General features: G+C 42.6%; 2 protein-coding genes across 5 annotated transcripts; both read right to left on the bottom strand.

Moving 5' to 3' along the window:
* Positions 1-37,763: 37,763 nt before the first annotated feature.
* LOC307108262 (TRPM8 channel-associated factor 2-like) lies at positions 37,764-64,968 on the bottom strand. The gene is made up of 8 exons (XM_079786090.1): positions 64,544-64,968; positions 61,336-61,971; positions 52,171-53,162; positions 51,807-51,904; positions 47,477-47,690; positions 46,900-47,139; positions 45,773-46,110; positions 37,764-42,981 (listed from the first exon to the last, which is right to left on the bottom strand). The coding sequence occupies exons 2-8, from the start codon at positions 61,956-61,958 to the stop codon at positions 42,727-42,729; spliced, it is 2,760 nt and encodes a 919-aa protein (XP_079642216.1). The 5' UTR covers positions 61,959-61,971; positions 64,544-64,968; the 3' UTR covers positions 37,764-42,726.
* A 10,169-nt stretch (positions 64,969-75,137) lies between these two features.
* LOC307108019 (TRPM8 channel-associated factor 1) lies at positions 75,138-121,718 on the bottom strand (the record flags this gene model as incomplete). 4 transcript variants are annotated; one of them, XM_079785701.1, is made up of 9 exons in its annotated part: positions 121,580-121,718; positions 101,375-102,006; positions 85,351-86,345; positions 84,982-85,079; positions 83,756-83,969; positions 83,209-83,448; positions 82,067-82,404; positions 79,298-79,548; positions 75,138-75,520 (listed from the first exon to the last, which is right to left on the bottom strand). In XM_079785701.1, exons 2-9 carry the CDS (start codon positions 101,992-101,994, stop codon positions 75,511-75,513), a joined length of 2,766 nt encoding a protein of 921 aa, XP_079641827.1. In that variant the 5' UTR covers positions 101,995-102,006; positions 121,580-121,718. The 4 variants fall into 4 exon arrangements, with proteins under 4 accessions (XP_079641827.1, XP_079641828.1, XP_079641826.1 ...); XM_079785702.1 differs by lacking the exon at positions 121,580-121,718 and adding an exon at positions 111,154-111,288; XM_079785700.1 differs by lacking the exon at positions 121,580-121,718 and adding an exon at positions 109,099-109,264.
* Positions 121,719-126,177: the final 4,459 nt, after the last annotated feature.

The raw sequence follows: 126,177 nt of genomic DNA, 5'->3' as shown, positions 1-126,177 counted from the left end.
ACAATATTAGCTGTGCTTAAGAGAGTAGCTGGCAAATGCTCACAAGGACTTTACACATTTAATTCATTTAATCCTAGCGACAACTCAATAAAGTAGGCCAACTCTTACACTCATCGTACAGATGAGGAAATTGAGGCGTAAAGAAATTAGATGTCATGAGCTAGTGGTAAAGCCAGATTTTACACCCAAGCCTTTCATAGTCCATGGTCCTATCCACAACATAGTCTTCCTTACCTAGACCTCTCCTAAAAATTCTTCCCACCTAAGACACACCCTACCCTTCTTCCCACATCTCCTACTCTTCCTCTCTAGAAATTAGCTGCACTCTCCTAGGCTTTGCTGTCCTCAGATTTCCCTTTGCTGACATTCTCTTGAGGCCCTGTGGATGTGAGCAGCAATACAGATAGTCTAAGATAGCAAATCTAAAAATAATTTCTCCTTAGCTTTGACTTTCATCGCTGCTGCTGTTATTGTTCTGGCAGATCTGCTTTTCTAATTGAGTGATGCTCAATGGAGCACCCACAGAGTAATGCCTGGCTGGTGGCCCAGGTCATTGGGATGTGGCTGAAAGCCTCACTGGGCTGCAGCTGCAGAGCTGGGCTTTGATTTTCACAGTGCAGAATAATTAAAATTACCTGTAATAATGATGTTTTTTAAAATTGGTCATTTCAATAGTCAATGGAAGCACATTTAAAGAGGGGATGAAATGGAAGATTGGAGAGGCAAACAGGTCAGGCTCCTCCAGACCAGTAGACATGACCAGATCTCTGGCACCCCTCTCTAGACCACCAGGCATCCATCATTTTGAACACCTGACATCTAACTGATTGCCATCCTGGACCAATCCTTGGGCTAAGAATGCAGGGCTGATTATTACCAAGAATGCACTTTAACTATAAGAACACAATTTTTCTTCCTTCTGAACACTTTTGAGGTTTTGCCTAGCTGTATTCCCAGTTTGAAAACTCTAAGACCTTGAAATAAATCTTTATAATTAGTTTCTAGCCAAGCCTCCAGACTCTTTTTTAGTTCCTTTGACATATGTTAGAACCCAACTTCTATAGTATTGTGGCAGCCTTTGGGCTACATTTACATAGCAGCTGACAAGTATAATTACGATAATGACTCCTTTTCCTATGTCATTAGTCTTTTCCTTGATTTATGACAGATAACTCAAAACCGATTAATATACATATATTTACATTATTATGTATTTCAAATTTAGATGTTTTCTAAAATACAAACCTTGAATTAAAACTTGTTACCATTCTCTTGCTCAGATGCAAACTTTTATCTTTTGGTGGTGTTTTTCTCATCAGTTTGATATTTCCTTTACTCAGAGGAGCTACATATCATCTCTGGATTCACAGATTTTACTGTGTGCTCCCTCTTCCAACCATTTATAATTTCAGCTTCGACCCCAGTAGGTGCCTCTTTTTTGTACCTGTGTTTCCGTCTTGTGAGCCACTTCCTTTCATGTGATAAAGCAGTCTACTGAATCCTTGATAACTAAATTTGGTAAGATAGCTTGTCAAAAGTTTTTGGAAGTCTAAATAAAAGAAATCCTTTGTTATTTCTTGTTGGAATCTGTGTCCCCAAAAGCATTTAAATAGATTTAATAAGGAATATTTTCCTTACACGGACATTCTTTCTTTCCTCCCTTTATGGTGTTTTCTGAAGTATTTAGTGATCCTACATGTTATAAAAGTGAGATGCCCTTCATACTTTCTGTGTCTTCTCAGGAGTTCTTAAAGTGATGGTTACACAAGCACTCTTGATTCTCCAGTTTTGGGTCAATACGTTACTTTGGGTTTTGCATTTTGGCCAACATTTATCCTTCAAGTTTCCTGACAATTTAGAATTACAACAATGTGTGCACTTGTGTTTAGAGCCCCCTAAATAGTTGCCACTGTTAATTCTCTTTTCTTAAATCCATTGTGGGATTAGGACTTTGAGTGAAGTATCATTTCAGGCTTCATGCTCTCTTTTAATTTCATCTGAAGAGGAGCTTTGAACCACACAAATCTAGGAGTCCTGCTGATTTTAGAGCTTGGTCTCTGCCTTTGATGCTTTAAAAAAAATTCTCAGCTTGAACAAAGCAGTATCCATTTAAATGGATATCTCTGACCCAGGCTTCCGCCAGAAGAACAGGGATATACTTCAAAAACCAGCACTTTAATGTTCAACATCAAAATTGTCTGGCAAAGAGACTGTCCCCATTCTGGGACTGTGAAGGACATCCTTATCACACATAAATGCATGGTCATTGTACTGTTACATTTTGAAAAGTATTCTAGGCCTGAGGGTCAGTCACTTTATTGACTTGAAAAAATATTAACATCTTTTCTATTTAGGGAAACTAGTTTGTTGTCTAAATTTGTTTTTAAGATCAACTGTCATTTTTCATAAAGTCAGTTTTAGTAGGTTTGAAAATACTTTTCATTTCTAAACTGCATCTTATGCCACAGAGCAGCAAGAGGGTTCCTTCAAAAACCCAGATGAGCCTCCTACTAAAAGATGCTTTTTTGCTTCTTGTTGGTCACAGACTGAGAGCTGGAACTAAGGAATAGGGCAAGGCAGCTGCTTGGATGAAGAAATCAAGGTTATCTCAGTTCTGCCAGGGTATTTTCATGATTTATTAAACTGGAAAAACAACAACCCACTGGTGAAAAAAATATATTGATATCCTAGTCCAGCCACCATATAGGAGAGAGCACACTGATATTTTTGGAACATTGTCTCAGAAAGCCATGGGCCCTCAGCAGATCCTTCACCTGGGAGAGTTGTGTGTATAATTTTGACTTCAGGAGTTCTTTCCAGTGGGATACTCTTCTCTCCATCCTGCTGCCTACCCACAAGTCTCCAGAAAAGACTTCTGTGTTTGCTGAGAAAAAGCAACAAAAGTCCAGATGAAATGAGAACACACAGAGTTCAGCCAGCCCAGAGGTGGGCTCTAATGGTGGGCCAGGTGGTCTTCAAGGGGGTAGGGGGGTCACTATAGTTGATGTGGTTTGGGGCCTAGGGATTTAGTTTTTGGCCAGGAAGCAAGGAATAAATGGAGCCCCTGACAATACCGTGACAGGAAGTTTTTTTAAATACATTTTTATTGATTTTTTACAGAGAGGAAGAGGGATAGAGAGTTAGAAACATCGATGAGAGAGAAACATCAATTAGCTGCCTCCTGCACACACCCTACTGGGGATGTGCCCGCAACCAAGGTACATGCCCTTGACTAGAATCGAACCTGGGACCCTTGAGTCCGCAGGCTGATGCTCTATCCACTGAGCCAAACTGGTCAGGGCGACAGGAAGTATTTTGTGTGGTCAAATTTTTGTGTCCCATGGAGCTAAATAATAATCATAGATTTTATCTTCATGAATACTCTATTTTGCCTCTAAAAGTTGAAGAGGTAATATTTTCCTCAATTCTATTCTTACCCATTATTTTATAGAAACAACAGATCATTGAATGCCTCTTTCCATGAGAACCTCTAAAGGATCCCTGAGGAGAAGATAGGGATCTCCCAGTTTTTGGTTGGAAAGTTGAGGCAGAAGAGATGCATTTGGGCAAAGATATTAAATAAAAAAATATATGGAACCTAAAAGTTCTGGAATCTGTAGCTGTCTGTCTCATGTTCCTCACACCACATGCCTCCTCAGTGCACCTCAGATTAAAGGGATCCACAAGTTAGAGTACCTTGAACACCACATGCCCCATGATTTACTGATGTGGGATACCGGGTCTGACTTGAGGTGGTTCATGGGAAGAAATGCTTCTCTCACAAGTAGTTATTTTTTGGGGGCAAACCTAATTGGGAAGTGTTTTGATTTCCGTATTTCCATGCTCCATTATTTGTATTTCCTTTTCTTCCCTGCCCACATACCCTACAAATGCCAAACTTCTCCTTACCTGGGTCCAGAGAGGAGGATGACTTGGAGATGGGTGGAAAGGAGACTCAGATCATGGTGACTGGAGGTTAGAAACATCACAGGCAAAATGAGAAACAGCAGACTGTAGAGTTGCAGTGGGCAGTTGTAGAGGAGACAGAGGGCTGAAATGAGAAGAGTGAGAGATGGAGAAGCTGTAAGAGGGGAGATCGCCCAGAGGGTTTTCCACAGCAGCTTCTGGATAGCTGTGTCTAGTTGGCACATGTTAGCTTGCTATATACCCGTGGAGAGTGGGGAGAGAGGAATATATTAGTTCCTTCCAGAGGGAGGACAGGCAAGAACAAAGGCATCTGTAATGAATGCACTCACCACAAAAACCCTCCTCAGGGCTGGAGACCTAGGTGGGGCTTGGCACACACACAGCGACTCTCCAACTATCCAAAGAGAAATGACACTTCCTATCTCATGTGGCCCACTGTCCAAAATGCTGTCCGTCCCATTGGTACTGCACTCTTTCCCTAGAGTGCTTCTTGCTCCTCTGTCATCATAACAATTCCCCTCTCTGCAAGCCGGGCCAGGTGGCAGCTCTAGAACATGTAGTAAAGTGTCAGGTGTCTGATAGGTCTTAGATGTCTTTAGTTTTCCAGTGGTTAGGTTCGGGAGACTGTTGAGATGCATGAATGAATCTCCTTTCTAACTCTCACATTTGTGTGCAAGGACCCAGGAAACTGCATTAGGAAGCATCCACCACCAATGGATACTCCTAACCCTAGAGGAAGAACTAGAAGACTGGCAGTTCCCTCTAAGTTTGGGAGCTGAGGACTCGCTCTTGATTTTTTGGTTATTATCCTGCATGTTCATATGTATATGTGTACCAGCATTGTAGGAGGCGATGAGGTCATCTATTCTAAATTCATTTACTCGTTCATTGATTCAGCAATTCAACGCATGTTTACTGAGTACCCACTATGTGCCAAGCATGGATCTAGGTTCTGAGGTGTAGATCAGGTAGCAAAACAGGGAAAAAAATCCTGTCCTCATGGAGCTTACATTCTAGGGCAAGCATGTCAAACTCTCGGCCCGTGGGCCGCATCCACAATGAATATTTTTGTGGCCCAGCCAATAAAACGGTATGTAAGAAACATTTTATATATATATATATATATATATATTATTGATTTTTTACAGAGAGGAAGAGAGAGGGATAGAGAGTTAGAAACATCGATGAGAGAGAAACATCGATCAGCTGCCTATTGCACACCCCCGACTGGGGATGTACCCGCAACCAAGGTACATGCCCTTGACCGGAATCGAACCTGGGACCTTTCAGTCCGCAGGCTGACGCTCTATCCACTGAGCCAAACCGGTTTCGGCAATTTTAATAAAAATTTCATAATTTAATTTTTACAATATCCTGTCATACATAATTATTAATAACGAACTACAATGTTTGCTAATGACTGATTACTATAATTGTGTTGCATTCATGTCCCTTACATGCCTTATGCACAGGCGCACCATTTCTCTCCACTAATATTAGCAGCAAATATTTTAGCAGCCGATTGCCATGTCATTAGTCTTGGACTGATTTGTTTGGTGTGCACAATAGGAAATATTTTGCTTTTGGAGAACAAGAAAAATAGGTTTATTTGCATTACGCTTATTAATTTGTGCAGTTATTCAGTGTCTGGTAAGTTAATGTTCAAGAAAAAATATTACTTTTTATTAAAATGTTCTATTATTTTATGTTTATTTCAGCCCTTTGTATTCAGCATGTCTCTATTGAAAATAACCTACATTTCCATGAAAATTGAATCTTTTGTTTTTTTTTGCAGGCCACATAAACTTAAACCTGTTTATTTGACCCATGTTAGCCTTTGATTTTGACATGCTTATACTAGGGAGAAGACACAATGGCCAAGTTAAGTAAATTATAGACCATATTTGGAAGTGATAAGTACAGTGGAGAAAAATAAAGAAGGATAGGAAATGTGAGGAGGTGACATGCAATTTTCAATAGGATGTTTGAGAAAGGCTTTAGAGCAGTGGTTCTCAACCTTTCTAATGCCACGACCCTTTAATACAGTTCCTCATGTTGTGGTGACCCCCAACCATAAAATTATTTTCGTTGCTACTTCATAACTGTAATTTTGCTACTGTTATGAATCATAATGTAAATATCTGTGTTTTCCGATGGTTTTAGGCTCTACAGCAGTTGTTCTCAACCTGTGGGTCGCGACCCACAGGTTGAGAACTGCTAGCAGGGTGGATGCGGCCCACGGGCTGAGAGTTTGACCACTCTGGCTGCTGCATCAAGAATAGACTGTAGGGGACCAGGGTGCTTTACGCTAATCCAAATGAGGGAGAATTTGATGGATCAGAGTGGCAATAGAAGTAATGCTTGGTTATATTCTGCAAATATTTTAAAATGTAGTACCAGTAGAATTTCCTTATGGATTGAATATGGGGTGTGAAAGAGAGGGGCCAGAATGACTATTTTTTGTCTGAGCAACTGGAAGGGTAGAGGTGTCATTACCTGAGATGAGGCCTCAGGTGGAGCAAGTTTGGGCAGGAGAAGTTGTCAGAAGTTTAGTGTGGGATATATTAAGTTTGAGACGTCTGTTAGCTGTCCAAGTGGATCTACCTAATTGGCAGTTGGGCATGTGATCTGCAGTTCATGGGAGACATCCACATTAGAGGTAAAAATTTCTGCCCATCAACCAATTTGTACATCTCCACCATCATAGAATATTTATATGGAAAATGATATAGTAGGATAAATTCTCCTTTTGATATTAAATAATTATTTCAACCCCTACACAGTTCTGTTAAAGATAGAATATTGAATGATGGTCATAGCTACACTAGAGGATGGAAGTGAGGGCAGAACCAAAACCCCATGGAGAAGGAAAGATTGGCAACAAAACCAGGGGTTCTAAAATTCTAGGTTCTTATCCTAAATTTGCCTCGTTTTTTTGCTATGTATTCTTTAGAAATTAATTTACCTTGTCTGAGCCTTAGTTTAGGACTGAAATATAAAAATAATAATACCACCTGTGTCTAATTAGCAAATTTTGTTTTCACATTTTATTTCTGACAGCTTTATTGAGGTATAATTGAAATACAACGAACTGCATACATTTAATGTGACAATCTGATTAAGTTGGACATGGGTCTCTCTTTTATTTGTACAGCAGATATCTGTACAAAATATTATTGTTGTACAGCAGATATCTAGAATTTATTCATCATTCATAACTGAAATTTTATACCCTTTGGGTAACAACTCCCTGATCCCCTACACTCAGACCCTGGTCACCACTATTGTATTCTCTTCTTCTATGAGTTAGGCTATTTTAGAGTCCTCATCTCTGTGGAATTTAACTGGTGTTTCTCCCATCTTAAAGAAAAGCTTTCTTGATCCCATTTTTTTCACCTAGCTTCCATTTTTATGCAGTTGAAAAAACTCAAATGAATTGTCTGTTTTTGTTGTCTATACTTCCTCTCCTCTTACTTTCTATTTTTAAAAAACTGCTTAATTGAGATCTGGCTTACATGTAAAATACAGTTTTGAGATTTTAAACAAGATTTTTACTTATGAAAACATTTTTTTTTAAATTCTAAAGTGTACAAAAATGTCATTATATTGAAGAGCCATGATCAACATATTTTCCAAAATAGGACTCTATCCCACCTTTCCCGAGCTCTCAGAGTTCAGAATGAGGACTGCCCTCTCATCCTCATTCTTTTCATGCACTTAGTTTCCCCAAAAGATAAGAAGCAATCGGGAAGGGACCCAGTCTGGACAGGCTTCCCTAGTGATCAGGACTCCCGAATATGATATCATACACAAACAGCAGTGTAGTCATGGTTCAGAATTATGGAAATGGTGCCAAGAGAATCTTGGACATGATCTTCAGGCTGTATTAGCCTTGACCTAAAGCAGAATTTACCAGTGATGCGAATTTGGAGTTTTATGCCTAATGTTTTTCTAGGCTGGAGTCTGGCTTTCTGTGAAGAGTTATGTCAACACAGGGGAAGTCTCTGTTTGGGCTTAGGGAGTCCTCAGATTGGTGGTGCCTCTGTCCCCTCTTGGAGAGTTGCTGTGAGTTTTCTCAGACTTGGAGTCATGTGGGATCATTGTTTGGAGAGACTGGAAATACTTACATCATCTCCACATTCCTCAGCCATTTGTCACCAGATTGCACATCGCCTAGTGGGATGCCTGCTTCCAGGGGAAAAGATCCTTCTCCTTTCTGACTTCTGCAGAGAAGAGGTTGGTTAAGTTATTGAGTTAGATGAACATTTATGGCTCTGGCTGTAAGGAAAAAAAGTTCATTTCTTTGGGGTCTTTGCATATGTTTTTGGGTAGATTTATGGAAATATTGATGATAGAAAAAGGGCAAGAGAGTATCAACAATAAATGAAATTACAATGATGCCTAAAGAAATTATGAGCATATAAGAGAAATAAAACAGAGTATAACCAAAATCTTAAGTTGATTCTCTACAAATTCCAGGAAGATGAAAACATTTCTGGAATTCTCACCAAAGAAAAATGAGAAAAGATAGAATTAAAAAAATGAAAAGGTAGAAATTAAAATTGATATAGTAGAGATTAGAAATAATAGAAAAATATTATTTTAAAAAGTACTTATGGATATAATAGACACATATCTGAAAATACAAGTCTAATTGGCCTAAGAAGAAACAGAAAACTTGAATAGAATTATAATCATTGGTAACATTGAAATTGCTACTGAAAAGATAACTTTTCTGTCCTTTTCATTACACCCATGAAAAATAATTTTACAAGTAGACTTTACCAAAGTTTCAAGGAACACCTAATCCCCATATATTAATAAGTTTTTTTCCAGAAAATGGAAAAAAAGAAAGAAAAATTTCCCAACTCATTTTATGAGGCTTACATAGCCTAGATTAAAATAATTCTTATAAGTATATTATGCAAAAAGTATACATTAATTTTATGGATGACAACATCTTTTGATATTATCCAAAAAAATTCAACCTTTATTAAAAAACAGCTTATTTCTACCAGGTGACAATGTTCCCAGGAATAGAGAGATGATTCAATTTCACAAAATTCATAAACACACTATTACATAGGATGACTAGAGGAAAACAATCATTTATTTTTTAAAATCTTTATAAAAATATGTTTTTATTGACTTCAGAGAAGAAGAGAGAGGAAGAGAGAGATAGAAACATCAATGATGAGAGAGAGAATAATTGATCAGCTGCCTCCTGCACAAACCCTACTGGGGATTGAGCTCATAACCCAGGTATATGTCCTGAGCAGGAATTGAACTGTGACCTCTTGTTCACAGGTCAACACTCAACCACTGAGTCACACTGACTGGGCAAAATAGTCATTTCAATATACATAGAAAAATTATGAAGATTCCTAGAAAACTAGGAACAGAGAACTTTATAACTCAATACAACCTATATTCAAAAATTCTACAACAAATGAAGTACTTAATGGATAAATCTGAGGTACTTCAAAAGTGAGAAACAAGATGCATCCGCTTTGTGTAAATGATATTATGGGCACACACAGTACTTATGATTCTAGCCAATATAAAGAAAATAATATTTGATATGGAGGAGAATGCACTATAATTATTTGCTGATGATATTACAATGTACATTTAAAATCTAAGAGAATTAATGAGCAAATTAGTCACACTAATAAGAAAGTTCAGCAAGGTTTTCCAATATAAGATCAACATGTAAAAGTAAATAATATTCCTGTATACTAGTGATAATCAATTAAAATATAATAAAAATAAGATACCATTGCTATAGCAACACATGCCATTAAGTATGGAGTTAATGTAATAAAATGCTTTATAAATAAAATTATTAAACTCTAGTAAAAGACAAGAAAGAAAATTCAAATAAATGTAAAAATTATATCATGTTCATGAATGACTTTTCCTTGTAAAAATGTCAATTTTTAAAATTTTAGGATATATTATGTGCATTTTTCATAATTACAATAGGAGCCCTGGCTGGTGTTTCTCTGTGGTTAGAGCATCAGCCTGCACACTGGAGGGTCGTGGGTTTGATTCCTGCCCACACACTGGAGGGTTATGAGTTCGATTCCTGGTCAAGGGCATGTACCTGGGTTGCAGGTCCAATACCTGACCCCAGTCATGGCACATGTGGGAAGCATCCAGTTGATGTGTCCCTGTCACATCGATGTTTCTCTCTCTCTCTCTCTCTCTCTCTGTTTCTCCCTTTCCCCCTCCCACTCTTCCACACTCTCTAGAATCAATGGAAAAAATACCCTCGGTCCTCAGATGAGGATTTTAAAAAATAATAATTACAACAGGAATCATGAGGCCAATTAGTATATGTTTTAAAATATATATGAAAAAATAAAAGCCCTAAAATAGCTAATAGAAGTAAAAAATTTTGAACTAATGTGGAGAGGGAAGAGGATGACTGACTAGCCCTCCTAGATATTGCAAAGCAATAATTAGTAAAGTAATTGATATTTGTATAAGAAATCTGGTATAAGGTCCAGGATTGAGAGTTCAGAAAGAGATCTGTATATTTTTGTGAGCTTGGTAAATGATGGTGATTGCATCATAAATCAGTAAAAAATAATTTAAAAATAAATGTTTTAAGGAAAGTAGGCTCATTAGACGGAGGAAAATCAATTAGTTGCTCCAGATACACCCAAAGATGTAAAATACACAACCTTTAAGAGAAAAATTGATAGATCTGACTACATGAAAAATAAATATTTTGGTTAATGAAGAATGACATAAGTAGAAATAATAATCCAGGAAGTAATACTTGCATTATTAATAACAAAAAAATCTAGAGTTATATAAGGAAATAATACTAATTAATTAAAAAAACAAGAATAAATATGAACAGATTTATTAAGCTATTCAATAAGAGGAATTTGAATGGATAATAAGTCATTGAAGAGATTCTCAGCATCATTTTTAGTCACAGATAAATAACATTTAAACAACCATGCAGTCTCTTTTTTCTTTCTCCGTCAGTGCTATGACGTGGATACTTGACCTTTATTTTAACCATGTCTCACATTAGCTAAAGGATCCAGTTATCTTTCATCAGAAACAAAAGCAAAAGTGTCCTATTTCTCAAGGGATTACAACAACAACAATATGACCATTTTTCAGATCAGGTGTGATTCTAAGAAAAGACTTGGTGAATTAACCAAGCTGGGCATGCATGAAGGTAGCACATATTGGCTCACATGTTTATCTTGCAGTGATTCCATGTTCCTTACTATGTTGTGCTGAGCCAAGTACTTTTCATGGTAACCACTTGCAGTTTGTTGGAAGACATACCCATTGACATTTTCATTACTTGGTTTCTGAAGTTCAATATTAAATATGTGATATCTTTTGAACTATTGTTATATTTTAGTTTGTGAAGCAACATACTTACCAAATGTGAGCTTAAGGCTACACCTCCCACCTCAGCCAGGTGGTGTAACACATTGAGCATCACACCTGACACTTCCAACATGCTGAACAACTGTTAAATGAAACAAGCAAGTAAGAAAAGCAAGAATAAATGAGAAATCCATTTATAACCATCAGGTTGGCAAAAATGGAAATGTCAAATAATACAAAGTGCTGGTGAGTTTGTAGAGAAAGAGAAATGAACCCTCCTATACTCAAGTGGAGGTATAAATTAGTGCAATCAATGTGACAACAACTTAGTAATATTATCGAAATTGTATCAGTTTCATATTCTATGTCTTTTCAGTTTCAATCCTAAGCATATGCCCCACAGATACTCTTCTGGAGCTAACAGGAACAAGTTCTCAGAAGCGTAATTTGAGCCAGCAAAGAGTTGGAAATAACTTGAATGCCCAATAGTAGAGAAATGAATAGGAAAATACGATACATATATGTGAATGATAAAATGCCATGCAGGGGGATGAACTAGATTTAAGCATGTCTACATTAATCTCAAAATGTAATGATGAGTAAAAAAAAAATGTAAGAAAAAAATGTAGCATAGTGCCAGGTGAGTACTTGAATATAATATTAACATATTATTAAATATAACAATATGAGAAGAGGAATAATTCATGACTGATGATGTTATTGTGCTACAAATTTATTTTGGTCAAATTAGTTTTTTGCCCCACTTCCTGAGACTTAGTTTTTCACTTTCTCCCCTGAAACCTGTGGGAATGAGAAAGACTGTAATAGGTCATAGCTAACTAGAATCAAATAATGATTGATCCTTCCCTTTATTCAGTCTTCTCTTTGAGTTTTATGGTATCACCAGTTTGTGTCAGAAATTCTTGTCACCACTGTTAACAAATTTCTATGATTACTTTTTACCATCTTTAATGATTTCTCATAATAAAGACTGAGCAGTGTGGGGATGAGGCTAACATTTTCAACCTCCTTGAAGTCATATAATTAGTTTCTTTAATGAAGTAATACTGCAGAATCTCGTTTCTGATTTTTCTGTCCATCTTCTGCATTTTCAGTGACTTCACCACTTATAACTAGAGGCCTAGTGCATGGATTTGTGCACTAGTGGGGTCCCTCAGCCTGGCGTGTGCCCTCTTGCAATCTAGGACTCCTCAGGGAATGTTGGACTGCTGGTTTCAGCCTGATCCCCCCAGGCCAGGTTGAGGGACCCCACTGGTGCACAGGGCCTCTAAATGCATGTAAGATCTTTGGTTAATCTCTTCCCCTCCTCCCCCCTTCCCTCTGAGATTCATTAGTCTGTTCCATATTTTCATGCCTGAGCGATGAGCATCTGCCCTCTGGTGGTCAGTGTGCATCATAACTACCAGTCAAATGATCAAATGGTTGAATGGTCGGCTGGTCACTTAGGCTTTTATATATATAGATATACTAACCATACTTCCTATCCTTAACTATTTACACCCTGTTTCTTCCCCCCATTACCATTTATCCCCTCTATGCCCTCTTCTACCGCCCCACTCCACCCCTTTTCTTGACTAGTAGCCAAGAGATGCTTAAGCTTCATGACTGAGTGTCAACCCTCCTGTAAAATATCACCTGCTAAATCTTTTAAATAGTTGCCCTTGTTTGTGTGGGATGACTGCCTACTTATTCTAATTTCACTCATTCTACTGGCTTCCTTTCTGACCAGACACATACCAACCTTTCCCAATGTCTGGCCAAACTCCAAGTGAGTTCCTACAGATGCTTAATAATAATAATTGTTCTTTTTTTGGTGAAATTGCCATCGCATCTCTTCCAACCAACCTTCTTCTGTTTTTCTCAAGCTTACTTCTGCTCACTTTATTCTTAAATAGATACTTCATATTGATTTTTGCTATCCCTGCTCCTTTTAATTCCACCACTACCTCTACAATAGCTTAGAAAAGTTCCTAGAATATAGTAAATACTCAATAAATTTTTGCTGCTGTTTTTACTACCAGTATTAAGTCTCCTAGGATCACCACATGTCAAATAGTTATCGTGTTAAGCTTTGTGCCAAGTATTTTATGTGTCTTATCTCATTTGCTTTAATACACTTTTACTGAGTATGTTGAAACCATTTGAGACAATTCTTAGGTTTTTCAAAATTGATTTCCTTAAAATTTGAGCTCTTCCCTTATCTTTCTAATCTCAGAAAGAGATGTGCTCTTCCTCTCCAGGGTTCAATTCATATTTCCATCCTCAGTCCTTTCCAAAACCATGTTTTCTTGGTTTCTGACTCCCTTGATTCTTCAGACTCTTTTTTTCCAATGGCTCCTTTTTCAGCCTTCATATATTCCCAGGTCTGCCTAACTTGTCTCAAAAACCCCCAGGTTTGAACATTTTTCTGTATAACATTCTATTGGCATTTTCTCCTTCCCATCATTGTACACATTAGGTAAGTGTTCTATCCTATGCCTTTTTCTTATCTGAATTCTGTTTCTGAAACCTACCTCTATCATTTCTGAACTAATCATGATTGGTCATAGTTTCATAGTTATCAAAACCCTCTTCTAACTACTTACCTTCCATAGATTTTTCTGGTGCATTTTTCTCCTTTGATCACTGTGTCCTTGAAACTCTATCTTCTTTGGTTTTTATGATTGGATACATTCTCAATTCTGTTATATCTTTCTGAACACACTCCCCTCCCTCTCCCTGCCTCTTTGAGGCCAGATGGTAAGCATCATGCGAGGACACCATCTGAGGTATCTTGGAAGCAGAGCATACACAGAAGGTCAAGGTTGGACAGCAGCAAGGTCAGTATTCACATTGCCAGAGAGAAATCAGGAGGGCATCAAAGGCAGAAGGTTCATATTCCTGACATCAATTGGTAGCTGAAATAGCTGCAGTTATAGATGAAATATTATGTATTTCTGTAAACAAATTGGTCAAAGAGTTTACAAAAACTGGTGAAGCCAGAGCAAGGAAGGGCAGAGCGTGTAGGTGGCAGTTGGGTGGGATGACAGCGAAGTAGGTGGGTTGTGGGGCAGAACAGAGGGACAGCAGGAAAAAAAAAAGGATAAAGAGTCTTGGCTCCATTTACTTATCTCCTAATGATGGAAGTTCATCCTGGGTTGGCCTTGCTCAGAACCGAGGTTGATGATGGTATGAAGTAGCAGGCTAGGTGATTGTGAGAGCGAGGTGAGGAACTGATTGCTGATTATTAGCATTGGAATGAATAGAGCTTGTTAGAGGTACAGATCTGATGAGCAAGGTGCTTGGACCATCATTCTCCTTCCTCTTTAATAAACATCAGTCATCCACACATTTTACAGCTTTTTATGATAAAAATTTTCATATATATATGTATGTGTGTGTATATATATATGTACATATATATACACATACACATATGTATATGTATATGTATATGTATATGTATATGTATATGTACATATCCTATATAATAAAAGGCTAATATGCAAATCGACCAAACGGTGGAACGTCTGGTCGCTATGATGCGCACTGACCACTAGGGGCAGACACTCAATGCAGGAGCTGCCCCCTGGTGGTCAGTGTGCTCCCACAGAGGGAGAGCTGCTCAGCCAGAAGTTGGGCTCATGGCTGGTGAGCACAGTGGTGATGGTGGGAGCCTCTCCTGCCTCCGCAGCAGTTGGACATTCCCCGAGGGCTCCTGGACTGCAAGAGGGTGTGGGCTGGGCTGAAGGATGCCCCCTCCCCCCTAGTGCACGAATCTCGTGCACTGGGCATCTAGTATATATATAAAATAATGAACCCTCTATTATCCAATTTAGCAATTATCTATTATACAGTTCAGCAATTGTCAACATTTGCCCATCTTGTTGAATCTATCTTTGCCCTACATCCTTTGGATATTTGTTTTTGTTGCAACATTTTAAAGGAAACCCAAAACATCCTGTTATTTTACCCACAAATAATTTAGTGCAATCACTTGTTTTGTGTCTAAGCATCTGCATATATACAGGTGAATTTTATGTTTTTGTACAATTATACCTGTGGCTCTTCATTTATGATGTTTGGATACCAGGTGAGTCTTAAAAAAGAGCAGTAGCCTAAGAGCCCAGCTGGTTCTGCAAATGCATGTGATAATGACTCTGATACTAGTGTCCTTTTTAAAGTTTTTTTTGTTGTTGTTTTAATTTAAATTTAATTTTATTGTAGATAGTATTACAGATGTCCCCCAATTACCCCCCTCCCTTCACTGCCCTCCTCCCAGCCCCTGCTCCACCATAGGTCTTCACCACACTATTAGTGTCTTGGGTTTCCTTTAAAATTTGTGCCTTCAAGAGCCCTCACTGAGGACTAGACTTTATTCCTTAAATTAAAGCAGAGTATTTCTTTCTTAGGCAGTCAGCTTGGTCTTTAAAACTGAAGCTTGTATTTTCGGTACAAAGAATTTTGCCATTTGAAAGTCTCTGAGCTAGCCTGATAGGCAACCTTAGAGTCATTATTATAATCCACCCGAGTTATTAAGCTGCTAACTCTGAGAAATACATAAGTACTGGAGATACATGGACTAACCCAGGAGGCAAGATAGAAACATAATTAACCATACAGTACTGCATATAGTGACTCCACTAAACAGGGGAGGGCAGTTGGGAGGGACAAGGCCTGCAAGGGAGGGCAGTTGGGGGGAACCAGACCTGCAGGGGATGGCAGTTGGGGTGACCATGCCTGCAGGGGAGGGCAGTTAGGGGTGACCAGGCCTTCAGGGGAGGGCAGTTAGGGGTGACCAGGCTGGCAGGGGAGCAGTTAGGCATCAATCAGGCTGGCAGGGGAGTGGTTAGGGGTTGATCAGGCTGGCAGGCAGAAGCGGTTAGGGGCAATCAGGAAGGCAGGCAGGCGAGCAGTTGGGAGCCAGCAGACCTGGATTGTGAGAGGGATGTCCGACTACCCTTTTAGGCCTGATCCTAAACGGGAAGTCGGACATCCCTGAAGGAGTCCCAGATTGGAGAGGGTACAGGCTGGGCTGAGGGAACCCCCCCCCCCATGCACGAATTTTGTGCACTGGGCCTCTAGTTTACTTATAATAAGAATCCCTCAAAAGTAACATTTCATGCTATATTTTAGTTATTTTCATTAAGAATGATAACTCATATAATACCAGGGCCATGTAGAACATCTGGTGCGTGTGGTTCTCAATGCAGTGATGTAAGTCTGGAGCACTCAATAGGCGGTCAGAGAAGAATGACATCACACTCAAAGGTTCAACTTGGTCAGAAGCCAATTTAAAGGCCCAGAGGGACTTGTATAGGGTAGCATTGGAAAGTAATTTCTGGAAGGGATGTGGAGGTGATGTGGTGAATGTCCTAAACTGTTTCTTGGAACATTAGTGCCTATCAGATGTTCCTACATTTTCACTGAAAAAAGTGTTCTGTGGTCAAATGCATTTCGAAAATGCTGGTTTTCAAAAAAGTTTCACGTCTCTGGTCACATATTCAGGCTCTTAGCTAATGTGCCTGTAAATGGAGAAGAGGTGATAGTGGGTAGCATTGTTTTCTTTCCTTTTTTTCTTATGTAAAAGCATCTTTTAATATCCAAAGACTATGGCATTTATCAGCACACAGGTTAGGAAACACCATGTAAAGGAATTGATCTTATCTTAAAGGACACTGAGAGTCACAGAAAGCTTTATTGCAGGCAATAATGACATGTTACCAAGGTTAATCTGCTGTGATTTTAGGATGGAATGAAAAGGGAGAAAATGGAAGCAAGGAGACTATAGTATAGTTGCAGGATGAAGTGATGAGGGCCTGGATTCCATCAGTGGGTGTATGAGTGAAGAAGAAAGTTCACACATGAGAGATAACACACAGAAAACATCTTCATTTTCAATGATGACTGAATGGGGCTGGGGAGGGAGAGGGTTAAGTCTAGTGTTATGCTGAGGTTTTTTTTTGTGTGTAGGAAGAATGTGAAACCATTGACAGAAATGGAGGCATTTACACAGAGCTAGAGCTGGAGAGGATGCCGAGGTCAGACTGAGCACACCGAGCTGCATGTGGCCAATCAGGTGACTGTGAGCAGCAGCTGCTGATGTGAGTGCAGAAGTTTAGGAGAGTGAGGGCAGGGCTGGCCTGGGGCCTTGGAAATATTCATAACTGGGTTTCCAAGTGGTGGAGGTCTATTCAGGTTTTATAGGTAGTGTGATATGCTGCAAAGAATACAGTATCTGAAATTAGAAAACCCAGTTTCTAGTTCTATCTCTGCCAAGTTTGAATAAATTATCTAGCCTGAAGATAGATAGATAGATAGATAGATAGATAGATAGATAGATAGATAGATATTGAGATGCAATAAAGATGCCTATCTCAAAGATTGTTGTGAAGGTTGAATTAGATAATGTTTGTGCAATATAAACTGTACCAATTTTTAGTTAACTATTATGAGTGTTAAACCTAGTGAGATAGGAACCTGACATGTAAACCCCCAGATGCAGAGATCAGCCCCAGAGTAAGTGATTAAAGACTACTATGTTAATATCTACACAAATGCCAGGATCTGTGGGATGGAATTCTGTGGGGAGGTAAGGTAGGCTAAAAGTGGGCAAATCATTTGTAACAAGGAGTTCTGCTAGCAATGATTAGAGATTTACTCATTAGGCACCTGGGGCATGAAGAGCAGGCCACAGGGTGCTCTATATGAGGTAAGCAATCCAGGCGGTAGGCCTGGGGTGGAGGAGGGGGACACCATGTCCTTGGACTACCAAGAGCAGAGCAGAAACAAAGCAAGCCTAGAGATACCAAGGAGGTAACTAATAGCAAGAATTAGTCCCAGGGTTAAGAGCAGAGGATACTTAAGGAGGACCTTAAGTAATAAAAGTGCAATTATAATCATCAATATTATAATTGCACTCTGGCTCTTACTGTGTGCCAGGTGCTATTATAAATTCATTTAAAAATATTTTTTTTAGTATATTTTTATTGATTTCAGAGAGGAAGGAAGAGGGAGAGATAGAAACATCAATGATGAGAGAGAATCATTGATTGGCTGCCTCCTGCACGCCCCCCACTGGGGATCAAGTCCACAACCCAGGCATGTGCCCTTGACCAGAATCGAACCTGGGACCTTCAGTCCACAGGCCAACATTCGATCCACCGAGCCAAACTGGCTAGGGTTATAAGTTCATATTTACCGACTGAATCACTTCATCCCCAAACATTATTATTATTAGCATTTTGCAGATGAGGAAACTGAAGCCAGAGAGTATAAGAACTTCCCAAGATCACATGGTTAGGAAGTAGCAGAGTTAGGACTTGCATGCAGTAGTCTCCAAGCCTCACCTCTACCTCTGTGCCACAGCTAGTAATGTTAGAAGGGAAAGGGAGTTCCTTAGAAGACAGATAAACCACTCAACCATCCATATTCCCAGGATTTAGGGATTCTTACTATTAATCTCTACAAGTACTTTTTTATATCTCTACTAGAGGCCTGGTGCACGAAATTCATGCACGGGGGGGGGGGAGGGGGCCTGTTCCTCGGCCCAGCCTGCACCCTCTCCAATCTGGGACCTCTTGGGAGATGTCCAACTGCGTTTAGGCTTGATCCCACAGCAGGATCAGATCTAAATCGGCAGTTGGACATCCCTCTCACAATCTGGGACTGCTGGCTCTTAACTGCTTGCCTGCCTGCCTGCCAGATAGCCCCTAACCGCTTCTGCCTACCAGCCTGATTGCCCCCTAACTGCTCCCCTGCCAGCCCGATCGACGCCTAACTACTCCCCTACTGGCCCAATCGCCCCCAACTGCCCTCCCCTGCCGGCCTGGTTGCCTCCAATTGCCCTCCCCTGCAGACCTGGTCACCCTCAGCTGCCCTCCCCTGCAGGCCCGGTCGCCCCCAACTGCCCTCCCTTGCCGGCCATCTTGTGGCCATTTTGTGACGCCATCTTGTGGTGGCCATCTTGTGATGATGTGAAGGCATTGATTGAGGGCGTGAGGACCACCTAGGCCAGTGATGGGCAACCTTTTGAGCTTGGTGTGTCAAACTTCGCCAAAAAACTGAGCATAATTCGGGTAGTGTGTCACTTTGAGGAAAAAACATTATTTCGCAAATGTTTCATCCTCAGGAGCAGCAAATGTTTCATCCTCGGCATGCAGCCGCCTCAGCGGCCTCGTGTCATCAGAAATGGCTACGCGTGTCAGTGCTGACACGTGTGTCATAGGTTCGCCATCACTGACCTAGGCTTTTATTAGTATAGATGCTCTTCATACTCCTTTATTCATGATCACTCAGAGTGTTAATCCTACAACAAAGGGTAACTTGCTTTTCCTATACTATTGGATCCTTGATTATGGGGGCAGCATAACAAAGCAGGGTGGGCCATGGGTTCAAAGAACTCTGGGTTTGAGCACTGGCTCCACTCTTCGGTGATTGTGAGCACTTGGCTTGTTACTTTTCTCTAAGCCTCAGCTTTATCATGTGTGGCTATAAGTGAGCATTGTGTGTGATGATTGCATGAATAGGCTTTGGAATCACAGTTTGAGTCCAGGGGTCTGGCTCTTGAATTTAGAAGAAGGCCTTCAGGTGGGCTTGAATTTAAAATTCAGTCTTGTCACTGACTCCAAGGTAGTGAGAAAAATTTCTGTCTCAGATCAATTGGCTCCCGGGCAGCATCTTCCTACCTCCCTTCTGTGGTCTCATTTGGAGAATTCTCCTGCTCTTCAGAGTGTGATGAAGGCTTCCCAGCTAGGGCCTGTTCCACAGGAGGAGCTGGACAGGGCCTGGCTTGCAAGTCAGATACCCCTCCCTGCTGTTGACCGTGGGATTCCTTATAAGTCTGTTTTCATGAACCTCACTGCATACCCCATATCATCCCAACCTCCTGGCAGGAAAATACACTTCAACTTTTTTAGTTGAAACTTTATTTTTATCAAAGTTAAAAAGTAATCAGGTAAAGCTGAAAAAAGTATCTGTCCTCTACTTTGCCCCTTCCTACCTCTGACTTCTGCTCAGCATCAACTCTTTTAATTACTTCTTTCTGGCAATGTACTTAAAAACCATCTGAACCTATTTGTTTTACATATTATTTCTCAACTTCTTTCTGTGGAAGACAGAAATTTGGCTTTCTGGTATTCCTCTTTCCCAATACAAACATATACAAGACAGACACATACCTCTTTTCCCCATCTATACTAATAAAAGGGTGATAAGCTAATTAGACCGGGAGACTGAACATCTTCCAGACATCCAACTTTCTTCTGGACAGTTAGGAGGCAATCAGGCCAGCAGGGGAGCAGTTGGGGGGCGACCAGGCCAGCAGGAGGGCAGTTGGGGGGTGGCCAGTCCAGCAGGGGGACAGTTGGAGGGCAACCTGGCAGGCTGGCAGGGGGGAAGTTGGGAAGTGACCTGGCAGGGGTGCAGTTGGGGGCAACCAGGACGGCAGTGGGGCAGTTGAGGGGGCAGCCAGGCTGGCAGGGGGGCAGTTGGGGGGCAGCCAGGCCAGCAGGGGGGGGTGAAGTTGGGGGGAGACCAGGCATGCAGGGGCAGTTGGGGGGTGACCAGGCAGGCCAGCAAAGGAGCAGTTGGGGGCAACCAGGCCAGCAGGGGTGCAGTTGGGCAGCCAGACCGGCAGGGGGGCAGTTGGGGGTGACCAGGCAGGTCAGCAGGGGGGCAGTTGGGGGGCAGCCAGGCCATCAGGCAGGGAAGTTGGGGGGAGATCAGGCCAGCAGGGAGCAGTTGGGGGGCGATCAGGCAGGCAGACAGGTGAGCAGTTAGGAACCAGCAGTCCTGGATTGCAAGAGGGATGTCTGACTGCTGGTTTAGGCCCGATCCCTGTGGGATCGGGCCTAAACCAGCAGTCGAAAATTCCCCAAGGGGTCCCTGATTGGAGAGGGTGCAGGCCGGGCTGAGGGCCCCTCCCCCCCATCCCCCACCCCTGTGCACGAGTTTCATGCACCCGGCCTCTAGTCTATACTAATAAGAGGGTAATATGCTAATTAGACCAGATATCTTTCTGAACGTCCTGTCTGGACCAGCAGTTGGACATCCCCCTAGGGGTCCCAGATTGGAGAAGGTGCAGGCTGGGCTGAGATACTGCCTCCCCTACCCCCTGCACGAATTGCATGCACCAGGCCTCTAGTATAATAATTAAGTCATAACTTTGGTATAGAACAATATTCACTATGTAGCTGATTACAGTTATGTTAATATTATTCACAGATGAGCCATAGATTATACTGTTACCACCAATTATTATATTTGCCTTCTTGTAAAACTTTTATTTCCCTAGAGTACATAATTACCTCATTTTTGCTGTTTGCTTAATTTTCTGTGTAGCTATCACTACTTTACTCCAGAACACAGTCAGTGATGTGAGTCTCAGTACATTTGAACATGTCAGCAATGTACCCCTTTACCATTGTCATAGAGATGTCCCTCCTGGAGCCTCAACCTCCTGTTCCAAGATGGTCCTGTGGGTCTTTGTTCTCTGCACAGCTGTCCTGGCATCTGCCTGTAGCACTGTCCTGAAGATCTCCTCGCTTTCTCTGGATCCCTGTCTCCTGGATGCTGGATTTTCTTTTTTCTCCTTTACTCTCTTATTGGTTGGAAAAGATCTCTTTCGAAACTTCCTTGAAAAATGGAGTGGGGGGAATAAAGGTCTTGAGACCTTTAATGTCTGATAATGTCTTTATCTGTCCATACAATGGATTAATACTTTGCAAGAGTGTATCATGTTGTGCTGAGTGATTATTCCTCAGAACTGTGAAGATCATTTCATCGTTCCAGGCTTTCAGTGTTGCTTTTGTGAAGTAGGATCCCATTGTGATTTCCACCCCTTTTCATATAACCTATTTTTATCTCTGAAAATAATTGGTGTCTTTGTACAGAGGAATTTGAGATGTCATGATAATCTGCCTCGGGGTGGGCCATTTTTAAAATGAATCATGAGTGCATTGGTATGTTCATTCATTCTTGAAACTCATTGCCTTTGTTTCTGAAAAATATTCATTTATTTTGTTTTAGCTAATATTATTCCTCCATTTTCTTCGTTTTTTCTTTTTGGGACCCCTATTTAGGTATTGAACCTTTTGGTTACTCCTCCATTTTCTTTTTTTAAATATGTATTTTCTCTAATTTTCCTTCTCTGTCTTTTTTGCTCTACTTATGGGAGATTTTTCTTTTTAAAAAAATATGTTTTTATTGATTTAAGAGAGAGGAAGGGAGAGGGAGAGGGAGAGAGAGACAGAAACATCAGTGATGAGAGAGAATCATAGATTGGCTGCCTCCTGCATGCCTAACACTGGAGATCAAGCCCGCAACCCAGGTATGTGCCCTGACTGGGAATCAAACTATGACCTCCTGTTTTATAGGTCGATGCCCAACCACTGAGCCACGCTGGCCCGGCATGGGAGATTTTCTTGACTACCTTTCAACACTTTAATTTTTCATATCTATTGTCAAATTTATTGTTTTAGAGAACATTTTATTCTCTGGTATTCCTTTTGCCTGTGTAATGAGATGTTCAAATTGTTTTCATTTGATATATGCAATGTCTTTTCTAATTTCTCTGAGCAAATTTACCATATATATATATATATATATATATATATATATATATATATATATTATGTAACACCTTTCTTTTCCCTGAGAGTTCTTTGTGTGTGTATATATTCTCTAATATTAGAGGTTTTTAAAATGCCTGGTGCTCCCTAGCTCTCTGTTCATATGAGTCAATAAAAACCATTTAGAAGAACAGTTTGTACAGACAAAGCTTATTGATTGGTGGGCTTCCACATTGAGTGGTTCCTCAGCTACTTTGATGGGGGTCCTCTAACTAGGATCTATCAGTCTCTTCTACTGACTTGTCAGTATACTCAGAAAGAAATGTATGAATCTCTGGCCTATAGGGTATAAGTCGGGCTGCCACCTTCCTGAGACTCTGATAGGGAAAGGGATCTGAGGGTGAGATGGGGAAGAAGTCTCACTCAATGCCCCTGTTTCCAGCACTTTCTTGTCCTTGGACAGTATACTGTCCTTAAGTACAAAGTACTCTAGTTCAACCTCTGCCATCTTCACCTAGGGTAGAGTATGGGCAGCTCATTGACTGTAGGGATCTAACTACTACTGTGCAGACTTTTAAACTAGCCCTCATGTTCTTCACCCCTCAAACCCAATTGGGAAGCCAATTCCAGAGACTTCCTAGGAATCTACACTGTAAATCTGGGCTTCAGGGCTACTGTATTTCCAGCCTAGGTTTGTTTTCCTTGGTTGGCTAAATTGGTTGCTCATCTGTCTGTTTTGCAAAGTTTAAAATTTTGTTGTTGTTATCTCCACTCCCATTTTCTTGATCCTTGAGGATGTATGCCTTTTGTAATCCCTTACTTGTCATTTTAGTGAGGTTTGACAGGAAGCAGAGGTAAATCTCAGGCATAAATGGAGGTTCTTCAGAAATACTTCTTCACCATATTTTGCAACACTAGCTTTTTAATTCATTGATTTTTTTTTCTTTCCTTCTCTATTTTTTTCCATCTCATTGTTTTATGCTATTACTTTTAGTATGTCCTGGGAATTCTGGATTGATTTCCCAGAACCAACACTATAGGTCATTGTGTTTCAAACTTTAAAAACATTGTGATTTATAATAACAACTTTTTATGTCATATTTTGGTATGTACAGAAAAACCCCATATATATATATAATTTTAACAAGCTTTCACAAAACAACACTTTACCTGTATTAAGTGTGGTAAATTTCATATTTTCCAGTTCTATTCCATTCTGTTCCAGTCTAGCTATATTATCTTTTGTTAAGAAAAATTTGTATTATGCTAAGTGAAATAAGCAATCAGAGAAAGACAAATACCTTATTATCCCACTAATGTGGAGTCTAAGGAACAGAATAAACTGACGAACAAAATAGAACCAGAGACATGGATACATGGAACAGACTGACAGATGTCAGAAGGGAGGGGAGTGGGATGCACAGGATGAAAGAAGGTGAAGAGGTTAGCCAAAGAATGTATATGCATAGTCCACAGACACAACAGTGTGGTGTTGGCTAGAGGGAGGGGGGCAAGGGCTGGGTGGAGGTAGGCAAAGGGAGGGGATGGGGACATCCGCAATAATGTCAACAATAAAAATAAAGTTAAAAAAAATTCTGTTCAGAACAAGGTGAACTATATTCACTGCCTACTAATAGTTAGTGATATACAGTTTTAAAGACATTGCTGAAGACGATTCTGATAACAGGTTATATGTAGGGCATTTTGTGAAACCCTTTACTATTTCTTGATCAGTGTCATTGCTAAAAATGAAAAACAAAATAGGGCACATTATCTAGTCCTACAGAGTATTTCTAGAAATCTCTCACAAGGTTGAAACAGTGCTATTAATGAACATACTTTGCATGTGGTTTATCCATTCATTCAATAAATATTATCCCCAGGTATCAATGTAGGCACTGTGGATACAGCAGTGAGTGAATAAAATAGATAAAATCATTTACCTATGAAATTTCTATTTTAGTGGATAAAGCAGTACATAACAAAATATACAAATAAGCTTGTCAAGCGATGATAAGTGCAATGAGAAAAACTAAAGCAAGATAAAGAAGAAAGACATGGGGGTGCTATGCTATTTCATTTGCAATCACCAGTGATTATTTACCTTTAAAAACTAATATTTGAACTAAGAGCTGAGTAAATGAGAAATAGCTGGGGAAAGAGCATTCCAAACAAAGGATAGAGCATTCCAAACAGAGGAAAGAGCCAGTGCGAAGGCCCTGAGGCAGGATCACATTTGGGACTGGAGAGGAACGCATGGGGGAGGGGAATGGTAGAAATGAGAGCAGAGAGGTAGCAGTGTCCAGCCCATGGATTGCTTTCAAGGCCAGAGCAGTGACTAGATTTTACTCTGAGAAAAAGTGCTTTTTGCTGCTGAGTTATATGCTCTGACCTATACTTTAAAATACTCAACTAGACTGCAGTGGGGGAGTAAGATGGAAGCAAAGGAAGGTATTGCAAACTTCCAGGCAAAGGTGGTTGTGGCTCAGATTAGAGAGAGAGCAGTAAAGCTGGTGAGAAGTGGTTGAGTTCTGTTCTACATATTTTGTTCTGTGTATATCTATAAAGTAAAGCAGACCAAATCTGTGATAATTGGATGAGGGTTTGGAAGAAGGGGAGAAGCCCACACCCACTCTCTATCATCCCATTTTATGTATTTTTATAGCACTTTTAGTATTTGTTATATATTTTTTAACTTGTGTATTATTTTCTTTAACTGCTAGACTGGGCCCTCTGTGAGGTCAGAGACCTTGTCCATCTTGTCACAGCCATAATCCAGCTCCCAGAAGAGTGTTGGGCACATACAGAGGCTCAATAAATGCTTGTTTGCATGACTGAGTGAAAGGAGGAAAATGGCATCTATATTGAGTCCTTAATATACTTCTGCCATTTCAGTCTCTAATTCTACTTCTGGAAACCCATTTTGAGGAATTTTTCACAAATGCAAATACTTAGTCCCATAGATATTCATCAAAGTAACTGATACTAATAGCGGCAAGTTAGATACATCCTAATGTTCAACAAGAGGAGAATTTGGGACACTTCAAAAAATGTTCAAGGGAGACTTGGCCTACTTTTGGGCAGGATGGTCAATGGTTGGAAATAGCCCTCCCTGCCAGGGTTTTAGCACCAGAGTCCCGCAGGCCCATGGCACAGGCTTGTGCCAGCTAGATGGCAGGGTTATGTTAGTTCACTTCAAATCATGCATTCTAATTACAACTCTTCAAATCTCGAGGGTTCAATTTAAAAAGTTTTATAGCAGGCTTTGCAGTGGTTCCTGGGGCCTCATTATTGTCAGCTCTCCTCGCCATGGGCCTATGTGGAGGGAGTTAAGGGAAAGGGGAGCCATGGCGAAGGAAGGAAAATGGAGGATGAGACATGTATTAGGATAGAAAAACCCAAGGGAGAGTGGGAGCTTTAATGAAAACCCAGTTGGGCAATTTGCATCAGTGAGTTTAACCCTGAGAATGAGAGGGTAGCCTTAGAAAATACTGTGGGAATATGGGTTTGCTTGGCCCCTCAGAGGTAACATTTTCAATAGACTTTGCAGTACAGCTTACGGCAGGCACTCAGCACATTCCTGTGGGAACTCATGCTTGTGTGTGCAAATATGAACACATTTATAATTTTACAAATTAATAAAACCTATATTTATTCTGCTTCTGCTTAGTGCTGGGAAAAATAAATGAGACATAACACCATTTTTACTCACCAATCAAAGAATGTTTTTTAACAAGTTACATAACAGAGTTCCAAGTCCTAGTCCATAATCGTTAAGTATGTTTATTCCAAATCAAAGCATTTCCAAGCCAAAAGGTTGGAAATGAGCTATTTTGCCTCTTCATTTTACAAATAGGAAAATGCTGCCCAGAGAGTATTTGAGGTAGTAGAGAAGGGTGGAGAATATGTTAATTCTTGACCCCTATTTCAGCAATTTCTCCACTATTTTATATTGTCTTCTTTTCTTTTTTCACCTGGATTTATTTATTTGACAAATACTTATTGAAAACCTATGTGCAATGCACTGGTTAGTGATTGGGGAAGGTGGTGCACAAAGACGAAACTGGAATGAATTTTACTTTCTAGAGATGCATATTCTGGATATAAGTGGTCTCATACTCATTCTTTTCTCTTTCTTTCCTCTACCTGACTCTAAAGCCAACTTTACTAGTAGGTGGCCAATATTTAGACCATTGTGACCCAAATAGGAACTAATGCAAAGTAGAAAGATGTAAGTATTATATGGGCTTCAAGGGATTCTAAGAATTGGGTAGAATTCTTGGAGGAAGAGGCTGTCAAGTTGGCCTGCCTATGCCACAGTTGTGTGTATATCTAATGTGGCACTGAGGAATCTTGGCTGGAGAGCAATAGAAAAGAAAGCCTTGGCTAACTTCTGCAGGAAAGGAATTTACCAGACATATTTGGAACCAGGACCTAGATGTTCAGATGTACAGGCATACTTTTACAGGTTCAGTTCCAGACCACCATAATAGAGCAAATATCACAATAAAGCAAGTCACATGATTTTTCCCCCAGTGCGTATAAAAGTTATGTTTACACTATGCTATAGTCTACAAGGGGTGACATAGCATTATGCCTAGAAAAACAACATTAATAGCTTAATTTAAAAATGCTTTATTGGAAACAGTCTACAATGGCAGTGTAGGTGAAAGCTGAACTTGCTCTCTCACAAGAACACATCAAATATACACCTACATTTAGAGCAAATCCTCCTGAGAGATAACTGTGAGCCATTTGAATAGATTCTGCACAACAAGCAAGAAAGGGATTGCATAGAGAAGGTTGGGAACCTAAAAATGGTTAACTATCATCTGAGTCTTCAGCAAGTCATAATATTTTTGTTGGTGGAGGGTCAGGCCTCAGGGTTGATGGCTACTGACTTATCAGGTTGGTTATTGCTGAAGATTGCGATAGTTGTGGCATTTTCTTAAAATAGAATAACAATGACATTTGCTGCATTGATTGACTCTTCCTTTCACAAACAGTTTCTCTGTAGCATGCAATGTTGTTTAATAGCATTTACCCACAGAACTTCTTTCAATATTGGCATCAATCTTCTCAAACCCTGCTGCTCCTTTATCAACTAAGCTTATATATTATTCTAAGTCCTTTTTTGTTATTTCTTTTTTAAGAAAAATAGATCTTTATTGATTTCAGAAAGGGAGGGAGAGGGAAAGAGAGATAGAAATATCAATGATAAGAGAGAATCATTGATCAGCTGCCTCCTGCATGTTCCTTAATGGGGATCAAGCCCAGCCCACAACCCAGGTATGTGCCCTTGACTGGAATCAAACCTGGGACCCATCAGTCTGCAGGCTGATGCTCTATCCACTGAGCTAAACCAGCTAGGGCCTTTGTTGTTATTTCTACAGTCTTCATAGCATCTTCATCAGGAGTAAATTCCATCTCAAGAAATACCTTTCTTTTATCATTCATAAGAAGCAACCCCTCATCCATTAAAGTTTGATCATGAGATTACAGCAATTCAGTCACATCTTCAGGTTCTACTTCTACTTCTAGTTCTCTTTCTATTTCCTCCATAGAAGTTACTTCCTCCACTGAAGTCTTGAACTGGTCATAACTTTCTTGTGGGTTGAAATCAGCTTCTTCCAAACTCCTGTTAATGTTGATTTTTTTACCTCTTCTCATGAGTCACGAATGTCCTGAATGGCATCGAGAATGATGAATCCTTTCCAGAAGGTTTTTATTTTTCCCAAATCCATCAGATGGATCACTATCTATGGCAGCTATAGCCTTACAAAATGTACTTCTTAAAGAATAAGACTTGAAAGTCAAAGTTAGTTTTTGATCTAAGAGCTGAAGAATTGATATTGTGTTAGCAGACATGGAAACAACATTAATCTTGTACATCTCCATCAGAGCTCTTGAGTGACCAGGTGCATTGTCAATGAGCAGTACTATTTTGACAAAAAATATATATTTTCTGAGCAGTAAGTCTCATCAGTTGGGCTTAAAATATTCAGTAAACCATGTTGTAAATCCGGGGTGGGGTACGTCTGGCCCAAGGGCCATATAAGGCCTGTGAAATAATTTGGTCTGGCCCTGCCAAGGCATTAGGGTTGAGTTAATTAAATGTTTGACCAAATATGGTAGGCTAATTTTTAAGTTGATAATTTTGTACAGCTCGTGAATGGTGTTATAAATATCCAAGTGGCCTCCAACAAGAGAGTCAGCTTGTCCTTTGAAGCTTTGAAGCCAGGTATTGACTTCTCTCTCACTATGAAAGTCCTACATGACATCTTCCAAGATGTCAATATAAGGCTGCTTTGTCTACATTTGAAATCTGTTGTTTACTGTAGTCACATTCATTAATCATCTTAGCTAGAGCTTATGGATAACTTGCTGAAGCTTCTACTTCAGCACTTGCTGCTTCACCTTGCACTATTGTGTTATGGAGATGACTTCTTTTCTCAAACCTCATGAACCAACCTCTGCTAGCTTCAGACTTGTCTTCTGCAGCTTTGTTACTTCTCTCAGCCTTAATGGGATTGAAGGGAATTAGGGCCTTTCTCTGTATTAAGTTTTGGCTTAAGGGAATGTTATGGCTGATTTGAACTTATATCCAGACCACTAAAACTTTCTCCATATCAGCAATAAGGCTGTTTTACTTTCTTATCATTTGTGTGTTCACTAGAGTACTTTTAATTTCCTTCAGTAACTTTTTTGTTGCATTAACAACTTGACTAATTGATGCAAGACACCTAGCTTTCAGCATATCTCAGCTTTTGACCTGCCTTCCTCATTAAGCTTAATAATATCTAGCTTTTGATTTAAAGTGAGACATGTGTGACTCTTCCTTTCACTTGAACACTTAGAGACCATTGTAGGGTTACTAATTGGTCTAATTTCAATATTGTTGTGTGTCAGGGACTAGGAAGGCTTGAGGAGGGAGCGCAGGGGTGGGGAGGACAGCTGGTTAGTAGAGCAGTCAGAACACACACAACATTTATTGATTAAGGTTGCTGTCTTATATGGACATGGTTCATGGTGCCCCAAAACAATTACAATAATAAGATAATGGATCACTGATCACCATCCTACCTAATAATAGACAAATATGCAAATTGACTGTACCTTCGCTATGCCCGCGATTGGCCATGAGGCATGGGGGGCGGGACTCGGGGTGCCCGGGGTGGCTGATTGGGCCGGCGGGACGCTGAGCTCGCGTCGCCAGTGGCGGCTCAAGCTCAGTGTCTGCGCCATGGCTGTGCTGTGGCACAGAAGGGGCCTCTGGAGCAGCGAGCTCATGTCCCACCGCGGACCATCAAAAGCGGGGGAGCTGGGTGCCTGTCTGCTCAGGCAGCAGGCCTTTCAGAAGCCTCCGCCACACCAGAGGCTTCTGAAAGGCCTGGTGTACCAGCGGACAGATACCCAGCTCCCTTGTGATCGAAAGCAAAAGCGTGGGAGCTGGGTGCCTGTCCACTCAGGCACCAGGCCTTTCAGAAGCCTCCGCCGCCCTGGAGGCTTCTGAAAGGCCTGGTGCACCAGCGGACAGGCACCCAGCTCCCCTGTGATCAAAAGCGAAAGCGTGTAGGGGACCCTACACGTGCATGATTCAATCATGCACTGGGCCTCTTGTAACAAATATAATTAAAAAGTTTGAAATATTGCGAGAATTATCAAATGTGACACAGAGACACAAAGTGAGCAAATACTTTTGGAAAAATAGCACTGGTAGACTCGCTTAACGTAGGGTTGCCAGAAAACTTCAATGTGTAAAAAACACAGTTATCTGCAAAGCACAATAAAGTGAAGAAAAGTAAAATGAGAACTGCCTGTACAGCAACAATTATGCAACAAGAAAAATTTGGTTAGGATATGGGTGCTGTGGCTACTGGTCACTGGATGCCACCAACAGAATTAATTCCATACTTGACACTTTTCAAGTCATCTGCTGGGGATCCAACATCCCAGTGGACTTGACTGACTATACTTTAGTTACAAGGGTTGAGGATAAGGAATATACCTATACTAGTGGCCTGGTGCACGAAATTCGTGTGTGTGGGGGGTGTCCCTCAGCCCGGCTTGCACCCTCTCCAATCTGGGACCCCTTGGGGGATGTTCCACTGCTGGTTTAAGCCCGGGGATCGGGCCTAAACCAGCAGTTGGACATCCCTCTCGCAATCTGGGACAGCTGGCTCCTAACCGCTCACCTGCCTGCCTGCCTGATCGTCCATAACACTCTGCCTGCCGGGCTGCTTGCCCCCAACTGCCCCCCTTGCCAGCCTGATTGCCCCTAACTGTCCCCCCCGCCAGCCTGCTCAACCCCAACTGCCCCCACCCTGCTGGCCTGCTCTCCCCCAACTGGCTCTCCCTGCTTGTCTGCTCGCCCCCAACTGCCCCCCCGCTGGCCTGATCACTCCCAACTGCCCTCCCCTCTTGGCCTGATCGCCCCTAACTGCCTCTGCCTCGGCCTCACCACCATGACTTTGTCTAGAAGGTCACCCGGTCTAATTAGCATATTACCCTTTTATTAGTATAGATGGCATTTTTAGCTGTGAAGAAGGACCTTGCTTTCAGACTCAGAATATTTGAATGGGATCCCAAACAGAACCAGGATCCAAAAGCTGAGTAGCCAAAAAAGAAAGAAAAAGAAAGAAAGAAAGAAAGAAAGAAAGAAAGAAAGAAAGAAGAAAGAAAGGAGGGAGGGAGGGAGGGAGGGAGGGAGGGAGGGAGGGAGGGAGGGAGGGAAGAAGGAAAGAAAGAAAGAAAGAAAGAAAGAAAGAAAGAAAGAAAGAAAGAAAGAAAGAAAGAGAAAACTAAAAGTCCCTGTGCCTGTTTAACCCTTTGCACTCGCTTGCTTTTTTCTCGATTCCTTTATTCTAATGCTAACCGTGTGGAGTCACACTCGACATCCGAGTGCAAAAGGTTAAAATTCAAGAGAATTCAGTGAGTTGAGAGCAGATAGTTTGTGTGATTCCAGTCAAATTTCCACTTTTCAGTCATAGGTTTTTAGATGTGATTCAACAAATTAATTGTCAATACTAGAGGCCCAGTGCATGAAATTCGTGCACTGAGTGTGTGTGGAGGTCCCCTCATCCCGGATTGCGAGAGAGCACAGGCCAGGCCAAGGGACCCCACCAGTGCATGATCGGGGCTGGGGAGGGACGCGGGAGGTTGGCTAGCTGGGGAGGGACTGCGGGAGAACTCAGGGCATGTCCACCTGGTCTCACTCAGTCCCGATTGGCAAGACCCCAGCAGCAAGCTAGTCTACCGGTCAGAGTGTCTCCCCTGGTGGTCAGTGCACGTCATAGCGAGTGGTTGAACGGCCTTAGCATATCATTAGCATATTATACTTTGATTGGTTGAATGGCTGACCGGACGACTGGACACTTAGCATATTAGGCTTTTATTATATAGGATATGTTCATCCTAGACCCAAAAGATATATTGAGAAGTAAGGTGCTAATATTAGGGGAACCTGCCTCCCCCAGATGTTTTATTATTATAAAAAAAGCCTTTGCTGGTGTGGTTAGAGCATCCTTTCATCCACCAAAAGGTCACACCTTTGATTCATGGTCAGGGCACATACCCAGGTTGTGGGTTTGACCCCTGATCAGGGTGTGTATGGGAGGCAACAGATCAATGTTTCTCACACAGTATTTCTCTCTCTCTCTTTTTCTCTTCCTCTCTCTATAAAAATCAATTTCAAAAACACATATCCTTGGGTGAAGATTAAAAAAATATCTCAGCTAATTATAGTTCATTAAAAGAAAAAATATCATTTACACATTAGTCTCCTAAACATCAAGCATATAATAAAATCTATTTGAGATGATAGAAAATCAGTTTCTCTGGCTAACCTATGATCTATCTAAGCTCTTTTCCTTTACTTAAAAACTATATTTTCTTTTTATTTTATTTATTTTTTGAATAAATCTTTATTGTTCAGATTATTACAGTTCCTCTTCCCCCCTCATATCTCCCCTCCACCCACTTCCCACCCCACCCCATGCCCTTCCCCCCCGTCCCCCGCACTGTCCTCATCCATAGGTGTAAGATCTTTGTCCAATACCTTCCTGCACCCCACACCCCCTTCCCCCCGAGAATTGTCAGTCCACTCCCTTTCTATGCCCCTGATTCTATTATATTCACCAGTTTATTCTGTTCATCAGATATTTTATCACTTGATGTTTATATTCACTTGTTGATAGATATGTATTTGTTATCACTTTGTTGTTCATAATTTTTATCTTTACCTTTTTCTTCTTCCTCTTCTTAAAGAATACCCTTCAGCATTTCATATAATCCTGGTTTAGTGGTGATGAACTCCTTTAGCTTTTTCTTGTCTGTGAAGCTCTTTATCTGACCTTCAATTCTAAATGATAGCTTTGCTGGGTAGAGTAATCTTGGTTGTAGGTTCTTGCTGTTCATCACTTTGAATACTTCTTGCCACTCCCTTCTGGCCTGCATAGTTTCTGTTGAGAAATCAGCTGACAGTCATACGGGTATTCCCTTGTAGGTAACTAACTGTTTTTCTCTTGCTGCTTTCAAGATTCTCTCTTTGTCTTTTGCCCTTGGCATTTTACTTATGATGTGTCTTGGTGTGGTCCTCTTTGGATTCCTTTTGTTTGGAGTTCTCTGCACTTCCTGGACTTGTAAGTATCTTTCTTTCACCAGGTAGGGAAAGTTTTCTGTCATTATTTCTTCTAATAGGTTTTCAATATTTTGCTCTCTCTCTCTTCTTCTGGTACCCCCATAATTCGGATGTTGGTACGTTTAAAGTTGTCCCAGAGGCTCCTTACACTATCTTCATATTTTTGGATTCTTTTTTCTTTTTGTTTTTCTGGTTGGGTGTTTTTTTTTTCCTCATATTTCAAATCTTTGGTTTGATTCTTGGGGTCCTTTGGTCTACTGTTGAATTTCTGTATATTCTTTATTTCAGACAGTGTATGCTTAATTTCTGACTGGTCCTTTTCCATTTTTTTGGCATTCTCATTAAGATCCTTAAAGGTCTCACTAAGTTCCTCGGAAGTTTCTAGAAGATTCTTGAGTAACCTTGTAACTGTGGTTTTGAACTCCATGTACAGTAGTTTGCTTTCCTCCATTTCTTTCATTCGTGACATGTTTCTTTGTCTCCGCATTTTGGCTGCTTCCCTGTGTTGATGGAGTGGCTTTGTGTGGTAGGTGACCTATAGGGCCCAGTGGTTCAGCCTTCCCAATCACCTGAGGTAGACATTCTTGGTGTACCCCTTTGTGTGCTGAGTTCACAGTCTTGTTGTAGTTAAGCCTTGATTGCTGTTGGTACACTGGGAGGAATTGACCTCCAGGCCAATTGGCTGTGAGGACCCGCTGGAATGGAAGTCTATAATGGAAGAACTGCTGTGCTGGACACACCTTTATGGGGCAGGACTTGTTTTAGTGGGGCTTTGGTGCTCACTGAGTCTGCCTTTTGAGTGTGTCACTTATGGATGTGAGGAGTTGAAATCTGGTGTCATCTCACACTGACCACTAGGTACACTAGCTTCTGGATTTCCAAGGAGGTGCAGGTCAGCTACTGTCTGAGGCCACCCAGCAGGAGCTACAGTGAGATCTGCAGATTTCTCCTCTTTGCTTGGGGTTTGGAAGTTTTGGAGCTGTCTGACCGAGCTGCAGTTTGTTAGGTTAAGCTGCGATAGGGCAGGCCATTCATATGCAAAAGCTACTGCACACAGTTTGGGTGGGTTTGTAAATAGGGCGGGGCAGGGCTCAGGGAATCACTTGGGCGTGGCAAACAGCAATGGCTGCCAGTCAGCCCTCTCTGTGTCTCCACGTTTCTGCATCTCCGTGTCCCATCCCCAGTGCAGGAAACAATGATTCTTGTGCGCACCTCTGCAAGAAAGCCACCCTCACTTTCTGACCCGATGGCAGACAGTCCAGCTTCTCCCCATAGGAGTCTGGATCCCCAGAGTCTTGCCGGAAACTGGAGTTCAGAGCAGTCAGGAGCTTGTGTCTCCCTTCGGATTGAAAAAAACAGTGCACCCAGTCGCCAGCCACCAGCCCAATTCGCGCGCCTCCGTACCTCTGGTTTTCTGCGCTTGTGCACATCCTACCCGGTCTCAATGCTCTTTTCTCTTTCCTTCTAGTTGTAGAACTTCTATTCAGCCAGCTTTCCCGTGGTTCTGGGTGACAGACCTTTTGTCATTTAATTGTAGTTTTGGTGTGGTTGTGAGAGGCAGCACATATAGGTGTATACCTTATGCCATCATCTTGGTTTCTCAATGTATGCTTAATTTCTGATTGGTCCTTTTTCATATCCTTGAGGGTCTCACTAAATTCTCGGAGGTTTCTAGAAGATTTTTGAGTAACCTTATAACCGTGGTTTTGAACTCTATGTTCAGTCTTTTGCTTTCATCCATTTCTTTTATTTTTGACATATTTATTTGTCTCCACATTTTGGCTGCTTCCCTGTGTTTGTTTCTATGTACTGGTTAGCTGCTAAGTCTCCTTGAGTTGATAGAGTGGCCTTGTGTGGTAGGTGTCCTATAGGGCCCAGTGGACGTTCTTGGTGTACCCCTTTGCGGGCTGTTTGTACAGTCTTGTTGTAGTTAAGCCTTGATTGCTATTGGTATCACTGGGCAGAATTGATCTCCAGGCCAGTTGGCTATGATGCCCAGCTGTGTCTACACTGGAAGATCTGTTGCACAGGAGACACCCTTATGGGGCAGCACTTGCTTCAGTGGGGCTTTGTTGCTTACTGAGTCTGCCCCTTGAGTGTGTGTCTTATGGATTTGAAGAGTAGTAATCTGATATGGTATCACTCTGACCCCACTGGGTACACTCTTTCTTAGATCTCCAACGTGGTGCAAGGTCAGCCACTGTCTGGGGCTGCCCAACAGGAGCTACAGAGACATCTGCAAATTCCTTCTCTTTGTATGGGGTTTGGAAGTGTCTAGACGAGGCCCAGCTGTAAAGCAAAGCTGCTGCTGCTGCCAGGTAGTGGGTCTTCTTTTGGAATCTCTGGGGCTCTCTGACCCAGGTGCAGTTTGTTTAGGTGAAAGAACAGGCCATTCATATGCAAAAGCCGCTGCTCACACCTTGGGTGTGGTTATAAATTTGGTGGGGCAGGGTCTCTGGGAATCACCAGGGCCGAGCAAACAGCAATGGCTGCCCTGAACTGGAGAAGTCCCTGGTTCTCCATGTCCCGTGTGCAAGAACAATGATTGCTGTGAGCACCTCTAAGAGTAAGCCACCCTTGTGTTCCTGTCCCGATGCCAGACAGTCCAGTTTCTCCCCATATGTGCCTGGGTCCCCCAGAGTCTCACCTGGAACTAGAGTTCAGAGCAAGTGGAAGCTTGTATCTCCCTCCTGGTTTAAAAAGCAGCACATCCATGCTCCAGCCATGAAGTCAGAAGAGAAACAGTCCAGAGATGGAAGACACTGACCATGCCTTGCCATACTAGCAGTCAGCAGATGTGCGTCACTGCAGATTGCCCAGGACCAAACCAGAGAGGGTCAGACCTGCATTACCACCATTTGTCCACCATCCAGAACTGAAATATCATTGCTGTTATGAACACATAAACAACTGTTGGACATAGAAACCGGACTCAAAAGAACTGTTGGCCCAGAAAAAATAAAAATAAAAAATTAAAAGCAGCACATCCAGGTGCAGCACGTTCCACGCCTCCACACCTCTTACCAGTCTCAATGAACTTTCTTCACCTCTCTAGTTGTGGAATTTCTACTCAGCTAGCTTTCCTGCGGTTCTGGGTGGTAGTTGTTCTGCCATTTAGTTGTGGTTTTGATGTGGTTGTGAGAGGCAGCAAGTATAGGTGATTACCTATGCCACCATCTTGGTTTCTCCTAAAAACTATATTTTCATATAAAGTAAATATACTTTTCTCCCCTTTAAAACATATAATCCACAATTTCTCTCTCCATGCTGGATTATTCACAACTATATATAAGTACTAGGGGCCCAGTGCACGAAATTCGTACACTGGGGGTCAGGGGTCCCTCAGCCCAACCTGCTCCCTCTCACATACTGGGAGCCCTCAGGGGATGTCCTACTGACGGCTTAGGCCTGTGCCCCATGGGGAGCGGGTCTAAGCTGCAGTCTGGCCTCCCTTTGTGGGAGGCAACCGGGCTGATCAGGGGAAGGCACCAGCCCCATCACCCCACTGCTGCAGCCACTGCCAGTCACCACAGCCACCAAGGTGTTTTCATCAACACGAGTCCAGTCTCTTCACCAAGAAAAAATGACAACTTTCTTTAGGCATTTTCAAGATGTGTCTTTCATAGGATATGCATTTCTTTCTTTATTTTTTATCCTCACCTGAGGATATGTTTCCATTGACTTTTAGAGAATGTGGAAGAGAAAGGGAAAGACAGAGAGAAACATCAAAGTGAGAGGAACACTTTGATTGGTTGCCTCCTGCATGAGCCCTGATCTGGGCCCCGGCCAGGGAGGAGCCTGCAACCTAGGTACATGCCCTTGATCAGAATCGAACCCAGACCCTGCTGTCGGCAGGCCGAGGCATTATCTACTGAGTCAAACCGGCTATGGCAGGATATGACATTTCTTAGCCCTCCAGCAGCAGACCTTCGTTTTTTCTCCAGAAGTGTGGTGGAAAAACCCTAGATCACCTTTTTGGATTCTTATTACCCAAGTTACTAAGAATATTACCAGTGGCATACAGGAAGCTTAGCCAATGTGCAGTCAGAAAAGGTGTTTCTTCTATAGGTCACACCAATCCAGGCCTGGGCCCTGCCCAGGCCTAAATCCTCTGGCCGAAGCTTTAGGCCTAGGAAGGAGACCACCAGCTCCCTCTGATCACTGGCTCAGCCCCTGCCCAGGCCTGCCCAGACCGAAAGCCTCTTGGGCAGGAGCAGACCCCCAGCTACATGCAATCAATCACAGGGGTTCTGCTCCTGCCCAGGCCAAAAGCAGACCCCCAGCTCCCTGCCCAGGTGATCGATGGCAGGGGATCCGCTCTTGCACCAGGGCAAAGCAACCCCCAGCTCCCTGCGATCGATTGCAGGGGGCCTGGGGCCAGAGTGGACACCCAGTTCCCTGCGATCAATCGCAGGGGGTCCGCTGCTGCACCAGACTGAAGCAACCCCCAGCTCCCTGCGATCGATTGCAGGGGGTCCGCTCAGGGCGCCTATGTATGCAAATTAACCGCCATCTTGGTTGGGTTAATTTGCGTACTGGCCCTGATCGGCTGGTGGGCGTGGCTTGGGTGTAGCGAAGGTGCGGTCAATTTGCATATTACTCTTTTATTAGGTAGGATTCTCTAATATGTCATTATTTAAAAAAAAACAACACCTCTTCCCTTGGCCCTTTAACCCTCCAGTTACCTATTTCTTTGCTTCCTTACCAAGAAAAATTAAAGCATTTTGAATATGAGTTTTCTTGAATCACTCATCTCCCATTCTCCTCATCCTGCTCCAGTTGGGTTTCTGACTCAACCACAAACTATCTTGATGAAATCACCAACAGCCTCCAAGAGCACTGATCCTAAAGTTACCTCTAAACCTTCATTTTACATGACATTTTTAACAACATATGACTGTTGTCATTGCCGTCCCCCTCTGCTTTAAAAGTATATTTTATTTCGCCTATTTCTGTGATACTATCATAAATTTGGGCTTTCCTCTTATCTCACCAGGCTAGTCCTTCCCAATCCCATTTGCTTGCTTCAAAATGTTGGCCTGCAGCATTCTTAGTGCTCTCCTTCTTAAATAATTTAACTCTGCCTAAAACTTTGAATACCATTACATTCTGGTAAGTTCTAAATTTACATTTTCAGACCTGACCTCTACTCTGAAGTCTAGACTCATCTATCAAACTGCCTATCTAATATCTTCTCTTAATTCTGTACTCTAAAACTCTAAAGTCTAGACTCATATATCAAACTGTCTATTTGATATTTTCTCTTAATCTCACACTCTCAATTTCCCAATATCTCAGTTATAGTATGAAAAACTCTGACAGCTCAAGTCGAGAGCCTAGGTGTCATCCTTGATCTCTCTTTACCTGTCCCCATCACTTCCAATTTATCAGCTAAGTCTATTGCTATACCCCCAAAATATAAAGGACCATATTTTTTCTGAAAATAAGAACTATTTTGTCTCTTTCTTTTCAGTTTCCTTAGTTTTCTTATCTTAATGCATTAATGTGCTGAGCTGGCACAGCCATGGGTGAACCTGAGAGGGGGCGGTGAAGGATGGAGAAGACAGACAAGAGAATAAAGCTGGGGCTAGGTGGGACGCTGCCCTCTCTCATGGAGAGACAGTACCACAGCCTGCAACCCGAGTCTTTATTTTATAGCCAGATTCCACAAGGCAAAGTAAGGGTGTGGTCAAGATGTTTACAATGTTCTCTCAGGTTTCAAATCTACTCAATTACATGCAGTTGATCAAGCTTTGTTTACTTGCTGCACCTCCTGCAGCCTATATCACTTAGCCATGTGGGACACAGGTTCGGACCATAAGGTCAAGCTTACAACTATAGCCTTTGGCTATAATTGTGCTTGGAGGGCACTTGGCTTTGCCATGAGAGGACCATGCCCTCTCATTAGTCTGAGGCTTGAAACTGTCCAAACACTATAGCGGCTCTCCACACATTAATAAGGACTTCCAAGGATATATTGAAGATAGCACTGAGTGAACATTCTTCTCATGTTCTTAAATTTAATATGAATGCTTCTCACTTTTTACTACTGAGTATAATGCTTGCTGAAGGTTTCTGGTAGATGCACTATTTGTTACAGGACATTTCTTTCTTCTTGATTGTGCTGCAAATTATTTTTTGGCATGATCTTATATTTTTCTCATGTAATCTGAATTTAGCAAACATATTAGATATATTAGAATTGGATCACCTTTGCATACTTGAGATTTACCAGTTCCTCCAATCCACTTCCCCTGGACTTGGACAACTCCTATGGCCACAGCTGCTCTGAAAGCAGTTTTTATTAGGAAGGCAAGTTCTTGGTTTTCTTTAACTATGTGATATCATCTCCCTAGATCTTTTAGAAGGAGCCTGTTTTCTGGTTTTCCATTGCTGTATTAGAGGTTTGGAAAAGACCTTGTCTTTCTAGTAATTTACAGCCAGGGGTTGAAGAGGCTGGAGTCTGTGCTTAGTATGCCATCTTGAGGACAGAAAAGAACTCAAGTTATTTTGGTTGATGACATAAAGAGATTTGGGGATCATCTTGATTTAGGGGAATGCCTTTGATCTGGAATATAATGACATATAGCAGGGCCAGGAAAAGTGATCTTTCACAGGAAAGAAAAACCCCTCAAAAATTAATTCTGGCTGAAGTTCAAGTAAGGTGAGGAAAGAAACTGGTGTGGGAAGAAGTAAAGACAGAGACCATAAAATGTCAAGGCCTGAAAAATTAAATTAATAACTGATTATTTCCCTTGAAAGTTTCCATCATCATCCCTACAAAAATTTTTCTAAAAGCATTCTTGAAAGTACTGAATTGCCAGGGGTCTTAATCCAGCATCTTGAAGGGTTCAGGAATCTGGAAAAGGGGCTGCTGTAAATTAATCAAGAGTCCAGAGCCAAAGCATAATTTTGGAAGGCATTTTGGGGAGCCAGAGAAGACTTAGTTAAAGAAACCAAGTTCCCCTGAATCTCTGGACCCCTTGCTCTTTATGAACACAAATTGTCCTAAGACAAGGTAGATATACACATTAAAGGCAAGGTTCAGTATAGAGAATCCATTGTCAGACTGGGGGAACTGCCTACGGCTGTTCAGGTGTTTGGCCAGTAGGAGGCGATAACATGGAGATTGAAATGCCCTCAGCTGTCTTACAGCAAGCAATCATCTATGCAAATCTTTAGGTGTGGGGAAATGCCTTTAGCCATTTCCAGCAGGCAATCCACAAGGTTCCATCAACCTTTTGATGAAACTTCTTGCATTTATGACATGCTGGAATTAACTTCTGGCACTGAATCTTTAATATATAAATGGGGTGGGGAGGAAACCAAAGGAAAGTTTCCTTTCATCCAATCTGTCAACCAAAATGATCAAAATTTTTATGTAGCCAGGTCTGAGATAGAAAAAAGTGGAGGAGAGATTCAAGTTATAAGAAATTTCCTTCTAGATTAATGGGAAGATTTCTTTGAATTTCAGTAATTATCATAGGACTCTATTGGATATTTAGTGGGGATAGGAGTTAGGAATCCTTAATCAGTCTTGTATACCGTTATTGAGTACACAAATACCTATGGAAAACTTTTAATGTGCCAGGCTTTGAGAAATGCAGGCTCAGCCCTGCCTTCATGAAATGCACAGCCTAGTGAGGGAATAGAACATTAAACAAGCATTAATTTAAAATGTGATAAGAAGTATTAAATAAAGCATGATGAGAGACATGACTTCAGGTAAACAATCTGCATAGGTCATTAAATTGAGACTTTAAAAGAGGAGACACACAACCATTGATCATTCTGATCAGATTCCTGTCTTTCCAAAGCTGGAAAAAACCCCAAATTCTTTGTTTATGACAAATTTTCCCCTCTTTATACAAAGGTTTCTTTAAAATCAAGAATGTGTCCTGGCTGGGTAGCTTAATTGGTTAGAGCATCCTTTTGATAAACCAAGGTTGTGGGTTAGATCCTGGTCAGGGCACATATAAGAATCAACCAATGAATGCATAAATAAGTGGAACAACAAATCAATGTTTTTTCACTCTCTAAAAATCAATCAATGAATAAAAATTAAAAAACAACAAGAGTATATGGTTTCAGAATCATGGAATTCCAGAGGCAGAGGCTGTGGTGACCATCTGCTATCTTATCTTTACCATCAGTGGGAAACTGGCTTGTGTTCTCACTGTCATGACTTACATGGAGCCCACTGACTGTGAGGAAAGCGATGTGAAAGCAGCACGGTCTGCCCCAGGACAAATCCTCTGTGAGCAAAGACAGGGGTCACATCACTTTAATCACAAACTTAAGAGGACTTGAGGAAGGTGGAAAATGTTTTAGTTGAGCTTTTCTGATGACAGGTTTAGATTATAGTCAAGAATCCTTCCAGAGGCAGGAGAAAGGATAGAGGATGGGCTAGGATCTCGACAATGCAGTAGGAGCGACACTGATATTCATTACAATCTCTTACATGAGGACTGAATGCTAATCTCAAGGTCATCAATTCAGAAGTGAGATTTAGTTTTCAGGTTGTCCACACAAAACTGGGACCTGGAGAAAGCTTAAGGACACCCTTACACATGGGTACATATTATGGTGCACAAACCCATTCACCATTATCAAGCAATACATTTTTATCCCCATGTCATGGATACCTGAGTCATTATGAGGGCTTTAAGTTTAGATGTATATTGAATATGCTCTGGGGTCAAACATTAAAAGGTAAGCATTTATGAAATCGCTACTTTTATTTTGAAAGAAGAAGAAAAAAAGAATACAGAAGCACAGAGAGGTGAAGTGGTTTTCCATAGAGTCAAAGGCTCTCTCCACTATAACAGCCTGTCTCTCCTGCTATTAGAAAAGTTCTCAGAGCACAAGAAATTAAGATCCTTGTTTAGGGCTGGCAGTAGTGAGGGAGTGATATCAGATTATTATGGTAACCCATGGTCTTTAGAACTATTGGTCAAAAATAGAAATCAAGAGCCTGCAGGACTCAAGATGCCAAGATGAAAATTCTTCCACTTGAGGACTAGGATGGTGAAGCACAGCTCCTGGAGAGAGTGACAGTATAAGCAGAGAAACAATACAGAGAAGTATCAAAGTATTTTCTTGAGAAAGTTGGCTTTGGACCTTCACTGCCTTTCTGAAGACAGGGAAGGAAGTAGGATTCAGGCTCAAGGTACCTGGGTGGTGGAGCTGGCCAGTGGCCATTCCTGTCCCCAAGTGACTCTGTACATTTTATTCCTCAGTGTGGATGTGAACTTGCAGGGGGTTTTCTTCCCACCAAGGCAGACAAGCCAGGCTCTCAGTCACTTCATTCTGGATGGGCCAGCCCCAGGCCTTAAAGAATGGAGCCAGATTCTTCTGCACTTTTTCAGAGAACTTCCTCACCCACAGATTCATCTTGCCAGTGTTGTCTTTGGGGATGCTGGGAAGGGTCTGGTACTCAGCAAAGAGTTGGGTGAATGGCTCCCACCCAAAGACCTCCTGGAGCTGAGAAGAGAAAGAAGGGGCAGGATGAGACATCAAGTTTCTAAAAGTAACGGCAACATGCTTGTTCACAAGTATATGTCCTTTACTGCCCTACCAGTGTGGCTCTGTGGTTGAACATTGACCTATGAACTAGATCAGTTGATTCCTGGTCAGGGCACATGCCCCGGTTGTGGGCTTGATCTCCAGCAGGGGGCGTGCAGGAAGCAGCCAATCAATGATTCTCATCATCGATTCTATCTCTCTCTCCCTCTCCCTTCCTCTCTGAAATCAATACAAATATATTTTTAAAAAAGGATATGTCATTTATGGTGATTATTGCCTCTTAATCATTTATTAGCTCCATCCTACTATCTGTCCCTGTCTCTCCACCTGACCTCTGCACATAATTACAATCCCATTGGCTCATTCCAACATCCTGGCCACAAAGCTATACTCCCTGAATCCAGTAGGGACATCATGAGAACCTAATATCTGACAAGGGGTATTTACTCAATAAATGACAGTTATTATTATTATTATCTTTATTTAAAAAATTGATCCTAACTGTTTTCCTTGGTATCAGACAGGTTTGAGCCCCAGTGAGATGAGAAACCTTCACTTTTACATATTTGGGATGATATGGGGAGAAGAGGGCAATAGAGCTGAATTTTGACAGGTGATCTGATAGGTAATAGACAGGATGTTCAAACAAGTTGTGGCTGCAGGAAGGAAACATGGGAGGCACAGAAACCTGGAACAGCAATATATACTCATAGCGGGAAGCTGCCTGGTATACTAGAGTCCCCAAGTGAGGGTAATTATGGAGGTGAGGAAACTGGAGCTGGAGCTGGAGGTGCTGATAAAGGGTCTTCTACACTTCATCCTGTATGGAAAGGAGAACATTCAGAAAGTGTTGAATGTGGAATATTAAGATTGGTTTGGAAGGTGGGTGGTAGAGGTAGAGGCAAGATGCTGGAATAATTTAGGAGGCTTCTGGAATAGACAAGGAAGAATAAGGAGGACCTGAGTAAGGCCTGAGTGGGAGAAGTGATGGTGAGCAGAAATCTCTCAGATACAGGAAGCAGGTGTCTGCTTGTCTTAAGGCAGAGGCTCAGACTCCGAGATGATAAGTGTGCCCATAGCTTTTGCAAAATGATACTCAGGGCTCCACGGTGAGTGGGTTTGTGGGGAGGGCAGAATTAGGCTTTTAACTTCCAACTTCAATGGCAACTTTCTATCATTTAAGGTCTGTTTCCTTGTAGACCCTTGAAGTGGCTATATAAGAATACAGAATGAATGCAATGCAAAGTTATTTCATTGACATCCACTCTTTAGTAAATGAATGAAAGAAGAAATAAAAAAGAGGGACTCATCATTAACTTCTGATTTTAAGTTCTGGGTCCATCCTTTAAATGTATGATACTGGATTGGCTGTTTAAACTCCTCAACTTAGTATGTGCCTCTGTAAAAAGTGTGCCTGTCTATAAGGTTGAGGTGGACAGCATAGGAGATCTGATATGAAGAAAAGCTTTGACAACTCCAAACCATTAAAATCTCAAGTAGGACTGGGGAAGGAGACAGGGACTTGCGTTAATTTCATATAAAGCAGACCTGGTTCAGGGCGTCCTTCCACTTGGTTGGTTGGTTTTTTATTTATTCATTCTTAAAACATTTTGGGTTCAAGTGGGATGATGGAAGTCTGAGAATCTCCTTAACAGCCTGATCTCCTACCATACATTCTTGCAGTTGTCCCATAGACAGATATATCACTCTTACTATGAAGGAATATAATACTCACTTGACCCATAAAATTAAGGTGTGGTAAAACAAAGCAAAGCAAACAATGACCATTTTTGGAGTACTTATTAGGCGACCAAGGTCAAAACCAGTGAGTGGAAGAGGTGTGATTCAGTCTCAAGAATGCCTCAGAACTTCTGCCCTTGGCTAAAATACCAATAGGCTGCATTTTTCTCTACTTATTTTTTCATAACACTTTTTATTTCTTCTTACTTATGACTGCAAAATTATAGGAGGCGAGTGGGACAGGTGTCACTATCTCCATATAGAAATATACTAGAGGCCCATTGCAGGAAGATTCCTGCAAGAACAGGGCTTTTGGCAGGCTTCCCTCCCGCCACCGCCACCTCTCCTGCCCCCCTCGCCCCGCGCTTTCCCTACCACCTCTGCCCCTCACTCCCCACCCCATGCTTTTCCTCCCGCCGCCGCCGCCCCCCCTACCCTCCGCGCTTTAACCTCCTGCAGCCGCCGCACCCCTGTGCTTTCCCTCCCACCACCTCTGCTTACCCGCACTTTCCCTCCCGCTGCCGCCCTGTGCTTTCCCTTCCCTCCTGCCATCTTTGCCCCCCACCCCACGCTTTCCCTCCCGCAGCCACTGCCCACCCTGTGCTTTCCCTCCCGCCACGCTGCCCCGTGCTTTCCCTTCCGCTGCCGCCCTGCACTTTTCTGCTGCCCGCCCTGCCCGTGCTTTCCCTCCCGAGCTGCCTCGCTTTCCGCTTTCCCTCCCTCTTCCTTCTATGCTGTCTTCAGTCTTCATTCCTCCCTCCCTCAGCATATGCAAATTAACCACCATCTTTGTTGGGTTAATTTGCATACTTGCTCTGATTGGCTGTGGGAGTAGTGAAGGTATGGTCAATTAGCATATTTCTCTTTTATTAGTGTAGATAAGCTGAGAAGCATCACCATATGGCCCAATTTCTCATGTCCAGGGGATGTGGTGGGCCTGGGCTGGTGAAAAATGTTACCTGACAGAGGGGTCTTCTGGCCCCTGCCTCACTGAATATTGGCTCAGTACCTGTAGATATGTTTCCAGAGCTGTCCACACGTTCCAGTTACACAGGGGGGCTCCCTTGCTCAGGTGCTCTTTGATCCTCTTCTCTCGTTCTGGAGGGCTCAGAGCAGGGTGGGCCTGAGCCCTGGGGATGCCCAGGACTGTCTCATGCACATAGACTGACCAGAGGTTGCAAGTGGCCTCAGTGGTGTGCGGGGGGAACTCCCATCCATGCCGCTGCTGGTTGTGGCCCAGCTCATGGATGGCTCCCCACAGACCTCTGCTTCTCATGTTGGTCTCATTGATGAGCTCCTGCACCGACTCCAGGTGGCACATGATGGGGTACCCTGAATGCATCCAGCCTGGGAACCAAAGAGAAAGAGATGAGGCAGGAGGTGTGGTACCCAAACCCATCTCCCTTTATTTCTCTCTACTGTGTAACTTTTCCTTACTATCCTGGCTGCATCCAGTAATTTCAGAATTTCTGTCCTCATTGGAAAGTAAATGGCTTTCCTATATACTTCACATAGTCATTCTTGGTATAATTCATTTCTTCATTTGTGTGTGTTTCCTGTGGGTGCAAGGCTGTGACATTATGTCCTGTGTCTGAATTTGAGATCCTCAAGGCTAGAACAGCATCATCTCTTCACCTATGCAAACTACTGCTTTCCAGATGTATACTCTTTAACAGAGAGAATCTTGTCATTTTTAAAAGATAACACTGAAATCCAGAGGAATTTTTTTCTACTTGGAACCAGATTTCCTTATTTTTTCTTTAGATTCCATCTTTCCTCTAAACACTCAATACTTAATATAAACCTCTTTTCTCCCTCTTTTCATTGCCACTCTGACTTATGCTGGAAGGAAATGTTTCTATTTTAGCCTCTCCCTGAAACAACCCTCAGTGTCATCTGTGAAGTCCTAATACCATTTTTCCTGAGATTGTTCTACCCATCCTGTGAAATCTCACCTTGTAGATGTAAATGATTTACCTTCTCACGTGTAACATCTTTGCATCCCATCAAGGTCCACGTCTTTTATGGCTTTTTACTTTTATTGGTAAAATGATGCCTTTCCCATATTGGACATTTAAAAAAGGCAAAATAATAAATGGTGTCCACTGGCTAGGAATCCTTCCCTAGAACACCTACCCGCTGAGATTTGCACATCAGCAACAATCCTCTCTGGACGGTGGAACGGGAAAGGCTGAGCTGCCAGTCTGGCTATAGCCTGCATCATCTTATCCCAGAGGCAGAGCACAGGCCCAGGGTCCTCCAGGGTCCGGAGGTTTTCAGTTGGCACCGTCAAGATGATGTTGTCTGTTGCCAGCTCTCCCCAGGGAGCCAGGCTCTCCTGAATACAGCTCTTCCACTCCTCCTGGGATGTCTTACCTAGGAATAAATATCATGGATCTCTCAACCACTTCCCCAACTTAACTTGAGCTGAAAAACACAACTTGAACTCTAGGAAGAGGACACTGAAATAATGAATTATTATCATGTGGGTCTCCTATGAAGGGAAGGACAGGCTTCCAGATCCTTCCTTTGGTTCTACCGTGAAGTCTCCACAGGCACAGGGTGTTCAATGTCTCCTGCCTCCACTTCAACCTTGAACAGTTCATCCTCCTTCTGTCTACCCATCCTTCTCCCTCTCCTCCTTAGCAATCAGCCCCTGAACTACTGCAGCATCCTTAGTGCTCCCTCTTCCCTCAATGTTCAGTTCACTTACCCAGCTTGTAGTATGGGGCAGGCACAGCATTCTTAATAGTGATGGACATGGGTCCCAGTTTACTGCCTTTGGGCACGATGACATATAAAAGGCCACCCCAGAGGCAAGAGACTGACTGTTTGGTCTTGTTCATACACCATCGGTGAGACACCATAGGGGCTCGAGACAGCTTGCTGGCATTGTTCAAGTCATCAGTGTGGCAGCCAATCTGTACCTGGAGAAGTGATTCCACTATGTGTGAGAGGAACTATGACCCTGTAGTGTGAGTGTGGGGTTGTGTTCAGGGTTGTGTGCATGAAGAATATCAGAAAAACTTCAAGAGCTCCAATATGGCAGCAGAGTAGGTGGAAGTTACACTCATCTCCGCCCAGGACCAAATCAAAATTACAAATAAATACAGAACAATCAACCTGAATGATGAATTAAAGACTACCCGAACAGAAGTCTTATAAATAAGGATTTTCAGAATCTAAATGGAGACTGATAGGAAGGGCAGAGAGGTGAAAGGGCTGGTCTTGCAGCCATGTGCAGCAGTTGAGAATACCAAAGGATATATCAGCTGCAAAGGTACCCCCTGAAGAACGTGGGTATCAACTCAACTCCGGGCTCCCAACCCCAGAGCACCAGTGCTGGGAAGAGTAGCCCACATAACAGCTGACTGTAAAAATCAGAGTTTAAAAACAGAGAATCTTAAAAGCAGAGAAAGATAAATAGTTACCTACAAGAGAGCTCCCATAAGCTGTCAGTTATTTCTCAACAGAAACATTTCCAGCCAGAAGGGATTGGCATGAAATATTCAGTGATGAAAAGCAAGGAACTAGCCCTGGCCTATGTGGCTCACTTGATTGAGAGTTGTTTCATGCAGCAAAAGGTCAAACTATATTATAGGCCATAGTAATCATAGTATGGTACTGGCATACAAACATACACATAGATCAATGGGACAGATTAGAAAGCTCAGAAATAAACCCATGCCTATTTACACAGCAAAAGAGGCAAGAATATACAATGGGGTAAAGACAGTCGATTTAATAAATGGTGTTGGGAAAATTGGACAGCTACACGCAAAAATATGAAACCAGACTACCTCTTAATACCACATATAAAAATAAACTCAAAATAGATTAAAGCTTAAATATGAGACTTGAAACCATAAAAATCTTAGAAAAAAACATACTAAAGTATCAGATATTTCTCGTAGCAATGTTTCTTCTGCTATATCTCCTCAGGCAAGGGAAACAAAAGAAAAAATAAACAAATGGGACTACATCAAATGAAAAAGCTTTTTGCACAACAAAGGAAACCATCAACAAAACAAAAAGACAGTCTACTGAATGGGAGAAGATATTGGCCAATGATATATCCAATAAGGGCTTAATATAAAAAAGTTATAAAGAACTTATACAACTCAACAGCAAAAACAAATAAACAATCCAATTAAAAAATGGGCAAAGGACTTGAATAGACACTTATCCAAAGAGGACATACAGATGACCAAAAGACATATGAAGAGATGCTCAATGTCACTAATTATCAAAGAAATTCAAATTAAAACCACAGTGAGATATCAACTCACACCTGTCAGAATGGCTATCATCAATATATCAAGAAACAATATGGTGAGGATGTGGAGAAAAGGGAACCCTTGTGCACTGTTGGTGGTAATTCAGACTGGTGCAGACACTATGGAAAACAGTATGGATTTTCCTTAAAAAATTAAACATGGAACTGCGTTATGACCCAGTGATTTCACTATTTCACTTCATATATATATGTTAGAGGCTTGGTGCACGAAATTCGGCCCAGCCTACACCCTCTCCAATCTGGGATCCCTCTCACAGTCCAGGACTTCTGGTTCCCAACTGCTCGCCTGCCTGCCTGATTGCCCCTAACTGCTTGATGCCTAACTGCTCCCCTGCCAGCCTGATTGCCCCTAACTGCCCTCCCCTGCAGGCCTGGTCACCCCTAACTGCCCTCCCCTGTAGGCCTGGTCCTCCCCAACTGCCCTCCCCTGCAGGCCTGGTCCCTCCCAACTGCCCTCCCCTGCTGGCCTGATCGCCCATAACTGCCCTCCCTTGCAGGCCTGGTCCCTCCCAACTGCCCTCCCCTGCTGGCCATCTTGTGGCAGCCATCTTGTGTCCTCATGGGGGCAGCCATCTTGTGTGTTGGAGTGATGGTCAATTTGTATATTACTCTTTTATTAGGTAGGATATATGTCCTATCTAATATATATCCTATCTAATAAAGAGGGAATATGCTAATTGATCCTCATGCAGTCGCAAAGATGGCGGCATCTACAGCCAATAAGGAGGGAATATGCTAATTGACTGCCCCACCCTCAAAGATGGTGGCACCCACAGCCAATAAGGAGGGGATATGCTAATTGACTGTCACGCCCTCAAAAGATTGCAGTACCCACAGCCACAAGATGGCAGCGCCTAGTCCCCTCAGCCCCACTGGGGTGGCAGGCGCACAGCAAGGCCAGGCCTGCCCCCAAGCGGGCTCAGCCGCTCCGCGTGCCTGCCTCCAGAGTCCCTCGGTCCCCTGAGCCCCCAAGCCGCCCAGGCCCGGCCTGAGGTGCAGGCAAGCCTCAGATGGCGGCTGCCCAGCCGCCCAGGGTCGCCCAAGGCTCAGGTAACCATGGCCGGCCGAGGCTTGCACTGCCGGCAGTGGTAGCAGCAGAGGTCTGATGGGGTGTCGCCTTCCCCTGATCGCCGGGTTGCCTCTTGCCACTGAGGGCTCCCGGACTGTGAGAGGGGGCAGGCCTGGTTGAGGGACCCCCCAGTCCAGTGCATGAATTTACATGCACCGGGCCTCTAGTGTGTGTATGTGTATCTGAAGACATTCAAAGCACTAAATTGAAAAAATATATGATCCTTATGCTCATTGTAGCATTATTTACAGTTGCTGAGATATGAAAGCAACCGAAATGCCCATCAATAGGAGAGTGGATAAAAAAGCTGTGGTACAAATATACAGTGGAATATTACGTAGCCATAAAAAATGAAATCTTACCATTTGCAATAGCATGAATGGACCTAAAAGATATTATGCTAAGTGAAATGCATTAGAGTAAGACAAACACCATTTGATTTCATTTATGTGTGGAATCTAAAGAACAAAATAATGAACAAACAAAATTGAAACAGACTCACAGATACAGAGAACCGATTGATGGTTGCCTGAGGAGATGGGTTTTGGGGGACTGGATGAAATAGCTGAAGGGATTGAGAAGTACAGATTGGTAGTTATAAAGTAGTCATGGGGATGTCAAGTACAACATAGGGAATATAGTCAATAATATTATAACAACTATGTATGGTGCCAGGTGGGTATTTGACTTATTGAGGGGAATACTATGTATAAAGTATATGATTGTCTAACCACTATGCTACACACATGAAACTAATATAAAATATTTTCTTATAAATCATAATAGAAAAATAAAAAAATTAGACAAACTCCAGCTTCCCTTTTCTCTGAGCTACTAATGGAAACCTATAATATTTTAGCACTTCAAAAGTAACATGGAATGAAGCACGTAGAGTCACTTTTCCAGGGATTAGAACAGCTCCCGAGGCTGATTATGACTAGGTCCCACATGCCTTCTACTGGATCCTAAACCAGTGTGTTGAGTTTGATGCTGAGGATGAGCCTGAGGGGTCCTGTATACAGACAGGAGGCGTGACCACAGGCAGCAGGATCTGGCCTGAGGGGGAGGCCTGAGTCTCTCTCTGTCAGCCTCTTCTCCCCACCCCTCCCCCGACCCCCAGGTCTGAAGGACTTAGTACTTCTCTCTTAGGAGTCCTGGACTTGCTTTTCTTGGGTTTAATGTGAATTCCAGAAAGGAGCCTGATACAAAAGAGACCCTAGCTGTGGAAGGAAGTGACCTTCAGGAATTGAGGTAGGAGGAATTTAAATTCGGAGTGTAGTGAGAGACCAGATTAAATATACCCTTCAGGTGTCAAGGTAAAGAGGCAAAACCCAGGAAGACAGTGTGCCAGGGGAAAATGGGTGCGCTTGTGAATATGCAATGGTTTCTCTCACATTTGGTGTCTCTCCACATTCCTGTCGGGAGGCAAACATCAGCATGCGTGGAAATCGCGGCTTAGGCCTGAGTGCTGGATCTGATTAAAAATGGGCACTTTTTAATCAGTTAGTACTCTGGCGACTGCCTTAGGCCCCCTGAAATTTAGCTGCTTCCCCTGGGAAACCTGTAAAATGGGCAGAATACTCCCTTCCCATGTTCCTGGTAGCATTGCCATGAGCTGGATGAGAATAAAGCAGCCCTGAGGTTTTGGGATGTGGGCAGTGGATGTTCTGGCCTTACCTTCAGGCCGGTATAGGCCACAGCTTCAGACAGCGAGACTTCTGCATTTTGTCCATTTAGGACGTAGAGTCCAGTACTCACCCAGCACTCACCATTGCCTGAGAAAAGCCATAAGAAAGGCTGAGTTCTTTTCCCTGCTGGAGCATCACAGTCCCTTCCATAGGTGCAGGCCCTCTCCTGCATACCTTACTTAACTCATCCATGCTTCTTGCTCTCATCCCTTCTAAACTCTAAAAAGACCCCCAACCCCTCTTCCTGAAAGTAGTTGGTAGAGAATGGAGCTGCCTGCCTGGGCTTCAGCACCTGCTAACCCAACCTTCCCCGGGTCCTGCAAAGCTCCCAGCACTCTCCTCTAGCTCCATACCTGGGTTGTTTCCATCTATGTCCACAGCAATTGGGTGTACTGAGGAGTCCAGGCTGGAGTGGCAGGTCCTGGTTCCCCAACCCTGCACCAGCTTGGAACAGTCAGTCCCAGAATGTACCAGCTCAGTGGCTAGGCAGAGCACTGCAGCCTCAAGGGAATCACTGGCCACTGGGTTTTTCCGGCTCACAGCTGGGAGGCCGGACAACTGCAGCATCTTCCTTATAAGTCGATGCATGGACATGTACGCAGGGACCCCCTCAGCAGGGATCTGCAGGAAGGCGGCCCCATCACCTCGCAGTTTTGCCAGCCAGCTCTTTTCCAAGTTCCTACTCCGCTGGTTCAGGACAGCCTGGAATTCCGATAGGGCCTTGCGGAAGTGGTAGCTCCGCATCTGGGGGGTGGGGACGGGGAAACACCCTGGATTGAGAGACTGAGGTAGGATGCTAAGGCCGAAGCAGTTGAGGATGACATTACCAGGGAAACCAGCCAACGTGGAGTGGCCCGGGTTCTGGGAGGCCCACCACCAGGCCTGGCCCCCGATCAGCAAGCCCCCTCCCTCAGCCACAAACTCTTGTAGCTGCTTAGCCTGACTGTCACTGTAAGCCTTACAGCAATAGACAGCCAAGCCATTTGTCAGATGGGGCTCCAGACTACATTCCAGGCCATGCTCCGACAGTAGGGCACACAGGTTTTTTAGACTTGTGTTCACCCCAATTTTGCCTTTCTGGCCTCTGGACAGCCAGCATACAGCATTGAGCAAAAAGGGCCTCATCTTGGGAGCACAGAGCATGCCCTCATGGGCAGCCAGGACCACCCGGCCCTGGCCATAGCGGGCAGCGGCCAGGAAGCAGCCGAGTGAGGCATCTAACCCCAGAGGGAAGGCCAGGGCCCCGTGCACCAGCAGCTGCGAGGGGATTCCTCCTGTCTTGATGTCCAGCTCTGAGATCCCTTCTAGGAGCTGGTGCTGGTCCTGCCTGAGGTCCTCCCCACACCTGGAAAGTGACAAAGGGGTCACAATCAGTCAATGAACCACTGAAATGAGTTCACTACATAGAGAAATCAATGAGTGGGTACAAAGATTACAAAGTTCATGCCCAACTCCTTATTCTTACTGATAACATTTAGGATTTTAGTACATAACCATTTATTTTTTTCACATCTAAGGCATATTTTTTCACCTCTTAACAATCGATGGCATATCATTGTTTAATTGGCATTGTTTGTTCTTTCTCAGTGACTCATAAAATAATGGTGCCTCTTATAATCCATGTTGTCCTAGATTTGATGAAATACTGAAGAGTGAGGTAGTGGCCTTATTTGCACATCTTAAAATCCACATTCTCCAAATGAACTCTTCCCATGTCAGTCAACTGAATGTGGACTAATCTGGCTTGAATTTCCTATATTTTCAAATTGTTAAGCATATGACTGAATTAAATTAAAAGAAATGTTCTATTATTCCTGAGAAAGTAGTCCTACTTACACATACCTCAGAGCTAATTTTCTGCAAAGGTGGGGCTGTAAAAAATCAAAGTACCCTCACCTTGTGCTAGTTCTGATCTAGGAACACATTATAAGTACAGTGTTTAACATTATGCTTGAAGACTTATACAAATGTAGTCTTTTTTAAAAATTCTCACGTAAATCTGGTGATGTACTTACTACTTTTAATTGAGAAATGTTCAAAATGTAATGAATTCAGAAGAGGTTTTGTATTCTAGGATTTTTTTTTTCTTTAAAAAAAACCCCCAATTTGTAGATACTCTAATGCCAAACAACAGGAAACTGGTTAAATAAGTTATGGTAACCCTAGATAGCATACTATGTACTTATTAAGATAATAATTAGATAGCGGAAAGTGTTTTTTGGGGAAAAAATTTTTTAACCAGATTAAAAGTTACTGTGCACTAGATAAGCCAAATTTTGCAAAACAAACAAACAAAACACCAAACACAAAACAAAGCAAAAACAAATAAAAAACAAAACCAGATACAGAAACAAGATTTAAAGCACATTTATCAACCTGTCTTCAGTAAGCATCTTGACTATTGGGATTATAGGTGATTTGAACTATCTTTATAAAACTTTGTCTCATAATAAAAATCAAATGTTAAAAAATAGTTTATTCATTTGAGTAACACAACATTATTTTTAAAAAGTAGCTCTTGTACAGTTTCTCCTTAATTTCTTCTCAGCATGAAAACGAGGACTGTATCTTAGTTTTGGCATCTGACTTTCAAACTAGCATGGCAAGTGTCATACAGGTTCAGGCATCAGTTTTTGTTTTTTTATAAAAATATGTTTTTATTGATTTGAGAGAGGAAGGGAGAGGGAGAGAGAAACATTGATGTGAGACATGGGTTGGCTTCCTCATGTATACACCCCGACTAGGACCGAACCTGCAACCTGGATAAGTTCCCTAACTGGAAATCAAACCAGTGACCTTTTGGTGCACAGGACGATGCTCAACCAACAGCTACAGTTTTACCTGTAGCTTTTTTTTCTTATACAGATTATAGACTTATTTTGGAAAGTAATGCCATTGAGCTATAAGACTTGTATGATGCTTCTATGTCTCTGGCTCTATTTTAGTTCATCAGTTTATGTTGTTCATTATATTCCACACTAGAGGCCTGGTGCATGAATTTATGCATGGGTGGAGTCCGGCCAGCCCCGTCTTGATCGGGGCCCATCAGGGCCAGGCTGGCTGGGGGGAAGGAACAGCGGGAGGTTGGCCAGCCAGCCACCCCCATTGGGTTGGAGGGGGGTGATCAGGGCCAGGGCTAGCTGGGGCTCCCTCCCCACAGTGTGTGTCATAGCAACTAGTCGTTCCAGTCACTTAGGGTTTTATATATAGACTAGAGGCCCAGCGCACGATTAAATCGTGCGGGTAGGGTCCCTAGGCCTAGCCTCCTGCGATCAGGGCCATCCTCTGCCTGTTCGCCAGTCCCCAGGCCCAATGCTGCCTCTGCTGCCGCCACTGAGCTGCCAGGCTGTTGGGATCACCAGCTCATCCCCAGCCGCTGCCACTGCTGCTGGGGCTTGAGGCGTTGATGAAGGGGAGCATGGCAGGGGATCCGGGTGCACACGCGTGCACCAGGCCAAAAGCCTCCGGCAGAGGCTTTTGGCCTGGAGCCAGCGCGGACAACCGGCTCCCCGCCTCCGATGGCAGGGGAGCCGGGTGTCCGGGGTGTCTGAGGCAGCCCCCCTCAGCGGCCGCCAATCCGGCCGTTGAGAGGCGCCGGGGGGGGGGGGGGGGGGGCGGGAGTTCCGCCCCCCGCGCCTCTCAATGGCCGGATATGCCACCCCGAGTCCCGCCCCCCAGCCTCCCGCCGCCCAATCGTGGGCATAGCGGAGTGATGGTTATTTGCATATTACCTTTTTATTAGGTTGGATAGATATCAGTGAGATTATGTGGTATTTCCAACCTCAGGGGAAAGGAGGGAGGGATTTGGGGGGGAACAGATCAACCAAAGGACTTGTATGCATGCATATAAGCATAACCCATGGACACAGTCAGTAGAGGGAGTGAGGGCATGTGCTGGGTGGGGGGATGAGCCGGGAGAGGTCAATGGGGGGAAAAGAATTCGTATGTAATACTTTAAACAATAAAGAATTTAAAAAAGAAAAAAAGACACTATTTTCTCCCATTATATCTTATTAAGAGATGTATTGCCAATAAAATTTTAGTATTTTATTTTTTTAAAAGAAAGACTTAGCTTGTAGACCTGGCTTCCATTCTTAACTGTTCTCCCAGAATCTTCTGAAAAGCACCTCCTAAAATGTCACCTAATGATAGAAAACCTTCAATATGGAGAGCCATCGTTAATAAAATTGCTAACCTGAGGGTTTACACTCATATGCTTATAAAAATGGCTAACTGTTACTATCCAGCTGAGCGGGTCACTGGTGGGCCCTGGTTCTAGTGGGCAAGGTAGGACCCTGCTTCCTTCCTTGACCCAACAGCCTGATGACCCTGTGAAAATTACTTTCCCTCTCAAAGTTGCCATTTGCTCATTGGTTTCTGGGCTTATTAACACTTTGCACTCTCTTGCTTTTTTCTCGATTCCTTTATTGTAATGCTAACCGCGTCGAGTCACACTCAACATCCGAGTGCAAAAGGTTAGAGAGAACATTCCTAAGTTGGCAAATACACTGCTTAATACATAGCTAGTCTTCAACATGTCAGTGATTATTTCAAATACATAAATAGCCCCAGAATCTGATCATATAAATAGGACTTTATAGCTGATAAACAGGAACCTTCATACCTAATGGTCACTGTTATGGGTTGAGTTTGTGTTCCTCCAAAATTTATATGTGAAGCCCTAACCCCCAGTACCTCAGAATGTGACCTTATTTGGAAATAAGATAATTGCAGAGGTAATTAGCTAAATTAGGATAAGGTCATACTGGAGTATGTTGGCCCCTAATCCAATAGGACTAGTGCCGTTATTAAAAGGGGACATTTGGCCACAAAAAACAGACAGGGAGAGTGGCAGGTGAACATGAAAGTGGAGATCAGGGTAATGCTTCTACAAGCCAAGGAAGGCCAGAGAAGGCCAGCACACTGCCAGAACAGGCGCCCCCTGCAGTCCTCAGAAGGAAACAACTTCACCAGTGCCTTGGTCTCAGATTTGTAGTCTCCAACTCTGAGATGATATATTTCTGTTGTTTAAGCCACCCAGTTTGTGGTACTTTGTTCCACCAGCTCTGGAACCTACTAGTAACAATTCTGAAAATCGATCCTCATCAAACACTTTAGAAGTAGGTGATACGTAAAACTGATCTGGATGTTTCCTAACATTCTTGGACCTACTTTAAAAAAAAAAAAAAAAAAATATATATATATATATATATATATATATATATATATATATATTATTGATTTTAGAGAGGAAGGGAGAGGGAGAGAGATAAACATCAATGATGAGAGAGAATCATTGATTGGCTGCCTCCTGCATGCCCCCTATTGGGGATTGAGCCCGCAACCCGGCATGTCCCCTTGACCAGAATCAAACCCGGGACCTTTCAGTCCACAGGCTGACACTCTATCCACTGAGCCAAATCAGCTAGGGCTCTTGGACCTACTTTTAAAAACACTGACACCATCAGAAAGTTGCTCAGGGGTCAGACCACATCTTATATGTCTCTGATTCCAACAGCACCTAATTCTGTGTCTGGTGGGGAGACACTATCTATAGACAATAAGGAATGCCATAGACACGAGGGGGATTGGGGGATGCGATTATGCAAAATTAACATGTAACAGGTGAGATGAGCCATCTGAGCTGCACTACTTCTTATGAGTGTGCTTCAATTTCCTCTTCTGAAAAAAGGACTCACCCTCTAAGTGTTGCCAGTACTCAATAAGTCATTCTGTATTAAATGCTTAAGACAGTGCCTGGCACAATTTTGAAATTTTACACAAGGTGATCAGGATGGACTGCACATAAAGCAACATTTGAGCCCAGAGTTGTAGATGATGAGTTAGTCCACCATGCAGATATTTGAAAAAGGACGAGGTCAGGCTGAAGAAACCAGTGCCGAGCCTTCCAGAAGAGTTTATGGCACTAAAAGGGGGTCTGTGTGGCCATAGCAGGGTGGAATTGGAGGCCAGAAGGGTGATGGGGAGGCTGGGTAATTCTCAACAGGTAAGGGTAATGTTAATGATCTCAGATATCAATTTACCAATATAAGTCTTGTATAATATCTGTTTACAATATTTAAGTCTGAATAATAACATAATGGAAGTAGCTATTATTTAAGGAGGTTTAATGTAGGCTAGGCATTTATACATAGGGATTATCTCTTTTAATCATTATAATAAACATGAAAGGTATTATTCTTGCTTTATAAATGAGACTTAAAAAAGTTAAGCAATTCACCCCCATGTTTCTTTGTAATAACTGGCAAGGACAGGAAGCAAATCCAGGGTGGCTCATATCTACAGCCAATGTTGTCTACACACCAGAAATCTCTCTTCAATTACTGAGTCTTTGCATGAAGCTCACAGTTGGGTGTATGGCAACCAACAGGTCTACTGTGTGCAAAAAAGGCTCTAAAAATAGACAATAAGTCCACTTGGTGTGGTTCAGTAGTTGAGCGTTGACGCCCGGGAGGGCTCCAGGGCGTATCTGGCCCATCTTGCTCAGTCCTGATCGCCCGGAACCAGGAGGTCACGGTTCGATTCCCAGTCAGGTCACATGCTTGGGTTTCTGGCGAGATTCCCAGTAAGGGACATGCAGGAGGCAGCCAAGTAATGATTCTCTCTCATCATTGATGTTTCTCTCCCTTTCTTCCAACCCGCTTCCTCTCTCAAATCAATAAAAACATATATTTTTAAAGAAGACATGAAGGTACAAACAGTACTGCATTTATGAAAAAGGCAAAGTGTCTTCCTTCAGAGTTGGAAGAGCAGAAAGCCTGGAGGAAGGCAGGAAGGGAGAGGTGGTGATGTTTAGGTCATGCACCAAATCACACCTGAGCAGGCAGGTAATATGGGCAATGGCTTTCTGAATGCTACTGAATAAACTGTCATAGCAACACCAGCAATGAATAGAAAGTTCAGTGTGAAATGAGTTGCTGTCATTTGACCACACATTGGCCTTGTCTATTCTTTTCCTTGTGGTGACAAATTGACTTATTTTACCTGAGTTACTTAGTTCTTAATTTGTTTTCTTTACTCTGAAATCCAATTTGCATCTCATTCTGTCTCTGGTTTTATTTTAACACTAGAGGCCCGGTGCACAAATTCATGCATTGGTGGGGTCCCTCGAGATCAGGCCAAAACCTGCAGTCCAATGCTGCCTGCAGCTCCTATCTGCTGCTCCTGCTCATCCGGGCCCCACTGCACCTGCGTGGGCTTGTGCCAATCAGTCCTCATCGGGAGAGCAGAGGGAGTGGCCTGCGGGATCTGGACGAAACCAGCTCTCCAACATCCCCTGAGGGGTCCTGGATTTTGAGAGGGCACAGGCCAGGCCAAGGGTGCATGATCAGGCTGGGGAGGGACCGTGGAAGGGCTCCAGGGCATGTCTGGCCCATCTTGCTCAGTCCCGATCGCACGGAACCCAGCAGCAAGCTAATCTACCGGTCAGAGCAACTGCCCCTGGTGGTTAGTGCACATCATAGCGAGCAGTTGAGCGGCCTTAGCATATCATTGGCATATTATTCTTTGATTGGTTGAACAATTGACCCATCACAGGATGACTGGATACTTAGCATATTAGGCTTTTATTATATAGGATATGTTTTTTTAGAAAGTTCTTTTGTGGCTTTCTTGAAGCATTCTCAGAAAATCTGCTTCTGTTCATGGGGTCACCTTTGTGATAGATTCTGTTGTCTTTCCATAGTCTATGGATTTTTTTCACAACTGGTATAGGCAGGTCTTTTGTATGTCCTGATATAGTGTGGGTGAATTCTCTGTGATGTTCTAAGTCACCCAGGACCAGTTTGTTTCTGTACACATATCCATTCACCTTCTCAGATTGTATTGAGGTCTGTATATTGCTTCTTTTCACTTTCTTATCGCCTGAGGTTCATATAATAAAAGGCAAAGGCCAGCTGGGGCCAACTGCTGTCCTTGCTGGGGATTAGTCCCTCCACTCATTGGGATCCTAAAGCTTAGACCTACTCTACCCAACCAGGGATGGAATTCACTTGTGGGGTTCAACCCACCACCATGCTTGGAAGTGGGCAAACTCAGAATCCCTTCTGCTTCCACCAAATCTTGCAATCATTTCACTGCTTTTATACCTGAGGGTTGTTTCTTCTTAGATGTCCACTTACCCCCTGCCCCCCCCCCAATTGTTCATTCCCCTACAACATGAGAAGGCATTGATGATCATTCTTGGATTTGTGATTTCAAGGTTTTTTTTTAGCTTTTAATTGTGCATCTGGTGTGGGGATGGTGTTAGGAGATGTTGTATACTGAGTAACACATCAGCCAGCATCTCTCCACTGGCCAATGCTCAGCACCACAGGCATCAGCACCAAACCTCCAATTTCAGCTGCTTACTTTATATTTTCCATTCATTTGGTCAGATTTGGTGGAGAGGGCGATTCCTGGATCTAGCCTCTTTTTACATAGTCTTTACCCAGAAACTCTACATTTATGTATCTTGAATATGAAAACAGAACTGTGCTGCTTACAAGCTGGGGGGTCCTTAGGCAAAGACCTCACACTCTAGAGGACTGCGGTGAGAAGCGAATGAGATAACACGTAATCTTCATGAGATGGATAAGCCTAAGCTACTAGTATGCATTTACTTTTATAAGAGCAGCTCCTAATATGTTCCAGACCTTGTAGGTTTCATAAGGTATAAGGGTAATAAGCTATTGATCTGAGTGTAATGTTTTCTCCAGATTATTCTGTGGCTTGGCATTGAAGCAGCAAGTGCCTTTGGACCTGGTTTTGCATTACAAAAGTAACTGCAGTGTCCCCCTCAGGTATGTAACCCAGGTGTGCAGTCAGCTCTTGCACTTGGGGTAGGATAAGTAATAGGATCTTCTGTTGTATTTTGGTGCCAGCTCCTCCCTTGGGAAGACAGAGCAACTCCCTGAAGGCATTCCTGTGCCTTCAGCAGAAATCTGATGTCAGCAAACCTGCTAGGTCAGTCTAGGAGCCTCTATCCAAGATTTGTCCACAGGAAAGTTCACTGAAAAACCTCAGAGGGGACGTCCTGTGAGGCAGGAATCTGAACTGAGAACCTGGGTTTAATATAAAGGCCTCTTGGACCCTTTGAGTTGATCAGTTCCAGCTGCTTTTGGCTGAGGCTGGACGCTTCTGACTCTCAGCTCCCCTAGCGGTACATTCCATAACATGAGGCTGCCTGCATGGTTAACACTAGTATTCTAGGCCACACTTTCTCTTGTTATGATTTTGGATGGGTAGTCATTTATATATTTTATTCATCAATTTTTATAGTCTACTAAAATAATTGTTTCTCTCTTGCACCCATCAGGCACTGATAACATTACTGCATTCATGGAGTTTTATATTCGGGTTGACTAGACAGGCACTCGAAACTACATAGGTGGGGTAGTTGCAGATTGTGATCATGATCTTTAGGGAATAATGGAGACACTGTGGCAAAGGGAATGAAAAGTTAGTCCTCATTTCAATAGGATCATTGGGGAAGACTCCCTGAAGGACATATTACTCACCTGACCTGGAGTGGGATCTTGGGCACCTTCTTAGAGACTTTGAATGGGCCTTTGTCCCCATAGGTGTCGGTGAAGTACACTCCAGCCACACTGGTCACCAGGTTCCCGGGGAACCTGGATAGCACCTTGTCATGACCGTGCTGACTGGCCCAGTACCAGGCCTGGCCCCCAATGAGCAAGCCCCCACCACGTTTCACAAACTGGACCAGCTCTGCAGTGAGGGTTTCATTGTAGGCATTGATGCAGAAAACCCCTGGGCGGTCTCCCGGTTCTGGCTGAACCTGTGTCTCAATCCCAGAACTCCGCAGGATGGTAACTAGTGGTTCTAGGGAGGTGTGCACTCTCACGGGAGCCCTAGGAGAGGGACGGAGCCAGTTCACTGCGTTGAGGAGAAATGGAGCTAAGCCAGCATCCAGCAGGTAGCCCTCATGGGACACCACCACCAGGCGGCCTCGGCCATAGGAGGACGCAGCGATGAGGACCTGGCCCTTCTTATTCACCAACACTGGGAAGGCAGCCTCTCCAATGAGAAGCAGTTCACACGGGATGGGACCTTCAGGGACATCCCAACTTGTCACTCCATTCAGAAGGGCCTCGAAAGCCACTGTGGGAGTTGTTGCCATGATCACTCAGCTTCTGCAGAGAAAAGCAAAGACAGTGTGATCAGAATAGGTGAAGCTGTGAATGAACACAAGAAGGACTGAATACATTCGTACGAGAACCATTTCTTGGGTCCCCACTGTGTGCCAGTACTGGTGGTGCAGCAAGGAACAAGTCAGCCAAGGTCCCCACTTTTCTGAACCTAGTATTTTAGAAGGGGAAGCACCATAAATAGGTAGACCAACAGATCAATAAAATGCAGCAATTAATAAGTGTTATGATGAAAATAAAACATAGTGATGTGTCATCGAATGACTGGAAAAGTGCTTTAGACTCAGTGACAGGAAGGCATTTATGAGAAAGTGACATTGAAACTGAAACCCGACATGTAAGTTGAGACCTGACAGGGTGCTGCAGGAGAAGAGCAGTCCCACAAAGAGAAGTGACAGGGTGGCCGCAGAGAACCAGGCAGGGAGGAGCAGGACCTGAGTGGAGTGGGTAGGGGCTGATCCTGCGGGGCCTGGTAGATCAATGCAACTGGTGACTTAGTATTTCATTTCCCTGGACAAAAAGGTCAGGTGACCTTTCAGAAACTGCATTTGTTCTGACAGTTTCTTTGACTAAACGAGTTAGAAACGCCTCCCAATTTATCCTAACTGGTGAGTTCACCACCTCCATTTGGGAAGCATTCTGTAATTTCTGGAGCTCTTTTAAAATTCACTGCTCCTAAAAGTAAGCTCATTATCCCCCTCAGAACAGCTCCTCTTGGATAAATTAGTTAAGCCTCAGTTTCCCCATTTGTAAAAAAAAAAATCATACATCTCTTAGAGGATTGTTTTTGAAGATCAAGAGAATGCATGTAAAAACGCCTTGTCCTGGGCTGGGTCCGCAGTGGGCACTGAGAAAATGTTTCTGTCCCTTTGCTTCCCTTTGGATCTTCCCCAAGTAACAAGGGTCCTGTAGTAGATGCTTAGGTGCTGGTGCCATGTCCTGTCCGCCCACTTCTAATTTCAGTGGCTGCTTGAGATGCATCTTAGAGTCCTCAAAGGGTCCTTGGAGGAACTGAGCTCTGGCTGTCCACAGTGGAAAACAGCTCAGCGACATGCCTCATCCTTCACTGCCTTTCCCACCTTCCTTGTCTCCTCCTCCCCACATCCTCACTCTGGGTTCTGAGCTCACTTCCCAAATAAACTACCTGTACTCAAGCTTTGCTCTGGGGAAGCATCTAAGACAGATACCAAAGCCCTCTGCTGCATTTGCCGCCTTCCTCCCTTCTGTTTCCACCTCATTCCTTCATTTTCCTTCACGTCATTCCCTTTAGTTTACATTCATGTATATCTAGACAGGACAGAAATGTTTTCCTTCCCAGGATGTATTCCTATCTACATCTTTCTCAAGCCATCCTACAGATATCTGTCCCTAATAAGAGCCCTCCACTTTCATCCACTGTCCATATGGCAAAAGTTGAGTGCCTCATTCTCGGTTTTCACGTCTCCAGGGCCTGGACTCTCCATTGTTTTCTGCACTTTCTTTTCCTGCTATGTTGGTTCTCCGCAAGATTGCTAGTTGGCTTGACTTGTACTTCCTGTAAAATTCCAGGGTGGTTTTTTGTTGTTGTTGCTATTAGTTCTCACCTAAGGATATTTTTTTCCATTGATTTTTAGGAAGGAAGGGAGGGAGGGAGGGAGAGGGAGAAGGAAAGAGAGAGGTGGTAGATTAAAATATCAATGTGAGACACATTGATTGGGTACCTCCTGCACATGCCCCTGCAACCGAGTTATGTGCCCTTGACTGGGAATCCATGACCCTTCTGTGGTGTGTGGGTGGAGACGCTAACCATTGAACACACAGGCCAGGGATTTTTTTTTTTTTTTTTAAATCTACCACCTCTTTCTCAGTATTGCTCCTAGGACAATAAATTCACAAAGACAGACATCTCCTGCCTGGAGTGTGTGGGTGCGTGATCCCAGCTTTTGAGTTCAGGAGTGGGAAAGTCAGGAAAGAGGTCTGGTGCCTGAGGTCAACATCCTGTTCACTACCTCTGAGATGACAAGGGAAGTCTTTCATTAATCTGAACAGCCCTCGTTTTACAGGAAAAACAAACACAAAACACAGGAGATGAGTAATATAAACTTGGGACGCTGACACCCAACTCTATAGACCAAAGTGCTCACGCACATACACCCATCTTTGTCAAATTCTTGACTCACAAGTTCAAAGTGTTTTGAGACAAATAGTGAATACCGTCCGACCGGCGAAATAAAACGAAATAAAAACCTGGCGGGAAGAAGAGACAGACACCCTGATAGAAGGAAGGTTCCGCGCATGCGCATGCCACCACGGGGCCCGGAGTGTGGGGTAATCGGGCACTCATCCGGAGCTCCGATTGGAAACTCTGGCGCGGAGGAGGAGAGATAAACCGAAGAACTTATGTACTTATATGCACAGCCCATGGACACGGGCAGTAGGGTAGTGAAAATCTGGGGTGAGTAGGTAGGGGCAGGGAGGAGAAGGGGAAAAGGGAGGGGGATGGGAGATATCTGTAATACTATCAACAATAAAAAATATATTTTAAAAAAGAAGAAAAAGAAAAGAAAAGAAAACTCACGCTTGAGTCTTCCGGGTCGCGGCGCTGGCTCCAGTGCAGGGACTAAAGCAGGCGGTCTTGGGTGGTGGCCGGTGGGGCGGGACTAGGTGAGACGGGCGGGACACGCCCTGGAGCCAACCTCCCTGGGTCACTCCCCTGCCGGCTGCACGTGGGGTGACACAGCGGCAGGCGGGGTGAGCGGGGTCCCTCCTGAAGGTGGGGTCCCTCTGCCTGGCCGGCGGGGATCAGACCGAAACCGGTTCTCCCACATCCCCTGAGGGGTTCCGCAGTGCGAGAGGGCACTCTGTAAAGTTGCTGTTGTACAGGGTAAGGAACGCAAACCCGTGTGCAAGAAACCAGATTCTGGGCCGACAGTGCCCGGGCAACAACATAACGCACCACAGAAGGTGGAATGGAGGGGCCCCGAGGAATCAGGCTCTGTCCTTTCTGGTCCGCCCTCTCTGTTTCCGGGGTGTGTCACCCAGGAAGTCACCACTCTTGGCAGCTCCTGCGTTGAGGGTCTGCCCCCTCGTGGTCAACACCTGCCATACAACCTGTGCTGTGGGCCATTCGCAGAGGTCCAGGGAACTCAGCAGAGAGAACTGGGCCTGGGATTATACGCAGAAATCATGCCTGGTGATATTGCTGCTGGGAAGGAACTGTGCCAGTTACATCACCACACACATAGGTCCCTGCTTGGCTGCAGAAATTATCACTAAAGCTATCGAGTGGCTGCTGCTTGAATTTCACCTAAGGGGTAGGAAGGTGAAAATCAAGGTGTGAGAGTAATACTAGGAGATTTGCGCGATTCTGATTTTGCACAGCTTTGCATAACAGATACACCATTTTTAATTCAGTGAAGCTTTATTTTGCTTTGATTTTAGGGGGGGGGGGGAGAGGCTACAGGAAGGGTGAGTGTTATGACTGGAGGATAATTATGAAGAAGGGGATTTTAGAACGCTTATTTTCCAGAACTCCCATTGGGGCTACCTTTGGTTTTACAAGTAAATTATCACTCTGTTTTTAAAGTTATCAGATGTACCTATTTTTTAAGAAAAGGTTTATGACTGTCTCTTCATAAGCATCATTTAAAATCAGAAGCAGTTACTCCCCACAAACATGTAGTGGACTCTTCAGTCATATTCTCTCTCTTCTGTCTGGGGGCTTGTCAAGACCAGTCCCTTCACCACACCTGGAGGTCATGCTCTTTATAAAATAGATAGCACCTCCTCCAGGATATTGCTGTCCAGTTCCCTCTCCTTTTTGTGTTTGCATTTTTGTGATTTCTTTCCTAGACTAAAATATATATTGGTTAAACTCCCTTCCTTGCATCCCTGTGCAGAACACACCATTTCTTCCCCATGGTTCACCCACTCCTTTGTCAAGAATCAGGTTCAAGCCTCAGCTATGCAGCCCCCGCTTCTACCACTTTATTCCTTCCAAGGTCACCAGGGGACTCCTTTCCAAGTCCACATTCCATCCTTACTGCTTGCCTCCAATGCACACTTTGCAGTGCTGGCTGATTCATTTTCAGTCTTTTCTCTTAAATTGACATAATGCTATATTATTGCTATACTTCTCTTTGGAACTGTACCAAACCATACTTTCAGTATTTTAAAATAGTTATTTTTTCTTTGAGAGTTGGGGCAACCAGGAATGAAGTGCTGATTCTTATTTTTATACACCTTGAACTGCTTCTTTTTATGGACTAAACTGTGTTCATCTCTTCCCAAAAATTTATATTTTGAAGTCCCAGTCCTCAGTACCTCGGCCTGGCCTTGGAATTTAACAGTATTTGGAGGGAAGATCTTTAAATATGTGATTAAATTAAAATGAGGCTGATGAGGTGGGCCTCTAATCCAATATGGCTGGTGTTCCAATAATAAGATGAACACTGCAGTTAGTGTTCATTCTAAAGTTCAAGTCTGGTTATGAAAGTTCCTGCATACTTATATCTTCCCACTTGCCTTGGGCTATTGACTTAGATATCCAGCCTCCACATGTCATGACCTTTGCTCAGTTCTTCAGCCTAATTTAACACTGTGGTTTCTCTTTTCTCCCAGGACTCTACCCCATAGATTTCCTTTAAGTTTACTTAGTATGTGACACTCACTCCTCCTAAAGTGAAATTTCCTTCTCCTAGAAAATGACTTTTTTCTTATCTTAGCTCAGTCAACACTTCCCTAGAAAAGACTTTTCTAACCTGCAAACTATACCAAAGCCTCTTCCTGACTATACCAATACCTCTCTTCTTAGTTCTCATCTAGCTTATAATTTTATATTTAGTTTTATGGTCCTCTGGTTACTGTTGGTCTCTCTTACAGGATCTCATGCTATGAGTATAGAGTTTGCCTCCATTTGCCCACCATTGGGTCCTCATTGCCTAGTTTCATTTCTGGCATGTTGGAGACTCTAGTTTCTTAACAAATATATAAATGTATCTTGAATAAATGAATAAGTATATAGTGAATGTTCAAGAAATTTCTGTTCTATTAGTGAGTAATTAACTGAGTATTTGGAGGACTAATGGGAACCTGTTGGCACAGGACCAAATGCAATCAGGTTTCAGGAAGAAAGAGCGAGGAGAAACCCACACAAGGGAGACAGTTTGGATAAAACCTATCAGGATTTTGAATACTCAGGATGGAAGCCCACTGTGAGGTGAGGTTAATTGAATTCTTAGGTCTCATATCAGGAAGCAGTTGACCTTTGGGAAGCCAAATGAGAGATGGATATGGAGGGAGTGGGTCAGAAGTATGACTTGTCAAAAGCTGAGCTCAGGATCTCTTCCGTGTGTTTGTGCTCTTAGGTTTTAACCAGTCTCTCATGGAATAGAACCATGACTTCTTGGTTTATAGGTTGACGCTCAACTGCTGAGCCATGCCACCTGGGCCCACTCTTGCAAAGACTCCTGAGCATATCTTGGTGTTGATCTAATAGAAGAAAGAGCTTTGAGCAAAGGTGATTTTTCCAGGGTCAGAGAGCAGAAGCAAGCCCACCATCACCAAGGTACTTGCCCTTTGGGATCAGGAGTTGGCCAAAAAATGGAAACAAAACAACATAGGATTCAGAATAAAGGCCTATTTAACACCTGGAAATAAAAGATGATTACTAGCATGGGTTCTGACTAAAGGGTCATTGCTCATGTGGAGGTGCAGATCTCAGACCTTTCATCCCACTGAAGGGAAAATAGAAACTACTCCATGAAAGTCAACCTATTCTCATTGGGCACATATTGTGGGAGGCATTTTGGGAGATGGCAATGATCCTATGGTCAATAAGTCTAGAGGAGATCAGGCATGAAAAACAACCATATCAGATCAATTTCTATAGATGCCAAAATTGGTTGCAAATTAGTACGAGGGAACAGAAAGGGAGAAGCAATTATTTCTAATGCAGCTTTCAGAGGAGAACTTACAGAGAAGGCGGCACTAAAACTTAGCTTTGAAAAAATCTATATGACCTTTGTGGGCAGAGAGAGCATTGAAGTATAAGACTGCATCACAGGCACAGCGTGGAGATGTGAAAGCAAAAGGCTTGATTTGAGAAAGACAAATTGTTCATGGTGACTGACACTTGTTAACAGGACTCACATAGTGCTAGCTCTGAAGAGACCCTGGCCAGGTGTTGAGGTTGTATGAAGGAATCTGGATTGTGGTCTACTGTCTGGAGGAAGGTGCTTAAGAGATGCCATGTAGGAAACACTGAGGCCACCTCCTCAACTCTGTTCCCTACTCCACTCTTATTGTCCTTTCTAACTAAACCCCAACTCTGTTCAGATAACTCATCTCTTTCTTACAGGATGCAAGGGAAAGTGAAGCCATTTCCAGTTCCAAGGCTAGATATGAATGGGCTTAAGCCAGGCATGCTAATGCATATCTTTTGCACTGCAATGCCTGCTCTTTCTGGGTTAAAATCAATAAATATACATAAGCAATATGATACTTAATTGTCCAGCATATGCAAGAGGCATACACAAATCAATTGTTGTTGTAAATCAGTCCATTTTTGTCAATTAGAAGAAAATCCCTTCAGGAATTCTCACTAAGCCAAATGCAGGGATTACTTCATAGATATGCTTTCCAATTATGGGCCAACATGAAGAATTTCTGGCTGCCTTCTTCAATTATTTTTAGTTATGCGTTAAAGTTATGTGACCCATATATTCTTTCCCCAAAGGCCCCCAAGAATCTGGAAAGGATTATCCAGACTCTAATTTAAGAATAGAGATGGATGAGTCCATCTGTGTGCATTTACTGGCATGGGTCACAGGGGAGGTTGACTAAGTCACTATTTAAGATGATCCAGAACAGGTGTCTACAACTGTTTTAAGAATAAGTACTGTGGTGGCCATGAAAATGATCTGCTCTGGTCTCCAACTTTGGGGATTGACAGACAGCCTCAGCTGGTAGCTCTGGAATCCTGGGCACCAAGGCCAAGGATGATAACCTTTATTCAAATTATAGCATGGTCCATTTCTAAGAGCAAGTGATTAATGTGGTGGGGGTACTAAGAACCTATCACTACCACTCCAGAGATAGCCATGCTGAAACTCTCTTCCTCCAGTAAGGAATAAGGGAGGGGTTGTCTCGTATTTCTAAACTCCTCCCATCACCAGGTTAAACATGAAGTTTAGTTTTGCACTGAAAATTTCAGTCGTCTGAAAGCCAGTGGAACTGACTTAACCCAAGGCTGAGAGTGGATGTTTTTCCTCTGGTTCTGAAATATCAGACTCACTGAGTAGGCACACAACAGCTCCAATTTCCTATAATTGCACCCAAACCAGTGTGGTTTATATGTTTTCATATATAATCCGATAAGGGTTGCAGATATCAAGATGCTAAAATGTTAGTGTGTGGTGATTGTGAGTAATGGAAGGTCAAATATCTCTATGACAAAATTCCTACAGAGAAAGAATGTGTGAAAGTTCCTAGTTTTATGGCCCCAACATTATTTTTTCCCTGTAAATGTAAACAATTCTTTCCATATTCATTTATTCTAAAGGCCCTGTGACATTAAGGTCTTCCTTTCAAGGTTTTCCATTATCATCGAGAATTGTGATCCAAAGTTTTTAAATTTTAACTGAGGTCACATGAACATCAGTCATCTTGGGGAAGGAGGAGAATAGGGAGAATATGAAATGAGAAGCCAAGAGTAACTGAGTCTAAGTTTCCCACTACTCTACACATCAAAATGTAAGACTAAAACTTTCATTGCTGTTCAAATTTATTCAATTGTTTCCAGATCAATTTTCCCCATATGAATTTGGTTCCAAATTCCGCTTGTTACTAAATCCATCAGGCCATTGACAGGGGCTCAGAACTTAGTATATAAAAATACAGAGTCATGTCTCCATTCAATATCTTTGGCAGAGGCCATAGCAACTATTGAGATGAGCCCCTCTTTATCCTTAGTCATAGAGAAATTTCAGAGAGAAGCTGCAGAATATACTGTGAAGTGTGACTTGATTTGGAAGTTTGAGGACAGATACTCAAAAGTTGTGTTTCTTTGAGGTCAACAGCTCCTATCATGATGTTAAGGTCAGAAATCTGAGATCAAGACTTACATCTGAGAAAGTAGCTATATGTCAAGTATAATTTTACCTTTCTTTGTCTGCATGGCTTGTTCCATCATTTCTTTCAAGAATCTGCTCAAATGACACATTATCAGAGAGGTTTTCTTGGACTTTACTACATAAAACAGGAAACATATCCATTTTGCAGTCCCCTATCCTATCCTTACTTAGTTATCTATTCCTTCAGTACTTATCATGCCTGATACGTTTATTTGTTCATGTTTATGTTCAAACTGGAACATAAGCACTATGAGGGACCAGGCTAACACAAGTTATGAGGGCAGGAGCTCTATTATGTTTATCTCATATGCCAAGACCCTATAACAGTAACTGGCATTATTGTTGGTGTTTAATAAATGTTTGTTGAATGAATTTTTAGGTGACCACACAGATAGCAAAAACAAAAGGAGAAAATCTATGTGAAAAACAAAACAAAACAAAAAATAGAGCTGGAGTTGCTTCTCCCATCTCTGTTTATTTGGATGGAGGGTGAGGAAGGAGTTTAAGGTCTTTTTCCAGGCCTTTAGCTTCTGTACAAAGCACAGACACTTCACAGAAAACAGGAATAGGCATAGGTATAGGCTGCTTTATATACTTAGGTCTTGGACTATAGGTTGTGTTGAAGGGGAGAGTCTTCTCTCAATATCTGTGGGGCTTCTAGACTTGTTTTTATATTGAACATTTGATCATTTTGCCTTCCCCACTCCTACCCTTTCAGCATAATTTTGGCAATCTGTGAAAATGAGTTTTATGTCAAAATTCAGGTAGTTTATGTGCAGAAATTTTTAGTACTTATGTGTATACATTTTTAAAAATAATTATATGAGTTCCTATATAATACAGATGAACAAAAGTTTTTAATGGCCCTCAGATGTACATATTTGTATTAACATAATGCGTGGCTCCTGTCATCACTTGTCAATGCATGGCTCATTTTAATTTATTCATTTATTCTATTTATTTCTCATATAATAAACACCTATGAAATCCACCACCTGACATGAGACTAGGACATTGGTAATAACTTAAACTGCTCAAGCTTTCCTATGAAAGAAATGTTTCTTCTTTATAGCATTTAAATGCACAAGAATCCAAATACATAAGTAGCATTTCTATAGCTCTCTTGAATTAGATATGGAATTGTTTGTGTGTACATGTAGTTAGATTTCTGAAAAGTTGAGGCTCACCTTCACCCTTCTCTATCACACTTGGAAGACTGACTCAAATGATGTGGGTCTAAGAAAGAAATCCGTTTCAAGGTGGAAGTCAAATAGGGTCCAAAAGCTTTAAAGGAGTAAAGCACATAGGCATGAAGTAGTCTTGAAAGAAGGATGTCAACAAAAATAGTCAACATCTAAGGTCATATCTGGTTAGCTATTGACCTGTTAAATACATATATTAGGTGAGGTTGTGACCACTGGTAGGGACATTGCTTTAAAGATGAAATATATCAGAGATTACTTTTATGAGGAATTCTAATAAATGCAATTGTTGAAGATTAGCTGTAAGGCTAATACTCATTAGAGAGCTCTAGTTGGCCTTTGGAGTTAGACAATAGAAGACATTAAACTAATGGAGAAGAAACAGCCAAGGAATAGCAGGACTCAAGAAACTTGGGAGCGCCTTAGCCGGTTTGGCTCAGTGGATAGAGCATCGGCCTGTGGACTCAAGGGTCCCGGGTTCGGTTCTGGTCAAGGGCATGTGACTTGGTTGTGGGTACATCCCCAGTGGGGTGTGTGCAGGAGGCAGCTGATTGATGTTTCTCTCTCATCGATGTTTCTAGCTCTCTATCCCTCTCCCTTCCTCTCTGTAAAAAAATCAATAAAATATATTTAAAAAAAAAAAGAAAAGAAACTTGGGAGCCTGAAGATATCCACTAGATAGTCGACTGTTTCTCCCAAATACAGGGGAGAAAGAGCTGAAAATAGATTATGTTCAGGCAAAGAACAAACCAAGGAGACTGACAGATGGATAGAAATCCTCTGACATCAGTTGATCTCATATAAGATTAAAACTTAATAAAACTGTCCAATGAATTGGAGTGCAGGATAGCCTACAGCTCCACATGGATTGGAATAGGGACAAATATTATGTGCCTTCTTGGGAAAGAACACCAGTTGGCAATCTTCACACAACACCCTATTGTGCATTCATTCACTCAACAAATACTGAAAACCTGTTAGACAGTAAACTTAATCACCAGACTCATGGTGATATCACGGGCAGGTTTTGTTTTCATGGAATACCTGCAGAAACAAGGGGAAGTGTGTTAGAATAGTTGAAGGATATTAAGTGTGGCTATAACTAGAGAGTAATGGGGAGCGCTTTGATGAGTCCAGGACACATGGAGGAATCAACACACTTGAGGGCATTATAAGCCATGTTAAGGGTTTTGGTTGGATTATAGCTTAGTCGATATGAAGCCACTTAAGGATTTTTATTTGAGTTTATTAACAAATTTTCAAAGTAATACATGCACAAGATAAAAAATTAAATAGTACAGAGGACTTGAAATGAAAAACACAGTACCCCACCCTTTTTAACCCTAGTCCCATTCCCTAGAGGCAATGCATTTAACAATTTCTATTTTTAGATATTCTAACTTCCTAACATTAAATAATGTTTGAACAATAATTTCTTGATTTATTAACTTTAGACAATCTTTAATAATACACCATTACAAAAGATAAGGATTTAACTTACACTATCCCCACTTTTCCTTTGCTGATCTTTCCCCAAATTTTTGATAGTTATCATTTTAATGCTTTTATTGGTTTAATTTATAGTTTTGAACAACATACCAATCCTTCAGTTCTTGTTCCATTAACTGTAGTCTCTTTTTCCATCCCCACTTTAAATATATGAGTAGCCCTACTCTTCCTTCCACCTCTTTTCTCACAGCCAATTTTCATCCTCTTTCTGATCTCTTTTTCTTTAGCTTGTCAGGGTTAATTTCAATTTCATTTCTGAATAAAAAAATTAAGCCTTTCATGTTTTGCCTATAGGCTGATCAGAACACCAAGTACCAATAAATAGCATCTATATTATTTTGGCTATATAAATACTCTTTACTGAGAGCCACATAGAAGCTAGGACATTTTCTTCCATACACATCCAATGTCATGCCTGTGCCATTTGAAAGGAAATATACTCACCGCCAATGTCAAATCGAGTCTCTTCTTATATTCCATGAGTATTTTTGTTGTTGTTTCAGAAATGGACTTAAATTTCTTGACATATTTTTGTTTTGTTTTCTTTTTTGTTGACTAAAGAATGTATGTACTCAATACTCTCAAACATTGTAGTTTCTCAGTGATACTATCCTTGGCACAAAATGAATATTCTTCCCAGAGAGCCTGAGACTGTACTCTCATCTGAACTGGGTCTGTGTGCTGGATAACAGTCACTCTAGAGCAGGGGTGGGGAACATCCAGCCCTCGGGCCACATAAGGCCCAAGAAATCATTTGGTCTGGCCCTGCCAAGGCATTAGGGATGAATTAATTAAATGTTTGACCAAATATAGCAAGCTAATTATTAGGTTAATCATTTTGTATGGCCTAAGAATGATGTTAGAAATATCCAAATGGCCCTTGGCAGAAAAATGGTTCTCTACCCCTACTCTAGAGTGAGACATCCTGTTGGATAACTGTCACTCTAGAGTGACACTCCTACCTGGGTGAGGTCCATCATTTTCTAGATTCTGTTTCTTCTTTCTTGGTTCTCATCCTCATTTTGCTGGAGAACTTCCTCAAGGTATTTCTTCAGTAAGGGTGCAGAGAAGGTAGACTTTCTGAAAACTGGCATGTCAGAAAATATCTTTGTTTTGACTTGACTCAACAGCTTGGCTTGCTATGGAATTCTGGGTACAAAATTTTTCATAAGGTATGTGAAGACATTGTTCCATTGGCTTCTAGCTTTTCTTTTTTTTTTTTAATATATTTTATTGATTTTTACAGAGAGGAAGGGAGAGGAATAGAGAGTTAGAAACATCAATGAGAGAGAATCATTGATCAGCTGCCTCTTGCACACTCCCTACTGGGGATGTGCCCGCAACCAAGGTACATGCCCTTGACTGGAATTGAACCTGGGATCCTTCAGTTCGCAGGCCGACGCTCTATCCACTGAGTCAAACTGGTTAAGGCGGCTTCTAGCTTTTAGTGTTGCTGATGAAAAATCTGCTGCCTAGTCTATTTCTCATTCCTTTTTGGCTAAGCTAATTATGATGACCCAGTTTTATTTTCTCTCTGGGCAGTTTTAATGTCTTCTCTCTATCCTTAATATTCCAAAATTTCACATAATTGTGTCTCAATGTAGGTTTTATTGGATCCCCCTGAATCTGGAGAGTTAGTTCTTTCTGTTCTTCAATTATTTTTTTTCTTTGCCTATATTTTCTGTTTTCTCTTAAAAAAAACACACTAATGGTTAGATCTTTCCTTTCTTCATAGTTTCTGCTATTTATTTTTGCTCTATACCTAGGGAGATTCCATCAACTTTATTTCTAGCTTGTCTACGGGGTATTTTTGACAATATTTCACTTTTAAAGGGCTCTCCTTATTCTCAGAGTTTTTCCTTTCTTTGTAGCATCCTGTTTTCATCTTACAAATATACTTCAGATCTCTCTGAAGATATAACTAGATTTTAAAGTTACTTTTTCAATTTTGACTTTGTTTCCTCCAGAATTGGGTGCAGTTTTCCAATCTCCTAATTCTAATTGGTAGTTTTTTCTTACATACGTCTCGTCTCCCTTGGCCCTCCTTCCCACTCCCCACCCCACCACCACCCACAATGCTCAATGTCTGGGAATTCCTAGCTGACCATTTGCATTTAAGCATCAATATAACTGTTGACTTTTATAGGAGTTGATATGGGTTTCCTCTGCCATTGTATGGTTTGGTCTGTTTTTCAAGTAAGCTTCTTCTATGATTGGAAACACTTGGTTACTTGAGTAGGGGGGTTTCAACTGTCAGTAAAGAATTAGCTGATAGGCTAAGGGATCACTTATTTCCACAAAAAGAAAAATTTCATTCTGAAGCACCAACTCCTACCTCTCTTGGGCAATTTATTCAATTCCTTTATATAAACAACAACAACAACAACAACAACAACAACAATAGCAACAACAGAGTTCTCACTGGTACCAATAGTTGACTGCCTGTATTCTATGCACAAGGGATAGGGTAGAATGTGATGGGGTTCAATTTTACAACTGGTATAATTCTTTATGAAATAGACATTTCAGGTGCCCTAGCCACTCTGTGGTTATGTTATTCAGATCAGCTTATATTCTGTCTGAAAGGTACCTTCACTCTTTCATTCTTTTTTCATGTTTCATCCACTTTTTCTCTTCCAGAAATGTGTTGAGGTCTTCTTCATTCATAACCAAATGCCTTCCAGTTTTCTTTCACTTCAATTTCAGTGGGGCCTGTAGAGGAGAGGTAAACTTGTATGTTCACTTCATCATCTTAAATTCAAAGTAGCACTGGAAGCTTTTAAATAAGGAGGTGGTATGGATAGTTCTACATTTTTAAGACATCCCGGGGCTGTACTGATGAAAATGGATTAAAGAGGGCAAGAATAGATATAAATATTATTCTAAATAACTGAGGATCTAATTTCCTTTCTGAGAACATGCAATGTCTGGGACTTTGGGGAGTCAGGCACTTTATTAAATAACCCATTATTCAAAATCCAATAAGCTAGTAGATGCTTTCATGGTGCCCTAGAGGGAAGGACTGAAACCTGAATAACCTGAAACCTAAAAAGAATTGGATGACACCAAAGGGATCATCCCAGCCCTGTCTATAGGGAAGCACTCCAGGAGCCTACCTCAAATCCTTCCTTTGAACTGGAATTTGGGATAAACAAAGGTATTTTTTGTTCTTATAAAATTAGATGAGGAGCAAGTACAAGCAGCCAAAGTTCTGGCAAGTAGGGACATAAAGATCTCTCTATTTGCTGGTTGGTTTCTTCATTTAAACATTTATTTTGTTATTCAAAGCACTGTAGTTACTAACACCCACTGTAATAAGAATGCCCAGGTTCAAATCCCAGCTCTATCACTTGTTGGCAGTGTAGCCTTATGTACTTCACTTGCCCTCCAAAAATTCAGTTTGTTCACTCCTAAAAAGGAGTGGTAAATTTCCATCTTATAAGATTACTGTGAGGATTTAATGAAACTATATATATAAAGGAACCAGGCCAACAACTGGCATGTACTCAACACCCCACTAATCAATAGCAATTATTATTATTATTTTTTGTAATCCTCACCTGAGGATATTTCTTCCATTGACTTTTTTTTTTTTTTTTTTTTTAGAGAGAGAGATTGTGGAGGGGAAGGAAGAGGGAGACACAGAGAGGCAGAGAGAGAAAGAGAGAGTGAGAGGAACATTGATGTGAGAGACATATCGATTGACTGTCTCCTGTGCGTGCCCAGACCAGGGCCAGGAATCGAGCCTGCAATTGAGGTACGTGCCCTTGACCAGGAATTGAATATTTGACCCATTGGTCTGCAAGCCAATGCTCTAACTACTGAACAAAACTGGCCAGGGGTTGATAGCAATTATTTTAAAGGTTGAATGGACATTCAACATCTATGTTTAAAGCACCTAGATGAAAGATGTTCATGAAATAAGGGAAAATACTTCTATGATTGAGAAATGACATAATAAAAAATCCAGCCCTAGCTGGTTTGGCCAAGTGGATAGAGCATTGGCCTGCAGACTGAAGGGTCCCTGGTTCGATTCCAGTCAAGGGCACATGCCTGGGTTGCAGCTCGATCCCCAGTAGGGAGCGTGCAGGAGGCAGCTGATCAATGATTCTCTCTCATCATTGATGTTTCTCTCTCTCCCTCTCCCTTCCCCTCTGAAATCAATAAAAATATATTTTAAAAAATCCAAAGAAAAACATCTAGGTCAAATCTTATTATTTATGCATCCACCCAGTTTTCAATAAAGCAAATAAAATGGTGTATTAAAATAACTAAATAAAAAGAAATGAGTTAAAAGAAAACTGGCTGGATGTATACAACATTAATCCTATATTCTCAACTCTAGTTGAAACTACAAAGAAATGGAAGTTTATGAATATGATTAGAAGAACATTTAAGAAAATCTTTTAATGTTTTATAATCAAGTGAAATTCGAGTTGGTTACATCTAGTTCTCTTGTTCCAAAGTAAATATTTCTATATTATGTGAACTTTATCTGCCCAACTAGTAAGTAACTCTTGACAATAATAGAAATCTGTGTCACTATGGAAAAATAAACACCAACACTGAGCCAGTTGCCCATTGTTTGCTAAAGACAAGCATCCTCCTGGAATTTTCCTGAGTTTTCAAGTAACTTCCACTCTTTATTTAATCAAAGATGGAATTCTACCTAAACAATGGAACTGAGTAAGAAGACCAAAACCCTAAGTAGCTTGTAAAGCCCTGTAAATTTAGAGCCCTTCCTTAGATCATAAAGCAACCTACCAGACTCCTTTCAGAGGTTGGTATAGGAAATGTAGGAGGGCATAGGATTAATTACACTGCATTTGCAAAAGCTGTTTATAAGTGAAGTCCAGATCTCCAAAGATAGTGAGTTAATCCTATATAATAGAGGTAATATGCAAATTGACCATCACACCCTCACACAAGATGGCTGCCCCCATGTGGACACAAGATGGCCATCACAAGATGGCCAGCAGGGGAGGGCAGTTGGGGGGGACCAGGCCTGCAGGGGAGGGCATTTAGGGGTGACCAGGCTGGCAGGGGAGGGCAGTGGGGACAACTGGGCTGGCAGAGGAGGGCAGTTGGGGGGGACCAGGCTGGCAGGGAGGGCAATTTGGGGGGACCAGGCCAGTAGGGGAGGGCAGTGAGGACAACTGGGCTGACAGAGGAAAGCAGTTGGGGGGGGGACCAGGCTGGCAGGGAGGGCAATTTGGGGGGACCAGGCCAGTCGGGGAGGGCAGTAGGGACAACTGGGCTGGCAGAGGAGGGCAGTTGGGGGCGATTGGGCTGGCAGGGGAGCAGTTAGGCATCGATCAAGCTGTCAGGGGAGTGGTTAGGGGTGATCAGGCTGGCAGGCAGAAGCAGTTAGGGGCGGGCAGGCAGGCAAGTGGTTAGGAGCCAGCAATTCCAGATTATGAGAGGGACACCCTCCCCCTCCCCCCACCCAGTGCATGAATTTCATTCACTGGGCCTCTAGTTAGATAATAATGGCAGTTGACATTTTCTCTGTACCTACTAACGGCCAGCTAACTGTTCTTATCACTTTTAGAGCACTAAAATTTAATCCTTACAATAATCCTATGAAATCAATCCCATTTTAGAGATGAGGAAATTGAGTGACAGAGAAATTAAGGAATTTGCCCAGAGTCATACAACTAACAGGTGAAAGAACCAGGATTTTGGAGGCAGGGGAGTCAACTGTGAGAGATGATGATCTTAACCTCTAGGCTATGGGAAGTAGTCAGCTCACTACTCTGTGAACCAGCCTAAAATCAATCAATCCCTTGGACAGCATGCGCTGTATTCACAAACCTCTTCAGAATTACTGAGTCTCTATGACAACTCGTGGGGTAGGAATTTTTATCCTCATCATATACAAGAAATATTACCTCTATTATATCCTCATCATATACAAAGAAATAAGAATACCAAAATAAAATAACTTTCCTAAGAGCTAACCCTAGCTATGGGTTTTATTTCACCAAATTAATTTTCATGCTCTTTGAAAACTACCCAATACACCAAATAGATGAGTCCTCAGGGACCTATGAAAATCATGATAAATTTGTATTTCATTTGGGTTCTATGGTCAGGGTTTTTGGAATAACTCATTAAAAATAAAATCCAGTGAGTCCTCAGGATGCCAGGGTGAGAACTACTCTCTATGGGCTATGGGCCGTGATGGTAAACCAAGGGCTAGCATAGACATAGGGACCAAAGCTCTCAGAACTGGCCCAATTAGGGTCAGGAGTGAATCTGATAGCAGAGAGCAATGGAACAAGACTCATAAACAGAAGGCCTTGCCCCTGAGAAATTCTGATTCCACTTTCTTACTGTGTTCTTAACCCACTTTCTAGAGACAGAACCAGGGCAGTGAGCCCAGAGGACAAGGCTAGAGCCCTAAGAGACAGAGGTTGAGGAGTGAATCCTTGTCTCTGTCTACCTCCCCACACCTCTCTATCTGCCACCTTGCTGGGCACTCCTTACATCTGTGTGAGGAGGTACAATTTCATAATATTTTCCTTCCATTCAGGCAGATAGGCCAGGCTGGTAGCCACTTCCTTCTGGATTGGCCAGGCCCAGGCCTCAAAGAAGGGAGCCAGATTCTTCTGCACTTGGTGGGAGAACATCTTCACCCACAGATTCATCTTGTCAACATTGTCGGTGGGCAAGTTGGTCTGGTTACGATACTCAGTGAAGAGACGGATGAAGGGCTCCCAACCAAAAGCTTCCTGGAGCTGAAAAGAGAAGGATGAGGCAGGTTGAGTCAGGTAGTCTACAACAAGAAGACCTAACAAACACTCTGATAAATGAATTTACTGCATTGAACCCCTTCAACACTAATTGCATGGCTATGACAGACCCTCTTTCCTGTTTTACCTGATGGCCTCGTGCCCTACTCTCTCATATTCGAATCTTAAGAAGGGCCTCTCGCCTGGCCAGTGTGGCTCAGTGATTGAGTGTCGACCCAAGCACCAGAAGGTGGTCGGTTCAATGCCTGATCAGGGCATATGCCCTGGTTGTGGGCTTGATCCCCAGTAGGGGGTGTGCAGGAAGCAAATAATCCATGTTTCTCTCTCTCTCTCTCTCTCTCTCTCTCTCTCTCTCTCTCTCTCAAATAATCCATGTTTCTCTCTCCCTCTCTCTCTCTCTCTCTCTCTCTCTCTCTGAAATCAATTTTTAACCCTTTGCACTCGCTTGCTTTTTTCTCAATTCCTTTATTCTACTCGGGATTTAATTTTTTAAATACCCCAGATTTTACAAAGTGTGGCAGTAGAATAAAAAACTGGAGTTTCTTTTCATACAAACTTATTTATTTGGATTTTTTTATATTTCAAATTATTGATACATTCAAAGAGTATAAAAAGAGCTGCTACCAATGCTAACCGTGTTGAGTCACACTCGACATCCGAGTGCAAAAGGTTAAAAAAGGGGCCTCTCAGCTAGCACAGTGCTCAGCGCAAAGTAGATACTCAATAAATTGTGGTGTGTTTGTGGGGCTGAGGCAGTTAAATCTATCATTAGTCATATATCTCACTAGATCATGTAATATCTCACTAGGATATCACACAAAGCTTTAAAATGGGCTGGCATGGAAAAAAAATCCCTGTATCTTTCATAGTTGCAAAGTTAAACCCAATATTTGGGGAACTCCTATCCTATATAATAAAGAGGTAATATGCAAATTGACCATCATGCCCTCGCACAAGATGGCCACCCCCATGTGGTCACAAGATGGCCGGCAGGGGAGGACAGTTGTGGGTAATCAGGCCAGCAGAGGAGGGCAGTTAGGGGCAACCAGGCCAGCAGGGGAGGGCAGCTAGGGGTGACCAGACCTGCGGGGGAGGACAGTTGGGGCCGACCAGGCCTGCAGGGAAGGACAGTTGGGGGCAACTGGACTGGCAGGGGAGGGCAGTTGGGGGTGGTAGGGCTGGCAGAGGAGGGCAGTTGGGAGTGACCGGGCCAGCAGGGGAGGGCAGTTGGGGGGACCAGGCTGGCAGGGGAGAGGTTAGGGGGTGATCAGGCTGGCAGGCAGAAGCAGTTAGGGGAAATCTGGCAGGCAGGCAGGCGAGCGGTTGGGAGCCAGCAGTCCCAGATTCTGAGAGTGATGTCCCAGATTGGAGAGGGTGCAGGCTGGGCTGAGGGACACCCCCCTCCAGTGCATGAATTTCATGCACCGGTCCTCTAGTCCTGACATAATCCTCATTAATCATATGTCTTTGTCAATTTACAAGGCAACTAAAATGGCCTTTGGGGGAGAAAAGTGAGTACGGTAGAAGCAAAATACTATATATATTCTAGGTAGCTAGAGATAAGAGTATCATTTCAGAAAGGCACCCATCCTGAGGCCATTGGAAACAGCCCATGTTAGGCTGGGTTATAGAGCTTTAGCATGAAAAGAGACATTAGCAGTTCCCTAGAACAATCTCAACTTTATTTCACAGATGAGGAACTTCTGTCCCTGGGGTGAAGTGGCCCTAATAACAAGTTTAAGTAGAGTCCCCAAGACAGTTTCACTGTCATTCTCAAGGCCATCGGAATAAACACAGAGGAATTGGAGCAGGTGGACAAACCAGACTACAGTGTGACTGGTCTGGGATTAAGTTCCAGAATCCAAGGTGATGAAACTCTCCACAATGAACTGGGAACTAATCCAGGGACTCAGGGGGCAGAACTGGGGTGTTTGAATGATAATTCAAGGCAAAGGCAACCTCCATGTCCAGGCCAGGGAGAATTCTTGGATTGCCTATAAGGTGGAAACAGGCACAGTCAAGTCATATTGAGAAGATGGTATACTCATCTGAGGGGAAAAAAATAGGTCCTATCCCATATTTTTTTTGTGTGTGGGGAGGCTGTTTGGTTTTAGATAGCTATTAAATAGCAGAGTTTGGTGTCAATCTCAGTTATGTCTGCGTCTAAAGCCTGTGATAATAGCTGTATTTATAGCAATACACATGCTACATGTTTTCACCTCTCTCAGTGCTTCCTGTCTATTCTCATGCATCTCTTCAAGTTCATAGGGTGAGGGTGGGGCTAAGGCGGTTAACTCTACTTAGGATCATGCAAAATGATATACTGAGAGGCATCTTTTAATAGGACTGTCACAATTGGGCTTTGTCAGGGTCTCCTGAGGCCTAACGTGGGAGACAGGTGTAGTGGGAGGTCTTCTGGGTTACACGAACATCACCTAACAATGATGCTCTGGTATCCCCAGAATAAGGGGTTCCCATCACTCTTCCTTTTTGCCTAGTATACCTGTAAATATGTTTCCAGTGCTGTCCACGCATTCCAGTTTTTCAGATTGGGACCCTTGCTCAGGTAGATTCTGACTCTTTTCTCCCGTACTGGGGGCCACAGGGCAATATTGGCACGGCCTCGAGGAATGCCCAAGACGGTTTCATGCACATAAACACACCACAGGTTGCAGGTGGCCTCGGTGGTGTGTGGTGGGAATTCCCACTCCTGCCGCTGCTGGTTGCGGCCGAGCTCATGGACAGGGCCCCATAGCCCCTTGGTTCTGATGAGTTTCTCATTGATGAGCTCCTGCACTGACTCCAGGTGGCACATGATGGGGTACCCCGCATGCATCCAGCCTGAAAATAGAGGAGGGAGGTGGAGGGTTAGAGTGCACCCCACATATCTTACAAAGTTCTTCTCTGTTTTGAATCTCCCAAAATACTTAGTAACCCTGATGACTTCTAGAACTCCGTACTGCTCAGAAAATCAATCCAAATCCAGATCCTCCCTGGGCTTTCCTCCTTATCCTCTCACTTTGTAATAATCCCTCATCCTCACTCTGACTTGAGAGCACGTGCTTATGAGAGGTGATGCAGGTCCCAAATCACTGTTCATGTTACTACTCAAGATTTCTATGTTTATGAGAGTGCCCTGTCTATGGGAACCTGTGTCATTGTACTCTTTTCTCAAAATTAAGAATTCATTGAGGGTGTTCCCTTCTTGTTATTTAGATGTGGAGTTGCCCACATTAATATTACTGTATAGTGATTGTAAGCCAAAAAACATAGAGTCTAGAGCAATGTCCATGTTTATTTAATTTCTATAGACCCCCTCCCACCCCAAATTTTTTAGGCCTCCTGGCCCACTGGTAAAACATCATCAAAATATCACTTTAAATGTCTTCCTCAATGTCTATGGAGGGTACACACAATATATTAATTATCCATTCCATAATTGTTGTACATTTAGGTAGTTTCCAAATTTTGTGAAAGTCACTGAGTCTATTTTTTTTTTAAATACACATTTTTCCTTTTCATTTAAATAGCAAGGATTACATCTTATTTGTCTTGCTAGAAAAGCGTGTTTACCCTGCTGGCTGCCCAATGCATGGCCTTTGGGAGAAAGAAGTCCCACAGGGCTACTTGGAACAGGGCACCCACCTACTGAAATCTGCACATCGGCAACAATCCTCTGAGGCAGACGCAAGGGGAAGGGCTCGGCCCCCAGCCGTGCCACAGCCTGCATCACCTCATCCCAGAGGCGAAGCACCGGCTCAGGATTATCCAGTGTGCGAAGGTTGGCAGTTGGCACTGTCAGGATGATGTTGTCTGTAGCCAGCTCTCCCCAGGGACCAATATTCTCCTGGAGACACCTCTTCCACTCCTCCAGGGATGTCTCCCCTGAGAAGAGAGGCCATGGGGTTGAAATGCCCTTTTCCAAATCCCTTAGGTTAAAACACCTAACTTGAACTCCAGGAGGAGAACACCAAGGCCATGAACAACCATGTCCCCATCTCCATCCTTCTTCTGTGGCATCCCCATGGATGTGGGTTGGTCTATCTCCTTGGCCCCAAAGCTGAATCTAAGGAGGCTTACCTTCCTTCTTTCCTCCAGTCTGAACCTTTCTCTTCCTGCACCAAACAGTCCCAATGTCCTCCTCACCCCCAACTCTCCTGTCCCCAGGGTTCACTCCATAGCCCACACTCACCTAACTTGTAGAATGGAGCATGCACAGCCCCCTTCACAGTGATGGGCACAGAACCCAGCTTGCTGCTCTGAGGCACGATGATGTAGAGGAGGCCGCCCCAGAGGCAGGTGATTGATTTTGTGGGCTTGTCCAAGCAGCACCGGTTGATTACCAGTGGGCCTCGGAACAGCTTGCTGGCCCTGGTCAGGTCATCTGTGTGGCAGCCAATCTGTACCTGGAGCAGAGATATCCCCCCCGCCCCTTAGAGTCGCCTCAGGTGCATGCGGTAGAAGAGGATAATGCCCATGAGGTGGGACAGGAAGGGCACCAGGCTATATGACCCCATGTCTATGAACCGTGTGTGCTAAACCTATGGAATTGCATCATTCTTTAGGTGGTATGGACTGAATGGTGTGAAAATATCCTCCTAGGGGAGTCAAACAGCTCTACTAAGGTGATGTTGAGATGCTGATGTGAGGGGCACCAGGTGTTCCACAATGGGGACTCTAGTATTGGCAATGGGATGAAAGGGATACAGCCTTTTTCTGACTCCAGAGGAGGCCCCGTGGCAGCTAGTGTGACAGGCTGATGTGGTAGAGGATTGACTCAGTTCCAATCTATAAGACCCCCTTTCCTGAGCCAATGGAGTGACCCTTGTCCTTGGTGGAGTCCTAGAATTCTTGGGTTTATGCTAATCAAACTCTAGGATAAATGCAGGTACAGAATAAGTCCTGTCACAGAGACCCTCAAGGGAGAAAGAGCAATTACGCAACTTAATATGTGACTAGGGTATGTGTATGTGCAAGTGACAGAGCTGAGGGGATCCAGGGATAGCAAGGAACAGTCTTTGGCATCCCAGGAAGAAGCTGGAGTCAGAAAGGCCTCGTGCTACAGTGGGAGATGCATATGAGACGGAAGTGAACTAAGGTTTACTGAATACCACTATGTGCTAGGGCTCCTTCCACATGGCACCTTTCCTATTCCCCACTCTATGATATCAGTGAAATGCACAAAACTTCAGGGTGAGGAGGTGATTAGGTTTGAGTCCTAGCTCTGAAATATATCAGATCTATACATTTCAATCAATCACTTAACTGTTCGGCATGTTAGTTGCCTCTTCCTTAAAATGGGGGTAAAAGTACATACCCCATATTGCCAATAGAGTTTTTATGAGGATCAAGATGCCAACTGTGAAAGCAAGAACATTTGGGCTCCATGTTTCCTGTGGAGGTGGGATGTGGCCTTACCTTCAGGTCAGCAGAGGCAGCAGCTTCAGGCAGTGAGACCTCTATAATTTGCCTTCCAGGTATGTACAGCCCAGTGCTCATCCAGCAATATCGGGTGCCTGTCAAAAGCATGGAAGGACTCTAATCCCCCTCCATAATCCCATCTCCACCCAGCATCTCCACAGGCCCTTCCTGAGCTCTGTACATCTTTCCTATCCACGCTGCCCTGACTCAACTCTTGCAAACATTACCTAATGCCCCAATCCCTATCTCCTTAAAAGTACATGGCAAAGGTTGGAGGTGGCCTTCTAGAGGTGATCAGTCCCTGAAGTGAGCTAAGTCATCATGTCTCAGTCCCCCAACCCTGAGCTCCCTCCCCTAATTCCATACCTGGATTGTTGCAGTTGACCTGAACGGTGATAGGAGAGTCAGAGGGGCGCAGATAGGAGCTGCTGTACATGTCTTCAATTTCTGGGACTAACAGAGAGAGGTCACTCCCAGAGTGGGCCAGACCAGTGGCCAGGGAGAGCATAGCACCCCTGCAGCAGTCATTGATGACTGGGTTCTCTCGGGTCGCCACTGGGAGCCGGTATCGACTCAGCAGCTTCCTGAGGAGCCGATGTACAGACATATAGGCAGGGATCTCTTCTGCGGGGATCTGCAGGAAAGCTGCGCCATCCGGCCCCAGCTTTGCCAACCATCCCTTTTCCACATTCCCTCTCTTCCTGCCCATGATAACCTGGAACTCAGCCAGAGTGGAGCGGAAGTGATAGGTCCTTATCCCCGCTTTCGGAGTACGAAAGGGCCCTGGATTGAGGCTTTGGCTTGTGATACTGATGCCAAGGGCGTTGAGCAGGAGGTTCCCTGGGAACCGAGCCAGAGGGGACACTCCGGGGTTCTTGAAGGCCCACCACCAGGCTTGGGCTGCAACAAACAGGCCCCCGCCCTCAGCTACAAATTCCTGCAGCTCCTTGACTCCCACATCACTCGTGGGCTCAAAGCAATAGACACTCGCATCACTGGTCAGATTGGGCTCGATGCTGGTGTCTATGCCCCCCACTGCAAGCAGGCCACTCATTGTCCTTAGTTCCGTCTGCACCACGATCTTGCCTCGGCGGCCCGCATCCAGCCAGCGCACGGCATTGAGCAGAAAGGGGCCCAGTTTACCCACAGTAAATAATACCTTGTGGCCCATCACTACCACCCGGCCCCGGCCATAGCGGGCAGCCGCTATAACACAGCCGTGGTAGGAATCTAACCCCAGGGGAAAGGCTAAAGCTCCATGCACTAGCAGCTGGGATGGGAAACAATCCGAGTTGCTGATGTCCAGCTCAGAAATTCCGTGCAGAAGCTCCTCTCTGTCCTCGGAGAGATCGTCTTCACAACTGCAAAAGAGACAGGTGTTCTCTTAAAGGAGAGGCTCTGCAGATAGCTCTAGAACAGCGCCTGGCATATAGCAAGAGTCAGCTTTACTAATATCATTCTTAGCTCTGCCAGGAGAGCGGGAGAACCTAGTGGGCAGATCTGACCTCACTGGGTATGGAGACTCCTTTGAGGGAAGACAGAGGGACTCAGCAATAATTCTGCTCTGCTTAATCTCTGTGTACAAATTCTCCAAAGGAAATCTTGAAGAAAGCCTTGCTGTGTTTACCCAACACTATATGTGAAATATTCTGGATTTAAGTGTTAAAAGTGCCCTTTAAGCATTACATAAAGAATTGGCCTGGCTGGTGTGGCTCAGTGGTTGAGTGTCAACCTATGAACCAGGAGGTCAGGGTTCCATTCCTGGTCAGGGCACATGTCTGTGTTTCAGGTTCCATCCCTGGTGGGTGATGTGTAGGAGGTAGCCGATCAATAATTCTCTCTCATTATTGATGTTTCTATCTCTCTCTCCCTTTCCCTTCCTTTCTGAAGTCAATAAAAATATATTAAACAAAAAAAAGAACTGAATGGAAAATCATCTTTTCATCCTTATAAGTAGTCTTGTTTATAAATTTCATGCTATTAATTTTCTGCAAAATAAAACCCTCAATGGACAGCTGAGTTCATGGTGCTGTTAGAATCACTATTATCTCAAAACTAGAGGCCCATTGCACGAAATTCGTGCACGGGTAGGGTCCCTAGGCCTGGCTGGTGATCACGGCCAATTGGGGCCTTCCTATGGCTGCCGGCTGGAGCCTTCCTTCCCTAGCTGCCAGCTAGGGCCTTCCTTCATTCTGCACCACTCCCTGGTGATCAGCACATGTCATAGTGAGGGATTGAACTCCCGGTCTCCTGGTCGAACTCCCGAGGGGACACTTTGCATATTAGCTTTTTATATACAGTATATAGATGTGGGCCAGGGGAGCTGACTGGCCTCAATTCTAGTGAGACCCTCCTGTTACCTGAACGCAAGAAGACTGACTGTCTATTCCAGCTCTTCACCCATTCATTGCCAGCCCACAGGACTGCTGCATATCCATGCTATATGTTTTTTCAGAGCACCATCTGTTCCTGCCCCAAATGGAGATGGAGCCTGTGGTATTATTAAAGAATATGGGGCATAGTGACCTCTATAAGCTGAGATCCCAGAGCTGGTTATATCACTTGTGATAGGTAAGGCTGTGGCAACTGTATGGTCAGAAGGAAGCTGCAAGGAAACACTGAAAAACAGTGAATTTTAGCTTCTGCATTTAAGTGTAGATCCATTTTTAATTATTTATTATGTATGGAGTGGGATACATTTCAAGATTTATTTTTTCCCTCATAAGGGTTTCAGAACCATCTGTTGAAAAGATTCTTAGCACCTTGCCAAAAAAATAATTGAGCATAAAACTGTGGGTCTATTTTTTAAATATCTAGTCTGTTTCATTCATCTGTATGTCTATCCTTATGCCAAAACCACCATAGTTTAAAATATTGAGTGTTCCGATACATTAACATGGTGTATTTTTCCATTTTTTTAGGTTTTATTAAATTTGTCTCAATAATGTTTAGTAGTTTTCAACATACAGGTCCAGTAACATATTTTGTTAAATTTATTCATTAGCATTTCATGATTTTGGGTCCTGTTTTAATTGATACTGTATTTTTAAAATATATTTTATTGATTTTTTTTTACAGAGAGGAAGGGAGAGGAATAGAGAGTTAGAAATATCGATGAGAGAGAAACATCATTGATACTGTATTTTTAATTTCAATAACCATTTTGGGCTGCTAGTATATAAAATATAATTAATTTTTATATGTTGAACTTGTATCTTGCAACTTTGTTCAATTATTACAGTAGCTTTTTTTGTAGATTGAACATTTTTTTTTATATAGATCATGCTTTCTGCAAATAAACATGGGTTTACTTCTTAATTTTTAATCTCTATGCCTTCTTCTACTTGCCTTATTGCATTGGCTAGGACCTTTTGTACAATGTTGACTAAAACCAGTGGGAGCAGATATTCTTCCTTGCCTTGTTCTCAATCTTAGGGTATTTTATTACCATTCAGTACATTCTTAGGTTTGGATTTTCAGAGATGACTCCTGCACATTAGGGTCCCTTTTTATTTTGAGTTTGCTGACATTTTATCATGATTGGGTATTAAAGTTTGTCAAGTGCTTTGTGTGTGTGTGTGTGTGTGTGTGTTGTGTGTGTGTGTGCATGTCCTGAATTATATGGTTTTCTTACTCGTTCTGTTAATATGGTGAATTAATTTGATGTTTGAATGTAAAACCAGCCACACATTCCTAAGATAAGCCCTCCTTCATCATGCTGTATTATCCTTTTTCTATATCGCTATATTCTATTTACAATATTTTTTAAAAGAATTTTTGCATCTTGTTCATGAGGGATATTGTTCTGTAGTGTTCTTTTCTTGGTTTTGGTCCCAGAGAAATGCTGGTTTAATAAATCAAGTTCCAAAAATTTTCCTTCTCTCTTGTTTTCTGGAAGAGTTCATGTAGGATTAGTATTATTTGTTCTTTGAATGTTTAATACAATTCATCAGTGACACTATCTGGGTCTGGAAGTATGTTTTTTTAAATGGGTTGTTGTTTTTTGCATTGTTGTTGATTTTAAGTAAAACTTTTATTTTAAAACAATAAATATAAAAGTTGACAATATAGTAGAGTTCCTATATACCCTTCACCCAGTTTCCCTAATGTTAACATCCTATCTAATAATAGACAAATATGCAAATTGGCCATACCTCCGACACACCCACAAGCCACGCCCACCATCCAATCAGAGCGAGTATGCAAATTAACCCAAACCAAGATGGCTACAGCCACAGAGAGCAAGGTTTCCTAGGTAACAGAGGAAGCCAAGCTTTCCGCCTGCCCTTGCCAGGCCTAAGCCTCCACTCAAGCTACAAAGTTTCAGTTATAGAAGGTAAACAAATTCAAACAAATGGCGGCAGAATGGAGCTTGAGAGAGCAGGCCAGGGTTGCTGCCGGCAACAGGGGAAGCAAAGCTTTCCGCACACCCTGGCCGGGCCCACCCGCTTAAGGCAACAAAGTTTCAATTATAACCCCAACACAAATGGCTGCCGGCCTCGGCCTCGGAGGGAGCCCCAGGCTTGGCTCCACTCCAGGCTACAAAGTTTCAATTGTAGAAGGAAAATAAATTCCAGATACCAGGGCCTCTGCTTGGGTTGCCAGGGGACGTGGCCGGCCTGCAAACCACCACAGGCCCCTTGCTCAGGCCGCCCCACGCCCCAAGGAATCCCACCTGATCCGGGACACCCTTCAGGGCAAACCAGCTGGCCCCCACCCCTGTACCAGGCCTCTATCCTATCTAATAAAAGAGTAATATGCAGATTGATCATCACTGCAACACACAATATAGCTGCCCCCATGTGGTCAAAGATCCTGCCCCCATGTGGACACAAGATGGCCACCACAAGATGGCCAGCAGGAGAGGGCAGTTGGGAGGCACCCGACCTGCAAGGGAGGGCAGTTGGGAGGCACCCTGCCTGCAAGGGAGGGCAGTTGAGAGGGACCAAGCCTGCAAGGGAGGGCAGTTGGAGGTGATCAACCCTGAAGGAGAGGGCAGTTAGGGGTGACCAGGCCGGCAGAGGAGGGAAGTTGGGGGCAAACAGGCTGGCAGCAGAGTGGTTAGGGGGTGATCAGGCTGGCATGCAGAAGCGGTTAGGGGCAATCAGGAAGGCAGGCAGGCAAGCATTTGGGAGCCAGCAGTCCTGGATTGTGAGAGGGATGTCTGACACCGGGATCGGGCCTAAACGGGCAGTCGGACATCCCTTCACGGGTCCCATATTAGAGAGTGTACAGGCTGGGCTGAGGGACAATCCCCCTCCTTGCACGAATTTCGTGCACCGGGCCTCTAGTGTTATATAATCACTAGAGGCCTGCTGCACTAAATTCGTGCAAGGGGCTCAGCCCCCTCCGCTGTGGTGGCTGCCTGCTCCCCCCCCTCCCTCTGCCACAAGGTAGCAGCCTCTGCCTCAGCCCACGACACCACGGCTTTGTCTGGAAGGTCATCCTGTCTAATTGGCATATTATGCTTTTATTAGTATAGATAGTACATTTATCAAAACAAGGAAGTTAACGTTGGTAAAATACTGTTGCCTAAAGTCTAGACTTTAGACAAATTTTACCAGTTTTGCCACTAATGTTTTCTAGGATCCAATCCAGGTTACCACATTGCATTTAGTTTTTAAATGTTTTTAATTACAGTTCAACTCTTTTGTCAATTTTAATAGTTTTTGTCTATTAGGAAATTTGCCCATTTCATCCACGTTGTCCAATTTATAGGCATAAAGTTGTTATATTTCCTTATTATCCTTTTAATGTCTGTATTAATGTCCTTTATTCCATCCCTAGAATTTATAATTTGTGTTATCTCTGTTATTGTCCTAACCAGTATACCTAGAAGTTGATCATGCTTTTCCCCCCTACCAATCAGCTTTTGGTTTTATTGTTTCCTCTATTGTATTTCTACTTCCCATTTCATTGATTTTTGCTCTTATTTTGATTATCTTATTCCTTCCATATATTTTGGGTTTAATTTGATTTTCCCTTTTTTTTAGCTTTTTGGTGTGGAAACTTAGGCCACTGAATTTAAATTTTTCACTTTTCTAATAAAAGCATTTAAATTTCTCTCTAAGCACTGCTTTAACTGAATTCCATAAATTCTGGCATGCTGTGTTTTCATTTTTATTCAGTTAAAAATATCTCTAATACCCTTTGTAATTTCTTCTTTGACTTACAGAGTATTTGTGTTTTTTAACATATAAATATTTAGGTATTACATATATATTTATGCTATTGATTTCTAACTTAATACCATTGTGATCAGGACATACTATGCATGATTTAAATCCTTTTAATCTTGTTGAGACATTTTTATGGCTTAACATATGGTCTTGCTTCCTGAATATTTCACATGCACTTAAAAAGAATATACATTCTGCTGTGGTAACCTTGTTCACAGTTTACATATTCAAAAATGAAAATTGAATCAACAAATATGGTGGAAAACTCACTTTAAACAAAAATAGGACCAAATGAAAAAACAATTCAAGTAATTTTTGAACAGAGTATTTCCTATGCTCTATGTAGAATATTCTGAGGACAAAAACTAACTCCAAAAATTCCTGAACTTAACTTAGTGAGTTTGCTGCTGGTAATAGTAGGGGAATAGTAAGTTATTTTGTGTGCAGTACAGGACTGAGCAAATGAGTACATAATGACGTTGCTGGAAACCAGTGTTCTCACTATGATAGAGGAAGATACAAACATGGAGTGGGTGGAGGGGGAGAAGAATTCTGTGGTTTTGGATTAAAATTGGGGGTATTGGTATAGATTCAGGATTAAAATCTATATATTTCTTGGCTATGTTTTTTTAGGGGTCCAGAAATGATGACAGCACAATGGCAATGAGCACACATAGATGAGCTTGGTTTCTAAATACTATGCACCACTAAAAGGATCAGGATTCCTTGAAGCAATGGCTGAATCTAGGTTTTGGAACAGGAGGAGGACCAGGTAAACCTGCAACATCTTGTTGTGTCAATAATTAAGTATTAAAAACTGATGGGGTGTGTCAGAGGACTTAGGACTCATCTTAGTGGGGCTTTTACTTGCCAAATTTGGGACAATTGGACCTTCAAAGAATACCAACTATAAATTATTTAAAATACATTTGCTTTCTTTAAAAAAAAAAAAAAAAGGGAGGGGCGCGGTCCATGAGTACAGAGCGATACAAAGGCAAACAGAATTTAAAAACAACCACAGAACCAACAACACAATGTTGTGAGGGTGGGGAAGGAAAGTTCCTCTGGAAAGAAGCATACAATCAATTCTGGGAGAAACCTACAAGTAAACCTATACTCAGCTGTGGTAAGTCCTAGAGCATCATGTTGCTATGGGTTCCCGGAAGAGAGGCAATACTAGTATATTAGAATAGGAGAGGAGGGGCAGTGTCTGGAGGAGGTGATACTTCATATGAATCATTAAGGAACACAGGAGTTCCCAAGTGGTAGAAGCAAAACTTTTATAAATATCAACTAAGGCACAGATCATCAATGGTTGATAAAACCACAGGGTGAAAGACTGTTGAACAGGATATGAATAGTCTCAAATTGTCATTATTTAAATTATTTAAATGGGGGAAAGGCACGAAAGGCACTATTACAATAGGAAAATCTGGCAAACTCTAGTTTAACTAAATGGCCAATTTAAACATCGCCAATAACAAATTGACCACAAGTCTTCCCACTTTGATATATTGTGATAAACACAATGTCACCTGTGTAGTATTGTTGCCAAAAATGTTGAACTGAGTGTACTCATGAGAAAGCAATTAGACAAATCCAAGCCAAGGGGTAATTCCATGCAACAACCAGGCTAGATGCCTCAAAAATGCTCATATCCTGAAAGATAAGAAAAGCTGGGAACAATTTTGGTTGGATCCTTAATTTTTAAAAAAATACATTTTTAGGACAATTGGAGTAATTTAAATATGGACATTAGGTAACAGTGTTGTATCAACGTGACTTTTGAGTGAGACAGCTGTGTTTTGCTTGTGTGGGACAATGCCCTTGTCTTTAGAAGATATATGCTGAAGTGTTTAGGTGTGAAATGTCAGGATGTCCAGAGGTTACTCTCAAGTGGTTAGGCAAAATAATCTGTCCCTGTGTGTTTATATAGAATACTAGAGGCCCAGCGCGCTATTGAAATCGTGCGAGGAGGCACCCCACGGGAGGCTGGGACCCGCACCTGACTCGCGCAGCGCTGTCTGCGGCAGGAGTCAGGCCGGACAGCGCCACGGAGGGGGGAGGGGGCAGACTGGCGCCGCAGGGGACAGGGATCCGTGCCTGACTCGCAGCGTCCCCTGGCCCCCTTGCCTGTGTCCGCTCCTCTGTCTCCATCTCTGCTCTGGGCCTCACCTGCGCGGGCAACCTCCTCCTGTCTGGTCGTGACCCGTTATGAAGTCCTGGCCTAATTTGCATATTACCTCTTTATAATATAGATGTGACAAAATCTAACCACTGGTGAACCTAGGTGATAAGTAAGGTTATCATTATATTATTATTTCAACTTTCCCATAAGTGTGAAAAATTTTAAATAAAGAGCTGGGGGGAAAATTAAAGATGACTTGGAAAGAACAGAAAAACTGTAATTTCCCAATAGTGAAAAGAGAAAAAGAAATTCAATCAATAGAGAAAAAATTATAAACAACAAAGTATAACAGAAAACACTGAGCAAGATGATAGGAACTAGAACGAACATCAGTTTTCTCAATTATATAAATGGATTTTCCCCTTGTAAGTGACAAAGGCTCTGATTGTATTACACAATCAAACTGATACTAAAAAAAGAAATATTTTTAAAAGGATCAACAACAAAAAAAGATAGGAATAGTAAATATAATGTTAAACAAAATAGAGTTCAATTTGAAAAATATTAGTTGCAAGAAAAAAGAACATTTTATACTGACAAAAACGTGCAAACCATAAAAAAATTCATGTTCTTAGAACCCAAAATATAGCTTTGAAATATATAAACTAAATGCCAAATTCTGTTCCAAAATCACAGTGGGGGTATGAAGTAATTGTTTTAGAACTCACTTAGATCAAATACGAACAATCCTATTAGTATATGTGCTGTCAAAGCAAGCACAAAAATATGAATAATCCAAATGATCCAAGGGCTAAGTACTGAGATATATGCAAAATACACTGAGATATTTACAGAATGCTTTCAGAAAACGACACTGTTATTGATATTTTGTTAGGTCAGAAAAATGCTATTTAAAAATGTGCTAACAATATTATGGTTATTTAAAAATTAGTCTTGCCCTGGCCTTTGTGCACAGTGGTTAGAGTGTTAGCCTGTGCACCGAAGGGTTATGGGTTCGATTCCAGGTCAGGGGAATGTACCTGGGTTGCAGGTTTAATCCCTGGCCCCAATCACGTGGAACATGGAGGGTGTCGGCCATGGTGGGATGGTGGAGCAGGTGAGTGGGGTTGCCAGACCAAGGCGGGGCGCTGGTCGCTGTCATGGGGCAAGTCTCTGGTGGTTACTGAAAGTTCTTTGCTCCCTAGCACCATGGTCCTGCCCGGTGCTTGCACCTGGTGCCCACACCAGCCCCGCACCCACCCACTGCTGGCCCCGATCACCTCTCAGGGCTTCTCTACCTCCCTCTGCTCCTGAGGAGTGGTTGGGGTCGGCAGCCACCTCTTGCACCTGCAGCTGGCGCTGGCCCCGATCGCCCCTGAGGGCTTCTCCACCTCCCCCTGCTCCTGAAGGGTGATTGGGGCAGCAGGCTCCACTTGCACCTGCTGCTGGTGCCGGCCCCAATCGCTCTGTGCCTTCAGTGGGTGCGAGCGGGGCTGGTGCTGTCAGTGTGTTGGAACAGTGGCAGCGGGAGCGGGGCTGCCAGCAGAGAGGGGCTGGGGGCCGCAGTGGGAAGGGCCAGGCAGGGGCATGGAGGATGGTCGGAGACCTGTCCCTGTGCCCACTGCAGCCTCGTGGCCCACAGTTCCTTTCAAGGTGCACGAATTCATGCACTGGGCCCCTAGTAATGTTTGTCAATTAGGTTTAACAGGGGTCTTTACAAGCTAAAGTACTTGGAGCATTTGGACAGTTTAGAGCATGAATGTTTGTACACCAGTCTTTTCTCTGCATTTCTGATCAACTTTGAATACAGAGACATCACTGAAGACTGAAACCAGTCTCAACGGAGTAAAAGCTATACTAGTATACAAAATCCTCTACTTCAGAGGTGGGAAACCTTTTTTCTGCCAAGGGCCATTTGGATATTTATAACATCATTCTCGGGCCATACAAAATTATAAACTTAACCCTTTGCACTCGCTTGCTTTTTTCTCGATTCCTTTATTCTAATGCTAACCGTGTCGAGTCACACTTGACATCCGAGTGCAAAAGGTTAAAAATTAGCCTGCTATATTTGATCAAACATTTAATTAACTCACCCTAAAACCTTGGCAGGGTCAGACCAAATGATTTTGTGGACCTCATATGGCCCTTGGGTTGGACGTTCCCATCCCTGCTCTACTTTCCACTTAAAGGGAAAAAGAGAGTTGGAAGATGGCCAAGGTCACACTGTGCAGTGACTGTCAGTAGACCCCGGTTCTATGTTCTACTGACACATGATATCACAGACTTATTCCTACAGCATTTACTTGGTTTTTGCCATTTCTTATGACTCAGGTTATTGAAGATGTTTCTGGCTCCTAAGTCTGAGATTGTTGGAAATAATTTTCTTGAAGAAGAAATAATGCCTGGGATATAGAATATACTCAATAAATTCTGGTTAAATAAATGTACAATTGAACAAACAGAGTTAGAACTCTTTAATAAAAGACTGAGATTTGGGTTAAAATGAGACAAGGGCTTTTTTATCCAAAAGACAGAGTAGACTAAATATTTTGGTTGATTTTCCTGAAATCTTCCCAAGATTGGTTATCTAATGATATGTTTAACTTCATTAAATGTTTTAACGGTGTCTAGTACCTGTTTTGTTAAATGTGTAAAGGGGGTAAAATGTAGCAATCATTCATGATGGTGCTGTCTCAGTTTGGTGGAGGAAGTAGGTAAAAATATCAATTAAAATCTCAATACCTAATACAACTGGGACAACACATATGATTTGGGACAAAAGAGCATAATGATGGATGCTGGTAATTTTCAATGGTTGAAAGTGATATTAGTGATATTCATGACATGATATGCTTACATACCATAGCATGGAGATGGGATGGTCAAAATAATTAAAATGCTTTAGGTACTCTAAGCATATTTCTTAATTCATTCAATTCTCACAACCACCCTGAAAGGTAGTCATAGTCATCCCACTTGACAGATGAGGCTTAGAGAGGTTAGCTCAGGCCCAAGGTTTTAGGGAAAGCCCCAGACAGACTAAAGTCTGCCTTCTCTAAAGTCTGTGCTTGTCCCAGGATATATGAAATATCTTCAAAGCATTTTAGAAGTAAAAGTACTAGAATCCTGAGCCCTAGAATGGGGCTGTGACTAGATTATGACAACGACCTGCTGTTTGTGCACATGAATACTTAATAGAAAGAAAGTGGGACTAGTTCTGTACCCAGAGAAAGTGTTCAGGGAACCAACTAGAGGAACTTTGGACGTGGAGGCTAGTATTCTAATTGCAGATCATGATGCTTTCTAGGCAGGAAGATAGGGCAGTGACTACAAGGCTTATGTCCTGGCATCTGTGCTATTCTCACTAGGCTAAAAGTAGACCACATGGTTTTATTACTTACTAGAGGCCCAGTGCATGAACATTCATGCACTGGAAGGGGGGATACCTCAGCCCGGCATGCCCCCTCTCACAGTACAGGAGCACTCAGGGGCGGGACGTGACCCGGCAATCAGAGGAAGGTGACGCCCCATTACACCTCTGCTGCTGCCACTGCCGGCAGCGCAAGCCTCGGCTGGCCCTGGTTACCTGAGCCTCGGGCAGCCCTTGGGCAGCTGGGCAGCTGCTATCTGAGGCTTGCCTGCACCTTGGGCCGGCACCAGGAGGCTGGGGAACTGAGGGGACTGGGTGCCACCATTTTGTGGCTGTGGGCGCCTCTGTCTTTGAGGGTGTGGCAGTCAATTAACATATCCCCTCCTTATTGGCTGTGGGCACCACCATCTTTGAGGGCAGGGCAGCAATTAGCATATTCCGTCCTTATTGGCTGTGGGCGCCATCATCTTTGTGATGGTTGAGGGCCAATTAGCATATTCCCTCTTTATTAGATAGGATAGTTTATTTTTTCTGATCGTAAAAGTAGGAGCTTCTTCTGTTAAAAATTGATTCATCTTAATAAGACCTGTGGACTCTAATTTTAGAAGGTTGAGAGAATCCCAAGTTCTTGTTTAGAATTTAACTAAGAAATGTACAAGTAATGAGATTAAAGGTTAAAGGTTAATGTGCACTCATATGTTCAAATGAGGGTTTAAAAATAAATAACAGGATACTTTGGCAGAGTAACGAAATCCACAGGGGCTTTTAATCGTAACCTCACTCAGCTTGTGATGGAAATAATCTTTCTTCTTGAATTCTGAGAGAAGCATCTTGCTGTCTTACCTAATATTTCTAAAATGCTTTGAAGATATTTTATATAGTATTACCTATCACAGCATGAGTGGAGGAAGATCCAAGTGCTCAACCGTAGGCAATGATTAAATAGGGCACATATACAACTCTAAAGATTATATAGAATGAAAAATACTTATGAGCAGAATTCAAAATAGCATGCATACAAAGATGACAACAATGTATAATTATGAATGAAAGGGGAAAATAATATGTAAAGATGAAAAGAGTTGTATTGTGTGTTTAAAATGTAATACTTTAAAATATATATATCTTTACTTATTTCAGAGCAGGAGAGGGAGAAATAAATAGAAACATCAATGATGAGAGAGTATCATTGATTGGCTGCCTCCTTCACGCCCCCTACTGAGGATCGAGCCCTCAAACTGGGCATGTGTCCTTGACCGGAATCAAACCTGGGACCCTTCAGTCTTCAGGCTGACACTCTATCCACTGAGCCAAACCAGCTAGGGCACTGATCGGCAAACTCATTAGTCAACAGAGCCAAATATCAACAGTACAACAATTGAAATTTCTTTTGAGAGCCAAATTTTTTAAAACTTAAACTTCTTCTAACGCCACTTCTTCAAAATAGACTTGCCCAGGCCGTGGTATTTTGTGGAAGAGCCATACTCAAGGGGCCAAAGAGCCCCATGTGACTCGTGAGCCACAGTTTGCTGACCACGGAGCTAGGGCAATCCAGCAACATTTACTAGTAAAAAGTAGTTTAAAAGAGTATCCCATGAAGCAGAATCATGATTCAAAAAATATTGGTAATATCATATATATATACACTTCACATACAAGTATCATACACATACAACATATATTATATATAATGCCATACACACACAAATATATATATCATCTCTCTATATATAAAAGCCTAAGCGACCACTACAACCGAATGACAGGATGACCGGCCGGTAGCTATGATGCACACTGACCCAGACCTTGCTGCTGGGGCCCTGACATCCCTGAATGTGGTTCACCCACACCCCAGACCCAGACAGGAGGGAGGAGGGAGCCTGATTCCTTATAGAAACGGCTGTGCCTTAGCTTGCTGCTGGGGCCCTGACAGCCCTGAATCTGGTTCACCCGCACCCCAGACCCAGACAGGAGAGAGGAGGGAGCCCGATTCCTCGCAGGATCAACCATTGGTTAGCTTGCTGCTGGGGCCCTGACAGCCTCAAATCTGGTTCACCCTCACTCCGGACCCAGACAGGAGGGAGGAGGGAGCCCGATTTCTCGTGGAATTGGCTGTTGGTTAGCTTGTTGCTGGGGCCAACCTCCCATGGTCCCCCCCCCCGCCCCCCGCTGGCCAGCCCCCCTGATTGCTGGCTGGCCTATCTCCCACTGCCCATTCCCCTGGTAGGCCAGCCCCCCCCCCCCCCAATTGGCCTTGATCACCGGCCAGGCTGAGGGACCCCACCCATGCATGAATTCGTGCACCAGGCCTCTAGTATGCATATAAGATCTTTGGTTAATCTCTTTCCGCCCTCCCACTTCCCTCTGAGATTCATCAGTCTGTTCCATGTTTCCATGCCTGTGCATTGAGCGTCTTCCCCCTGGTGGTCAGTGCACCTCATAGTTAATGGTGGAACGGTCGCTTAGGCTTTTATATAGAGAGATTTGAAAGATCTACCCACTAGTGATATTTTGGCCTTTTTCTTATGTAATATTTTCTAAACATAGCTACATTTTTTTGAGCAAAATTAGGAACTTACTGAACAACAGTTTAGTATCCTACTGTATTTCATTTAGTAGTGTTCCCCAAAAGATTTTCCCCAGGTCCTTAACTATTCTTAGGAACATGTATTTTTGGTGGTTGGTTAATAATTTTGTAATTTATTTAGCCATTCCACTCTTCCCTATTACAAATAATGCTGAATTGCATATCCTTATACAGGAATCTGATTACATCCTGATTGTTTATTTTTCAAAGTCCTATTAAAAGAACCTATTTTTAAAGGTTTATTGCAGTTTAATTTACATAAATTAAAATTATCTCAACTTAGGTGTACAATTAATGAATTTTGAAAAATGCATAGTTTTTTCCCCACAATACCAGGTGGGAGAAAGATAGCTCAATGCTTATATTTCAGCATTGGGCACTTGAGAGCTAATATTAAGAAAACTGTGGGGAAAAGGAGAGAGGATTTTCTCATTTTCCCTACTAATATCAACTATGCATTTAATCATTATTTCATCTCTCTCTCTCTCTCTCTCTCTCTCTCTCTCTCTCTCTCTCTCTCTCTCCCCAACCTTCTCTCTCTCTCTCTCACACACACACATACCCATTGTACCTTTTATTTTCTTCTGCTTACTTCATTTCAGCCAGTTCACTCAGGAAAATCACTATTGTCATTCTCAATTCATACACAAATAAAAAAATTACCCATCTACCATATGAGTCATGCTATGATATACCTACCTGTATAACCAGAGCCAAAAGGTGTGATGTAATCTTACCTAATAAATAATCAACATAATAACCCATAATTTCCACAATAGATTCTATATACTTCCCTAATTAAGTCAGATTTTTTCTCAAGAGTTAGTCTTCAAGTTGATTTCACCCATGCGCAAACACACATGTGCATATATACACACATACACAGACAGACAACCCAACCAGCCCCAAATTAGAATCACTGATGATGAGAGATGATTTAGGCACAGCTAAAGAAAAAAGAGGCATGGTTTTGGTAGAGAAATACATCTTTTAAGGCAACTAAGGGAGATTAAGCTGGTAAGAAATAGAATTATGATCAAGTCTTACCTTCCCATTCCTTCAGATCAAGATCATTGGTAAGCTGAAGTTTGATCAATTTGATCAGTCACTATGCCTCTGAATAACTGTGTCTCTCCTCATTGCACATGTGAGAACCGAGCTGGGGGGTGTTCTAGGAGTTCTATTCCAGGACACTCATTCCCTGTCTCTACTAACCCTGGTGTGCCCTCCTCACCCAATCCTATCTTACTCTGTTCCTATCGGTCAGAAATACCTCTGCTGAGAGTTTTCATGTACAATATAGGGTGTGGCCCTGGTACACCTTTTCTACTCCTGGGACTTCCAGCTTCTAATCTCTTTCAATCATCTGTCCAATACAAGTTTACCGACCACCAACCAACCTACTCTGTTCAGCACTGTCAGAGGGGTGGGAGCACAATGCGAACAGAACAGGCTGGGCAGTGCTCTCAAAGACTTTCAGTGTAGCTGTCTCTGTACCCATCACGTACCTCCTTCATTTTCCATCATCAGGTCTTTTGTCCCCAGAGATAAAATCCTCTCCTAACTCCTAGATATAGCATACATCACTGGTGCCATCTTTTCTGCTATCTCAGCTTCTCACTGCCATCCTAATCCCACCTGGGCAGACATTTAAAAATCTTTGCCACAGCTCTCTAGACCGGCAGTCGCCAACCTTTCAGACCTTATGGACCACCAGTGTTCCCCGGACCACCGGTTAGCGACCGCGCTCTAGACTGTTTTATGGGGTCCCTCTTGTCCATTTTCTTTTCTTCACATTTCAGTTGCAAGCAACCTTCTTCTATGAAACTTTCCATATCTGTCATGCCAATTCTAGGATTCAGCAGTTTATTTTATTAAGCTAGACACTGAGGGACATAATGGTCATTAGAAAATTTCTCCCCTCAAAGAGATAAGTGGTCTGGTCTGAGGTGGCAGCTGCAATGGAGACCCTGCCATTCTTGTTACTAAGGATATTTTAAAAATCTGGTTGATTTATGGTGAATCCGCCAAATTCTCTTGTGATAGTCTAGAAATAACTTGAACACAAATACAGTGTCTGTTTTTTAACCTGGGACCAATCCCCACTGAGGTAATGTACTCACCTAACTAAGACTGGAATCTTGGGCATCTTCTTAGACACTTTACAGAAACTTGTGTCTCCTTTGTTGTCAGTGAAGTATATGCCTGCCACGCTGGTCACGAGGTTCCCAGGAAATGTGAACAGAACCCTTTCATCATCGCCTTGGTTGGCCCAATCCCAGGCTTGGCCTCCAATGAGCAAACCTCCTCCATGTTTCATAAACTTGACCAACTTTTCAGTCATGGTTTCATTGTAGGCATCGATACAGTAAACCCCCAGGGAGTCTTTCACTTCCGGCTCAAGCTTCGCCTCTACTTCAGAGCCCTCGAGGATTTTGGCCAGAGGTGCCAGGGATGGGTGTACACCTACGGGGGCCCCAGGGGAAGAACAAAGCCACCTCACTGCATTGAGGAGAAAGGGAGTGAGCTGGGCTTCCACCAAGTAGTCCTCGTGGGATACCACCACCAGGCGGCCTCGGCCATAGGAGGATGCAGCAATGAGGACCTGGCCCATGTCATTCAGCATCACTGGGAAGGAAGCCTCTCCAATAAGAAGCAGTTCACACGGGACGGCATCTTCAGGGACATCCCAGCTTGTCACTCCATTCATAAGGGCCTCAAAGGCAGCTGAGGGGGTCGCCATGGCTATGGGCTTCTGCAGAGACAAAGCAAAGATTCAGCTTGGTGAAGAACAGATAAACAAACAAAAAAATCAGGTCATTCCTTCACTAGCCAGGGCATTTCTTCCTTCACCCCGATAAGACTGACATCATGAAATGACTCAGGCATTCACCAGGGGTGGCAGTGTCTTCAACCTAGAAGAACCCATAGCACTCTGTCCTCTTAAACTCTTAGGGTAAAACTAAAAGGGCTCAATGCTTTTTCGTCACCAAAGGAAACAAACAGAAGTGAAGACTGTGTCCCCAAAGAGATACAGTATGTTTAGGTATTAAGCCCCAAAACCTGTGAATGTGACCTTATTTGGAAATAGGGTCTTTGCAGATATGAGCAAGTTAAGATGAGGTCATGTTGGATTTGAGGGGGCTCTAATTTAATGACTGGTGTCCCCATAAGACTAGGAAAATTGGACAGAGTCACAAATAGACAGGGGAGAATGCTATGAGAAGAGAACACAGGGACTGGAATGAAACATCTACTAGCCAAGGGATGCCAAAGATTGCTGGCAAACACCAGGAACTAGAAAGAGGCATGGGACAGATTGTTCTTCAGAACTTCCAGAAAGAACAACTTTGCCAACACCTAGACTGAAAACTCATAAGCCTCCAGAACTGTGAGAGAATATTGTTCTGTTGTTTAAGCCACCTAGTTTTTGGTAATTTGTTCCAGCAGCCCCCAGAAACTAATACAGTGAAGCAACATGCTTCTCCCCTGCCCCCACTCGGCACTCACACTGATCTTATTAATCCCAGCTTGGGGAACCCAGAATTTCAGTCTGAAAAGTCTGGGTCCTCAGAGACAGTGCTTTGGCCACAGTCACAGCCAGGCTAAGAGGAAAGCAGAAGTCCTCTGTGGCTGGAGTCCAGGTCCCAGATAAGCAGAAGGCAACAAGTTATGAAATTATGGCAGATGCTTACTGGCACCTGTCCAGGTGGAGGAAGGTGTGTATGTCTGTGGATGTGTACTCACAAAAATCCTCGGCTTCTACACATGAGCACCCCACTAAGGACACTCTACAGTCTTACCTCAACTGTATCCACTTTATTGAAACAGTTCCCCAAGGACAGATGTGTTTCCATACTGTGAATACCCAAGGCTTGTCATCCTTACTGATCACTCTACTGGCCCTGGGCAGTACTGCTCTCTTGGTTCCTGAGGCTCTCACCACCTCTAACCTTATGACCCAAGCCCACATTATCTGCCACCTCTTGAACCATTTACTTCCTTTCCTTCTCTTACCTCTTCTGAAAATGTAGGTATTCCTTATGATTTTATCTTTGGCACTTACCATTTTTCCATTTCCTTTGTCAGAGAACAGGCTCATTTTCAAGGTATTACAAGTTCAGCTCTGGAGTTAGGCTGTCTGGGTCTGAATCTCAGCTTTGCTGTTACTAACTGTGAAATCAGGCAACTCATCTCAGACTTAGTTTCCTCACTCATTAAGTAGGGATAATAGGATCTATCACATAAGGATTAAAGGAAATTGCATAGGTTAAGTGTCTTTCAATTATTTATTACTAGAGGCCCAGTGCACGAGATTCGTGCACTTGGAGGGTCCCTCAGCCTGACCTGCACCCTCTCGCAGTCTGGGAGCCCTCAGGGGATGTCTGACTGACTGCTTAGGCCCGGGGAGCGGGCCTAAGCTGTCAGTCGGACATTCTTAGCGCTGCCATGGAGGCAGGAAAGGCTCCCACCACAGCTGCTGTGCTAGCCAGCCATGAGCTGGCTCAGGGCTTCTGGCTGAACAGCGTTCCCCCTGTGGGAGTGCATTGACCACCAGGGGGCAGCTCCTGTGTTGAGTGCCTGCCCCCTGGTGGTCAGTGTGCATCATAGCAATTGATCAATTTGCATATTAGCCTTTTATTATATAGGCTATTTATGAATATTCAATTATTTATTATACTAGAAACCCGTTGCACGAAGTTTCGTGCAATAGACTTTCACCTGGCTGCCGGCAGCAGTTTTCCTCTGGCCACCCGCCGATCAGAGCGCCTCCCGCCAGCGTGATCGGCTACCCCGAGAGGAACTCCGATCGGGAGGCGCTCCGATCCGCGGGTGGCCAGAGGAAAACTGGTGCTGGCGGAAAACTGCTGCCAGCAGCCACGCAATCGGCCACCACCAGCGTCTTCCGCCGGCCCCATGGGTCCTTCCGCAGCGTTGGCCTAACGGCCGGTGGGAGGAGCGGGAGTCGGGGACTCGCGAGTCCCCGCCCCCCGCTCCTACCGCCAGCCAATCGGCCACCCTGAGTCCCGCCCCCCGCGCCTCCAGCCGGCCCAATCGTGGGCGTAGCGGAGTGATGCAATTTGCATATTGCCTTTTTATTATGTAGGATATGTACATGCAAATGTAGAAATACACATATCTATGTATACTTTCTTATAATTATTTGGTTAAATGTAAACTGAATATGTGCATAATAGAAAATTCTTATAAAGTATACAAAAAACCTAACCTAATGTTAGATTTTACAAATACTGAATTAAGCATTTATTGATTCTGATTTTTATAGTTTTCATAATTTTGGGGCCAATACTAATACTAATTAGTACTCTATTGAGTTCTCAAGTATTTCTATGAGCCTTTGAAAAAGCCCTTGGCACAGGTACCATGCTTTCCCCAGCCCTGGTCCTGATGTAACTGGTGAAGAACAGATAAACCAACTCAAGGCCCCTGTGCAAGGGCCACTCTCTGATTGGCATCAGTCTCTAAAATGAAAGAAGTCTTAAACATTTATTCTTTTCCTTCCAAACTAGCTTCTCTTAGGTAATTATCCAAGCTTGATGTCCCTAGTTGTTAAAGAGTTAGATAACCTCTACACCAGAGAACTACTTAGAAGATACAATCAGCAAACATTTCGTTAATAAGAGCTTGTCCCTTCCCTGCTTCTCCTGGTGTTCACAAATAACCAGGACAGCAAGCCACAGAGTCACAGTTGTGTCCCGCCTGCCCCTGCTCCATATCCTGTCAATGTCCTCATTCACAATTCCCAAGCACACTGCCACTAACCTAGTTCAGGTCCTCAGTAACTCACTCCTTCACTAAACTGATCCAATTTCTCTGTCACCAGTTACCTGTTGTCACCTCTACTCTTCTAAAGCCACCATTATTTCTCAGAAAAGAACCCTTAGACCTCATCTTGGCCCACAGGGGGAAATTTGAGCAGTACTGGGGTGTGAGGCTTCCAGGGCTGGCTGCTCCTTAATTTTCCAGCTGTATCTCCTGCCACAGTCTCTCCACAGCTTCCAGAACACAGGGCATCCCTGGACATGCCCTGCTCTCACTTTAGTTCTCTTCCCATTCTGTCCCATCCTGCTCCCTCTCCCACGCCTTTCTACCCGAAATCCTATCCTCCTAAGAGAAAATATTCACGGAAGAGGGAATTTATATAGCCAGTTAGTCTATGAAAATATACTCAATGTCATTGGTCAGGCAAAGGAAAATATAATGTATGTTGCCCAAACTGTCAAAAAAGGAGGTGGTGAAGACGGAGAAGAAAGTGAAAAGGCAGCTAATAATGTCTAATGTCCAAAAGGCTTTGGGGACGTCACATCTGCTGAAAGGGCTGAAAAACTGACAACCATCTAACAGTGGCAATCAGTTTCAAGGGTGTACCTATCCTTAGACCAGCGACCCCTCTTCTACTAACCTTTCTTTTAAGAGTAGCTCTATTAAAGTACATATACAAGGATGCTCGTCTTCACAAAAACTGACCTAAAAATGGAGATAGATAAATGACAAGGAATGTTTCTTGGAACTAGTTTTGACTCCTGTGGGTATAGACAGGATCTCTAACCCAAAACCACACTTATTACCCACATATCCTGCCCCCCATAGCCCACTGTGCTGCAATATACGACCCTGGGGCATAGCCCCCACCAGCTACCCATACACTCCCCATGAAAAGCAACTCTTAGACCTCTTCTCTCTGGGACTATGTTGCTTCTGGTGTTGCTATTCAGCAAACATCCAGAACAGGGAACTCACATTTTTGTCTCTCTGATTGTCCTCTGGGCTAGTTCCCAGAAGAAATATCTATGAAGTGAGAAGGGATAGGCAGGTGGCTTGGAGATCTGAAAAGTAGGGGACTAGGGAAAAGAGGAGGGTTTTTCCTGACCGGCTCCTCCTTCTACCATTCTGGGCTGGACTGCTGACCCACGGTGAGTGGGGTATGCCTGGGCTCCCTTTCTTTTTGCCAGTTTCCCCGTGAGTGAGGCTGCAGGGTCAGCCCTGGTCTGACACCAATGCTGTGTACATGGCAAGACAACGTTTGAGAGGGAGAATGCTTGAGTCAAGCATGATAATACGATAGTATAGCTATTACAAAGAATGAGTTACATCTATTTTGTACCTACCTAGAAGAATGTCCTAGGTATATTTTAAGTGAAATTTTCAAATCGTTATATTATAGAGGACACAAACCCATTTTGGTATGGATGTAAATAATAATAGTAGTAGAACTAATAATTTTTGTAGTAGTAATGACAAGACAGTGCTAACCAGGCTCCCAGCATTCTTATAAGTGCTTTACATAAATTATTTAATCCTGATGAGGTATGTATTGTCACTTTCCCTATTTATATATGGGCAAAACCACAAAGAAAATAAAAAACCTGCCCTCCAGAGAATCTGTTACTTGCTTAAGTAACACAGGTGGTGGTGGAACCAGCCTTCAAACACAGGAAATCTAGTTCTGGAGTCCACATTTTTACGTACCAGCAACAGATAAGCCTGTTAAGTCCCTGTTTCTTATATAGGTAGAAAATCTATGAAGCTACATTTCAACATACTAATATTAGGAAGGGAAGAGGCAAACAGTATTCTTTCCCTTTATACATCTCTGCATCCTTTCAATTGTTTTCTGTATTACTGTTACAATTAAAAATAGCACAGGTAATATAAATTCAATGAACCAAGTAAATACACACTGATTTACTATATAAATTAGATTGACCAACTGATCCTATCTTACTTGTCCCAAAATGTCTTCTTCACTTCCTAATAAGTTGTGCATTTGTCCACCAATAAATTTGATTTTTCTTTGTGGGGGTTCCTTGAGCTTTGCAGCTGGTTCTGTTCCCACTTTAACCAGCTATGGGTAACTCCAACACTTGACTTTTGAACCAAATGCCTCCTCTCCATGCCTGTGTCACTGTTTGCCCTCCAAGCAAGGTGAGCTCAGATGGACACAGCCTGGAGAAACCCCTTTTACTTCTCCCCTGAAGTTCTTCATCGTTGCTTCTACTTCCATGGATCCTGCCTTCTCTCTTTCAGGCCCACCAACTTTCTGCAACTCAAGGCACCTCTAAAACAGAATGTACCCCAGGCACAACTTATAACTCAGGGAGAGAGCTTCACAGATCCCCTACCCCTGCCACAAAGTGATCCCATGGTACCTAAATAGGGTTTCCCTTAAGGAAGTACATAAATAAAGATAGGAAGGAGGGTAGTGGGCCTGTCTTGCTTATTGTACCATATCCTACATTATAATTTCATTTCAAATCCCAACAGTAGGGCAAGTGTCTGAGGTCAGATTCTTTGGATTTCCTAGGATAATGAATAGATACTCTGTAGATGGGATTGAATGAATGATGGATATAAGGTGTGGGTATAAGGGTCAACCTAGGATGACTTCTTTAGCAAACAGCTACCCTGGCCTTGAAAAATGATGCATGTCAGAAACATCCAATTTGATAGATCTTCTCTTCTTCATGCCGTTTTCTTCCATGAAACCTTTTTCTTTTTCCTTATATGTTTTAAAATGTCCATGAATTTTTCTTAAGCCAGAAGTAGGGTGGGTCCAACCTCTTTTGTATTCTGTCTGAGATATTCCCAGCTCAATCTTATTTAAATGATTTTCACTCAAAAATGGTTTAATTCATATATTTAAAAAAATACGTAATACATGTGGAAGGATATTGACGGTAAAATAATAATAAAATAATTCTAAAACTTAAACAGACTCTCATATACCACTGCGCAGCTTAAAAAACAGACCATTCCTATTATCTCTGAAGGTCTGCCTGTAGCTCGCTGGAATCATTCCCTCCCCCGTTCCCATAAAAGCACCATTCAAAACTTTGCTTTTTCTGTTCCCTTGTTTTGATCTTACTACACTCCCTTCTGGATTCCCGAGTTCGCCTGGGGCTCTTTCTCACTCATATTTGCTCACTTATCTCACTGCCAGACTCCCAGCCGAACAGCAAAATGGAGGACCACTAGCCCAGGCAGAGAAGGCCTGTTTTGTATTTTTAAAAATTCTGGTGCTGACTCTTATTAGCTGTCGATCAGACTGTCTCAGAGGGTATTCTACCAAATGCACAGTGCTGGACAGGGGCGGTCTACAGTCCCAGGGGCTGTCACTACTAAGCTCTGGTGTGTGATCCCTCTCCCTCACTTCCTCTGCAGGCCCTCACCCAGGCGAGATTTTCCTTCCCAGGCCCAGAGCCAGTCCACAAAGAGCAAGTCGGTGACGTCAGAGGAGAGGAGGGGGCCGTAGGTAGGGGAGGAGTGGCGCAGAGAGGAAAAGCTGGGGCTGGCAGGGAATTCTGCAGGCCCGCTGGCGCTGAGGTTTGGGAGGGACCAGTAGCCCCTCTACCACACATTCCAGGGGATCTGTGCTAGTGGGTGAGGGATCTTGGTCTCGGGCAAGGTGTTGGTAAAGATCAAAGGGCAGTAGGGCAGAAGTGATGCTCTGTCACCAGCCACCTGTGTGACTGAGCCAGCCCATCCTTCTCCCTGGGCCACGGTATTCTCATCCCCTAAAGCTTCGAATTAGATGCTGTTCCTCTAGGTCAGGCTTGTGCATAACTCAGAGACACAAAGCAGGTAAACAAACATCATACATCAGGGCCCCGAGGAGCACTGCGGCAAGCGCGACGCAGAGCCCGTGAGCAGAGAACAATCGCGAACAGGACTGCGACACAAACAGTGAGAGATCTGTCCCCGGTTTGGGCTCACGCAGGTCCGCTGCAGCCTCCTCGGCCTCCCGCACCGTCCTCCCCCAGACCCAGGCCGATCCGCCGCTACCGGCCCTCTTAGGGCCTGTGGGCATTCGAAGAAGGCCACTCACCTGGTCGCCTTGCAACTTACAACCGGGCGGCTGCGGGGGGAGGGCGGGGGGAGGGCAGCGCTGGGTGCAGAGGGCACGCACGGTGTGGCGGGGAAGGGTCTTCTACGCAAGTAGCGCCGAGGCGAGGAGCGCAGAGCGCGGAGGAGATGGAGCGGGAGCAGAGGAGGGGTTCCCAAGCAGTCTCCTCCTCCCCACTTCCTCCAGGGCGGGATCGAGCCCGAAGGGCGGTGCTTGGCAGGGGACTGCTCTTCTTTGTGTCCCGGTCTTGTCAGCTGGACACTGCGGCGGCGGCCCCCATTCGGGTGGCAGTGGGGCCGGCCGTTTTATTCAAGACATAAACTTCTCTGGCCACTGATACGGAAAAGCTGAACAAACTATAGGACACATTCTACGGGATATTATTAAATTCTTATGAAGAGCTCAGATCTCCATTCAGTTGGAGGAATGTACTTGAAGTATTGCCAAGGGAAAAATAAAAACTAGAAATTATTTGGTATGCTTTCATTTTTATAATAAAATCAGCCCTGTGCATATTTGTATTATGGTGGGAGAAGGGAAGGATACATCTGTATGTGATAATACTGTTTTACCATAGGAACAGGGAAGGGCAACTTTTATATAGCACTACATTGTTTGCATTGTTATATGTTACTTTTGTAAATAAAAAATAATATATTTCAAACAACAGTAGCTAAAATTTATTCTTCAGTGTACATTTCAAACCCTATTTCTTTCCCCTAAGTCCTCTGTAATGATCCGTTGACAGATGCTCCTCCCTTCTATAAACTGCAAGATCCTACTTAGTGTGGTGACTTCACCTGGCTCAGCCTGTGAAGTCAGGGTAGTATAGTGGTTAGAAGCCCAGACTGTCACCAGATGGCCAGGATTCAGACCCCAGGGCTGCATTTTATGGGCTGAGTGACTTTGAACAATTTACTTAATTCCTTTATGCCTCAGTGTTATTACCTATAAAATGGGGAGGATGAAATGAGTACCTATATTACAGATTTATTGTAAGGTTTAAATTAGATGAGTGGATTTGTAAATTTCTTCAATCACTTTCTGGCAGATAGTAAGACTGTATGATTGTTAAGTAAAACAAATCTTCAGGTCATCCTAACAATCAATATTTCATGTTTCAGGAAAATGCATATCTTTTTAATCCTGACGAGGATTTTGGTTCCAATCAAAGTCATATTTCCTTTCCCCATCTCCCTTCAACCTCTTTTCCCCAAATTGACTCATATAAACAATAATCAACAGGGAATGTGGGTAGGTGAGCTCAGTGGCAGGGTTTACACAGAGAAAACACCAGAAAGAGAAATCAAGAGACCCCGAATTCAGGATCCCGATCTGTCCAGGACCATCTGATTGACAGTGAGCAGGTCCTTGATATTCTCCAGGGCCAAGGGTTCTCAGATAAACAAGGCGGACTGGCCACTTGCTTGCTAAGTCCCTTTCAGGTCTGAAATGCTAGGACTAATAGCACCAAAAGGTAGAACCCCAAAATACTGAGTTTTAGAAAAAACACACACACACACAAAAAAAAACCCCGCGTATATACATGGGAAGGATAGCACCTGACTTACCTCTGAAGGAAGGGGACATGAGATTTGGTGAGGAAAAGATCTTGTCAGATTTTGTTTCTTAGAAAGGAACACACACACACACACACACACACACACACACACACACACACCACAGCTGAAGCAAAGGTGATAAAATGTCAGCCTCTGATACAAGGATATATCAGATTCCTGATAGTTAGATTCCTGGAGGAGAATACAGCACGCAATAATTAAGAACCAGCGCGGTAGAAAAACGCAGAAACTGACAAGGGGAAAACGCAGGTAATCTTTGAAAAACATCTGCTTCCTTTGGCCCAAGCGGTCTCAGGCCCCAAGCCCGACCACCTCCGCGGGCCCGTCAGGTACCCCCTCCCAAATGCTCCCCAGTCCCCGGCCCGACCCTCCCTCTTCCACGCTGGACCACTGGACTCGGTCGGTGCGTCCGGGCCTGCTCCGGTTCCAGAAACGATTACTGAACAAGACTCACCGGTTGTCCAGAAATTTCCACACCGGGCTACTTAGGAGGGGGAAGGGACTCCTCTGCAGAGATATGACGAGGGAGGGGACAGACAGCCTGCGGATTAGAATATTGGTGGTGGCGGCGCTGGGAGCCTTGTGAGGGGAGGTGGTCTGTGGTGCAGAGTGGGGCGAGGAGGGGGCCTTCCTGGGAACTGATTGGCAGCTCTGGCGGTGGGGGCGGAGCCTGGTCGCCCACACCTCTCCTGACTGCAGTGGCCCCGCTTTGTGTAAGTTTCTGCATCAAAATGCAGCCCCGAATCTAGGATGGAGACACTGGCGCCTGCACCTGGAGTGTGGGAGGGTAATTCGTTGAAAAAATAAACCTGTGAGATTATTTACTAACAAGGGAGTGGGTGATAAATTATGATAAATCTTTATATAAAACAACACAGCTATTTGCAAGGATGAGTTATATCTCTATATATTTGCCAGATGTTGGGCTATATTTATACTCATTTTAAATAAACATCTAACGTGTTAATAAAATGAAGAGTTTGCATTTTTGTACAAAAAAATTTAAAAATATTTTATATACTTACATAAACATAGAAATTATATGAAAAACCTACATCAAGCTATTAGAATCAGTACTTCAGACAGGAAAGAGTAGCTTACTTATAAGTATTTTTCTTTGTACACCTCACTAAAGTTTTAGTATTAGTATGTATTATTTTGTGAGAAAAACATAAATTTAATCAACTAAAAATAGGTAAAATATCCTTGCTCAAACAGCTGGTAGTGTCCACTCTATAAATATGATTTCTCCCTGTGTGTGCGTTTCTTGAACTTTGTTCCTCGTCCTGACTCATTTTAATCAAGTAAGAGTTGAACCAAGTACTTGTTGTTTGAGCCAGGACCAGGCTTTATGCCTGACCAGGTCCTACCTTGAACCAGTGTCTCCTCATCTAGCTTTGTGAGCTCAAGTTTAGATCCTGGGGGAAAACCATTTGTCCCTTTTTATGGTTGGTCCCAAAGGCCTGAAAGATTTGTGTGGTCTCTGGACATTCTCCTGTTTCTTCACCCCTCACCAATCATCTCTCTGGCCTCTGTTCTCAGAGTTCCTAACTGACCCTACGAAGAAATCATTAAAAAACTTTCTCCCAACCACAAAACAGTGTCTAGGCTGGACCTTGCACGGGAATGTGGATTTAGTGGTAAAGGGGATGGAGTACCACATCCTGTAATTACTTCAGGATTTCATTACAATCCTCAAACTAGAGTAAGCATAAGCCAAGAACTGTGTTTTTTCTTTCTTTTGATTTTCCACTTCATGTAGCCATGAACAGGTGCTTTGTAATGTCCACTTGATGGATTGATGGACAAAATAGATGGATGTGCTGAGGAAGGCAATCCTAGGATCACTCCTAAAAACAAACAAACAAAAAAACCCAACCAAACAGCCTAGACGGTGTAGCTAAGTGGTTGAGCATTGACCTATGAACCAGGAGGTCACAGTTCTATTCCCAGTTAGGGCACATGCCCAGGATGCAGGTTCGATCCTCAGGAGGGGACGTGCAGGAGGTAGCTGATCAATGATTCTCTCTCATCATTGATGTTTCTATTTTTTTCTCTCTCCCTCTCCCTTCTTCTCTGAAATCAATAAAAATATATTTAAAAAAAGAAAAAACCAAACAGCAACTTGATGCAGAAAACTTATTAAATTACAGATTTCCTGTATTGAAAGTTTCCTCCTCTTCTTTGTGCTCCTTTAATTTCCTCCCTTAAACCTTTTCTTTCTATATCTCCCCAAATTTCAGTGCGTTCTTTCCTCTCTTTCTCTGTTTCAAACTTAACATTAATAACTCAATTTTAAATCCTATATCATTCATTCTTCTAGAGTTTCTGTTTTCCTTTCCAGTTTCTGTCCTGAGTAATAGAGACTACCATGAAATCTTTAAAGTATTGAAATAACTTTTAAAATATTAATTTGTATAAATACTCAGCAACATAGGAATAAATGAACACTTCATTAAAAATCATACTACAAAATATTATGTGGTTCTTAAAAAGGATGAACTTGAGGAATGCTTTCAATCTATATTTTCAGTGAAAAACTATGATTTTATTTGTTTAATTGATTTTTTTTTGAGAGAGAGAGAGAGAAGGGGAGAGGGAGAGGGAGAGAGAAAAATGGATGTGAGAGTGAAACATCAATCCACTCCCCCTCCTGGGGATCGAGTCTGCTACCCCCGGCACATGCCCTGGTGGGGAATCAAACTGGCAACCTTTTGATGCACGGGACAATGCCCATCCAACTGAGCCACACAGGCCAGGGATGATTGTGTTTTTTATGTTTATGTCTACCTAACAGGAAAAATAAGAACATATTTAGTGACCTCAGGAAGTGGGGAGGGTAGACCAGTAATTTTTTTCTTTATACATTTCATATTTTTAAAATGTTACAAAAATCATTTTGAAAAACAAACAAACATGGTATTCACTCTTATTTATATACCCAATAGAAATGCACACACATGCCACCAAAAGACATGTACTACAGTGTTCAAAGCAGCACCAGCCATATAGTCTAAAACCAAGTGCTATCCGTCCTGCTTTCTCACTGATAGGGCACCCTGGCACTGTCTTCTATTGCAAGATTCTTAAAATTTTATTTTCAGGCCAACAAATACTGAAGTGTTATTATGAAAGGTCTATTTTGAAGAAATTCTAAAGGATATAGCTCAAGAAGAAATAAAATAATCTTTGATAATCTGAGATGTGAGATAAAACAGTGAGAGACCTCCAATGCTGACACTGAGAGAATAATACCTTGTTTGGAAAAACCCTCCTGCTGAAAATAGCAATAAAAGTTTAACAAAATATAGGAAACAATGGAAGATTCTGAAGACAAACAAAACAAATAGGATTTGAAAAGTTCTGATCTTGAGGGAAGGAAAATAGAACATGAGCTCCACATTCACTGTGGCTTTTTCCTTTCGGGCATTTTCCAGTTCACACTGCAGGGTAACTGAGGCCAAGTGGAGTCTGCCTGCCTTCAGATTACCAAACCACTGGAACTCAAAGCACAAAACTTTACAGAAGAAGAAATCTCAGAGAAGTGAATCTAAAAATCTATACATTCCTCTTAAATCACTGGCTGACTCCAAAGCTAGGTATGCACAAGGAGGCCCTCCCCTCAACCTCTTACTCCCTACCCTCTGCCCCAATTGCAGAAAAGAGTGGGTAAAATGCTAAAACAATTGAACAGTCATTTCAGTAGTTGCACTGTTCTGGGAATAAAGCAGTGAAGGTCAACTTCCACCGAAGTAAATGATTCTTATCAACACACTGTGCTTTCAGTTGAGATATGAGAAATTCCACAGCATATGAATAAGAATGACACCTTAGGAATAAGGACTATGCTCTTGGATAAAGGAAAAAACTAAAGTGGACCAGTTCTAAGAAAGTGTAAAACTAGCCCTTGATAGTGTGAAATTAATCTACTGGTACTTTATCTTGCCCCTACCCCTGAAAAAATTCTGTTTGAAAAATAATATCAACCATAACTTTATAATTTTTATTCATGACATACTGCATCCAACTGAAAATTTAGAGGGAGACTAAAAATTAGGATCAATTGTCAAGAACTCAGGAAAACAACAGATAATAGAAACAGACTCACAGGTGATTCTTAGACAGGAACTAACTTTCTATTACTGTGAATAATATGTTCACATATAACAGAAAAAAAGCTGGAGAACTTCAGTATAGATTTAAAACTCAGAAAAGAGTAAAATGGAAACTTTAAAAATAAAAAAATAATAATTGAAATCAGGAATTCTATAGTTGGCTTTAATAGCATATTAGATACAAATGACCAGAGAATTGGTGAACGGTAACAAAGTTTAATAAAATTTATCCAAAAATAACACAGGAAGAAAGGACGATGCACAAAGAGATGGAATGATATAAAAAGGGCATAATAGAAATATGAGATATGGTAAAAAGTTATGAATTATGTGTAATTAGAGTCCTAGAAGGGATAAAAAAAATCAAAACTCAAATGGAAAAAACTCTACATTCTCTAAGTAGAATAAACACAAAGAAAATTATAGCTACGTCATAGTCAAACTGCTAAAAACCAAATTGAGAGAGGAAATTGAAAACCAGCCAGACATAAAGGATATTTTCCTTTCCAATGAACAATAATAGAGTTGGCTTTTCAAAAGAAATGATGGAACTAAAACACAATGGAATTAAAAAAAAAAAGATAAAATCCAACAACCTAAAATTCTATGCACAGCAAAAATAAAGGCACAATAAAGACAATTTAGATAAACAGAAGCTGAAAGAATTGGTAGGCAATATAGTATAAGACCTACAAAAAGGAGTTCCTTGGGATTTAGGAAAGTTATCCCAGATAGGAGCCAAAAACTATATGAAAGAATAGAGAATACTGGAAAGAGTAAATACATGGGCAAATGTGTTAAAATTAACTGTTTAAATAAATATAATAGCTTGTGAGATATAAAATCATACAAAAATAAAATAAATATATAACAGCACAGCTGCAAGATGAGGGTTAATAAAGATAAACTATTTTTAAAGTTATTGCATTGTTTGAGCCTTAGCCTTATCCTGATACCAAAGACAAACAAAGGACATTACAAGAAAAAAATTATAGGCCAACATCCCTGATGAACATAGAAGTAAAAATCCTCCACAAATATTACCAAACTGAATTCAACAGTACACTAAAAGAACCATAGATCACAATCAAGTGGGATTTATTCCAGAAATGCAAGGAAGGTTCAACATCTGCAAATCAACAAATGTGCATACTACATAAACAGAATGAAGGATAAAATCGTATAGTAATCATTTCAGTAGATACAGAAAAAGAATTTGACAAAATACATTTGTTTATGACAAAAACTCTCAATAAATTGGACATACAAGAAATGTACCTCAATATAATAAAGGCCATATATTACAAGCCCACAGTTAACATCATACTCAAAGGTGAAAAGCTGAAAGCTTTTCCTTAAAGATCAGGGACAAAACAAGAAGTCCCACTCTTACTACTACTTTTCAACATTGTAATGGAAGTTTTACCCTGAGCAATTGGGTAAGAAAAATAAGTAAAAAGCATCCATATGGAAAGGAAGAAGTTAAATCATCTCTGTTTGCAGATGACATGATCATGTATATTGAAAACCCTAAAGACTCTACCAAAAAACCTGTAAGAACTAATGAGCAAATTCAATATGGTTGCAGAATACAAAATTAATATAAAAAATCAGTTGGATTTCCATACATCAAAGACAAAATATTTAAAAGGAAAATTAAGAAAATAATCCTATTTATAATGGAATAGTTAGAAACCAATTTAACCAAGGAGGTAAAAGATTTACACTGAAAACTATAAAACAATGATGAAAGAAACTGAAGACACAAATAAATAAAGAATATTCTATGTTCATAGATTTTTTGAATTAATAATGTTAAAGTGTCTATACTAGCCAAAACTACCTGCAGATCAATGCAAACCCTATCAAAACTCCAATGGCATTATCCCCATAAATTAAAAAAAAAAAAATCCTGCCCTAACCGGTTTGGCTCAGTGGATAGAGCATCCGCCTGTGGACTGAAGGGTCCCAGATTCGATTCCAGTCAGGGGCATGTACCTTGGTTGCGGGCACATCCCCAGTGGGGAGTGTGCAGGAGGCAGCTGATAGATGTTTCTAACTCTCTATCCCTCTCCCTTCCTCTCTGTAAAAAATCAATAAAATGTATTTTTTTTAAATCCTAAAATTCATATGGAACCACAAAAGAGCTCAAATAGCCTAGGAAAACTTAAGTAAGAATAATTGAGGCATCACAGTGCCTGATTTCAATACTACAAAGCTATAGTAATCAAAACAGTATGGTACTTGCATAAAAACCAGTTTTATAGAGCAGTGGAACAGAAGAGAGCCCCTAACTAAACCCACACATTCATATTCAGCTGATCTTTAACAAAGGTGCAAAGAGCACACATTGGGGAAAGGATAGTTTCTTCAATAAATGGTGTTGGAATAACTAAATACCCACATGAAGAAAAATGAAATTGGACTCTTACTTCACCATATGAAAATTAACTCAAATTCATTAAAGACTTAAACATTTGACCTGAAACTGTAAACCTACTAGAAGAAAATATAGGGAAAAATTTCTTGACATTGGTCTAGGCAATAAAATTTCTGGACATGATCCAGTTACAAAATAACCATATAGAATGCAATATTTAAAGTTGATATGGTGAAATCTTTATTATGCATAAAACAAGATGCCTGTCCCTATTTTGTTCAACATTATATTGGATTGTACTAGCCAATGCACTAAGACAATAAAAGAAAAAAAAAGTTACAAAGATTGGAAAGGAAGAAATAAACTATCATTACTTTTAGATTATATGACCACTTGTGTAGCAAATCTGAAAGACTCTATAGGTAATTTTAGAATTATTAATGGAGTTTATCAAGTTTGACATATAATGTATACATATAAAAGGCTAACTGTCCATCCGTCCAACCGGTAGCTATGATGTGCACTGACCACCAGGGGGCAGATGCTCAACACAGGAGCTGCCATGATGCACACTGGCCATTTAAAAATAAATGGCACTATGGACCTGGCGCCAACAAACCAACACTCAGCTTCCCCCAAGTGGGACACAGGCCCCATCACCACCCCGAAGTGACATGCCATCAAATCACAGCCAACGCAGCCCAGCCCAACCTGGAAACAGTCGCTGTGGGTGTCGGGTAATGATGTCATGTAGCAATGCCTGGCTTCCTCTCCCTAGCGACTAGCCTCCTTGGAGTTTCTTCAGCCCAAGAACCCGACTTGCTTTATAGCCAGGTGCAAACATTTTACAGTTTAACCAAATGTCTGTGAAGTGTTTACAAGTGCCTCATCTCATTTGATCCTCACAGAAGTCCTGGAGTAGGTAGATAGGAGACTCTGTAGAATCCTTTTTTTTTTTTTTCATTAGCCAGAAAATGGAGATTTAGAAAGTTTAGAAACTTGACCCAACTGAAAAGAAGTAAGAAATGGTGGAACTTGAAAATGACTTCAGGTTTTCTCACTGCACAGAATATAGTCAAACACTGCTACAATTAAATATTTTACCCTTTGTTCTCCCTGCGTGATCTACAATAATAATCTTTGTGTTGATATTTACTGCTTTGTTGCTGACAATTACCTGAAAGAGAAGTTAGGGTGCTTCACTGGGCTGGAAAAAGTTTAGCTACATCAGAAAGCAGGTCTAATTAAGCAAGTTTATTCTCTATATACAAAAGGTTAAGTTGACTCGAACATGTGTGATACATATAAAGCTCTTGCTGGCGCCAATCGTACACGTGTGTTTTGATCTGTCATTGTCGATCGTGAATTTGGTTGATACTTCTATTATAGCAAAAGGGTGAATAGCAATATTAAAATATTTCTTCTAATTAATTTCCTTTCAATGTTCACAAATCTGTGCACCGGGACACTAGTCAATATATAAAAGCAATTAGGTTTCTACACACCAGCAATAATAAGGTACAAAATATAATTTTTATAAAATAAATAATTTACAATAGCAATAAAAATAATGTATGTATAAATAAGTTTAACAAAAATGAGAAAAAGCAATGAAAAATATTACAAAGCCTTAAAATACATTAAAGGTGAGATAAATAAATAGCAGTATATACCAAGTTCATAGGTGGAAAGATTCAACATCTTAAAGAGGCCATTTCTCCTCAAATTGATATATAGAATTAATTCTAGCAGGTTTGTCTCTTTGCTTGTTTCTTGTTTTCTTATTTAAATAATTATATGGAGGATCAAAGATCCAAGAATTGTTAAAAAGCCAGGAAGAGGTGGGAGAATCTTTCAAGAATTACAAAACTATAGTTGTTAAAACTAATTTTAGTGTTGGTGCAGTTAAACAAATAGATAATGAAAGAGAGTAAGGAGCTTAAAACAAATTCATGCATATATGGCCGAAACCGGTTTGGCTCAGTGGATAGAGCGTCGGCCTGCGGACTCAAAGGTCCCGGGTTCGATTCTGGTCAAGGGCATGTACCTTGGTTGCAGGCACATCCCCAGTGGGGGGTGTGCAGGAGGCAGCTGATCAATGTTTCTCTCTCATCGATGTTTCTAGCTCTCTATCCCTCTCTCTTCCTCTCTGTAAAAAATCAATAAAATATATTTTTTTAAAAAAATTCATGCATATATGAAAAACTTGATTCATGCTGATCACTCACTGGTGATGGGACAATTAATTACCCATATGGAATAGAAAATATAACAATTTCCAGGTGTAATAAGACTAATTGCCAAATGCAAAATTATAAAATCTTTTAGAGGAAAATATAGTAAAATTAATTTACTATCTTGAGAAATTATTTTTCTCAAGAAAAATTATAAAGAAAGTACTGGACACTTAAAATAAAAATTCAAAACTTAGTTCATTGAGAGAGACAGACTTACAGAGAAAGAAAAGCTAAGCACCAAATTTAAAGCAGATATTTCCAGCATATATTGCTTACAAAGGATTAATTAGCATTCAGTTTATATAATGAAAGCATTCCAGTGCTTGCTTGGGCAGCACATATACTAAAAGGAAATATTCCAATGACTCAATAAGAAGACAAACAACCCAATATGAAAATGAGAAAACATACACAAAGCCCAGAATTATCACAGAGAGAAAGCACCACAGCTTATCAACATATGTATGGAAAGATGGTCAACTTCATTACTTATCAGAGATATGCTAATGGAAATCACAAGGGAATGCTATTTCACTCCTGCCAGACTGGCTAAAAATGATATTTCATAATACCAAGTTATGACAAGTATGTAGAACAACAGGGACTCTCATCTATTGCTGAAAGGGATGCAGACCGGCTCAACATTTGAAAACAGCTTGGAAATAACCTAATAATGTTGAACATACACAAATCTTATAACTCAGTAATTCAATGCCTTGGTGTAGACTCCAGGGAAACTCCTGCCCATGTGAACCAGAAGTCATGTAAGAGAATGTTAGAAGACATTACTTGTTAATATGCCCTGTAGTAGGCAGCCTTTAATATGGCCCCCAGTAAACCCTGCTCTGAGTATTTATGCTCCTGTATAACCCTCACCCCTTGAGTGTGAACTGAAACTAGTGATTCACTTATAATGAACAGATAGCAAACTGATGGGATGTCACTTTTGAGATTAGGTTACAAAAGAATCTGGCTTTCATGTTCTCTCTCTGCCTTTACTCGGGGGTGGGGGGTGAAGAGGAGAAAGCAAGTTCTTATACAGAGGCCCATATTGCAAAGAATTGATGTGTAAAATAAGGGTGACTTGAATACAAGTACCATGATACCTGACAGTGATGTTTTGATCAAGGCATCTCGGTTGAGAAGGCTAGAGATAGTGACAAATTTCATCATGATACTCAGAACAGTATGCAATTTAAAATTGTTTATTTCTGGAATTTTCTATTTAATAGATCGTGGTTTTCTGTTCAGATCCTGGTTTGACCACAGGTAATCGAAACCGCAGAATGGAAGATAGGGACTACTGTATTGAAATGAAATCAATTGACAAGTAAATAGTTTGGAGTATAAAAGGATGGATGGTCAGCTAGACAGATATTCTGTCCTTTGTGTCTAGTTAAATCTGCATTTCTTCCAATAGTTTCCATGACTGTCCCATTGGTAAATCATTTTCTCCCTCCTTTAAGGACTTCTCCCTCCATTGCAGGTTGAGTCAACTCAGAGGCCAGCTCAGGGGCTGTTTATCTGGTAACTGTATAATTCAGCACTTACCTGAAGGCCAAATGCATTCCAGACTAAATATTCAACAAGATTCCCTGCACCCACTCTCACCACCAGCCCTCCTTACCTTGCACTTCCCTCCCCCACCACAACACTCTGGGGCCCCACATACAGTCCTGGGATAGGTGAGGACTTTAACCTTGGGGGAAGGGGGATTATGAAGAGGCAGGCTATACTCTAATAATTCAAGAACAAGCCACAGGAGGTGACATCGCCTCAATCCATGGTTCTTTTTAGCTCAAATCACAAGGCTCCTGTGGAGCACAAGAAAATAGTGGGTCAACGCCTCCAGATGAGCAAGGGTGAATAACGATGTGGCCAGAAGGAAATAGAGGCCGAGCTACAGAGAGACACCAGAGAAGGATCCCAGAGATAACAGCGAGGAATCCTGCGTGGAACACCTCTGCCACCCTCCCATCTGGGACATGCAGAGGCCCCACTAACTCCCCTGACCCCCACAAGCACACAGATAGCCTCCCAGGGCTTTCACATCTCTCTTCTCCCGCCGACCACCTGCGCTCGGGGTGGCCTGTGACAGACACCTCCAGGCCTCTCCTGGTCCATAATTTATCTCTGACCCCCACTCACCGTTTGTCCCGCTGGACCCTGCAGCGCGGGGTAGGGGGTAGAGAAGTCTGGCTAAGAGAGGGCAGCGGCAGTTCCCAAGGAAAAGAGCTCAGCAGAGAAAGGATTGAGCAGCGGACAAGGCCTGGGAGGTGGAATGTTGGGCGGGGGGGAAAGAGGGCGAGGAGGGGGGTCGTTCTGGGAACTGATTGGCGGCCTCCAGGGCGGGGGCGGAGCCTGGCCGGATACCTTCGGACTGCAGAGGGCTGGCTTTGTGTCAATTTCAGCTCCAAGATGGGGCCCCAAATCCAGGATGGAGACACTGGCGCCTGCCCTGAGAGTGCAGCAAGACAAATAAATCCGTGAGACTATTTATGAACAAGTGAGCGGTTGCTAAATAATAATAATAATAATAATAATAATAATAATACTATATTTATATAATACACAATTATTGCCAAGGACAAATTAAAAATCTGTGGGTTCCAGATAGATTTTTAATGAAAAGAATCAAATTGTATTAAAATGAAGCATATGATTACAGTCTTAATAAAAAGATCATGCATTGCTTATATAAGGGCAAGGCTAAGAGTGAAGAATTGACTATTGATACTTCATAACCACTGAATTGTTTTAAAGATATCATATGTATTGTTTTATGGATTAAATAAAACAGGAAGGGGTTAAATTTATACCAACCAATAAATAGGTGACAGATTGGACAAGAGGGAGAGAAAAGGTATGGCTGGTAAAAGCTTGGACTTTGAAGCCACTGTGACATCCTTTACTTACCATCTGGGCAGTGCAAGTGTTTCTTATGACTGTTGTAACAAATGACCACAAACTTAGTGGCTTGAAACAACACATTTATTATCTTTGTTATCATACAGTTCTGTAGGTCAGAAGTCCAGCCAGCATCTCACTGGCTAACATCAAGGTGCAGGCAGGGCTATGTTCATTCTGAAGGTTGTAGGGAAGAATAGATTTCCTTGCCTTTTCCAGCTTCTAGAGGCTGCCCAAATTCTTTGTCTTGGGACCTTGCTTCAGGCCAACAATTTCATCAATCATCAAAGCCAGCAATCTCATCACGTGGCCCTCTGCTTCTGTTGTCGTGTCTCTTTCTCTGCTTCTCCTCTTTCAGTTATTTCTGGCAAGTTTGACCTGTTGGTTACCTTTCTGTCCTGGATCCAATAGGCCTCCCTCAATTCTAAATCCCACTTTCCCTTTTATCATTTCCATTAGGTTTTTCTGTTCCATCTTCTGTCCTCTGCATTGTTCATCTCCATCCCCCAGATAATTTAGTTCTTTACAGCTAGAAAGTGTAGCAAATGGAACACCTGATCAACAGAACACTTGTGTTGTCCTCTTACTGCAGATGCTTTTCAGAGTTGTTGAAATACATGAGCCAATATGCGAGAAAAGACATTCTAAACTCTCAGAGGCTGTCAGCACTAAGTTCCCAGTCTGCGTGGGCTTCACTCTCTCCTCTTTCCTCTCCAGGCCCTCACCCAGGCTAAACTTTCTTGGCTAGTTCCAGAGCCAGTCCACAAAGAGCCTATCAATGACATCAGAGGAGGAGGGGTGAGGGGCCTAGGGTGAGAGGCAGCATCTGGGGAAGAAAAACTGAGCAAAACAGCCTGGCCCCATCGGCAGTGATTTGCTGGCTGGGGTCTGTAGTCTGTGTGCGCTTGCAGGGTGGATGAGGTGGCAGTCTTTATTGGCTCTGTCTCCTTCCAGCCCCTAACACACACACACACACACACACACACACACACACACACACACACACACGGAGCAAAGTCTAGAGGACTAGCAGCATTTTGGCTTCATGGATTTTGTACTGAAAGCACTGGAGCCTTAAGTGGGCCTCTGAATGTCAAGGTCATGCTCATCTCTACCTGTGCTAACACTTTCTGCTGCCTGCATTTCAAGATACCTTTTTTAAATAAATGAAGAGATTGGACGATATGTTTTAGCTCTAAACTGTGACCAAATACACAGAGAAACACCACCAACTAAAAATGGTAGGCTCTGGGGGTTTGTCTAGCAGAGAGTGGGAGCAGGCAGGCATGTGTCCTTGCTCACTGTCAGTTTCTGAGAGGAGGAGGGATATAGCAGGAGAGAACTGCAGCTGTCTTGGCAGAGAGAATGAGAAGGAGAAAAAGCTCAATGCCAAGGATCCCCAGTTTTTTAGGAACACTCAATCTGCAATCCCTAAACCCCCATGTGCTTCCACAGGTTCCCTGAGATACCCCACGCAACTGCACAAACATGCCCAGATACTGGCTTTGCCTTTCACCCTCAAATGAATTGTAGTCAGAAACTACCCCTCTGTGCCTGGGAGGCTGGGTTGCTCATTCTAGAAATCTCTGAAAAATATACCCCCATGTCTGCCCTCCAATCTCAGGCCAGGCCTTGCAGGTGGGTTCTGAGAAGATTAGACTTTGGCAGGGAAGTAAGTGAAGGACAAACCATTGCAGATTTTGAAAGTAAAGGAGGTAAGGGAGAAAAGCAGTGGTTGTGCCTGTGAACAAAAAAGCTGATCCTCTGGGTCAGTAAGAGACCCAAAGGATCAGCTTTGAACTGGGACATTGAACTAGGACATTGCCTTCAGTTCTTCCTCAGTCTTTAGCCTGTTGGCCTTCAGAATGGGTTTATACCATCAGCTCTCCTGAGTATCCAGCTTGCTAACTCACCTTTTCAGCCCTAAAAACAAACAAACAAACAAACAAAACCCAGCTAGTTATTTTACCAGCAAAATGGGTTTATTAGGGAATGACAAAGGAATTGCAATTCAGGACATGCAAGCTATGCAAACCATAGGCAAGTCCAGAAGAACAGAGGACTGGAAAGTTACTTTGTTAAGAAAAAGGGAGCGTTATCAGGATCTGTTATTAATAAAACATGTATTGGAGGAAAACAGGAAGTAGAGGTGTAGTGGCTTCCCATTGGTTGAGTCATGGCAGTTTCTCATTGGCTGGGCCTGTTGCTGGGCAAGGAGAAAAACCTTCCTTCCTGTTGCTGGAGTAGTAAAGTAAGCTTCTTCCTGTCAGAGGAGTCTGTGAGGTGGGTGAGCAGTAACGCCAGAATTCCCCATTCAGAGCTTCCGTAACCCATGTTAAATGAAGCTTTCTTTATTGATTTTCATACCCTGTAGGGTTTGAGACTTTCCAGCTTCCATAATTGGGTGATCCAATTCGTTATAATAAATGTCTGTCTGTCTATCCATCTATCTACCTACCTTATTGGTTCTTTTCTCTGGAGAACCTCGACTAATACAGCCCCCTGGGTTATTCATTTGGAATTTTCATTGGACTATTCATTTGATATGTCAGATTGTTGGGAAATTAAATATAAAATGAAATTTTAATTTTCAAGAGGAGCAGGACTTGATGGGAGAGTGAGGGGAAGGTGGGATAACAAAGGTAGACAGGAGAGGAAAAGTGTGCCCACGCCTGCCATCTTGAGTGGAGCCTGCACCCAGGTCTGGGGCCGTGTGTATGAGTGCTAGGTGGTAGGTCCCCATCTCCTGTCACCCCGCTTGTATAACCAGTGGGTGAGTGTGCTCAGCTCCCTGGCTTGTGTATCAGAAAACTTGGGGACTTCTGCCTGTGCTCTGTCATTAATTCCTAGTGTCATGCGGATATCCAGAAAAATAAAAAGGAATATATCAGGATTGTAAAATTCAGAGATGGGAAGTAAGGCACGAGAGTAACATTAATGGAGTAAAACAAAAACAGATGATCACCAAGAAAAGTTTTGCCACCTTTGGGACCAATCTCTAACTCATATACCCACCTATGTTTCACACGTACACAAAGACCTGCCATTCCAACCACATGCACCTTTATGACTGCCTCACTCCCTGCCCCACCCCGGGAACTGTCTGTCCATCTGCCCCCTCATCCTGATGCCATGTTCCAGAAAGTCTTAGAGGTAAAACTCCCTAGTTTGTGCTACTGTTTCTCTTTAGAGAAGTGATGAGAAGATAAAGTTTGGAAGTTTAAGAAGTAGGAAAAGAGAGTGAAAAGGAGAATTATTGTCCATAGAAATCTTTCTTCCTTTTGGGCTTCACTGGAGGGCCTGAGGGGCTGGAGTTGCTGTGGAGGCTGATTCAATGAGATTTAAGATATAGCTTGTGGGGCTCAAAGGCTTGGGAAATTCATAGAGTTGAGTGAAAAGAAATTGTAAAATCTTTTAACTTTTTTTTTTTTTAGTTTTGTTAAAATGTGCTTTTTTTTTCTTTTTCTTTCTTTCTCACTGAAGTGCTATCAGAGACATTTTGCACAGCTGGAAGTTACCAGTTTCTATGTTCTTGAAAATGATCACTAAGGGCTATTGGGTAAAGAAGCATAAAGGAAAAGTAGGATGTCCCCTCCCCATTACAATAAGTTAAAAAGTACAATCTAAAAAGCGGAGCTGCCTTCTAGGAATGAAAAGAACTAGTCATGGGTGTGGTTTAAAGTCTTAAATTTAAGTATTTAATCTATCTTAAGTTAATTCTTGTATAGGGTGTAAGAAGGTAGTCCAATTGCATTTTTTGCATTATTTGTCTAATTTTCCTAACACTATTTATTGAATAGACTGTCTTTACCCCACTGTATGATTTTTCCTCCTTTATC

This window comes from Cnephaeus nilssonii, assembly GCF_951640355.1.
Source record: "Cnephaeus nilssonii genome assembly, chromosome: 12".
In the NCBI taxonomy this organism is placed as follows: domain Eukaryota; kingdom Metazoa; phylum Chordata; class Mammalia; order Chiroptera; family Vespertilionidae; genus Cnephaeus; species Cnephaeus nilssonii.
Note: the sequence above shows the minus strand (reverse complement) of the source record. Positions and strands in the feature narration are given on the sequence as shown.

Bases quoted from the DNA above. Each gene is read 5' to 3' on its own strand.
- LOC307108262 (XM_079786090.1), bottom strand. From the start codon at position 61,958: ATGGCAACAACTCCCACAGTGGCTTTCGAGGCCCTTCTGAATGGAGTG. The intron at 51,905-52,170 runs GTATGGAGCTAG...GGCTTTTCTCAG, and splicing joins CATAGATGGAAACAACCCAG to GCAATGGTGAGTGCTGGGTG. The intron at 47,140-47,476 runs GTAAGTGAACTG...ATTTATTCCTAG, and splicing joins TGCCCCATACTACAAGCTGG to GTAAGACATCCCAGGAGGAG.